The sequence below is a fragment of the Callithrix jacchus genome, chromosome 9, assembly GCF_049354715.1.
Source record: "Callithrix jacchus isolate 240 chromosome 9, calJac240_pri, whole genome shotgun sequence".
NCBI classification, from domain to species: Eukaryota; Metazoa; Chordata; class Mammalia; order Primates; family Cebidae; genus Callithrix; species Callithrix jacchus.
In genome coordinates this window covers 33,899,666-34,021,561 of record NC_133510.1, presented here as the reverse complement: position 1 = coordinate 34,021,561, position 121,896 = coordinate 33,899,666, and the positions used below count along the sequence as shown (strand labels likewise).

Here is a 121,896-nt window from a genome sequence, read left to right as displayed (position 1 = left end):
CTGCATCCTGATCTTGCACTTCTAGCTTCCAGAACTGGGAGAAAATAAATTTCTGTTCCTAATCCACCTGGTCTATGGTATTTGTTACAGCAGCCTAGCAAACTAATACGCTACTTCATACAATTTATGTAGCTATTCTCCTAATGTTAAATGCCAATTTCTTTTTTAAAAACAATGTTATAATCTCTGTAAAGAAATTCTTATCAGACTATTGGCTATCTCCTCAGAAGAATCTTTAAAATATTTCCCATTACAAAAATAACATACATTTATTTAAGAAAATCAGAAAATAGAGCAAAAAAAAGTAGCAGAATGTCATTATTCAAATACAAAGATAGTTATGTTTATTGTATTTCTTTCTAATGTTGCATTTTCTTATTTAGACACTGTGATGGTTAATTTTATGTGTCAACTTGACTGGGCCATGGGATGCTGAGTTATTTGATTTAACATTATTTCTGACTGCATCTCTGAGGGCAGTTTCTGGAGGGGACCAGAAACAGAACTCATGGCCCCGAGTAAAGAAAATGCGCCTCCCCAGTGTGGGTGGGCATCCTCTAAGCCTTTGAGGGCCTGAATAGAACAGAAGTGTGGATGAAGGTTGGATTTGTCCTTTGTCTGACTACCTGAGCTGAGACAGCAATCTTCTCCTGTCTGGCAGACTCCTGATTCTCTGGCCTTCAGACTTGAACTGACATTTGTACCATCAGCCCTCCAACTCTTAGGTCTTCAAACAAAACCGTCAGCTCTCCTGGGTCTCCAGCTTGCAGATGGCAGATTATGGAACTTCTCAACGTCTATGATCACATGAACCAAATCATATCATAAATCTTATATATAATACATATATGTGTATGTTTATATGTATAAACTATATATATGTATATCTAATATACATGTATATAAATACACATGTCTTTTTAAGTTTAACCTTGATATACATACATATATATATATATATATATATATATATATATATATATATATATGGAGAGAGACTATAAGCCATAAACATATATATATTCTGTTTCTCTGAGAAACTTTGACAAATATAGGTACTTTAAAGGTACTCTAAACAATAATTGTAACCATGTTTATGACTTTTTATTTTTCTTTATAAATTTGACATACCATCATCACCATGACCTCATATTATTGCTATCATTGCATGCTCTTAAGAAGTACTTTAGCCGAGCGCAGTGGCTCACGCCTGTAATCCCAGCACTTTGGGAGGCCGAGGCAGGTGGATCATGAGGTCAAGAGATCGAGACCATCCGGTCAACATGGTGAAACCCCGTCTCTACCAAAAACTAGCTGGGCATGGTGGCACACGCCTGTAATCCCAGCTACTCGGGAGGCTGAGGCAGGAGATTGCCTGAACCCAGGAGGTGGAGGTTTCGGTGAGCCAAGATCGCGCCATTGCACTCCAGCCTGGGTAACAAGAGCGAAACTCCGTCTCAAAAAAAAAAAGAAGTACTTTAATGGCTCCATAGTAAGGAAGTTCATTAAGAAAGTAAAACTAAGCCTTCCCTGGCCATAACTTTCTTTGCATCTGGTGTTTAGACTTTTACTACTATACAGCTTAAGCTACGGAAATGAAAGAGAAAGAAAGAACAGAATAAAGAAAAGAAAGAAAGAACAGAAGAGAGAAAGAACAAAAATAAAAGAGAAAGAGAGAAAGAAAAGAAAGGAAGGAGGGAAGGATGGAAGGAAAGAGAGATGGAAGGAAGAGAGAGAGGAAAGGAAAAGGAAAGGAGAAGAAGGAAAAGGAAAGGAGAAGGAAAAGGATGAGAAAGGAAAGGAAAGACATCAGGTTAAACTGATGGCCGTTCATTTCTCTGTCACACAACAGTCCATGGCAGGCAAGGCCTTCCTCACCCTGCCCCCCTCTTGTGTGCCCCAGTTGGCTATTCTAGGTCTCATTATCTCCCATCCAGCAGGGTGTGGAGAAAGGACCAGGTGAGTGCCCTCACAATCCTTTTAATGGCAAGACCCAAGAGTGGCACACATCACTTCTATCATACGTCATCGACCTTAACTTAATCTTGTGACCACATCGGCAACAATGGAGGGCTGGATCCTATACTTCCCATAAAAATAAAAAAAAATTGAAACAAATGAAATTTATTGCACAAACATTGTGTGATCGAGACTTTAAGCAGTTACTTCATTCAATATTCTCTGACTAGGTATCATCAGGTTGGTAGCTGTGGGTCACCAAGCCACTGGAGAGGCTAAATAACCTTACCAAGGTCTCAGCCTCTCCTTTATTCAGCCAAAACCTAATTGCAACTCTGCTTGATTCCAAAACTACTGTTCTTCCTGCTATATTATTTTTTCTTTATTAAAATCCTAAACATTAAAATTTAAGACTGTAAAGCATTTTCTTCCAAGAGTTCTAAATTTTTAAAAAATAATTCTTAGTGAAATAAATAATTTCTGTTATGCCTCCAAATACAGGTTTAGTAGAAATATCATCATGTAGTTTTAGAATAAGTCTGTCTCTGGACTTCTGGGACTAGTTAAGAAAATAACTAGTATTTATAATTCTTCCATTTGTTCTCACATAAATTATGAAAGTGATATTTGTTTTTCAAATATTTCCAGGTCTTAGAGAATAGACCTTTTTGTGACAGAGGAAACTGGGAAAAAATATCCCCCCAGACTATTCACACAAAAAATAGTGATATTATTTTGCAAGGGGCAAGGTCAAAGGGAAGAATTCTACTCTTTCTTCATATGATGAGAATATGGAAACTAATAAGGCAATCAACTTCATGACTTTCTGCTGGAAAGACAACAGGAATTGGAGCACCCAGGTTCACTGTCACATACAGGATTGAAGCCTTCACAGCTGACACTCAACTTTTCAGGACACAAGGGAACAAAAGGGAGGAATTTCTCTCTGTAGGGCATCAAGGAGTTTTGTAAAAGGGGGATGGGGTCTTTCAACTAGAGACATGAAAGAGAGCTGCAGAGAGGAGACACTAGAATGTTCTCTTTTTGGGAAACTGAAGCCATAAACAAACCCTCCCCTTCCACTGGTAAAGAGTATAAGTAGAATAGATAAAGGGACAGCCTCTGCTCTCTTTCATACTACATTGCTTTTTTGAGAGTCACTGCAGCTTAAGAAAATAACTTTGTACATTTCCATTATAGAGGGTTTGGTCTGGGGAAGACAGTCAGGACAGTAGGTACTCAAGGAAAGGATGGTGGCTGCTCTCCAAACATCTTCCCAGGGCTACAGAGCAGGGGGTGGGTGGAGGTGGAGGTGGAGATCAATTGTTTAGATGAAAACCTCCAGCCGTGCTTTGCCCCCCACCCTCCCCCTATCACGCATAATAAGCTTGGAGCTTCCTTAAGGACAGAAATGAAGAAACTCCTTCATGCTAGACGACATGCATGTGGTAAGCCCAGCTAAAAGTAATAGGCACATGAACAAAATGTTGAGGACTTAGGATTCCAGGTGCCTCTCAGTGAAAGGCAATGGTTAATTGAATAGAATACACACTCATTAAATAATACAAGTCGGCCAGGTGCAGTGGCTCTGCCTGTAATCCCAATACTTTGGGGTCTGAGGTGGGTGGATCACAAGGTCAAGAGATCCAGACCATCCTGGCCAACATGGTGAAACTCCGTCTTTACTAAAAATGCAAAAATCAGCTGGTTGTAGTAGGCATGCCTGTGATCCCAGCTACTCAAGAGGCTGAGGCAGGAGAATTGTTTGAATCTGGGAGGCAGAGGTTCCAGTGAGCTGAGATCATGCCACTGCACTCCAGCCTGGGCAACAGAGCAAGACTCCATCTCAAAAAAAAATTTAAAAAAAGACTACAACTAATTTTTTTCTTTAGAATTCAACATTAGCTTCTAAAAGACTCCAACTGATTATGTTTTATTACCTGGTTTGTTACACATCTATTGTGAAGTGCTATTAAATTATAATGAATTAGTTTTCCCTCCACAGAAGTGTCACCTGAACATACTTAGCTGGCTCATCAGTGCCACAAATATGTAATTATTTATCTTATTAAGTAGTTTCATTACCTTTTACACACTGCAAAGTGCTTTTTCATTAGTTTTACCTGAAAAAAAAGAAATAAACTACTGTAAAGTGAAAAGTTCTTAGCTACGGTTATCTACTCAGAAAATTCCAAAGTTTCTTGGGCCTCTAGATCCTGCTAAGAATTTTGCCTTTGATCTACAGATCAAAGCCTACAGCAAGAATCTCATTAAAACTATGAAACTTTGCCATAGAAACTAAATGTAAACGGAGAATGCTACATAAAATTTGGGGGGTTTTATGGATCCTCAGAAAGCTAGTCTATGGAACCCCAGATTAAGAAACTCTGGATTTTCAAAAAGATTTTGAAAATTCTTGATAAACTATATACAACAATAAATTTTCTGATACTTTACACTTGACTTTTTCAGGTATTTATGCAGAAGGCATGCATCTATCATTGTAATGGCAAAGATAACAGAGGTAATTTCGATCAGGATTTTGTTAATTTAAAAAGAAATAATGTCCTATCCCTTCAATCTTTCTACATCAACCAAAGATACATTGTGTAGTTTCTTCCCAGGTAAATTTTACATGAAAAGAAGAAATCACTCTGGTCACTGCAGCAATGTCAAATCCTAAAGAACTGAGAAAGCATGTTGTATCCTGAGATATATTGGGAGCTTACTCTTTGCTAGACATTATGCTAAGCACTTTACATGCATTTTTACATTTGATTCTCAGAATAAGCATATAAGAAAGTTACTCATGTATTTTTTTAATCTGCATCTTACATAGAAGGAAATTGAGAGGAACACAGTAATTTGGCTGAGGTCACACTGTTGATAAATGATGATGCTGGAACTCAATTTTTCTTTTGCAATTTGGCAGCCAGGCAAAAGTCATCAGAAACAGGTGTCTTATCTAAAGTTCCATGAAAGAGGGGCAGTTTTTATTTCAAGGAAACAAATGACATAAATCAATTTGCACCTGCCCTTGATTTTGTGCCAATTTATTTATAATGAATTGTGAAGGTAGCCCTAAATTCAGAGAATTTTAAATAGTCTTAAATCAGGTATGTAACATGCAATCCCAGTTGTCCAGAAAAGAGGCCAAAGGCAGAACAATAAATCTTTTCCACAGCAAAATTATCACAAGGGTGTGTGGAGTCTTCCAGTCTCGAGGACTCTTCCCATTTAAATGGAAACTGCAAATCACCGGGTTATCATGTGGTATAAGTCATGAGTCTATCAATCTCTTTCACTCTTCATTTGCCTTAGATTGATTTGACTTTGTGATAATGCATCGCTCCGATCACCCCGTGCCATTGTTGATATGAAGTCTCCAGAGAAAACTACAAACAGACAAAGAAGGCTGGCAGCTCAATCTTAATAGAGTCTTAGGATGAAGAATAGCAATATTTGGGAGCATCACCAACATGATAGCGGTGCCCAAGAGAACTTTCAAGATATGAGCCAGCAATAAAATATGTGTAGAAGTGAATGGTAATGCAGAAACTGAAAACAAATTATTATAACCACTCCAGTTCATCACAAAGTTTTGCTCCTAAGAATATAATACTCAGATGCCTACTGAGCTAAATATGCACGACAGTGGTTAATCAAGTTGAAATACAGGGTTGGGTTTGCATTTGTGAGACGCTAAAGTCCAGAGCAGTTGAATTACTTGAAATCTCACTGAAAATTGGTGGCGGTAGGACTTATTCCAATGTCTGTCTACTATACCTCATTCCTATTCTAGTCTATTCTAGACCAGGTATCAGCAAGCTTTTTCTTTAAAAGTCAAATAGCAAATATTTTAAGCTTTTAGTTCATTTTGTCTCTGTAGCAACTACTGGGGTCTGCCATTGTATCATGGAGGCAGCCATAGATAAAAATAATGAATGGGCACATGTTCCAATAAAACTTTATTTGTAAAACAGACAGCTGGTCAGATTTTGCTGGCAGAAAGTAATTTGCAACTCCAGACTACGAATTTCAGCTCTGCCATTCGTTAATTATAGGTTTTGATTTAGTCAGTAGTCTCTTTCAACCTGATTTATCCCCCAATGAAGTATACTATTTTCCCAACAGTGGAAGTAATCATTCTCATAAGTTGTTGAAAATGGCTTTCGATAGAATATAGTTTGGGGAATAACACTCTTTAGATTTATAAAATCATATAAAAATATTTGTGTGTATGTATGTAAATGTACATGTATAATTTATTGACACCTGTAATGTGCTACATACCCTAGCAAACACTTTACAAATAACAAATATGATCCTAAAAGGTATCTTTTAGTATAGATGCCAGGCGGTTGAAAGATTAGTGAACTTGCCAAAGCTGCATAGCACCCAAAATGTGGAACTGAGATCAGTTGCTCCTTAAAAGCTTCACTCAGACCCCTACACTATGTTGTCTTTCCATTGTCCTGATGAGGACAAAGTACTGATTTTCTTGGGAGTTTCATGTATGTGGTTACAAGACATTTTTTGTGGCAGACAACCTTCCGCCCTTACCCAAACTGCACTGGGCCACATTTTTCCAGTGAATGAAGCAACAGCACTAAAAGTTAGTGTTCATGGCTCTTGTGTGCTCTCATTCTAGTCCTGCTTCCTTTTACTTTCAGTTACAAACAATGACTGTTAAGAGGACTTTGGCCTTAGAAATTTTCCCTCTACCAGCAAGATTTGGGGATCTCTGAAGAACAGAAACACCTGGGGGCTCTGTCCGAGGAACAGGAATGGAAGAAGCAAAAATATATATTATCAAGGCCCCAGGTAAGAGAAATAGCCAGGGAGGGAAACCACTGGGGCTGGGTTGGAAGAGGGCTCCACGTGAGCCAGCATCCAAAGAATGCACTGAAGACCTTCTGGAGCCCAGAATTGCAAGGGAAGCCCTCATTGTTTTCCTCATGGCTATTATTTCCCAGGAAGAAAAGGGTAATACTTAAAAGCAGCACTTTTTTCCCCAATAAAGTAAATGCAGCAGAGTCTAGGAATTTATTTTGCTTACAGTTTGATTTCCTGGCCTGTTAATTTCTCAGAAAGAAAAGGAATTTGAAAGTGAGAAATATTTACTTATGTGGGAATAAATATGCATGAAAATGCTAAACAAAAGTGCAAAACCAGTATTTATACACATTTGCATGAATTTTAAAGCAATATGAATCAAGAAAGCTCTAATATTATCATTCTGACTCTTTATAATGGGACAGATAATAAAGAAATATATATACTTATATTTTACTCTATGTATGAATAGATGCATATTATGTCAAAGAATTTCTTTATGAAATAACTATTTTCTTCTTGTAAACTAATAAAAACAGTTTGAGATGATCAAAATTAAGGGATCAAGCTAGTGAATAACAAAGTAAAACATTCTAATCTGTATATGTAAATGAGGTAACAGCAACACATTCAACATCTGTTAAATTCACAAAATATGATATTCATTTCATAAGGTTTAAAATACAGGCATGAGTATTATGAAGAGGAATATAACTGCACAGAGAGAACTCTATTTGACATTTTTTCATTTCATATTTACACTCAGCTGTATGTGTAAATAAACAGGTATTTTAATATCTGTACCAAATGAAAAAATATATTGCACTAGCCTGAGCTTTGATGCACATGGTTTATATATGTAGTTTAATTTTGAAAAGAAAATGATGGAGAGCCTGGAGATTATCAAAGTTATACCTAGAGAAATGAGAAATTATCACCTTAGCCACCTTCCCTGTTGAATAGAAGTCTGGAAATGCCTTCATTTTATGTCAACAGAAAACACACCCTTGCCTGGTAAATGGTTACATATCATAAAATATAGATTGTCTCTAATTAACAGAGAGAAAGACATTGCCTTTCCAAGTCTGGTATGTTGCCTTTCCAATTATAGGTATGTTATCCTATAATTTTGTCACAACTGATCTTTATTTAATTGTTCCTATTTTAAGGATTATTTATCTTGTTTTTACCTCCTTGACTGCCTCCTTCTAGTGTATTATAAATTGAAACCACTATTAGCAACATCACTAATTTCCCCTAAAGATCATCTGAGCTTTCAAGCTGAAACATTGCACTCAGTATTTTATTTTTCATAAAATTGAAATGGTTTTAGATGGATAATTTTTATCATCTTTAATGCAAGCCTCAAAGGTAGCCTGTTTTTTTTAACAAATAAACAATTGCTTGGACTCAAATTTTTAACTGCCATATTTCAAAGAAAAGATAATGCTAAAAGGGTGTTCGTTATAACAATTAAGCCCTTGTTCAATGAAAAATAGACTCGTAAGCTGAAGGCCAGTAAACTTCACAAGGTATGTAACAAATCATATTTCAATTTAATGAACACAGATTTTTTTCTTCCATGTTTAGTATTTGTCACTTAGATGCATAAATAGAGAACTAGATTTGGAATAAATAAAGCATAGTGATAATTTGTGACAGCTCTGATCAATCATATATATATGCACTGTGATTACATGAAATGAAAGGGCCATCCACATGTAAGGCTGATAAATGGCTCCAAGTCCAAAAAGATCTGTAGACCAGCTTTCTTTCTCTTTCACCTGGAAAAAAAAAAAAAAAAAAAAAAAATATATATATATATATATATATATATATATATATATATATCAACTGCTTAACTGGAAAATCTTTACCTAATATTTCAAATGAAATTTAAAATATTACAGTGCTAGATGATGTTCAATCATTAGGATTAAACACAACAAGATAACAAATATTATTAAAAAAGAAAGAATTAAAACTAACTGTATGTGACACAGTTCATTAATGGGGAGGAGACTTGCCTGGCTGATATAGAGAAGAAATGATATGGTGCAGAAAATGATAAAATTGACACTTTACAAAAGAAGACATATATGAGGCCAACAAAACTATGAAAAAATGCTCATCATCACTGGTCATTAGAGAAATGCAAATCAAAATGACATTGAGATACCATCTCACACCAGTTAGAATGGCGATCATTAAAAAATCTGGAGACAACAGATGCTGGAGAGGATGTGGAGAAATAGGAACACTTTTACACTGTTGGTGGGAGTGTAAATTAGTTCAACCATTGTGGAAGACAGTGTGGTGATTCCTTAAGGATCTAGAAATAGAAATTCCATTTGACCCAGCAATCCCATTACTGGGTATATATCCAAAGGATTATAAACTCTTCTATTATAAGGACACATGCACACGAGTGTTCATTGCAGCACAGTTTACAATAGAAAAGACCTGGAACCAACCCAAATGCCCATCGATGATAGACTGGACAGGGAAAATGTGGCACATATACACCATGGAATACTATGCAGCCATAAAAAATGATGAGTTCATGTCCTTTGTAGGGACATGGATGAAGCTAGAAACCATCATTCTCAGCAAACTGACACAAGAACAGAAAATCAAACACCTCATGTTCTCACTCATAGGTGGGTGTTGAACAATGAGAACACATGGACACAGGGAGGGCAGCATCACACACTGGGGTCTGTCAGGAGGAACTAGGGTAGGGACAGCAGGGATAGGGAGTTAGGGAGGGATAACATGGGGAGAAATGCCAGATATAGGTGATGGGGAGGAAGGCAGCAAACCATATTGCCATGTATGTACCTATCCAACAAACTTGCATGTTCTTCACACACACCCCAAAACCTAAAACACAATAAAATATGTGTGTGTGTGTGTGTGTGTGTGTATATATATATAAACCAAAAGCTACAACTACTTGTTGGAAGGATGAGAATGGAGTATTTACTCTGCTGGCAATGGGGAGCCATCTTGACAGGGACTTAGGTGATGCAGACAACATTTCTGAAGAGTGATCTGGCAGCTGTTGGCAGAAGAGACTGAACAGAGAAGGTCTGAACATACATAGGCTTGCAAGAGAAGAATAATCTTAGTGGCTAAAGAGCACTAATGAGAAGTTGCTGAACATAAGCACTGGCAGGGGTTATGACCAAGTGTGTTAGTTCATTTTCACACTGCTATAAAGGTTTTACCTGAGACTGGGTAATTTATAAACAAAAGAGGCTTAATTGACTCATAGTTCCACATGGCTGAGAAGGCCTCAGGAAACTATGATCGTGGCAGAAGGTGGAAGGGAAACAAGACATATCTTACAGTGGCAGCAGGAGAGAGAGAGAGAGATTTTGAAAGGGGGAAGTGCCAGACACTTATCAAACAAGCAGATCTCATGAGAACCCTCCCTATGATGAGAACAGCATGGGGAAACTGCCCCCATCATCCAATCACCTTCTACCAAATTCCTCCCTCAACATGTGGAGATTACAATTGAAGATGAGATTTGGGTGGGGACACAGCCAAATCATATCAGCAGAAAAGGATGTTTTCAGAGATATTATGAAGGAAAACTTGACAGGACGCCTTTCAGTTCAAAAAAAAATTGAGAAGATTCTAGAATTAACAACTGGGGAAGTGACTTGGAAACAGGAAGGGCTACTTCTGCAATCAGTTGAGATGGTATAAATTGTGAAATAATAACAGAATCCCCAGATCTCCTATTCACAAAACAACAAAGTGTTTGTTGTTATTGTTTCTGTTGTCCACTTACACCACCTGTCCATGGTGGTCAGGTGGCCTCTGCTCCTCCTTAACAGCCTCACTCAGGGTCACTGCTGATAGCTGCTGCAGAACCAAGAGAGAAGGGGAAACACATACTGTGTCTACAGCTTCTGCATAGAAGGGACACGAGACTTCCTGTTATGTTCCACTAAGAAAAGCAAGTCACATGGCTCTGCCTGGCTTCAAGGTGATGGATGCTGGTGATTAGTAGTTTAACATATCAGTTTCTCCTTTTGTGATGAGTCTTTTGTGTAAGAATTTTTAGACTCTGTTCTGTAAAATATGAAAAGCAAATTTATTGCCTTCATCTCTTAGAGACAAATAAATAAGTGTACCTGAGTCAATGTGAGAGAAAATAGAAATGTGTAGAAGTGATAAAGAATATCCCTAGCTATGTAGTCAGTTTCATAAATATACAATCTTCTATGTAGTCAGTTTTATAAATATACAATCTTCTAAATTTCATAAATATACAATCTTGGTTTGCCATTTAATAGGGCTTTCTACAAATTAGTTTCATATGGCTGCTGCAACAGATAACCACAAACCTGGTGTCCTCACATACCATACATTAATTCTTACAGTTCTAGAGGTTAGAAGTTCAAAATCTGTTTTACTGGGCCAAAATCAAGGTGGGTGTCAGGAGGGTTGTACTCCTTTTATAGACTGTAGGGGAGAATCTGTTCCTTGCCTTTCCAGTTTTTGGTGGCTGCTGACATTTCTTGGCTTGTGATTGCATGATTCCAGTCTTTGGCAGTGGTAAGCCACTGTAGATTTCAACAGGGACTTGTATGATGCAGGCAACATTTTCTGAAGAGTGATCTAGCAACTGTTGGCACAAGAGACTGAACAGAAAAGGGTCTGATTGTAGGGTCACAAGGGAAGAATCATCATAGTGACTCAAGAGCACTAATGAGAAGTTGCTGAACTTAAGAGTTGGCAGTGCTCATGGTGAGGAAAGGATGTTTTGAAAGATACTGCCATTGTCTCCATGGTCACATTGACTTCTCCTCTTCAGTGTAAATTCTCTCTCTGCCTCTTTCTTGTAAATACTCCAATTATTACATTTGGGCCCATCCTGATAACCCAACATAACTGTCTCATCTCAAAATCCTTTATCTTTCCACATATGCAAAATCATTTTTGCCATTCACAGGTTCCTAGGATTAGAACTTCCTTATCCTTGGGTCATTATTCAGCCTACAGCACTCATTATGGAATTACTTATGTGGCTTCCACTGTGTTTAGATAAGCACAGGAAATAAAATCAACCAAAGCATCATTAGCATAGAACTATGCTCTAAAATGTCAGCCATAAGAAGTCTCTGAAAGAATGTTCCAATATGAGGAAGCAAGGCATAATTTTGTGTAAGTTTAGGAGGAAAGATCAACTAGAATTCATCTAGCTTTAAAAATAGTTGGTCAAAGATGATTCTTGTTGTTTTTGTTAACTTTCTCAAAATCACTGAATTTATTTATTCAGAAACTATTTTAAGTTTTTAAAAATTTTTTAAATAATGTCAACTCTTATTTTAGATTTGGGGGTACATGTTTATGTTTATTATATGAGTAAGTTGCAAGATGCTGGGTTTTGGGGTATAACTAATCCTAGTGAGCACAATACCCAATAGTCAGCTTTTCAACCCTTATTTCCCTCCCTCCCCATCTAGTAGTCTCCAGTGTCTATTGTTGCCAGAGATGATTCTTCAAAGAAAGGGGGTTGCCCAGTGGGTTGGCAGCCATTGTTCGTAGAGTATGGATTTTTTTATCCAGATGAATGAACAACAGTTTCAGGCTAAGATTATGTGCAAGGTCAGCTTGCAGGTTAAAAAAAAAGCACCTCCAGGTAAAGAGGACAGGTATGAAGGAAGATCCAGTGTAAAATTCTCAGATTCTCAGCATCTCTTTTAAAAAATCTGTTATCTATTCATAGACTTCCAATTGTAGAAGAGCCATCATCTAAGGAATGGAATAACTTCTGTTATCCTTGAAGATTCTGTGTAAGTTTGACTCTGCTCTGCTCATCCTAATGATCTAAGGAGAATAGAAAGAAACTAAGAAAAGTCAGACATGTATACATTAGAAAAGGAAAAGAGCTTTCTGCACAAAAAAATATTAGATCTAGAAAGGCAGAAAACGAAGGAAGGAGATAAAAGTTATGCCAGGCTAAAGAAAAAATGGGGAAAGATAATTTAAATCATTTTCTTGCTGTTAGAAATATAATTTTATTTGCCCCTCTTCTAAAGACTTCAGCAATATATATATATATATGTCTATATATATACACATATATATACATGTCTATATATGCGTATATATGTATATATATACACGTATATACACATATATACACATGTGTATATATGCATATATATGTATATATATACACGTATATACACATATATACACATGTGTATATATGCATATATATGTATAGAGAGAGCAAATATATATATATTTAGCTAAAGTCTTCAGATATGTATATATATATAGATATAGATATGTATATATATATATAGAGAGAGAGAGAGAGAGCCATGACTAGACACAAATTCCCTGTAGAGAAATTTACCACTAATTATCTAACTTGTACACTAAAATCAGTGAAATAATGTCAGTTCCAAATTTCAGCAACTCTCCCCTTGAATATTTTAATGTAACATATTGGAGGTTGCAGTTTTTCTCATTGGGTAGGTGCTTTCCAATTATAGTTTTACTTTAAAATTTCTTTAAATGTATAAATGATTTTAATTGATTGTATTTGTGCATAAAACAATTTTGAGTACTTAAACATACCTAAATGACAATGTCAGAACAACCAATCATGGATCAAATTGATTGGTCAGCAATTAACCATAATTAGAAACAAAATATAATGAAGCAAAAGATAATATGATCAATTTATTAATATAAATATACACACCTTAAGATTTCATTTGTTCTTGAAAATCCTACCTGTCCTAAATTCAAAGGATGTTGTTGAATATTATAATCACATCCTAAACAGTCCCTAGCATTCTCCCTAAATTATCACATAAATATTGTGTTTAGAGTAAAGATAACAAGGCTCTGTCTAGATTTAATGGAAAAGATCATTCTGGAAGGTAGGTGGATCAATGGGATCTCCAACTATTATAAACATATATTATCCTTCTGAATTTTTCTAGACATTGGTTTACAACACTTGATATTCATTATTGTTTTGAGCTCACAAAATCCTCAGCATTAGTTGGAATAGCTGTTGCACACTATTTGGTTGAAAGAAAGAAAAGAAAGCAAAAAAAGGAAGGAAGGAAGGAAGGGAGGGAGGAAGGGAGGGAGGGAGCTCAGAAACTGGTGTCATTTTTGTTCATTGCAGAGTAAATTCTAGAACCCAGGTGTTCTGCTCCCACACTGCCTTGTACCTTAATTCTCTAAAAAAATATGCATTGCCTTTTTTGGCTAGCAAATAGCTCATACATAAAAATTCCCAAGGGCATACTTTTCTTTCAAAATCCTTAACAACTGAAAAATCCATGTGGTCTCTAAAAATTGTTCTCTGAATATAAGGACAGTGCTGGTTGGATGTAGACTCCAGGCTCGTGGGCTGCAAAAATCTAGTCTCATGCCCTGTGCAGAAGACGCTTGTGCTATCTAGTCTGATTTTTTTGTTCAACCCAAATGCACAGTTTCCATTCAGCTTGGAACCCAAGAAAAATGTTCAAGCAAGCCTTTCCCAATGGTTACTTCTAAGCAGCCTGTTCATATGCCACTGCCACCTTTTAGCACTGACTTCATTAAACACTGTGTGTGTGTGTATGTGTGTGTGTGTATATAGTGTGTATATATATGTTTCAGATATATATATATACCTTTAAGACATATATATATATGTCTTTAACAAAACCTTATACTTTAGGCATTATGTTGTATTTCTGAGAACTGTAGTCATTGTTCACATTAAAATCATGAACTTTTCTAATTAAACAGTGAATGTGAAAATAACTCTATGTAAACAGCAAATAACTGGGATAGAGTCACATTCAGTGGACATTCATAATCACTTATTGACTACCCCCTTACATACACACACCACAGATATAATTTCCATAATGTTCCCTACTCTCTTTATCGTTCAATACATTTTATGCATCGATTATTACATACTAATGGGCTGTGTAATATCCTTTCCAGATTTCATTGTAGGTATTTTATTAAAATGAATAGATTCAATTATAGAAAAAAAATTAAGTTCTTGCCTACTGCTGTTCATTTTAATTGTAAGTAGTTAAGCATTTATATTTTGAATTCTTTGGTTTGCTATGTGTGTGATCTGATTCCTTCCCATTGGTAACTCTTTGTGTATTAACTTTACATTATAGGCAGTCCAGGCTGTGAATTTTTCAGGTTATATTGTACACATTTCAGTCTTAGCATATAAATAAGCATTTGCCATCTTCAGAGTTTGCAATGGGGAAAAATAATTTCATTCATTCATTTATGTCATAAATATTTATTGTTTGCGTACTATGTATCAGGCACTGTCTTAGTCACTAATGATAGATAGTGGAGGAAAAAAGAGAGAGATAAATATCCTTGCAGTGATGAAGTTCTAACTGGTGAAGACAGACTATAAATTAAAAAGTAAAATGTATAATATGACAGATGGTAATATATATTAAAGAGAAGGCTGGGTGCGGTGGCTCAAGCCTGTAATCCCAGCACTTTGGGAGGCCGAGGCGGGTGGATCATGAGGTCAAGAGATCGAGACCATCCTGGTCAACATGGTGAAACCCCATCTCTACTAAAAATACAAAAAATTCACTGGGCACAGTGGCGCGTGCCTGTAATCCCAGCTACTCAGGAGGCTGAGGCAGGGGAATTGCCTGAACCCAGGAGGCAGAGGTTGCAGTGAGCCGAGATCGCGCCATTGCACTCCAGCCTGGGTAGCAAGAGCGAAACTCCGTCTCAAAAATAAAAAAATAAAAAGAGAAAACTAAAGCATGGAAAGAGGCTGGATAATTCCAAGGGTAGGCATATTTTAAATAAATTGTTTACTATTCCAGGATTGTATCCTTTCTGAAAAGACCTAAGGAAGATGAGAAAACAAGTCATACAGATATCTTGAAAACACCACATGCAAAGCAAACAAGTACAAACGCCCTGAGGCAGAAATGTGCATGGTGTCCTAAGATTAATCCAGAGGCAGCTATGCCAGGACCAGAGTAAACTAAGGGGAGAGTTAAAGGAGATAAGGGCGGAGGTGATGGCCATATCACCCTAAGCATGCATGATCTTGTCTGATCTCAGAAGCTAAGCAGGGTCTGGCCTGGTTAGTACTTGAGGGGAAACTGTAAGAGCCACACAAAAAAATTCATCATATTTCTATATACTAACAATAAACACAATAAACATGCAGAAACTTAAACACATAATACCATTTATAATCAGTCCTAAGAAAATAAAATAATTAGGAGATAAGGGCAGGGAGGTCACGGTAAAAATTGGATGGGGCCTGAATGCTACTCTAAGGACCTTGATCCTTACTCTAAGGAAGATAGGAAGCCATGATTTGATTTACATTCTTTCTAAATAAATGTTAAGACGGTGACGCTCTAGACAGAATATCCCTGCATGGTGAGCAGCCCTGCAGAGTTCCCTGCATGGTAACTCAGTGACCCAGGTGGCCTCTTCTTGTGGCTCTACTATTTCAACACTCAGTTGGCATCTTCACTGACAAAAGAAAAGTGAACTGGAAGGTCCACAGGGGACTTTTGCTTCTACTCACAGTCCATTGCCAACAACTAATCAGAAGCCCCAGAAAATAGAGTTCTCCCAGGAGAAATGGAAAACTAAATTTCAATGAGCACCAGTAATGTTTACTATTTGGGGCAAAGGTAGAAGCAGTGAGGTCAGGTAAGAGAAAATTGCAGTTAACCAGAAAAGAGAACAACTACTTGAACCATGTTGGTAGCAGAAGTCATATTCTGAAGATATTTTGAAGGTAGGAGCAATAGGATCAATTTTGAATGGGGGATTTTAGAGAGGGGAGGTAAGTTGCAATGATGAAGTTTCCCATTTACTGAGTAGAGAAGACTTCAGAAGTAGTGCATGTAATGGGACTATCAAGAGTTTTGAAATGCTGAATCAAAAATTTCCATGGAACACCCAACTTGAGATGTTGAGTAGATGGTTCAGTATATAAGTCTGGAGTTCAAGAGAGAGATAAATTGAGGTATCATCCACATAGTGACAGTATTTACAGCCATGTGACACAGAGAGATACCTAAAAAGCATGTGTAGATTTTTTTAAAAAAAAGAAAAAGTTCAAGGACTGAGGGCTGACTATGGGGCACTTAAATGTTTATAGCTTGCAAAATGAATAGGACAAGCAAAGGATCTTGAGAGAGAGCAACTATGAATCAGGAGGGGAAAAAAGAAATGTGCAGTGTTGCAGAAATAAAGTGTCAATAATGTATAAAGGATAGAGTAATTAACATGGTCAAATCCTCCTAAAGAACCAACTTAGAAGAGGACTGATCATTGGGCATAGAATTTAGCAACATGGAGGTCCTTGCTAACCTCAATGGAAGCTAGTTTCTGGAATGGTGGAGAGGAAAGCCAATTGAAGTTCTCCAGGACCAGAAAAATGGGTGGTAATTGGAGTAGGATGTGGGAGAAATTTAGTAGGTATCCTGATGAGACCAATCCAACAAATAGAGAATAGAGGAACACACAGGCAAGGCAGGGAATATTCCTGGGGTGATATCTTGAATAGAGGAGAAGAAATGGGTTCTGATGTTTTGGTGAGGGGTTTCTCTCTGAGAAGAGCATCACAGTTTCATCCACTGAAATGGAGAGAAGTAAAAATATCTGGGCACAAATGTGAGTAGGTGGGAAAGCGTGATGATGGGAACCAGGGAGATATTTGTCATCTAGCATGTTGTAAGAGAGTGAATGAACTAGGGGATGAAACACGATTTCCGGACTACTCTGGGGGATACTAGTGATCATGAACTTGAAGTTAGGTCAATCAGGATGGTTGGATGTTTTTCTCCAGTCATAGTCAACTGGGTAGGTATGGGGGCAGGTGTGAAATGAGCAAAAAGTTGGGTTCTAAGAAGTCTCATTTACATTGATCATGATCTTGCCACTAAAATTCTTGATTATGTTGATCGTCTCCTTTCCCATAGATGCCTCTGAGACTGGAGAATCACTGTAGAGTCTGCTTCCCACACTCCAGTCTAAATCTACTCTGTCTTTGGTTCCAAACCCATTATCTATACCTAGTTTCCTCTTAGTGCCCACCCCCCTGCCAGGACTGTTTATCTTATTCCTACTTGACCCTGAAGGACATGTTCCAATTTTTCTCAAATGTTCAGCAGGCTCTGAGCAAATTTCTCACATCTCCACCTCTGCCTTCATGTTAAACCTGTCTGCAGCCCCCAGCCTGGATCAGCACCCTGAGTCAGGGAGTTCAGAATGTGGATTGGAGTGAAGAATCTAATCACAGAGAACTGTTCTCTGATAAAGTGAGAATGAACTGAACATCACTGAGAGAAGCAGCAAGCGATCTCAGGCCCCGTCTTACCACTCTGAGCCCCATCTGCCTTTCTGCTTTATCCAGGAGCCAATCCAGAGACAGTTTGCATTGCAAGTGACACGGGGTGACAGATTGCATCATAGAGCCTTTGCTCCTTACCTCAAATTGGATCAATTCCTTCACAGTCCAGATGGTTAATGCTGCTGCAAAGACCTCATCAACATGTTGAGCTCACTACCCAAATAACTTGCTCCTGGGGAAATTTGAGAAATTGTTATCTAAACAAATGGGAGGTCAGCTTATTTAGTTGGAAAAAAAGAGTCTCTACAGAAACATTTGGGCAGGTTTCAGTTTGGGCAAAAAGCATTTCATTCATTTCATTTTAACGGTCTCTGTTGAATAAGCATGAAAAATGTTTTTCATTAGTCCTTCTTCCATATTATACCTGACAAGCAGAGGAAAACATGAATTTTTCCTGTGCTTAACAAATATTCTGTAGTGATATGGAGCAGCAGGAGAGATGCAAAAGGAATGGTAATTTTGCAAAATGAAAAGGCTTGGGCTAAAACAGCTCATTTATTCCCAGGAAGGAGCAAGACCATGCTAGCACATGATAAAAATAGACTGATGAAATTTCTAATACTGGAGATTATGATTAAAGGCAATTTATAATCGGTCTGAAAATGAAGTGTGGAGGAATGCTTCATTTTTGTTATTTGCTTCAACCTAATTTATTTTCTCACACCCCATTCACTCAACAGAGAACCCCCAACAGTCTCTCCATAGGTAGAACTTTTTGCCTCATGCCCTGACTAATGCTTATAACCACACAAATAGCTTATTTTGCCAGCTACTTTTCTTGCTGGGTCTAGGATTTTAACACTAATATGATTTTCCTTTATTTTTAATGTTCCAAAATTAATCGTACATGTGTAATATCTAGTTTTGAAATGTAAATGCCTTTGACATTTTGCCTTAATTCCAGTGTGAATGGTACTTTAAGGGTTTAATTTATAATCAAGATGGACCAACCTATACAATGAATGCATAAACAGGGAACAGGAAGACACAAGAGCAAAAGAACATTTTTCTAATGTGTTCTCTATAGATTCCATTGGAGTGGGAGAATAGCGTGTGTTCATTTATAACACTTCATCACAAATTTAAAGATAGAAAAGACATAGTTCAGAATGCTGCCTATTTAAAGAACATATTTTAGGTCACTTAGTGGTTGTGAATACCAGTAATAGTAAGTAGGAAAAAAGAAAATGGTGGCTACTTTGAAGAAAGAATGAGAAAAGCAAACAAACAATTGACATCTAAAAGAAACACTTCCTTTAAGTTGGCATAAGCATAAACTTGTTAAGATATAACATAGAATTTGTGCTAAGCACTAACTATGAGGTCAGGAATGTGCTAAATACTTTATCTGAATTGTCCGATTTATCCTCCTACAACTGTATGAGTGCTTATATTATTTTTTTTCTCATTTGCAGATGAAGAGACTAAAGTTCAGAGAAGTGAAATAACTTGTGCAAAGTCACACAGCTAGTAAGTGACAGGGGCATGATTTAAACTCAAGTCAATCTGACTCCAGAAATTTTATATAAAGATAATTTCTTAAAATATTTTTATAAAAATCATCCTAAAATAAATAAGTGGCAAATGACTTTTAAAATACATAGAATATCTCCTTAAAATGTACAGAAGAAAAAGAATATTCTTAAAATACATAAAATAGCAAAAAGTCTGATAATAAAAGGGCATACTCTTTAAAAGTTAAATGGCATCTGATGTTAAAATTTTTTTAATCCATAATGTGACACAGAATAGTGCTTATTTTTCTCTGTGACTTTTGCAGTATGTCCTGATCAACCTTTAAAGGAATCTTCCTGAGTTTACATCAGTTGGAAAATTTATCTTCCCAGCTCGTTAAAGTGTAACCAATCTCCTCCATGTGGTAGAGAGAGGCAGTACATAATTCCCTTAGTATTTACCCTGAGGTTGAAATATCATTCCTAAAATGTACCTGTTCCACCTAACTTATAGGTCTCAGAAGCTCTCTGGAAGCATTGAAAGAGATTACTGGCCTACTTCTAAATCTGCAATTTTGTTACAAGAACTGGAAGATCCACTCTGGACTGAATCCTATAAGGTGCACAAAGGAAAATGGTCTCATCTTCTCACTGAGGAGTCATCCATTCTCCAACTGTTTGGGGATAATCTGGTAGAATGCATTTCTTTAGGTTGTTCTGATGAAGGAGAATTGGAGTAATAGTTTCAGCTAACACAAATCAAATTGCAGTTTTCTTCATATGAACTGAAGTATCAGCAGAAGACCAACAGTCTTCAAGTTATTTTAAAAAGAAACTTTGAACATAAGTAGGGAAAATAAGTACATAATAGGTTATAAAGTATTTATAAGCTTTTGACAGTTTATACAGTGCTTTCAGATAAAGTTTCATTTAATTTGATAATGATCCCTTGAGTTGAGTAGGGCAGATATTATTATATTCATTTAACAGAAAAGACGATGGAAGCTCAAGGTCAAGGCACTCATCCAGAGTTATGTGAATTGAAATTAACACTTCTGAGCTCCAACACGGGTCTTTTAACTCTGTCAACATTTAATATTGATAAAATGTTTATTATAGTATCTGGAAGCTTTTCTAGACAATTATTTCACTAAACAGAAAGCTCTCCTGGGTTTTTCCTGCAGATTAATACTTCTCACTGCATGTCTCCCCATGCCACAACATTTCACAGTATAAAATTTCAATAAGACATCATCACCTTCCTTGTCCCTAGAAACACAACAAACATCAGTCAGTGCCTACAATGTGTTGCTCTGTATCAGGTATTTTCAAATATTAACTTTTCAATCATCACAAAAACGCTAACAAGGTAGATATCATTGTTCTTTTTTGTACAGAAGAAACTAGAAGAGAAAGAAATTACCCTAACAATGCTATTAAGTAACTATATCAATCGGGTAGATAGGATAGCACCTATGCTGTGGTTAGTAACAAAAACAAAGACCTCAGTGAGTTACAATCTCAAAGGTACATTTAGAGCCAACAAGTACTAATATACTAAAGAGTTTCTGCACAGCAAAAGACACTATAATCAGCGTGAACAGGCAAACTACAGAATGCGAGAAAATTTTTCAATCTACCCATATAACAAAGGCCTACTATCCAGAATTTATAAGAAACTTAAATTTACAACAGCAAATAAAAACAACCCCATTAAAAAGTGGGCAAAGTATTTGAATAGACACTTCTTAAAAGAAGACATTTACATGACCAACAAACATGGGGAAAAAAAGCTCAAAATCACTGATCATTAAAGAAATGCAAATCAAAAATACAATGAGATACCATCTCATGCCACTCAGATTGGTGATTACTAAAAAGTCAAGAAACAACAGATGCTGGCGAAGCTATGGAGAAATCGGAATGCTTTTACATTATTGGGAATGTAAATTTGTTCAACCATGGTGGAAGATAATAATTCCTCTAGGATCTAGAACTAGAAATATTATTTGACCCAGCAATCCCATTACTGAATACATACCCAAAGGAATATAAATCATTCTACTATAAAGACACATGTACATGTATGCTTATTGCAGAACTATTTACAATGGCAAGACATGGAATCAACCTGAATGCCCATCAATGATAGACTATATGGTACATGTATAAAGCAAATGGGGTACATATATGCCATGGATAAAGAAAATGTGGTACATATATGCCATGGAATACTATGCAGCTATAAAAAAGAATGAGATCATGTCCTTTTCAGAGACATCGATGAAGCTAGAAGCCATTATCCGCAGCAAACTAACGCAGGAACAGAAAACCAAATGCTGAACATTGTCGTTTCATAAGCGGGAGCTGAACAATGAGAACACAGAGACAGAGGAGGGGATTAACACATACCAGGGCCTGTTGGAGGGTGGGGGGGCAAGAAGAGGGAACTTAAAGGACAGATCAATAGGTACAGCAAACCAACATGGTACACATATAGCTATGTAACAAACCTGCATGTTCTGCACATGTATCCCAGAACTTAAACAAAAAATATAAAATAATAAAATAAAATAATGGAATCATTCTTATCTAAAACAATTTACAAATTATAATTACCAATATATTTTCTACAAATGGGCAGTAAATATTTTGAACTTGATATCTCAATATGTTAAGTCCTAAGTTTTGGACATTTAGATCATAGATTACAATAGTTTATTAGCCAGAAATAAGATATATGAGGGAACAATTAGAGTTTTGAAGGTTATTATCTGGAAAAGACCTTCCCCCTTAAAAGTCCGCTCTTAGTAACATTTTAAATGGTCTATGCTTGGGTATTTTAGATTATACATAAGTTTATTATGAAGTAAAGATGAGATCTGAGGTAATTATCCAGAAATTTAGAACCTTAGCTTTCTTAGACATACTCTAATAATAAAATGTTCTGGTATGACAATCACTAGCATAAAAAGTAACTGAAAATGCAATCAGTTGTATGTTCATCATGTGGAAATATTAAACATACTGATCTCACAAATCCTTGACTTCTTGATTTTCAAATAAGTTTCAACTATGTTTTTAAATATTGTTTCAGTCGTCCCTTCCACAGGCCTCATTATCACTTGATTTAATTTTTTTGCTATTTCAAAAGGGGAAATACTTATCATATCCTCTTATCTTTCCATTTCTTCCTTTCATTACCAAACATTTGACTCTTCCCTTTCCTCATTATACTTTCCCAATGCCCAGTTTGAATTTGATGGTTATTTCTTTCTAGTTTAATTTCAATGTCACCTCAAATTGCTCTCCCTTCTTTCACCAAAACTGCAGCATAAAATGAGTCAGGCTGAGATAACTTGTTGGCCAAGTTGTTTTGTGGTGGCAGAATGAATGGCAATAATGCATTCTGTACAAGATCCAAAGCTTTCACCAGGAGAGAAAGCATACAGCAGGAGAGATTTAAAAGCTGCAGTTTGAAGTATGTATCTTCTGAAGACTTTGATGGGGAGGGGAACAGAGAGCCTATTTGAGATTCCATTCATTAGCTTGAATAAGGAATCAATAAAACCAGGAAGAAAAGACTGGGACATTGTTAAGCAGGTGTGGACAAATATGGATCTGTAGCAGTAGATTACAATACCAAATAATGACTTTATTATTTTGAGACAGAGTTTTGCTCTTGTTGCCCAGGCTGGAGTGGTCTTGACTCACCACAACCTCCCCTTCCCAGGTTCAAGCAATTCTCCTGCTTCAGCCTCCTGAGTAGCTGGGATTACAGGTGTGCACCACCACATCTTGCTAGATAGTGACTTGACTGAAACCAAAAAGCCTTGGCCCTTCAGTCTTCATTTCACAAATAAAAGAATTTCCAAGGGTGAAGTGGAGGATCTAATATACCACTCCATAGGTTGTTCATTTAGTATTTTGAGGAGCATATAGGTTGCATTACAATACCTCCCTCATCTTACATGTATAGGATTGAGTATCATCTCTTGATGGGATCTTCTCCAGCTGATTGTCTCCAGCCCCTCTGAGTCAGATCTGGTGAGATATACAGCTATTATAGAGTATGGATGTGTACAGATGCACCACAGAGCAGGACACGAGACTCACACATGACGGGAATGTGCTTGTTCACAATGAGAGATTGCCAGATCCTCTTCCCCAGTTTATAGTCAGAAATGTCTCCTTCTACTGGATCTTCCACACACTTCTGTTTCCACACATCAATTTATTCATAAGCCAATCATGACAGTTCCGTTGTATTAAAGTTTCATCATTTAAGTAAAGAGCATGTATACCAGTAAAATGTGAATGTGGAAAGAAAATTGTTTTTATGAGTAGTTAAATGCTTTGGAAAGACAGGTTGGTAAAGAATAATTGCTGACAAATTAGATATTTGTATTAGGGTTCTTCAAAGAAATAGAACCAACAGAATATATTATAAAGAACTGGCTCATGCTGTTATAAAGAATAAGGCCCAAAATCTTCACTAGCAAGCTAGAGACGCAGGAGAGCTGATGTAGTTTGGATGTTTGTCCCTGCCCAGATCTCATGTTGAAATGTAATCCCCAGTGTTGGAGGTGGGGCCTGGTGGGAGGTGTTCGGATCATGGGGGTGGATCCCTCATGGATGGCTTGGGCGATACCCTTGGTGGTGAGCTCATGATCTGAGTTCACATAAAATCTGGTCATCTAGAAATGTGTATATGTAAGAGCTCCTCTCTCTCTCTCTCTCTCTCTATCTCTCTCTCTCTCTCTCTCTCTCCCCCTTGCTTTTACCATGTGACTGTGACCGCTTTGTCTTTTGCTGAGATTGTAAGCCTCCCGAGGCCTCCCCAGAAGCAGATGCTGCTATGCTTTCTGCACAGCCTGCAAAACTATAGAGCAATTAAATCTCTTTTCTTATAAAGTACTCAGTCACAGGTATTTCTGTATAGCAATGCAAAAATGGATGAATACAAGATCCAAGGGTGGAGTTTCAGTCTGAAATCCAGCAGGCTAAAGATATAAGTTAAGCCAGTATTTCAGCCTGAGGCAAAAGGCCAGAAAAGACCAATGCCCCAGCACAGTCAGGCAGACTGAGTTCCCTCTTACTTAGCCTTTTTGTTCTATTCAGATCTCTATCTGGAAGACTGATTGAGGCCCACTTACATTACCAGGTTTGTGGGGAGTGCTGGGGGAGGGGTGCAATCTGCTTTACTCAGTCTACAATTCAAATGTGAATCTTATCTGGAAACATCCACCCAGACAAACCCAGAATAATATTTAACTAAATGTCTGGATACCCTATTGCCCAGTCAAATTGCCACATAAAATTAACCTTCACAGTATTATTGAAACATTGCTTTAAAAAATGTTTAATAATCCCTAACTTTGATTCAGTGCATGAAAATTATAGATGATGTGTTATCATATGTGCAATTTCTAGGAAAGAGAGAATAAAGGGTCTTTTGAATATGGCTAGATTTGTACCTACCTAAAAACAGTCTGTGCTAAGCATTTAAAATACTGGAGAATAAGTGAATATGTTTTAAGGTAAAATAAAGTTGATGTTTGCATACTCGAATTTATTTACGATTCTACACTTTAACAGATTTTTTTAAATTAACCCACTAACCGGTTGTCTCTGATAACATAAGTTAACATTGATTCTAGGGTATAAAACCATAAAATTGGCAAGTCCAGTCAAGGAAATTAGATATAGGAACATCAGAACTACTTATAAAGATAACTTAATTTTGCTTCAAGGTATCTTTTATCCCTGTGCCAATTCTTGCTACTTGGTGTTTTAAAGGTCACTCAGAGCCTGGAACTATCCATCATGGCCATTTCAGCCTTTAGTAATGTCAATCATCATATCACTCCTCTCTTACTATTTGACTGCTGAACATTGTTAGAAAAAGTCACACAGTGATGGCAGCTGGAATGACAGTCAATCCATGTTATCTAACATCAATTGCCCATCAAGACTCCTGGGCAATCATTTATCTCCAGTTGATTCTCACTTTATGCAATTTGTGTTATAAATGTTTCCTATGTTTCCAACTCTTATAAAGCCCTCAAATCCATGTGCATCTTCTTCACTTTCAGCCACCGAGAGTCTCACCTCCTATATACTTGAGGATATAAAGACCACATGTTATGTATTGTCTCCATTTGACCACAGTGTGTCTGCAATCATCCCTCCTTCCCTCCTGCTTTCCTCTTACCTCAGGATTGTCTCTTCTCTCTCTCAGAGATATTATTCATTTACACAATACGACAACACACAGATCTCACTTCTGCATCTTGCCCTATATTGTCATTCAGTTACTGAATGTCCTCAACTAGATTTCCTGAAAATGTTTTAAATATAGTACCTTGAAATTAAACGTTAAGATTTCCTTTAATTCTATAAAATTTTGTGGATCTGTAAAATTACCTGGATAATTTATAAATTAATCCAATTTATTTACTCAGGTCAAGATAGGTGAATGATTTTTTTTCTTTCTAGCACTAAAATTACATAATATTATTATGTCGAATCTAATGTCCTATCAAATTCTTCCTCCAGGATTTAATCCCATAATGTATTCACCTTGGCCATCTTAATCATGAGCTTATTCCTGTACTAAAATGAACTTGAGCTTTCCTACTTCGTCAAGTGACAGGCTAATGAGAGATCCTTGCTAACAGAGTTCTTAAATGGTAATTGGAAGTTCCCAAAATATTCCCCTGACAGAGTCTCCCTTCATTCAGACAGGATCTAAGTTTAACTGGCAGGGGCTCCCTGAAGGCCAGACCTGCCAGCTGCCACAAAGGGCTTCCAGGTGATCATCTCAGCTAACTGACAATGGTGCTGGAGAGACTGGAATCCAACTATACTGACTCATAGCAAAGGAAATTTACCTTTCTTTCAGGAATGGAAAGACAAAATGCCAAATGCAGCAGGTTGCATATTCCTGCTCATAAAATGTATAATTTGTCAACATCATTTTTCTTGAAATGCTTTGCTGGAAATCCTTGGCAGGCACATACACTAATGATTTCCATATTAAGTTAGTCCTCAGTTGTTTCATTTTGTTCCTAAACTCTTTCCACCTCTCAGTTAGTGCTGTTATTCTTTTGATTATGAATCACATGATGAGGCCTTTTTTCCAAAGCAAAGGATATCTCTGCTACATTTGAAAAAAACCACTTTAAACTTCATAAGGAATCACAAGAGAGCCTGCATAGCCAAGACAATTCTAAGCAAAAAGAACAAAGCTTGAGGCATCATACTGCCAGATTTCAAGCTATACTACAAGGCTACAGTAATCAAAACAGCATGGTACTGGTACCAAAACAGAGATATAGACCAATGGAACAGAACAGAGACCTCAGAAGCAACACCACACATCTACAACCTTCTGATCTTTGACAAAACCCACAAAAACAAGCAATGGGGAAAGGATTCCCTGTTTAATAAATGGTGCTGGGAAAACTGGCTAGCCATATTCAGAAAGCTGAAACTGGACCCCTTCCTGTCACCTTACACTAAAATTAACTCCAGATGGATTAAACATTTAAACATAAAACCTAACATCATAAAAACACTAGAAGAAAACATAGGCAAAACCATCCGGGATATAAACATAGGCAAGGACTTCATGACTAAAACACCAAAAGCAATGGCAACAAAAGCCAAGATAGACAAATCGGATCTAATTAAAATTCAGAGCTTCTGTACAGGAAAAGAAACCATCTTAAGAGCAAACTGGCAACCAACAGATTGGGAAAAAATTTTTGCAATCTACCCATCTGACAAAGGGCTAATGTCCAGAATCTATAAAGGACTGAAACAGATTTACAAAAAAAAAAACTATATAAATCGTTCTACTATAAGGACACATGTACACGAATGTTCATTGCAGCACTGTTTACAATAGCAAAGACCTGGAATCAACCCAAATGTCCATTGATAATAGACTGGATTGGAAAAATGTGGCACATATACACCATGGAATATTATGCAGCAATCAGAAATGATGAGTTCGTGTCGTTTGTAGGGACATGGATGAATCTGGAAAACATCATCCTCAGCAAACTGACACAAGAACAGAAAATGAAACACCGCATATTCTCACTCATAGGTGGGTGATGAAAAATGAGAACACATGGACACAGGGAGGGGAGTACTAAACACTGGGGTCTATTGGGGGGAAAAGGGGAGGGCCAGTGGGAGGGGGAGGTGGGGAGGGATAGCCTGGGGAGAAATGCCAAATGTGGGTGAAGGGGAGAAGAAAAGCAAAGCACACTGCCATGTGTGTACCTACGCAACTGTCTTGCATGCTCTGCTCATGTACCCCACAAGCTATAATCCAATAAAAAATTTAAAAAAAAAAAAAACCCATTCAAAAGTGGGCAAAGGATATTAACAGACACTTTTCAAAAGAAGACATATATGAGGCCAACAAACATGAAAAAACACTCATCATCACTGGTCATTAGAGAAATGCAAATAAAAACTACATTGAGATACCATCTCACACCAGTTAGAATGGCAATCATTAAAAAGTCTGGAGACAACAGATGCTAGAGAGGATGTGGAGAAATAGGAACACTTTTACACTGTTGGTGGGAGTGGAAATTAGTTCAACCATTGTGGAAGACAGTGTGGTGATTTCTCAAGGATCTAGAAATAGAAATTCCAATTGACCCAGCAATCCCATTGCTGGGTATATACCCAAAGAACTATAAATCGTTCTACTATAAAGACACATGCACACATATGCTCACTGCAGCCCTGTGCACAATAGCAAAGACCTGAAACTAACCCAAATGCCCATCGATGATAGGCTAGACAAAAAACGTGTGGCACATATACACCATGAAATACTATGCAGCCATAAAAACAATAGGTTCATGTCCTTTGTAGGGACTTGGATGAATCTGGAAACCATCATTCTCAGCAAACTGACACAAGAATAGAAAACCAAACACCACAAGGTGTCACTCATAAGTGAGTGTTGAACAGTGAGAACACGTGGACTCAGGAAGAGGAGCATCACACCCTGGGGGTAGTTAGAGGACTAGGGGAAGGACAGCGGCGGGTGGGGAGGGTGGGGAAGGATAAAATGAGAGAAATGCCACATATAGTCAAAGGGGGAATAGAGGTAGCAAACCACCTGTTTATGTATGCACCTGTGCAACGACTCTGCATAACCTGCACATGTACCCCAGAACCTAAAGTAAAATTAAAAAAAAAAAAGAAAAAGAAAAAATTTGAACAAAGCAAAAAAAAAAAAAAAAAAAAAAACAAAGAAAGAAAGTGCTCTGTGACTCTCCTTAGAGGGCCTGTGCTGAATTAGTAGTAACAGGTGGGATTGGCTGTGGAACAGTATATAATATATTCCTGCCATGGTAAATTTTATAGCCCCAGAATAATTATAGAGAAATATTAATTACAAAGCAAAGAGAAGGAGTTTTCAAAGCTAAGAAATCTCTTTTGTCAAATTTATCCTATTAAGAGTGGTTTTCTGATTTTTAATATATTGGAATATCATTTATTTTACTGCCAACTTTGATTCTCATTAGATATTTCAAAAATTTTCCTCAAATAACATTTTAAAGTTTAACCTAACCCCCTAAAGCAGGGTTAATCTGGCTGCCAGATTTATACAAGAATAGAGAAGGAAAAAAGATGTGCTTCGAGAGAGAAAAAAAAAATTACTTTCCGTTTTAATAATGCAGACAAGGAGTGCAGGTTTTGGATTCTGAAGTCTACGTGATCTCCATGAGTGGTTATATTAAAATTCATATCACATCGCAAGTTTGTTTCTACTGAAAACTGCTCTGCTTAATCTGATATTCTATCAGTCAGATTTTAAGCACTCCTTTTACCTTTAAGAATGTGATAAAATATCCTACTGAGCCATCAAACTGATTTCCTGTTTTGTTTAATCCTTCAAAATGCTCTTGCTAAGTGAGAAGAGAGCCCAGGTGAAGCCATTCTGTTCCCAGGCAGGTGCTGGCCACCCAACACCACCCCCGCACCAGACATGTAAGGCCCTCTATATTTTCCTTGGCAAAGACAGGCTATTTAAATTTCATAGACATAGCAGTTTTACTTCTCCTTTTCTCTCTTTGCCCTCAAGATAGTCTCAGACAGGTTTTATTCAACACCATACCATGCTGAAGTTGTATGGGTGATACAGTAATTGCATATAAGATACAGTTAAGGCCTAATGAACATTATATTTATGAAGAATGTAGCTCTGATTTCTAAAAGCACTTTGGTAAATTATACAAATTAAATATTCATTACCTTGTACTTCATTAGTTCACACTTGGAACACTTTTTCTTCATTATGGTAGCCTGGAGTAAAAGCTTTTTTTCTTTTAACACATTTATCCTGCTATTTTTCAAAAAAAAAACCTTTATTTACAGTATTTGGGGAACATCGTATTTTTTTCTATGGGGGCAATAATATTTATAGTTTTCTTTAAAAAAGAAAAAACTACATCTTTGCCTCACACAAAGAAAGTGAATATCTGTTTGCAATTCTTATTTCAATAAGCATAAAAATATGTAAACTTTTACCTCTTATTTGTACTCATAGCTTCCTTCCTGCTCTTATTCCTATAAAAGCAAGTTATTTCATTAGGGAGAAACCTTGGCACTAAGCTAGAGGTACGGCAGAATTACAAAGAATGTGTATTTTCCATGCCGGAATAACCTTACAGCGATTTATTAGTCATCGGGCTTTGAAAAGTTAAAAATCCTTTAAGTGGTAAGGTTGTTTGTCTGAGGTAGGCGATTAATAGACAGCCTTCCTTGGCACGTGCAAATTAAAATAGAAGAAGGAATTATGATTGGAGCTACTCTTTTTCCACTTCTAAACACTCTAGTCAGCTAAAATGTATTCTTTCTTTGATGTATTTGGCAAATGTGTGTGTGAAATACTGAAAATGAGTCACCCCTCCTAGGAGTTTGTCAATTGAATGTTGCAGGCAGTCATACAGTCCCAATCAAAAAACTGAAAACAGGTGACTTAAAAATATGCTTGTAGACAAAATAAAGGTCTCCAAATTTAAGACTCTTCAGATTTTTTTTCTCTTAAGATGTACACAAATGGCAATTAATGTTGGGTTTTACTAAAGGATGTCGAGGAGAGACCTGAATTGTAAAAACATTTTAAAATTGGATTTGAAGAGATAAAATGGTCTCCTTAAATTTTAAAGAGCACTTGGCTAGAAAACAGAAGACTTGAATTTGAGTTCTGGATGCATCTTGTAAGTCTTAGAATCTTCATAAAAATTCTTTACTCTTTTTAAACATCAGTGACCTAATCTGGTCAATGGGAATAAGAATACATACCTGCTTTGCCCAAATGATCTGTAGTAAAGTTACAGTGAAAATACGAAACGTTTTTTTCAAAAACAAATATGAAAGCTTGTACAAAGTAAAATATTCTACAGATTAATAATGGTAAAAATTCAAATCATATGCTCCATGATTTCCATACACTAAAGTATCAGTCAAAACCTGAAACCATAGAACTTTTAGAAGACAACATTGAAAAAACTCTTCTATATTGGCTTAAGCAAAGAATTCATGACCAAAAACTAAAAAGCAAATGTAACAAAATCAAAAATAAATAGATGGGACCTAATTAAACTAAAAAGCTTTTGCATAGCAAAAGAAATAATCAGCAGAGTAAAAAACCAACAGAGTGGGGAAAAGTATTCACAAACTATGCATCTGACAAAGGACTAATATCCAGAATCTACAAGAATTCAGAAAAATTAGCAAGAGAAAAACAAATAATCCCATCAAACAATGGGCAAAGGATATGAATAGGCAGTTCTCAAAAGAAGATATACAAATGGCCAACAAACACATGAAAAAATGCTGAAAATCAGTAGTTATCAGGGAAATGTAAATTAAAACCACAATGAGATGCCACCTTACTCCTGCAAGAATGGCCCTAATTTAAAAAATTAAAAAAGCCAACAGATGTGGGGAAGAGCATTTTTACACTGCTGGTGGGAGTGTAAACTAGTACAAACTATGGAGAGTCCTTAAAGAACTAAAAGTAGAACTCCCATTCACTTCAGCAATCCTACTACTGGGTATCTATCCAGAGGAAAGTAAGTCATTACATGAAAACACACTTGTACATGCATGTTTATAGCAGCACAATTCGCAATTGCAAAAATATGGAGCCAGCCTAAATGCCCATCAACCAACAAATGGATAAAGAAAATCTGGTGTATATATACCATGGTGTACTACTCCGCCATAAAAAGGAACAAAATAATGGCATTTATAGGAACCTGGATGGAATTAGAGACCATTATTCTAAGTGAAGCAACTCAGGAATAAAAAAGCAAATATTGTATGCTCTCACTTATAAGTGGGTGCTGAGCTATGAGGATGCAAAGGCATAAGAATCATATAACTGACTTTGGAGCTTCAGAGGGAAGGGCGAAAAGAGGGTGAGGAGTAAAAACCTACATATTGGCTACAGTGTACACTGCTTGGGTGACAAGTACACCAAATTCTCAGAATTCACCACTAAAGAGCTTATCCATGTAATAAAAAACCACCTGTTCCCCAAAAACTATTAAAATAAAATAAAAGTAGCCAGAGGAAGCAGCAGGGGGTCATAAAAAAAGAGAATTAAATGAGAATTAAAAATAATTATTTTTCTTCTATAACAGTATAGTAAAAAAAATATGATCTCCATTTTAAAGCATGCAAAGTGAAGAAAGAATAGCAGTACAGGCAATCATCTTTCTTGAGTGCGAACATTGCATTCTATCTGCATGCTTGGGCAGACTGGTCATTGCATCATTTGGGTGAGAGCTTATTCATGATTCTTTTTGCTTCTAGCATCTATTTTAACTAGCTTTTCTCCCACTGGTAACTTAAAGAAAATAATAGAGTCATAGGAATAAGCTTTCATCAGGAACTCAAAAGAAATGACAATAAGTGGCTTTGTAGGTATTAAATCTACTTATGTCAAAATTGAAAGAGTCCAGAGAATATAAGGAAGATGTGAAGAAAGGAGAAATGTGATGACACGAGTAGCTTAGAAAGCAAAACAGAAAACAGAACAGAGACTAGAAAAAGGTGTTGGCAAACCATCTTAAGTTGGAAAAGAAGCTCTTGAAAGCAACTAACAAAAAAGGTAAAAGTAAAAATTCTGCTTCAGAAAACTGAGTAAAGATTTGACTGGGGTAGCAGTATTTTGCATGTATCAAGAAAAAAAAAATGAGTAAAAGAAAGTCTTAGAAACCAGAAAAACAGTCTGCAAATTGACTCCTACAATCTGAGAAGAGAAAAAACAAAAATCCAAAGTGTTCTTTTTCCTAATCTCTACTCTATTCAACACTGAATGTTTCTGTGTCCCTCGATGCATGGAGGGTTTTCCCCATACACTAACCAAGCAATTCTGCAGTGGATACCAGCTGGGCATCCTCTAATTTAATTCATTCTGACACCATCTACCTGGAGACAGCATAAGGTCCCATAAATTGTGGGCTCAGTCCCACAAGATTGTCCCCCACATCAGATGCCTATGGCAAGCCCCAGGTTGACCAACCAGCCGAAAATAGGGGTTCCCCCAGTGCCTTCCTTGGGCTTGATGTATTTGCAAGAGTGTTTCTCATAATGCAGAGAAACACTTTATGCACATCAAGTCATTTATTATAAAGAATATTACAGGCAAGGTGCTGTGGCTCACAACTGTAATCCCAGCACTATGGGAGGCAGAAGCGGAAAGATCAGCTGAGGTCAGGAGTTTGAGACCAGCCTGGTTAGCATGGCGAAACCCAGTCTTTACTAAAAATACAAAAAAAATTAGCTGGACAAGGCAGTGGGCAGCTGTAATCCCAGCTACTCTGGAGGCTGAGGCAGGAGGATTACTTGAATGCTTGAGGCGGATGTGGCAGTGAGCTGAGATTGCACCACTGCACTCCAGCCTGGGCAACAGAATGAGATGCTGTCTCAAAAATATATACATACATACATAATTTTTTTAAAAAAAGAATATTACAAAGAATAAAGCTAAACAGCCAGATAGAAAAGACATTTCTGGCTAGCCATGTGGGAAGGGCTGCAGAGCTTCCCTGCCCTCTCCCGGTGTGCCACCCTCCAGGAACCACCATGTTCCGTTATCTGGAAGCTTTTCAAACCCAGTCCTTTTGGCATGATTGATTAAATTATTGGCCATTGGTGATGGACTTAACCTTCAACCTCTCTTCCTCTCTAGAAGGGGGTGGGGCTGAAAGTCATCAACCTCTAATAATGCCTTGGTCTTTCCTGCTACCACCCTCCACCCTGAAGCAATCTAGGGGGCCCCAGCCACCAGTCATCTTATTAGCATCCTCCAGTGATTCCAACGATTTTAGGAGCCACATGCCAGCAGAAAATTGGGACACGGACCAAATATATATTTCACAATATCACTGACACGTTAAAAAGAAGTATCTATATTTGTCAGCCAGATTCATTTGTGGAGAGAATGGTAATTGCAAGGAATCAAAGATAACGGGAAAATTGCAAGTTAAATTAATGGGATGTATAAGGGGTTTCCTACAGGATAAGAATGACAGACTAGAATAAATATTAGGACAAACTAAAAGTTAAACAAAAATGCCTATTCCTGTTCCCTATTGATCTGTGTTCATTCCTGACATTAAAACTTGTTTAAAATTCACTTTATTCAATGAGCCTCTTCAAAAAAATCAGAGAATCATGACAGCTAGATATTTCATATAATTCATCCAACCAGTCACACCTTGAATCCTTTCAATAGCATCCAAGTCAACTGGGGGCCTGGCTTATGTGTAAGACACCAGGGATATTCACTGTGTCCTGAAGCAACATATGCCACATTTGGTGAATTTCATACATCAGAGAAGCCTTCTTTATGTTGAGCTGAAATTGATCTTCTATAGCTTCTTCCCACTGAGCCTATTCTACTCTCTTAGGGTATCAAGACTGATGCCCACCTGTTCTGCTCAGTTCTGTATGCCTTACTTTCTCATACTAATGTGTTAAACAAATTTTGACATGAACATTATATACTTTGCTATTATAAATTCATCTCCCCTTGCATCCTCACAGTGGTAACAGAGGCTCCATTCAGCAAGCCCCATGTCTTAACATTACAACAGGCCCAGAGTTCTGGGACAAACACACTACTCAATTTTCCAAGAGGAAGAGAACTTACACTTGATGAACCATGTGATGTACCAGAGATTTGACAAAGATTCTGTTATTCCATTCTCTCATTAACCCTACAAAAGGGTTATTGACCCCTTCAAACAGATAGTTTTACCCTTTTATACTTAATACTGACCATCTATATTATATTAATTTCCCAGCTACTGATTTTCTATGTACACTCTTATATTCCCTAATATATATTTTCTTTTAGTGTTTGTATTTTTCTTATTGTTTATATTCCCTCTTCCAGAAGTATTTCCCAATACTTTCTTGAATGAGGCAAGATATAAATAAAATAAATATTTTAAATTGATATTTCACATATGGACTGCTGAAGCTCAAAGAAGGTGAGCAACTTGGCCAAGAGATGTTCAGAGTCTGGAAAATGGGTTCTCGGTAACTGAACTCTCGAAAATCTGATTTATGAACCTGAAGTCCCATTTGCTACTTTTAACGGAAGAACTATGTGGAAGAATAACTGATGCCTGTCATTGCAGAAAATGCTCAAAGATCAAGTCACAAATCAAACTGCATATGAGAATACTGCTTAGTTAAAAGCTCTGACAAAAGTATCTAGGATGCCAAAGTGATGTTTGCATAAATGCAAAATAATGGACCGTTAATTTGTCTACGGACGTTTTAAGTTTAGGGTTTCTTTAAAAATAATCATTAAAATTATAGCACCAGGTCTTTTAGACATTTTTAAAGCTAGCCCATATTTTATTTTCCATATTTCTTTTCTGAATGTTACTGATTAGCTACCTACATTTTTCAGGAACAGGGCTTACTATATTATTTCAAAACTTACTTTTAATTGATTATACCCTAAATATGGGCTTTTTTGTTTAAGGAAAACTTTTGCTAATTAAAAATATCAGAAAGATATCTCACATCTAATTAGGTAGAACCTTATTGATTTCCGTTTCAAGGGATGATATTTTATTATTTCATTTCTAAATACTATAGCTATGCTTTGTCTAAGACAGGAGGGCCAGGCTGTACCCTATCAAAGTGGTGGGATATTTCCCTTGAAGAAAATGGTTGTTCACTGTATAATAGAAAAAGTTCTGGGACCAGAAAAAATGTGACCCTGGTGTCCAAAGAGGAGGACTTGTTCACAGAGACCAAGTCCAGGGGAGTTAAGTAGGCTGCTATAACAAGGGCATAGTCCTGGGACTAAGAAGGAGCTGATCATTGGGGACCACAAAGATGAGAAGGGCCAGAGGCTTTCAGTTTCCCATCCCCAGTGGAAGGAGCTCAGAAGTTGCCACTCTGTTTTCACAAGTAACAAGCTGAACAAACTGAAAAATCAACTCTTCTAAGGTCTGTAAGAGATGTGAAGTCACACTGAAAACCTCTGTCCCCAATATTGGAAAGAAAAGCAGATACAGAAAATCACAACTTACCAGAGCAGAAACTCGTGAGTGGAAACCAGCTGTGGGCACCACTGCTGGGACAGGTAAACCTAAGATGAAATTCACAAATTGCTGGAGGCTCAGTGTGACCAAGCCTGGAAATTATGAACAAGGGTTGGGAGAGGGACAGTACCGGTTGGTGGGCTGGGCATTGGCTGTGGGGGATAGGCCAGGCTAGGTCTTTTTTTTAGTTTACCCTACAGAAACTCTATCAGCCCATGGTGAAGTTCATAGTGTAGGGCACAGGCTCACCAAGAGGTTGAGACCTTGGACTTTGGAGACTCAGAGGGGAGCAGAAGGGAGGAATATGAGATTTTTAAAAACTATATATTAGGTACAACATACACTATTTAGGTGATGAATACTCTAAAATCTCAGACTTCATGACTATATAATTCATCCATGTAACCAAAAACCACTTGTACCCAAAAGGCTATTTAAATTTTTAAAAATATGTTTTTTAAAAAGACTGCAACCTAATCAGAGGACTGTACAATGCTTCCCTTCTCCCCACACCTTACCACTGCACCACTAAAGGCCTATTTGTTGCAGTGCTTCTTACTTAGTACATCATGTGCCCCTTTCAACTAGAAACTACAAGGCAAAAAAAAACCTAGTTTGAAGAAATTGAACAACTATGAGAACCAGCGTCATATATACCAAGAATGTAGAAGTTATCGGATCAGAAATTTTTAAAACTATGACTAATATGCTAAGGGCTCTTAGAAAAAAATAGAAAACATGCAAGAATAGATAGGTAAACATAAGTAGAAAGGTGAAAATTCTATGAATCAAAAAGAAATGCTTAAGATCAAAAACACTATAACAGAAATTAAGAAAGCCTTTGATGGGCTCATGAGCAAATCAGACATAGCTGAAGAAAGCATCTCTGAGCTTGAGGATGTGACAACAGAAATTTCCAAAACTGAAAGCAAAAGTTAAAACACAAAACAGAATATCTGAGAATTGTGGGACCACTACAGAGTGTGTGTGTGTGTGTGTGTGTGTGTGTGTGTGTGTGTTTGTGTGTGTGTGTGTGTGTATCGGATATACTGGAAGGTAAGAAGGAACAGAAAAAAATTTCAAGCAATAATGACTGACTTACCCTCAGATTAATGTCAGACACAGATCCAGGAAGCTTAGGGAACAATAAACAGAATAAATGCCCCCCCAAAAAACTATACCTAGGTATATTATAATACTTAGGTACATTATAGTAAAACCTCTTAAGATAAATATTTTTTGAAAATCTTAATAGTAGAAGAGCCAGGGTTGAGAGGCTCTAGGAGCACCAATTTCTCTCAAAACAACTCATCTTCTGTTGTATAATTCTATTATGGAATCCCCAAGTCTTTAAGAAAAAAAATTAATGTCATTTCTTGGTGATGTATTTGGTCGATTTAAGGGAAAGTTTCTTAGGAAGAAAGAAAGAGACAATGAAAACTTTATAAACAACTAACAGTGTCTGCCTCAGAAACTGAACCACAGAAACAACTGGATAAAACAACAAACTAGTATTTCTCCTGATAGTTTCTATAAATATTGTTTTGAATTTCAAGTTTTGACACTCCCCAATGAATTTTTCAAATTATGATAATAATAAGCCAAGCTCCCAAATGGATATGTTATCGGCTATGTAAAGTCAGAAACATAGTTTCAGAAAGAAATTTCAGAAAGAGATATTAAGTATGGCAATTTGTTACACTTACATTGATAAAACAATGCAACTAATAGAAAATATACTTCTCTTTTTGTTTCATAATTGGGCAATAATAAATGAGCATAAAATGGTCCTTATGGCTATTTTAAATTTATTCTAAAACTGTTATATATTTTGAGATTTTTTTTTAAACTAAGGCATGTTTTGTATTTAAGATCAGGTTTTTTACACTCTCAAAAATCAATGAAAATTTTACATTTCTAAAATATGTTTCACTAAAACTTATTTGAAAATTTTTAAAAATCTTCAACATTTAGATCAGAAACATAATAAGTTATATTGGCTTACAGTTCCTCTTTAACTTATAGGAACTGGAAAATTTTAATTTTAATTCAGTTGAGTTACATCAAAAAGCTAATCAGTGCTTTCCACTTTTTCTTTCTCAGTCCTGTCAAAAAATATAGGTTATCAAAAGTATTGATGTCCTGGAGATAAAATTATAAAATAAATACAGATTTTTCAACTATGAAATCAAATGTACAAATAATGCCCATTTGTTGTCTATAATTGTGCTTACTTTTCATCTTGAACCTCTCATATGGTTTGGTTCCATGTCCCCACCCAAATCTCATGTTTAATTGTAATTCCTACATGTTGAAGGAGGGACATGGTGGGAGGTAAATGGATGATGGGGGTGGACTTCCCCCACACTATTATTGTGATAGTGAGTGAGTTCTCATTAAATTTGATGTTTACAAGTGTGGCACTTCTCCTCTCGCTCACTCTCTCTCTCCTGCTCTGACATGTGAAGACTATGCCTGCTTCCCCTTTGCCTTCTATCATAATTTTAAGTTTCCAGATCTCCCAGCTATGTGGAACTGTGAGTCAATTAAACCTCTTTTCTTCATAAATTATCCTGTCTCTGGTAGTTCTTTATAGCAGTAAGAGAACAGACTACTACAATCTCCATTCTACCTGATGGCAGCAGCTTACTCTTTGTAAATTCAGAGCAAAAAAAAGTAATTCAGGGTTTTCTCAGTCAACTGACACTTTTTCTGAGTCAATTTATACTTCCCTTCCAGTCCCTTTGGTTGTGTACAAGTTTGGGGAAGATTTAAACAATGGCACTTACATACTCATGTCAGCTACTCCAACTGTCCTTGAGTCTGGTTACTCTCCAGTTACCGGAATCTGGAATATATCTCATTCTTCATCCAGCCTCCATTCACAGGTTGCAGGCAGATTTGCTGCTGCCTTATTCTAACAGATGCAGGGCTACTTCTCATCTGCAAGAGTCTTCTCAGCTACTGCTGTGTCCCTCTTTGGAGCACAGAAAATATTCCAATGCTCTCCAAAACCCCTTCTGGGCCCAGGGGAAACACAATAAGCTATTTCTATCCTTCTCTGACCATTCATATGGAGTGTAAGCCCTGTGACTTATGTTAGGGCTCTTAGTGACTCCCTAAGAGGTCTGGGTAATTGAACCTTGATCCCACTTCACTGGGTCCTGTTCAGGAATGTGCTCACAGAAGGCTGCAGTTAGGTGGGGAGGCTGAGAGTGAAGGCTGAGAAAGATTAGTCCTCAGGGTACTCTGTACTGTTCTCCAGTAGTCATAATGTTCTCATGAGAGCACACTTGGGAAATTCTGGTGGTACAGGTCCAATAAATAGTTAATTTTCTCATAGCTAAGAAAAATATGAAGCCCTTCTTAGATATTCACTAGCATCTAAGCTCTCTCTTGCTCAGGACTTGTTCCATAGTCCCCCCTCTACGGAATCTTTATCTTCTTGAGGTTCTGAAAACATCATGCACTTTTCTCACATATATGTTTTAGAAACATCTCTTGGCCATAAATCCTCTGAGGCCATGGATTTTGAGACCAAAAAGGAAAGACATTCAGACTCAAAATATTGTCTGTCAAACTTTGGCCTCTGCCATGAATTTCAAAAACCACTAGATGATTCAAGGAGTTATTGGATTTTTTAAAATACTCTGAAATTCAAAAGACTATAATTTATGTAATTTTTCATATTTTGACTTTTAAACATTTCAATCCAGCTAATTTCATTATGAAATAAACTCTTAGCTGAATAAGCAGCAATTGTATAGATAATTTCCTCTAATTGTCAGTAATTTCAATTTATATTTGACATTGTGCTTACCTGATTAGAGAAAGTAAACTCTTGTTAAAAAAAATGTTTAAGTCAATCTTCTAACTCTTTTTAGCATAAGCTCTTTGCCAGGATTTAGAAGAAGGCTTTCCAAACTAATGGAGTTTTAACAATAGAAATCAGTTTCATAACACAGCTTGAAAAATCCTCCATTGAATCAAATTTTTAGATAATATTCTTATAATTTTCAGGTTCTCACATAATAAACTTACACACTCACTCCCACTAGTGTATTGTTTCTAGTATTTTTGGATCACCTATGCTCTTACTTCTTTAAAGGATTTGTTTCACTTTATTTCAGACTAACGTATATGCAGAAGGATTGAACCCTGCTTTTTCTATTTAATAGATGTTAATCTCAAAGTGCTTTTAACACAAATACACATTTCCCTGCAAAAGAGAAAACATGCAATGCTTATATATGTCATCAAAGATATTACATGACCATGAACTGTAAATACTTTCTAGATGAAAATCACTACTGGTGAGAGTAACAAATGGTATGGTCACTTTAGTAACTCAGCAGCATCTAGGAAAATTGAAAATTTATTTACCCTAAGACTCAGCAAACTAGGTAAATATCTATTTACCTAGATATTCCTAGGTAAATATCTCAGAGAGAAGAGACTTAAATATGTTCACCGTAGACCCTTATAAGTATGGCATTGGAACGTTATACCAGTAGTGAACATTTGATTAGTGCTTAATGACTTTCAGTAGAGGAATGAGTAAATACAATATCAATATCATAAAGAAGCTAAAAATGAACTTAATCTATCTACATTAGATCTCAAAAACACAATGTTGAATGGAAAAAACAAGCTGAAATTGCAGATTAACATACAGAGTATGATGCACATTACATGCATTTTAAAAGCTATACTATTCAAGACAGTGTGGTATTAGCATAAAGATAGATGTATAGACCAAAGAAACTGAAGAGAGATCCAGAAGTAAACCTCCACATATATAGTCAAATGATTCTTTATAAAGGTGTCAAAACCATTCAGTGGGGGAAAGGGGCACTCTCTTCAACAAATGGTGCTGGGTAAACTGGATACCCACATATGGAAGGATAAAGTTAGACCCTTACCTAAAACCATATATGAAAATTAACTCAAAAGGGATCAAAGACCTAGAACCATAAAACTCATAGAAGAAAATATAGGTAAAATGTCTCATGACATTAGATTTGGCAATGAATTTTTGGATATGGGACAACAAAGGCACAGGCAATAATAAAAAATGGACAAATTGGACTTAATGAATATCTTAATAATCTGTGCATCCAAAGACACTATCAATGGGCAACCTACAGAATGGGAGAAAATATTGTGCATTATGTGTAAGACAAGGGACCCCAATCCCCAGCACTGGTAGCCTATTAGGAACTGCATCTCAAAGCAGGAGGTCAGTATGGGCCAATGAGTCAAGCTGAGCTCCACCTCCTGTCAGACCAGCAGCAACATTAGATTCTCATAGAGCATGAACCTTATTGTGAACTGCACATGCAAGGGATCTAGGTTGTGCACTCCTTATGAGAATCTAATGCCTGATGATCTACCACTGTCTCCCATTACCCACACATGGGACCATCCAGTTGCAGGAAAACAAGCTCAGGGCTCCCAGTGATTCTACATTATGGTGAGCTGTATAATTATTTCATTATATATTACAATGTAATAATAATAGAAATAAAGTGCACAATAAATGTAATGCACCGGAATTATTTTGAAACAATTCCCCCTCCCCATCTGTGAAAAAACTGTCCTCCACAATACTTGTCCTTCATGCCAAAAAGGTTGGTGACTACTGTGATAAAGGATTAATATCTGGAATATATCCTAAAGCTCAACAACATAAAAATAATCCAATTGAAAACAGGCAAAGAACTTAAATAAACATTTCTCTAAAGAAGATATACAAATAGCCAATAAGCACATAAAAATGTGCTTAATGTCACTAATAATTAGGGAAATACAAATCAAAAGCACAATGAGATATTACCTTGCACCCATTCGTATGACTTCTATCAAAAGAAATAGAAAATAAGTGTTGGTTGGCTGGGCACAGTGACTTACACCTGTAATCCCAGCACTTTGGGAGGCCAAGGTGGGCAAATCATCAGAGGTCAAAGTTTGAGAACAGCCTGGCCAACATGGTGAAACCTCATCTCTACTAAAAATACAAAAATTAGCCAGGCATGGTGGCATGCACCTGTGGTCCCAGCTTCTCATGAGACTGAGGCAGGAGAATTGCTTGAAATCAGGAGGTGGAGGTTGCAGTGAGTGGAAATCATGCCACTGCCCTCCAGCCTGTGCAACAGAATAAGACTCTATCTCCAAAAATTAAAAAAAAAATTATGGTGAGGGCAAAGATGTAGAGAAGTTAGAGCTCTTGTACATGATGGGTAGAATGTAAAATGGTATAGCAACTATGAAAAATAGAATGGATGTTCCTCAAAAATTATAAAGTTATATTATTCAACAATTTCACTTCTGGGTCTATATCCAAAATAATTGAAAGATGAGTCTCTAAGAGATCTGTATACCCATGTTCACAGCAGCATTATTCACAATAGCTAAAATGTGGAAGCAATCCATCTTTTATCAACATATAAATAGATAAGCAAAATATGGCACATGTATACAATAAAATATTATTCAGCCTTAAAAAGGGAGGACATGCTGACATATGCTACAACATGAATGAACATTAAGGACATTATGCTAAGTGAAATCGGCCAATCACCAAAAAGACAAATACGGTATGATTCCATGTACATGAAGTATTTAGCGTAGTCAAAATCATACAAAAAGAGTGGTAGTTGCTAAGGGATGCATCAAGGGGAAAATGGAGAGTTATTATTTAATAGGTACAGAGTTTCAGTTTTATAAGATAAAAAAGTTTTGGAGATGGACTGTGGTGATGACTGCACAACATGATGAATGTATTTAATGCCACTGATCTTAACAGTTAAGATGGTGCATTTTATGTGTATTTTACCATAATGGAAAAAAACACACACAAAAAAACATGTTATTCATGTGTATATCTACAAATAGGCATGAATATTAAAAATGAATACTTACCAAATTCCTGCTCTAAAATGTAAAACGTTATTGGTTAAGAACGATTTTTATTGATGTATTGAGGCACCTAGAACTCTGCCTGATACATAGTAGGAACTCATTAAATATTTGGTGAAAAATGCATTTGTGACAGTGATTGGCTGGGATAGGGTCTGGGAGGAAAATGAAGCTATAAATGAGGAAGAAGAGCAACAACTTTATCTGTAATGTGATATTCCTCTGGTTTAGAGAAAGAGGTAGAAAGAGACTTAAAGCAAAATGGAAAAACTTAATTTTCAGTTGTTAATCGGCACATAAATGTCTTTTATGACCATCTCTATACTTTTCTGCATTAACTTTAAAAACAAAGCAGGTCTTGAGGTCTGCTGGCAAGATGGCTGAATAGGAACAGCTCTGGTCTGCAGCTCCCAGCGAGATTGATGCAGAAGGTGAGTGATTTCTGCATTTCCAACTGTGGTACCCAGTTCATCTCACTGGGACTGGTTGAACAGTGGGTGTAGCCCACGGAAGGCAAGCTGAAGCAGGGTGGGGCATCAGCTCACGAAAGAAGTGCAAGAGATCAGGGGATTTCCCTTCCTTAGGCAAGGGAAGCCGTAAGAGACTGTACCAGGAAAAGTGGTGCATTCTGGCCCAGAACAGTGCATTCCTGGTCTGCTGATTGTGAAAACAATCCAAATAAGTGTTGGCTGGCTGGGCACAGTGACTCACACCTGTAATCCCAGCACTTTGGAAGGCCAAGGTGGGCGAATCACCTGAGGTCAAAGTTCAAGAACTGCCTGGCCAACATGGTGAAACCTCATTTCTACTAAAAATACAAAAATTAGCCAGGCATGGTGGCATGCACCCATGGTCCCAGCTTCTCTCATGGTCTTCACAATCAGCAGACCAGGAAATTCCCTTTGGTGCCTATGCCACTACAACAAATCTATCAAGCAGAAGAAAGGATATCAGAGATTGAAGATCAACTCAATGAAATAAAGTGAGAAGACAAAATTAGAGAAAAAAGAGTGAAAAGAAACAAAGCCTCCAAGAAATATGAAACTATGTGAAAAGACCAATGTATCTGAAAGTGATGGTGAGAACAGAACCAAGTTGGAAAACACTATTCAGGATATTATCCAGGTGAACTTCCCCAACTTAGTAAGGCAGCCAAATTCAGGAAATACAAAGAACACCACAAAGGTACTCCTCAAGAAGAGCAACCCCAAGACACATAATTGCCAGATTCACCAAGGTTGAAATGACAGAAAAAATGTTAAGAGCAGTCAGAGAGAAAGGTCGGGTTACCCACAAAGGGAAGCCCAGCAGACTAACAGCAGATCTCTCAGCAGAAACCCTACAAGCCAGAAGAGAGTGAGGACCAATATTCAACATTCTTAAAGAAAAGAATTTCCAACCCAGAATTTCATATACAGCCAAACTTAGCTTCATAAGAAAAGGTGAAATAAAATTTTTTACAGACAAGCAAATGCTGAGAGATTTTGTCACCATGAGGACTGCCTTACCAGAGCTCCTGAAGGAAGCACTAAACATGGAAAGGAACAACCAGTAACAGCCACTGCAAAACATACCAAATTGTAAAGGCCATCAACACTATGAAGAAACTGCATCAACTAATGTGCAAAACAAACTGCTAGCATCACAATGACAGGATCAAATTCACACATAACAATATAAATGTCCCAATTAAAAGACACAGATGGGCAAATTGGATAAAGACTCAAGACCCATCAGTGTGCAAACACACACATAGGCTCAAAACAAAGGAATGGAGGAATATTTACCAAGCAAATGGAAAGCAAAAAGAAGCAGGGGTTGCAATCCTAGTCTCTGATAAAACAGACTTTAAGCCAACAAAGATCAAGAGACAAAGAAGAGCAGTAAATAATGGTAAAGGGATCAATGCAATGAGAAAAGTTAACCTTCCTGAATATATACACACCCAATACAGGAGCACCCAATACATGAAGCAAGTTCTCAGAAACCTACAAAGAGACTTAGACTGCCACACAATAACAGTGGGAGACTTTAACACCCCCCTGTCAATACTAGACAGATCAATGAGACAGAAAATTAACAAGGATATCTATCTAAGATTTGAACTCACCTCTGGACCAAGTGGACCTAAAGGTACAGAACTCTCCACCCCAAATCAACAGAATATACATTCTTCTCAGCACAACAGTGCACTTATTTTTAAATCGACCACATAATTGGAAGTAAAACACTCCTCAGCAAATGCAAAAGAACAGAAATACAGTCTCTCAGAACACAGTGAAAGAAAATTAGAACTCAGGATAAGGAAACTCTCAAAACCACACAACCACATGGAAACTAAACAACCTGCTCCTGAATGACTACTGTGTAAATAACAAAACTAAGACAGAAATAAAGATGTTCTTTGAAACCAATGAGAATGAAGACACAACATGCCAGAATCTCTGGGACACATTTAAAGCAGTATGTAGAGGGAAATTTATAGCACTAAATTCCGACAAGAGAAAGCAGGAAAGATCTAAAATTTACACCCTAACATCACAATGAAAAGAACTAGAGAAACAAGAGCAAATAAATTCAAAAGCTAGACAAAGATAAGAAATAACTAAAATCAGAGCAGAACTGAAGAAGATAGAGACACACACACACCAAAAAAATGAATCCAGGAGCTGTTTTTTAGAAAAAATCAACAAAATAGATAGACCACTAACCAGACTAATAAGGAAGGAAATAGAGAATCATATAGATGCAATAAAAAATGATAAAGGGGATATCACCACTGATCCCACAGAATTACAAACTACCATCAGAGAATACTATAAATACCTCTATACAAATAAACTAGAAAATCTAGAGGAAATAGATGAATTCCTGGACATATACACCCCACCAAGACTGAACCAGGAAGAAGTCGAATCCCTGAATAGATCAGTAACAAGGTCTGAAACTGAGGCAGTAATCAATAACCTACCAACCAAAAAAAGTCCAGGACCAGTTGGATTTACAGCTGAATTCTACCAGAGGTACAAAGAGAAGCTGGTACCATTTCTTCTGAAACTATTCCAAACAATAGGAAAAAAGGGACTCCTCCCTCACTCATTTTATTAGGCTAGGAACATTCTGATACCAAAACCTAGCAGAGACATACACACAAAAAAAGAAAATTTCAGGCCAATATCCCCAACGAACTTTGATGTGAAAATCCTCAATAAAATACTGACAAAATGAATCCAGCAGCACATCAAAAAGTTTATACACCACAATCAAGTCAGCTTCATCCCTGGGACGCAAGGCTGTTCAATTTACACAAATCAATAAATGTAATCCATGGCATAAACAGAACCAATGACAAAACCATTTGATAATCTCAATAGATGCAGAGAAGGCCTTTGACAAATTTCAACAGCCTTTCATTGTAAAAACTCTTAATAAACTAGGTATCAATGGAATATATCTCAAAATAATAAGAGTTATTTATGACAAACCCACAGTCAATATAATAAATGGGCAAAAACTGGAAGCATTCCCTTGGAAAACCAGCACAAGACAAGGATGCCTTTTTTTTTTTTTTTTCATTCCTATTAAACATAGTATTGAAAGTTCTGCTCAGGGCAATCAGGCAAGAGAAAGAAATAGTGTTCAAATAGGAAAAGGGGAAGTCAAATTGTCTGTTTCCAGACAACATGATTGTATATTTAGAAAATCCCATCATCTCAGCCCAAAATCTCCTTAAGCTGATAAGCAAATTCAACAAAGTCTCAAAATACAAAATTAATGAGCAAAAATCACAAGCATTTCTACATACCAATAACAGACAAGCAGAGAGCCAAACCATTAGTGAATTCCCATTCACAATTGCTATGAAGAGAATAAAATACCTAGGAATAATACTTACAGGGGATACAAAGGACCTCTTCAAGGAGAACAACAAACCGCTACTCAAGGAAATAAGAGAGGACACAAACAAATGGAAAAACAATGGCCATACTACTCAAAAGTAATTTATAGATTCAATGCTATCCCCATCAAGCTACCACACTGACGTTCTTCACAGAATTGGAAGAAACTACTTTAAATTTCATATGGAAACAAAAAAAAAAAAGCCTGCATAGCCACTACAATCCTAAGCAAAAAGAACAAAGCTGAAGGTATCAGCTACCTGACTTCAAACTGTACTACAAAGCTACAGTAACCAAAACAGCATGTTACTGGTACCTAAACAGATATATAGACCAATGAAACACAACAGAGCCCTCAAAAATAACACCACACATCTAAAACCATCTGATCTTTGACAAACCTGACAAAAACAAGCAATAGAGAAAAAAATTCCCTACTTAATAAATGGTGCTTGGAAAACTGGCTAGCAATATGCAGGAAGCTGAAACTGGATCCCTTCCTTACACCTCATACAAAAATTAACTCTAGATGGATTAAAGACTTAAACATAAGACCTAAAACCACAAAAACCCTAGAAAAAAACCTAGGCAATACCATTCAGGACATAGGCATGGGCAAAGACTTCATGACTAAAACACCAAAAGCAATGGCAACAAAAGTCAAAATAGACAAATGAGATCTAATTAAACTAAAGAGCTTCTGCACAGCAAATGTAACTATCATCAGAGTGAACAGGCAACCTACAGCATGGGAGAAAAATTTTGCAATCTATCCATCTGACAAAGGGCTAATATCCAGAATCTACAAAGAATTTAAACAAATTTACAAGAATAAAACAAACAACCCCATCAAAAAGTGGGAGAAGGATATGAACAGACACTTCTCAAAAGAAGACATTTATGCAGCCAACAAACATGAAAAAAAAAGCTCATCATCACTGGTCACTAGAGAATGCAAATCAAAACCACATTGATATATCATCTCACATGAGTTAGAATGCTGATCATTTAAAAATTTTAAAAACTCAGGAAACAACAGATGCTGGAGAGGATGTGGAGAAATAGGAATGCTTTTACACTGTTGGTGTGAGTGTAAAATAATTCAACCATTGTGGAAGACAGTATGGCAATTCCTCAGGAATCTAGAACTAGAAATACCATTTGACCCAGCAACCCCATTACTGAGTATATACCCAAAGGATAATAAATCCTTCTACTATAAAGACACATACACATGTATGTTTATTACATCACTGTTCACAATAGCAAAGACTTGGAACCAACCCAAATATCCATCAGTAATAGACTGGATAAAGAAAATGTGGCACATATACACCATGGAATACTATGCAGCCATAAAAAAGGATAAGTTCATTTTTTTTTTTTTTTGGCAGGAACATGGATGAAGCTGGAAACCATCATTCTCAACAAACTAACACAAGAACAGAAACCAAACATCATATGTTCTCACTCATAAGTGGGAGTTGAACAATGAGAACACATGGACACAGAGAGTGGAACATCACACACTGGTCCTGTCGGGGGGTGGGGGGGCTTGGGGAGGAATAGCTTTAGGAGAAATACTTAATGTAGATGATGGGTTGATGGGTGCAGCAAATCACCATGGCACATGTATACCTATGTAACAAACCTTCACATTCTGTACATGTACCCCAGAAGCTGGTCTCACAAACTGTAACCCACATTTTTAGAAGACATACATCTTAAAATTTAATAAGAAATTTTAAAGCAAATTTAGTGGGGACACCCTCAACCTTAATTCCAAACTCTCACCCTCTATAATTATGTTCTAGTTCTTTCATGTGTATTCATTATGTTTTCTGCTTTACATTGTGAAGAGTAGAAACTCTCTAGATTTAATATTTGTCATGTTTCTCCTAATCTCTTGACTCAGAAGTTAGAATATTTGGTTGTAGACTTAGTTTCACATTTAACTAGCTATGTTACCTTCACCACTTTTGCTTGTCATTTGCTTTGTCATTTGAAAACTGGAAATATTACAAGAGAAGACCCTTAGAGTCTCTTTCATATTTAAGATTTGAGGACTTGATTAGAGTCTTCAAAAAAATCATGAAAAATGCATATAATGAAAAAAAACTATCTAAGGGTTTCAAAATTTTTTACGCCAAAATAAATTCCTAGTAATTTGTTATAACATGGCTGAACAGAATCCAACCTGAGTCACTAAGAAGAGTAAGACATAAGTTTGAAAAGCACCCCATCAGAGCAACGTGCTTTTTGTTGACATTAAAGCAAGAACAGATTATTTAATTATTTAAGGTGAAATTTGGATGGAAAAATGGTGACGTCATTGACACTTTATGAAAAGTTTATGGAGACAATGCCCCCCAAAAATCCATTTACAAATGGATAGCTTGTTTTAAGAAGAGACGAGATGTTTTAAGAAGGGATAAAGCCTGTGGTGACAGATCATCCACGTCCATTTGCAAGGAGAAAATTAATCTTGACAGCCTAACAGTTTTGATGAAGAATCCTTAGGCATCAACCTTACAGCTCTGATTTGGCTTCTTCTAACTTCTCCTTGCTTCCTATTATTTAAATAGCTATAAATGGCACCCATTTTTCCTTAGTTAATAATATGAAAAAGGACTGCAGTGACATGGTTAAATTCACAAGACCCTCAGCTATCTAGGGACGGACTAAATGGCTGATAGCATTGCTTATAAAAGTATCTTGACCTTGGTGGAGCTTATGTTGATAAATAAGGCATGTGATAGTAATAGAGTTGTAGTGCTTATGCTTGCTTTAAATGTTATAAATATAGCTACTGTTAAGATAGATAATTAGGTTTAGGATAGTAATGTTTAAGTTATCTGTTGAGATTGTAATCATTTGGCCCATGTGAGCAATTGATGGGTAGGCTAAGATTTTTTGCAGTTGTGTTTGATTGAGTCCTCCTCAGCCCTCTTATAGAATAGATGACGTTGCAATTACTATGAAAATGTTTAGGTTCATTGAGGAGAAAATTTGAAATATAATGAAAATAGGGGCTAATTTTTGTCCTGTACGAAGGATTATGCCAGATGTTAGTGAAATTCCTTGGGTTACTTCTGGAACTAAAGAGTGGAAGGGAGATATGCCTAATTTTATTGTTAAGGCTATTACTATTAAAGATGCTACTTGATAAATTGAGTGTATGATTATTCATTGTCCAGAGTGCAGTAATAACACCTGTAATAAGGATTATGGATGCAGTTGCTTGTGTAAGAAAATAATTGGTAGCTGCTTCTGTAAAGCAGGGGCTTGCTTTTTTAATTGGAATTAGAATAATGGCTATTAATTTCTAGGCCCATTCAGTTAGGAAGTCAATGTGAGCCTATCATTGTGATGAGAATTCCTGTAAAGATAATGAAAAAGATGGTAAGTTGGGTTAGAGGGCTCATTAGTACAGAAAGGGCATAAACCAACATTTTTGGGGTATGGACCCTATAGCTTACTTAGCTGACCTAACTATGGGATATGGTGTATTAGGTAGCATGGAGAATTTCTGATTCTGAGGGATAGATTCAGCTCCCATAATTCTAGAAATAAGAGTGCTTAAACCACTATTATTTACTCTATCAGAATAACTCTTTTATCAGACATATTTCTTATGTTTGAGGTGGAATACTGGATATTAGAATGGGCATAGAGATTTGATATTTGCAGAGTGCTAGTGTGAGTGGTAAGAAGTTTTTTCATAGAAGATGTATAAGCTGATTGCAACAAAGTTGAGGGCATGACGCTGCAATTCATAAAAAGCAGGTCATTAAAAGGATGGTTTTGGTGACAAAATTTATGGTGTAGAGTTCTGGTATATGAATATTATGCAATGTTCCCAAGGAAGATACTAGTGGTTAGGGCATTCATTATAAAGATTAAATACTGCTGGTCTCAGACCAATTAGGAAATATTTTAAATTGAATGCTCATCCTGATGATAAGATAGAGTAGACAACTAGGCTTGACGTGGCTACTATAAATAAGATTAAATATGGGGTGTGGTGTTGAGATTTACTTAGGGTGGTTGGTAAAATATCAAAGGAAATATTGGAGAAAGTTATAATATTATATTCTTAAGCTTTTTGGAAGGTTGAAAGGTTTTCATTAACTTGTAATAATGGAACAGGCTGAAAGCAGCTAGTTCATATGGTATGGGGTGGGAGATTCATACAAAGAGTGCAATAGGTAGGGCTAGAGTTGGAGCAATAATATATGGAGGATGGCAGATGCTAAATGGTTATAATGGTTCTTTAATAAAAAGTTATATTGCATCTGCAAAGGATTGAAGTAGTCCTTACTGACCTACAATGTTAGGTCCTTTGCAGGGTTCTATATAACCAAAAATTTTTTTTTTAATTTCATTTTCCATTAACTTTTTGAAATCCCTTATATAATCTACATTTCTTTTCAGTTCTAAAATTCGATGTTGATTTTCCCGTGAAATTTCCATTACATTTACTACAGTGTCAAATACACTCTCTCCCAATAATTACAAATAACACAAAACACAATAAATATTGGCTATTTTACAATGAATAAGTTCACTTTAATGTGAATAGCTTCTAGAATGCCAATTAAGGTTCTTAAAAGAATCAAATCTAATATCACTTTTGTGTATTCATAAATGTTGCATTTATTTAAGCCGCAAAATTATGAGAGAAGAGATTGTTCATTGGTTTGTTTATAGCAGGTTGATGGTGAAATACATAGTTATGTCTTAATGTTGCAACATATTGATATGAACACACATATTGCCTATCTCTTCACCCATGCCCTTGAGCAATCATAGATCAAATGGCATCCGATCCATGAATCATTCTCCCTCTCCCCTACATGGTCCTTTTGAAGACAGTGCAGGGTAAACCTACTTCTGCGTGACTTTTGAGCTCCATTTCAACAGCTCTGCTTGAAAATCCAGTTACTATGGTGACATGTACCACTGCAAATAATCTCCTCTTCAACAACTGAAGTTATATCCTACTCAGTAAAAGTGGTATCTACGGCTTAATGGTTCAGCAGAAGGCCAACAGATCTATGGTCTTATTTCCAACTGAGAGGTTTTTAATAAGTAGCTTGAGCTCCTGGAATCTGCGAAGACTAAACAGCCTCTGTCTACATTTAACAGGGTCAATCTTAAAGGACATTTCCTGGACAGATCAAATACTATATTCATTGGAATATGCTCTATCAGCATGCCGCCATTTGACCCTTTTCTGAGGCAGGAGACACAAACAGACTGTCCCCTGAGTCTTTCAAAAGAAAAGAAAACTGACATCCAGGGAATAGACACCCCTCCCTCGTGTGATTCTCCTATCAAAGGCTCCCATTAGTCCAGCCCCAACTCAGCCAGGTTCTCCCCAAGCAGGACTCCCATCAGCACTTCAAAGCTGTGGTTCTAGCTCTTACTCTCTAAAAAGGTAGGGCCAGTGGCAGGAAGGCAGGCTATCACTGCTGAGGTGTGATCTTCTTGGCATTCTGGTGGCATTTCCAAATGCATTTTTCTCAAATAAATATTGTTCTATATGAGGATTAGGTTCAGTAACAGCATGTGTCAGGGGCTATATAGGACTTGACTTGACTTGCCAGATTAGTATGTTCTCAGTTCTGAGCAACCGACTTCAAGTAGAACTTTTGAAAAACAAATTGTTATATAACTTTGTAAACTGCTAAAATATGAATATGTCAAAGGATAGAAACGGCCTCCTTCTTCATATACATCCAGCCTTCCTAGCATAAGAGGCATGATGCTTAGTAGTGTTTTGGGGTGAATTTGTGGGTAAGACATTAACAAATTTAATTCAAAAGTTATCTGATAGGGGAACATTTTACAATATGTTTCATGTATTTATCACAGTTCATCTTTGCTGTTTTCAGGAGAGATTTTCCCAAAGCCCAGGTGTCAAGCCCTCCCATAAAGGTACTAACAAAAAAGGAAAACAAGAAAGCTATGTGTTAACAAAGTGAACCAGTAAAAATTATGATTACAATCTCAGACTGCAAATTAACAGGGTTATAGTCTGTAAAGAATAACATCTGATGACATAAGCAGTAACATCTTAAATTAGTATCTGCTCTGGGGTAACTACACAGCTTGAGGCAAAATGCAGGCTGCTGGCAATTCTCTAGTGTGCACCATTGGTGATAAAGCTGAATCAGTAAATATTTTTATCATTAGATGATCCTCTACCTTAGAGACTATGGTTTTAATTGTGATCGCTATTTATAATTATTAATCAAAATGTTATGAACCAAATAATTATCTCTTAGTAATATGGCACTATATTTTTTCACTCTGATAAAAGATTAAGCCCTTCACTCTGTGTGAGGTTGGCTACAAGGTCTCAGTCAGCCATGAGTCATTGTTTATTTGAACACTTCCTTGATTGCTAAGTTGTAAACAACTCCAGATCAAAATGCTGAGAAACTCATTACCTAAGCTCAGTGGCCATTTTCCTGCCTCATTTAGAGATAATCACTGTTTCTTTTAAACTTAAAAAAAAAGCTACTGAATATCATGAATTGTATTGTTTTCCATCAAATCCTTTTGCAAAGCGTATTAAATACAGGCTTCTAAAGCATAGAGTTGACGTGGTTTTTCTCCTTCCTTAGATCCCCTAGAAGCCCACCAACCGAATTTTCTTTTTCTCTTTGTTGTCTCTTGCTGTGGTTGCTGGTTGCTTTTCCTCTAGTTTCATAAATATAAGTGTTACTTAATGTTCTGTCATAGAGCTTAGTTCTCCACATTTTTCCCTGTGCGATCTCAACAACTTCCCACCTCTTCCACTACAGTGCTGTGGACATGACTCCCCAAATCTGTTCTCCCACCCTAAACTCTCTTCTAAGTTCCAGGCCTGCCAGCTAGAAATCTTTATTAAAACACTATAAACAATATGTATCCGTTTTGTAAAATACTATGAACAATATGTGTCTTTCTCCCATCTTGACCTCAGTCTCCTCCTGACATTTTTTGACATTATAAATACCCCTTTTCGGTGCCATAGCCCCAAACCTCAGAATTATTTTTCATTCTTTCCCCTCCTTGTATCCCACATCAAATTAGTTCCATCTTTCAGGTTATTTCTGGAGTTTCCTATTTTTTTCTTCCTGGTCTTTCCTAGTCCAGCTGTCTTCATTTTAATTCCCATCACCTTCCATTTACTATATTAATGTGACTGGTCACTGAATTCCTTACTCCAGTCAACCAAACTAGCACTTTCTAAAATGACCTATGTGCTTAATATACAACATCATATACAGCATTGAATTCGTTTCTTTGTTTTTGAAGACACAGTCTCTCTCTGTCGCCCAGGCTGGAGTGCAGTGGCACGATCTCTGCTCACTGCAACCTCTCACTCTGCCTCCCAGGTTCAAGTGAATCTCCCAGGCCTCAGCCTCCCAAGTAGCTGGTACTACAGGTGCATGCCAACAGGCCCAGCTAATTTTTTGTATTTTTAGTAGAGGCGGGGTTTCACTGTATAAGCCAGGATGGTCTCAATCTCCTGACCTTGTGATCCACCTGTCTCAGCCTCCCAAAGTGTTGGGATAGCATTGGACTTTTAAGTTTTTCCACCAGTTGTAAATGTGTGTGTATGTGTACATCTCTAGTTAAGCCATCTGGCTGTTCAAAGTTTTCATGCCATTTGGTGTAATAATTGGAACTTTCATATACTGCTGGTAGGAATGTAAAACAGTACAACCACTTTGAAAAACTGCTTCATAGTTTCTTATAAAGTTAAATGTATAACCTACCATATGTGTCAACCAGTCCTTTCCTGGTATTCACTCAGGAGAAATGTTTTAAGTCATTTTGATAGTCACTTTCAAGCATCAGATTAGCCAGTCATTATACCAGTGTTTTGCAACATATAACGAAGATGCATGCATGCACTTCTGTAGTATTTCGCAGCTTTTAAAATCAAGCATTTTCAAGTTCTTGGAAGAAAAACAGAATTCAGAGAATGGTATGTTGGGGGAAAACAGATCCCATCCTCTCTAATTACATTAAAGAAATAGGCAGGACAATTTTTTAAGCATACAATACATACACATTGTTAACCACAGACACACTGCACAATTAATCTCTAGAACTTACTTTGCGTAACTGTATACCCACTGAACAGCAACTACCTCTTTCCCCTTCCATCATCTCTTGGCAGGTACCATTCTACTCTCTGTTTCTATGAGATTGACTATTTTAGATACTCCATATAAGTAGAAGTTGCTCCTTCTCTACAGCTTATAAAAATGAAATAAACAATATATAATCTTTTATATCTGCCTTCTTTCATAGAGCATAATGTTTTTGAGATTACTTAATATTGAAGTGTGTAAATATAGTTCATGCCTTTAACTGCAGAATATTCTTTCTTTCTTTTTATTTTTTATTTTTTTAGACAGAGTCTCACTGTTGCCCAGGCTGGAGTGCTATGGCGCAATCTTGGCTCACTGCAACCTCCGCCTTCCAGGTTCAGCAATTCTCCTGCCTCAGCTTTCCAAGTAGCTGGGATTACAGGCACCCGCCACCATGCCCAGCTAATTTTTTGTATTTTTAGTAGAGATGGAGTTTTGCCATGTTGGCCAGGCTGGTCTCAAAATCCTGACCTCAGGTGATCTACCTGCCTCTGCCTCCCAAAGTGCTGGGATTACAGGCATGAGACACCGTACCCAGCCGCAGAATATTATTTCATCATATGCAAACACCACATCTAATTTTCTCTTTCACTAGTTAATAAACATCTGGGTTGTTTACAGTCTTTCTTCACTTACTTGTGAAGAATGTTCCTATAAACATTTCTGTACAGGTCTCTGTTCAGATGTATGTTTTATTTCTCTTGTACCTATTCTTAAGGGTTGTCACCTTCATGTTTGATAAACATTTTTACTAAATAAAAACTTTTAGTTTGACAAGTTTCTCTTTTCTTTCTTTGAATGACGCACTACAGTCTTCTAGCTTGTGTTCTTTCACAGGTAAACCCTGCTGCCATTGTTTCTCTCTACGTAAAACACCTTTCTTTCTCTGGCTGCTTCTAAGACTCTCTCATTATAGTTTTAAATTATTTGATTATGAAGAATCAGTGTAGTTTTCTTCATGATTCTTGTGCTTCAGGTTTGGTGACCTTCCTTAGTCAGTTTACCTTTTTATCAAATTTGAACATTTTGCCCATTATTCTTCAAAATTTTTTGGCCACATCTCTCTCTTGCATCTCCTTCATGTACTCAAAACACATGTGTATATGGCTGCTTAAGGTTCTCTCAAGCTCATCACTGATGGTCTAAAAGGACTGAATATTTTTAGTCCTTTTTCTCTCTGTGTTTTATTCTGGATAGTTTATGTTGTCATTTCCTCAAATTAACTAATATTCCTTCGTAAATGTTTAATCTGCTGCTTACTCCATCCATGTATATTTCATCTCAGACGCAGCTTTCATCCATAAAATTTTGAGTCTATTTTTTGTGTATCATGTCTCAACATGTTAAATCTTTCTGCTAGTTTCTTGAATGTATGCAACAAATAATTCTTTTTAATAATCTCAGCTACAGATTCATTCATGTCTTTCATTTCTCGAACATTTTGATTGACTAATTGTTCTCCTAATTATGGGCTAAATATTTCTACTTCTTTGCAACCCTGACAACTTTTCATTGCATGCCAGTCATTGTAAATTCTACCTTGCAGAATGTTCCATGACGTCAGGAAATACATTTCATTTTTCCTACTTTCCATCTTTGTATCTAGCATAGTTGCTGACTCAGCAAAGACTAAACTATTTATTGAATAAAGGCATTTACTTTTACTATCAGCATTAAAAGCACTGCAATCATTAATTTGTCCAGTTTTACTTCTCAACAGTCCTATTATAGACACTTTCTATTCCTCCTCATTTTCAGATTCTGCCTCTGCTCGCTACCCTCATCACAGACTTCTCCAACTACCAGATGGTGGTTTGCGCCTTTCCTTCTTTGCATTCACACTCCCTATACTGCGCACTGCATAAACACTGAGTGCAATAAACATTTCAGCTGCTCGAAATTTGTTCTAAAATTTATGGCAGAGTCTGTTCCATTTAGGAAAGGCAGCACATATGTATAATGCGACAAAAGAGATAGTAAAATAATAATAATACCAATTAACAGGGCTAAAGTTAGCAACATTTCTTCACGTTTTGTTTCCTGCCACTGCCCTGGCCTTCATATTAGTAGAAAAACCAAGGATGCCGGGATTATAATAGAACTGTTAACCATGTTGGTTGTTAAGAGATACTGAGCCTTGGTTAACCCTGATGACGTCTCCAAATGATAATAATTAACACATTTGAAGAAAGAAAGTTAAATATTTTAATAGAGTGCTGAACATACCAGAATGAGTAAACTCTGGACATGGACTTGTGGAAGATTTTACTAGGGAAAGTCTCATAGAGGAGGTGCCATATGGATTGCATCATGAACAAGAGTAAGAGTTTGCCAGACAAAAAGTGGAGAACTAGGCAGAGAAAGTGCTGCATTCAAAGACTCACTAACAGAAAGAAACTAAATGTCTTTTGTGCACAGCAAGAAGTTCAAAAATTCTGTTACATGAGGAGGGGCTATAAAGGACAAGTTGTTAAAGGACCAAAGATGACAGATGACAGTTTTTGGAAATCCCCTTGAGGGAGTTTGTTCAAGCAATGGTGTGAACCAATTATTAAACAAATAGACAAACAAAAATCAGCACTGTAGTCTTTACACTTTTGCCTCTGGAATTTCTCCAAACTACAAACTCATTGCCTACTGAAGATAATTGTTCCAGGACCCTGGAAAGTCCAGGCATTTACTAGCTAGCTCTCTCCGGCAGCCTGAGAGAGGGAACTAGTAAATGTCTGAGACAGTGAGCTTACCAACAAGTTGCCTGATCTCATGACTCAGACCCCACACTGATCTCCTTGGCTTCAAGTATATGCCTTCTGGTTCCGTTTACCATGATCTCTGGAAATAGCTTTATGCCCTCCTCTCACCACTCCCACCACTCCCACCACACACACCACACCCCACACACCCTACCTTAGGTTGCAAAGCAGTTAGCTTCTATGTCTCCACTCCCCAGCTTTTCTCATTACACACTAGAATCAGACAATGAACAATGAAAAGTCAAAGGATGTTTTCAAGCAAAAGAACGATGTGCTAGAATTATCAAGAGTACTGACATTGCACATTTTTTCTTATCAAATAGGAAAGCAATAGTCATTAAAAAGTTGGAATTCAAAAAAAAATAGCCAGATAAAATGTTAGCAAGAATTCTCAAATGATTGGCCTATGAGTGGCAAGGTATTACAAACCACTTAAGGGTATAAGAACACATGCAAACACAACAAAAATAGTAAGCTGTTCAGATTTTCAGAATTAAATTCTTGTCTAATATGCATCTTATTCCTCCTCTACCATTCATCTATGTGAATTTCATTAACCAAAGTAACACATAAAGCAGAGGGAAAGAGACAGAGAAGGAAGGATGTAGTGCAAGGTAACAAATGTGTACTCATTACAGGACTGCAATGCAAACTAATATTAAAACCTACATCTCCATAGCATGAACTTAGGGAGATCTGCATGGGATCAAGAAATCATTTATTATTAGGTTTTCTGCACTTATAGATAAATGAAGCCAAGAAAATCTCCATTTTCCCAGCTGCAAATTTTGTGAGTATGATGTAATATTAAGCTATTGAGTTGAAGAGTGTTGCTCACTGTAACTACTAGTTTTGAATATAATGTGAATAATCAGCATGAAACAGTATTCTTGGACCCCTTATTGTAATCAGCATGTCATTGTTACAATATTATGGTACCCAAATAAAGTAGAATCTCCTCGTTCTAATTTTTGAATGTGTTTAAAGAATAAATTATAATAATTTCCAAAAGTATGAAGGACAGCTTTGTGAGATTGCATCTTTCTCCTAAAAATGATAAGAAATTTACTAATGAGTCCATTAGACAGAGTCCATTAAAGGTGACAGGACAAAGGTCGCTTGGAGACTTCATCAGGTGGAGACAATATGCAAAATTAACTCTGTCCATTCAGCTTCCCTGCACTCAAACAGGAAATGAGGTTTGAGTGACAACTTTATTTAGCGAGTCAAAGACTGCTGAAACTTTTATGAAATGGTGCAACTCACATGCAAAACAGAGAAGACATTAGAAGAATTTGATGTGATACAGTGAAAAATGTTATTCTCATTAGATGTTAGTTAATAAAGGGCATGAAATATAAATTAGCTACATGCTTGATGTGCATGAAGTTGACTTTGTGTTGGCAATAGTAGCCTTATCACTGTACATTCATTAATATGGATCTCATTTATTGTCCTGTCTTTTTTCATAGTTGACTCATTTGAAATCATAATAGTTCTTATTAGTTAGGCTTCATTTAAAATTATCATTGACTGTTTAGATATCCATCCTTAGAAATTTATTTGTAATTGCAATTCTTGGGGCACAGAGATTTTGTTTCATTCAAGAACAAACCTTTATTTTAAGAAAAGGTGTCATACACAGACATACAAAATAAGGGTTGCTGATACCTGGACAACTCAGAAGATAGAATTCTAAATTTTAAAAGGGTTAGTGGAAATCTTTTCATGTGAAAAACCATGAAGCCATGTGGCCTAAAATGCACTGGGGATAATAATGCACATGTATAAATATTATGATAAAAATACAAACATTAACATTTTTTATATATTGTTTTACTATGTTACATAATACTATTATAAAAGAAAATAAAATTTTAAGAAAGAATATGAAGACAAAGCCTCATTTTATTAAAGCCCTGCTATTGTAATGATGACAAGACTCAACAATCACGCAATAATAAAAACAAAATACTTACTAAATGTTATGTAGTTTTTAATATCTTACCAATACATAAATTCAACAGATATTTGTGAATGTTTAGGATGTTTTGACAAAATAATTATCATTTGATAACCGTATCTAAATTGTGAATATGGTAGCCAAAATAGCACTTTTTTAAAAACAAGGTATAGCTGGCAAATTCAATATATTCTGGTTTTCATTATTTTAAAATTAAATGCTTAAGTGTTTAATGTGAGTTCCATTTGTGAGTACTTCCATTGTTTGACTATGGCAACCCATGTATCTCATAAGGTAGCATGTTCCAGGAAACAAGACAGTATATATAAGCCGAGGAATTAAAATGAATCACTTTCACAGTGGTACCCCATTCATGAGACTGCTTCCCCAACTGCTTAATCATCAGGAAGTTTAGATCAAACCAGTGAGCTGATGGATGTAGTCCAGACTTTTGCAGTTTTTTCCTGGTATCATTATACTGCTTCCTCTAGCTCCAGTATTCTTTTGTGAATAGGTATTGAATTCAAGTGCAACACATTTGGAAAGAATATTTTCTAAGGGATGCCGTATACTGCATATTACATCATATTAGGAGATCCTTTGTGACTAGCAAGCCATCTACAAGTTGATTGGCATTACATAAAATCATTTGCCTAATGGATTAGCATCCATTGATAATGATTGCTTGAATCATTAGAGGGTTAACAATGATTTTGAAAGTTATATCATTCCTTCTGCATTTCAGGCAGCATTCTTCTGTAAAGTTTCCTCATCAATAGATCTATTTGCTGACCCTGAACTATAGTCCTACAAAAAAAAGGATAAATGCTTAATTCTTTCCTTTTAATTACCAACTTCTAAAGGAGTTGATTTAATAGTACTTTCCAAAGGTGTCAAGTGAAGGTTTATTCATTTGCTTCTTTTTTGTTGTTGCTGTTAGCATCAATATACACTCATGAATTTTTATCTATTTAAGGACTTTCACTTCATTGCATTATTTATTATGATCAAACTTTTCAAATCTGGTCATCGGGAGTCCTTTCAAATTGGTTCTCATGTCCTTTTAATTTGCTATTGTTGATTACTTTCTCACTTTTCGGTACCAAAAAATCCTAAACTTGGAAATAACTCTTTCTCCAAGAAATTTTTAGTGTCAAAGATATTTAGAAACTGAAATGTGTGCACTAAGAATTTCATTGTTCCTGGGGTATCAGTGATTCTAGGTTTTCATCAATGGACAAAGCTTAAAAATATATATTTTTCATATCATGAGTTTATATAAATATTTTCCTTTAAAATCTAACATTTCAAGGTTTTTATTTCATTTCCTTGATTTTTATACTTATATGTATTTTCTCTTATACTTCAAATTTTGTTTCCTAACATTATATGACTCTTGCCCTATACAACAGTAATAAACAGTTTCATAATAATTATCAATATTCGTGGTAAAACTGACTGAAGTTTTACTGTTTTGCTTCTTTATTTTTGTTTCTTACATACCAGTAAATGTATGCAGAGTTCTAAAGTCATTTGAAATTATTATTTTCTCTCTGCATGGTTATGTTTCCGATTTGGCATAGAGCTGGGTGCATTTGTTTCTGTTTATATTTACTTTCAAGCCGCGCCTTAGCTACGGCGACATACTGCTCCATTGAGGGACAGGGCATAGTCTGCCCAACAGCAACCCTGTTGATGTCCATCCGCATTGTTCCAATGTTTCGTTATCACAAACAATTTGCCTTTAATTCAATTTTCACAACACATCTTTCGTATTACTGCCTCCATTTTAATATTCTGAAACTGAGGTATTTGTCCAAGTTTTCAAACCCGTCTGAAGCGAGAATCTTGCCATTAATTTCTAAGTAATGTGCCTCTTTGGCATTCCCTACCACCACACTCAGGGACCGTTTTCTGCTAGCCCTTGTTTCCACACATCTCTGTGAATATGAACAAACCAATGGAAGGACAAAGGTAAGTCACCCCACGCATCTTTGAATCCAATTGAATATTGAAGAGGCCTGGGCAGGAGAACGATGATCTAATACCCAGTGCTAGAGCTAGCCTAGCCCCATGCTGATACAAAAAATAATTCACTCTACACTTACTCATGTACTTAAACAAAATGTCACCTCTAACTGCCAAAGAAGTGGGGTTTAACATGCAAATCCTTTGTAAGAAAGGATAATGATCATATTTGTACTGGTGTCAGTATGCAGGGTGATATTAAATAATACAGTTTTATTAAAATTTTCCTATATTCCACAGGTGAGATCCACCAATAAAACACTTACTTTGGGTCTCAGTGCAATACATGAAAAGACAGTAGATGATTAAGAGTCTGCCTTTGAAAAGTTAATGAATTGTCTTGATCTTGGAATATTTTCACACCACAACTTTGAAATAACTACTCAAACGTCATCGTTTAAAATGCAGCAACAAAAGCCTGCCCCACTATATGGGAGTGGCTTCCTTCTCTGTAGAGGTAAACTCTGGATGGCTTCATGAAAGCATTCTGGGGGTGTGGGAAATATGGGTAGAAAACGGATTGCTCCTCTGCATATGGAAAGAGACTACAAACTCTTTACTGTTTGAATTTACACATAATTTTCATCAAGCTGACTTTGTCCTAGAAGATGTGTATATAGCGAAGTTTTCACCTCTGGCACCCATGATGACAATCCATCTCTTTTTCCAATATCTAAAGGCAGAATTGGCAGCATTCCCTTTATTTCATGAACTACTTTTAAATGACATGCAGGAAAAGAGAGACACCATAGTTAAATATATAAAAATAAATTTTCTTGGCTTACTGAGGTAGCAAACAAATATCTATGAGTAATGCCCCCATATCGCCAGCTAGCAAGGCACTTAATAAAATCCAAACAACTGTCACACACAGGTTATAAGGTCATTTCTCACATATAAGATAAACTAGAAATCTGTCCAAAGGATAGAATCAGGGAGAACGTTATGAAGTTTGCTGGAAAATAACAAATGAGTTTCTCATGTTATTTCATTTCCCAAGGGCACTTTGATAAGCATACACACATATTGTCAATGCATGCTGGGAACCCAGCGCATGTGGGGGACACAGAAACAAGAAGGTTCAAAACTATAAATGTCATTTAGTAACAAATTAAATGTTTGTCATAAGTGACAGTACAACAAATAAGTAAAACAATGCAGTATACTTTTTGACTGCCAACAATGTGGAGAATGATGGAAATGTAAAATATGAAGACACTGTCCTTCACAAAGGTAATGATAAGGTTTCTGTTTATAGCATTTCCATTTAAAAGAGTCACAGAAGTCAGTGTGCCGAATGAATGAATGAATAAACGAAGTTAAACGCTGTAGGAAAGTTAATGTGTATGGGTTGTAGAGAAGAAATGGGAATGCATAGACATGGTTTAAGAAGTAACTAACCAGGCCAGGCGCAGTGACTCATGCCTGTAATTCCGGCACTCTGTGAGCCTGAGGTGGGTGGATCATCTGAGGTCAGCAGTGTGAGACCAACCTGACCAATCTGGCGAAACCCCGTCTCTACTAAAAATACAAAAATTAGCTGGGCGTGGTGGGTGCCTGTAGTCCCAGGTACTTGGGAGAGTGAGGCAGGAGAATTGCTTGAATTCAGGAGGTGGAGGGTGCAGTGAGCTGAGATTGCACCACTCTACTCCAGCCTGGGCAACAGAGCAAGACTGTGTCTCAACAAAATAAAAGAAGCAACAACCATATTTCCAAATGAAGTCTAAAGCTAAAGAAACTACTCGTTTTTAATACCTCTCAAAACTGTCAGTATGTGCAAAACCGCGTAGCAGAAAAATCCTAGCCTAGTAGTATTTAAACTTCACTGTGCATTAAGATTCACCTAGAGTGCCTGCTAAAAAATGTAGATTCTGATTCAGGCTCAGAAATTCCTATTTAAATGTCTTACTTGATTCTGAGAAAAGAAAGTAGTACAAAGAGAATTTTGAGAAACAGTGTTCCCTGTCAAGTGGCAGGCCTGCAGAGAAAGGTTTGGTTCCCTCCTCCTTTCTTTTTCTCTATGAGCTTTCATGGATAGTAGTTTCTGTTGTTGTTGCTTTGTATTTTTTTGTCTGTAACACATCTCACTGTTCTAACACCACAGCTGAGCTCATCCTTCCCACAGGGAAATATTATTTTTACCTAAAAATTCAAATTTGGGGTATATTTCAAATTAGAGTCTTTGCCAAAAACACCAATATTTAAATAGTGGGTCTGGGGTTTTTATTTTGTGATAATTACATGGAATTTGTGGGGTAGGAAGAGGACAGATTAAGGAGTAGAAGATGAATTGAGACTTTACTTTGAATAAAGACACCTCAAAGATGCTGGAAAATGTTAATATATAAAAGTATTCCTCTGTGTGTTAAAACTAATTAAAGGTAATTAAAATGCATATTAAGGTTGCTAGATAAAATATAGGATGGCCAGTTAATTCTGAATCTCAGATAAACAACAAATACATTTTTAGTATACATATCAAATTTAACCTGGCATCTGGATTTTTATTTGTGAAATCTGGTAACTCAAATGCTTATTAAGCAAAGCAAGTGTTAAGAATTACTTTTCTGTGTGGCAGAGAAGGAAAAGCATGGATTATGCAGCTGTGAGTGGATCACTGACATATTGAGGCTCGACTTCCACTTGAAGAAAACCTTGCAAGATATTTCCCATACCCTGGGAACCACCATTTATATCAAACATCTGAGAAATTTCCCCAAAGACTATTTTACTCAATCAATATGTCAATTTGCTCCCAGCAAGATCCTCTTAAAACCCCACAGACCTTTTAAGTGAAAGATTGTAGAGGGCAGTTTAGTGCACGTAACTACATTCGTTTTCTAAATGTGTATAATTATCTCATAACAATGCTGTATACAGTATTTCTCTTCTTTCCCAGAGGAAACTCATGTGTGCCTTCTGGCTTTAAACATTAAGTCTGAGTTTCTGTTTTGTTTTTTGTATCTCTAGCTTTCTCAAGGTATTTTATTAGTTTAGTTTTTTACAAGGATTTTTTGTGGGTATTGTTTTCCCTAGCACTATTGACATTTTTGGCCAGATAATTATTTGTTGTCAGGGGCTGCTCTGTGTATTGTAGGATGTTTAGCGGCATCTCTGACCTCTATTTTCTAGATATCAAAGGTACTCTCTAAGTTTTAACAACCAAAATTATCTCCAGACATTGCCAAATATCCTCTAGAGGACAAACTACTCCTAGTTGAGAATCACTACATACAAGAATAGTTTGTAATTTGGTGCAACTTGTCTTTCTTTTCTTTTTTAAAAAATAAGGAAAAAGATAATTAATCTAGATTCTGTTTGTTTTGTAGAGACATGGTCTTATGCTATCACCTAGGCTGGAGTGCAGTGGCACAATCATAGTTCACTGCAGCCTCAAATTTATGGGCTCAAATGACTCTCCTGTCTCAGCCTCACAAGTAGCTAGGACTACAGGTGCTGGCTAATTTTAAATTTTATTTTTATTCTTTGTAGAGACAAGGTCATGCTACGTTGTCCGGGCTGGTCTTGAACTCCTGGCCTCAAGCAATCAAAGTGCTCCCAAAAGGCATGAACCACCATACCCAGCCTACCCAGATTCTTAATGGAACATTTTTAAAAAAATTTTAAAGATTTAAAACATTTTAAAATATGCAGTCAAGGCCAGGTGCTGTGCTCACGCCTATAATCCCAGCATTTTGGGAGATCAAGGCGGGTGGATCACAAGGTCAAGAGATTGAGACCATCCTGGTCAACATGGTGAAACCCCGTCTCTACTAAAAATACAAAAATTAGCTGAGCATGGTGGCGCAAGCCTGTAGTCCCAGTTACTCAGGAGGCTGAGGCAGGAGAATTGCTTGAACCCAGGAGGCGGAGGTTGAGGTGAGCTGAGATCGCACCATTGCACTCCAGCCTGGGTAACAAGAGTGAAACTCCATCTCAAAAAAAAATATATGAATTCAAGTATACACAAAAATGGGTTAGGAAAACAATCAATAAATGATATCAAAATAGACTGATAAGCAATTTTTAAGACTAGGTCACCAAATAAACTCCATATCTATTAAATAATAAAATTTCTTAAACTGAAATATATAAAAGCTGTTGAGAACAATCTTGGATATTTATCAATATTGCATATTAATAACTTAGTAAGCTGAGGTAATAAAAATAAACTATAAAGGAAAAGACTGAAAGATTCAGCTCCATAGACATTAAATATCTATGTAATATAAAATAAAATAACAAGGAAAATGAAAATACTGCTAAAATATATCTTACTAATATAAAGGGTATACAGGGTAGAATAAAAAGGTATATAGCCTTAATTTAGTACATAGATGCCCTCCCAGCTGAGCTATTGGGATAGAAGTAAATGAGTTAGTAAAAAAGTTAAAGTTCAAATTGCTCCTAATACCTTAAAAACTTTAACGTAATCCATGTAAATGCAAAATTATTTAGCAATCTTTGATAAAGAAATCAACCCTTTTATTTTCAAAATTAGTTCATTGATAGGTGTTCCATATTCACTTTCTTGCATAAACCACACCCATAATGCATCTGCAATGATTTCCAATGCATTATTGTTTATCAAGGGCTTTTAAAATCTGAGAGTCAAGTATTTCTCAATGCTTATGTCTTTCAATCTGTTGCAATTATCTACTCATGTTCAATTCAACAGCATGATTCTCTCAGCAATCAATCTTTATTCCATCTTTCTGATGCCTTCAACTTAGTTTCTATAGAAATGCCTCTCTTTCCACATGCATATTTCACTATTTTAAATAATATAAAATTCAACAATAATTTCAAATTATAAATCAATGTCAAGCAACATGAACAAGTGAGGGAAAAGTACAGCTGACTCTTGGTAAGAACACAAAAACTTACTTTAAATAGAACTGAGGCAGGAGAATAGGATCTGGAGGCAGGGAACCTAAGGCAGATTCTCACTGACTTCTAGAACTAAATCAAAAGGAAAAACTTTTCACACCTAAGTAACAAAAGAACAGAGGCTACTCCCTTGGCAACCCCTACCCTCGCAACTTTCTGCATTGTAGAAGAGAAATGGAAAGTACTTCTGATTGGTCCACTCCCACAACCAAGCAGACATTTGCATAGGGTGTAACTTTGTAACTTTACTTCAGCCTCTGATTGGTTGCCTTCTGTGACCAATCAGACTGGTTGTGGACCATTACTTCATTTACATAGGGTGTAAACCAAGTAACCAATGGGAAACATCTAGAGAATATTTAAACTCTGGAAAATTCTGTAATTAGTACTCCTGAGCTGCTTGCTTCAAACCATTCTGTGGAGTGTACTTTCATTTCAATAAATCTGTGCTTTCATTATTTCATTCTTTTGTTGCTTTGTGCACTTTGTCATTTGTTCAAAATGCCAAGAAACTGGATGACTTGTAGTCAAGACCCTCCAACGATAACAGAAGTGTACACTTAATTTTTTTTTCTTTATGAATCTTACTTTTGATATCAGATCTGTGCAATTTTTGTCTCATCTAGTCACAGTGATTTCCTCTTACATTATCTTCTGGATGTTTTATAGTTTTTGTCTTTACGCTTAGGTCTATTATCCACTTTGAGTTAATTTTTTGATATTGTACAAAGAATTAATTGAATTTAAAATTTCTGCGATTCAAAAGACACTGCTAAGAGCATGAAAAGACAGCATTTTATGTTCAGCTTCTCTCATTCAGCAATTTGTGTGTGATTTTCATCGATGTCATTGCATAAAGCTGTAGATCACTCATTTTTATGGGTAAATAATGGCCTCTTGTGTGACCAGACCACAATTCATTTATTCATTCTACTGATAGACTTTTGGCTGTTTACAGTTTGGGGTGCTATGAACATTATTTTACATGTACAAGAGAACACATTTTTGTTGAATATGCTAACCAGGATTGAAATTGTTGGGCCAAACCCAGTGATGTATTTGAAACCAGCTCTCTGATAAAGAAAGTCTTGATTAGCCTCTGCTAACATCTGTGATGTTAATACTCCAAACATGGCCAATTTCCAGCTACCAATAATGTAATAAAGAAGCAGCTCACAGAAGCCCTTTTAACAATTGCTTTCATAAGCTGCTCGGAGCTGGCTCCAACAATGCTGACTCAACTCACCATAGAACTCATACTTTACCTGTTCTTGACTTTAGCAGAAAATGTCAAACTATTTGTCAAAATGATTGACTTAATACTCCTCCAAAAATGTATGTGTTCCCCTCATTCCATAGATTCACTAACCCTCAATATTGTCTGTCTTTTCCATTTTGACCTTTCTGTTGGGTCTCAATTGGTATCACTTTGTGGCTTAATTTGCTTTTCTGTGGTGACTAATGAGGTTGAACAACTTTTCAAATGTATCACAATGGCATTTGGATATCTCCTTTTGTGCTATGCCTGTTCTTGCCCATTTTTCTAATGGGCAGGGGTCTTCATTGATGTGTAGTTTAGATATTCTGGACATGAGCCCCTTGTCAGTTTTGTGTGTGCCAAAAAGCTTCTCCCACTCTTTCATATTTTGACTGTCTTGTGTTTTTTAATACACAAAAATTCAAATTTGAATTTTGAATTTTAAAATTGTTTTTATGATTAGTACATAAGCAATGCCATGTTTAAGACGTATTTCTGGCCAGGCACAGTGACTCGTGCTTGTAATCCCAGCACTTTGGGAGGCCAAGGCAGGAGGATCACATGAGCCCAGGAGTCTGAGACCAGCCTGGGCAATATAGTGAGACCTTGTCTCTACCAAAAAAAAAAAATTAAAAACTAGCCGAGCATGATGGTGCACACTTGTGATCCTAGCTGCTCAGGAGATGGAAGTGAAACTATTGCTTGAATCCGAGAGGCAGAATCTGCAGTGAGCCAAGATCACACCACTGCCCTCCAGCCTGGGTAGAAGGTCATAATGATATGCACCCAAATTCTTTCCTAGAAGTTTTATTCTTTTGTCCTTTACATTTGGTTTTATAATCTATGTGAAAATGATTGTTGTATATAGTTTAAAAACGGACCTATATATTTTTCCTAGATGAGTAACCAATTGTCACGATGCCATTTGTTGATGAGCCCTCCATTCCCTCAGTTCTGTAATTCTACCTTAGCCATAAATCAAGTGCCTATGTCTGTTTCCGGGTTTTCAGTTCTATTCTATTTACTTGTTATTCTGAATTAAATACTACATTGTCACAATCACTGTAGCTTTGCAATATATCTGATATCAGCGAGATCAAGTTCTCCCATATTGTGTTTCTTCATTACCATTGCCTAGTACCAAGGCTCAGAACATGATACCTCCAAAGTATAGTGCCTTGGCATGCTGAGTACTTCAAAATGAAGGAAATCAAAACAGCCACAGTAGCCTTCTTCTGACCTTCTCCCACCCTTCTTTCTCCGGTGCTCCCATGTTCCCTACGGCAGGCCATAAACTACAACTCTTCTTCCCCAAAGCCAACCATAAACAGAACCTGAACAGACCTTGCTGGATGCCCTTGCCCCCCATCTATTGCCATTAAACCATACCCTTTTGTCCAATCACATTTCTAATCAGCTGTGCATTCTCATCAAACCTAAGCATAAAAAGGGACAGTTTTCCCTGCATCTTTGGATCTTCATTTCTGAAGGCTTCTGTGCTGTGTAGAACTTTGATTAAATAAATGTGTATGCTTTCTCCTCTTACTCTGTCTTTATCAGTTTATTCAGAGCTAGCCAGAAACTCTAGGATGGTTTCACCCCCCTACTTTAGTCTTGCCTTTTACATTTACATTTCATTTTAGGATCAGCTTGTTCCAAACGGGAAAAAACAAAAACAAAAACAGAAAAAAAACTTGATTTTGATTGGGAGTTCACTGATTCTGTAAATTGGTTTGAAAATAACCAATACCTTAAATATACTGAATTTTACGAATAATAAATGCTCCACTTTTTAGATCCTTTATTTCTCTTAATGTTTCATAGAATCATAGAGATATTACAATACTTTATATGATTTATTCATATTCAATGTTTTTTATTTTATTATAAATGTTACCTTTCAAATTATTTTCTTACTGTATATTTCTGTGATTTCATATATAATCTATATTTTTCTACTATATAGAGATTAACCACTTATAAAATAACTTATTTTAATTATAATAATGTATCCATATTTTCTTTTAGGTTTTTTAGTTATATAATTATCTTCAAATGATGATAGTTTTACTTCCTCTTTCCAATCTTTATGCCTTTTTTGAACCTTATTGCACTGGCTAGAACATTTAGAACAATATTCAACAGAAGTGATGACAGTAAAAACCCTTATCTTGTTCTTGATCTCAAAGGGAAATTTTTAAATATTCTTCATTAATTATACTTTTGTAGATTTTTGAAGATATCCTTATTAGCATATTTTCTTCCATTCCCAGTTTAAGGGTTTTTATTGTTAGTATATATTACATGTTGCCAGATAATTTTCCTCTTTTTTTCTAATGTGGTCAATTACACTGATTTTTGTAAATCCTAAACTGAACTTACATTCCTATAATAAATCCAATTGGTCATTATATACTTTTCATATAAACCTAGTTTCAATCTGACTATACGTTGCTTAGAAATTCAACATCAATGTTTATTTTAAAAATTGGCCCGTAATATTTTTAATGTCATTGTTAGGCTTTGATACCTAGATATACCAGTTTCATGAAATTATTTGGATCGTTTCTTCTGTTCTCTGCAAGAGTTTGTGCAAAACTGATGTTATTTCTTCTTTAATATTTATTAGAATTAGCCATTAAAACTATCTGGGCTGGAGTTCTTTTTCTGGTTTATAATCACAGAATCAGTATCTTTAGTTATTAGAAATCTCTTCTAATTCTCTATTTCTTCTTGTACCAATTTTGGTAAGCTAAATTTTTTTAGGAATTTGTCCATTTCATCTAAATTTTCAAATTTATTGGCATAAAGTTGTTCACAGTATCCTACTAGAATACTGTTAATTTCTATAGTATCTGTATTAATATCTTATTTTATATTCCTATTATTATTTGTTCTACCTTTATTCTTACCTGAGTACTATAGTAGCAGTTATAAATTTTATTAGTTTCTTAAAAGAGCTATCATAAAGCTTAATTGGTCCTTGCTGTTGTATGCCTTGTCTATTCAAGTTAATTTCCATTTTTAAAATTTTCTTCTATTTTCTTTGGACATAATTTGATGTTTTCCCTAATTTCTTGTTATGTATTCTTAGCTTATCAGTGTTTAGTCTATTTTCTTTTGTAACACATACATTTAGGGCTGTACTTTTTTTCCCTCTATGTTTAAATATGCAGCATTTTGTTTTTCATTTAGTTCAAAATATTTGCACATTTCCATTGATTTCTGTTTTAACTCATGCATTACTTATAATTGTACTTCTTAATTTACAAAAAATAATGAGAATTGTAAATATTTCTTTTCTTATTTGCTTCTTGTTTAGTATCACTCTGGCCAAAGAATGTACTCTATAAGCATTTAAATATATTGAAATGTACTTTATAGCTCAATTTATAGTGATATATCATAAATATCCTGTGTACTTACTTTAAAAAGAATATGAAATCTCCAGATTTTGTGAATAGTGTTCCATGTATGTCAAGTTTTCTAATTATCTTATTCAGTTATGTACTATCCTTGCTAATTTTCCATCTGACTGTTCTATTATTTAATGACAGGAACTACTCACACAGTAGTCCCTCCCCTTATCTACAATTTCTCATTCTGGGGTTTCAGTTGTTCAGTTACCCATGGTCAACCATGGTCTGCAAATATTATGTAAAAAATTCTATAACTAAGCAATGCATAAGTTTTAAATTGTGTGTGCCATTCTGAATCGCATGTTGAAATCTCATGCCCACCTTCTCCCCACCTCCCCCACTTTATCCTGTCCAAGGCATAAATCATCTCTTTGTCCAGCGGATCTGCTCTCTATACACTCCCCGTCACTCAGTAACCAACTCAGTTATCAGATCTACTGCCCCAGCATTGCAGTGCTTGTGTTCAAGTAACCCTCATTTTAATTAATAATGGTTACTTGAAAAGTGATGTTGACATATTGTTATAAAATAGTTCTATTTTATTACTTACTGTTTTTTATCTCTTACTGTGCCTAATTTATAAATTAAACTTTATCATAGGTATGTATGTATAGGAAAAAACATCTATATATAATTCGGCACTATCTGTGGTTTCAGGCATCTACTTGGGGGTCTTGGAATATATCCCCATGGATAAGCGGGGACTACTTATGTCCCGTATTTCCATTGCTTTTTGTTCCTTCCAACATTATAATCCTCTACCTACAATTATTTGTCTGCCTTAAGAACACTTTTTCTTACTTTCTTTAGTGTGTATCTGCTGTCAAATAATTATCTTGTTTTTATTTATCTAAAAATGTATTTTGTCTTTTTTTGGAGTTGTTTTTGGAATTTTTGTTGTTTTCATTGTCTCTGTCTGCTTTGCATATAGAATTCTTTCAGCACTTTGTAAATATTTTATTATTGTATGCTTTCCATCGGTTCTACTGAGATGACAATTATCAACCTAAACGTCGCTTCACTGAAGGCAGTATGTTGCTTTTTCTTATCTGCTTTTAAGGTGTTTGTATTTGTCACTTTGAAAAAACTTCTCCTCCTTTAGCTGTTTAAATGTTGCTCTGTCTCATCACTTCTCTCTTTTCCCACTGAGTCTCCAATCACATGAATATGATACCTTTTCACCCTCTTCTGTGTCTCCTAATCCTTTCTTCTGTATTTTCATCCCTTGTATTCCTCTTTGATTTATTCTTGATATTCTTCTCACCTATATTTCTGTCCATTAAATCTCTCCTCAGTTACTTCTAGTCTGCTATTTCTCCATGTTTATGCTCTTCATTTTGGTTATTACACTTTGTAGTATTAGAATTGGCATTTAATTCTTTCCCATGGTTTCCAATTCTCTGAAAAAAAATTTGATTCTGTATTTTTTCATCTATTACAGGCATATATTTTTAAATATATGTTTAATAAACTTAGCCCTCCAATAGCTAAAGCCGCTATTTATCTATTTTTGTTATTTGTTGTTTCTACTTAGTTCTTTCATGTTTTATTGTCATCCTGCATGCCTGATTTCTTTTTCTGTTGTACATCAGAAACTGTATTTGCAAAATTATTTACAAAGTTCATTTAGTCCAAATATTTGGTGATTGTTCTTTAGAGAGAATTTGTGTTGCTTCTGTCATTTGTTTGGGGGTCCTGGCAATCTAAGCCTACCTCTTTTTAGTTTAGAACTAGACAGGATTTGCAGGGAATCCAGGCTTTTTCAGGTTTCATTCTGATCTGTTTTTTACTCTTAGAGTGCAACCCTATGGGGTATGAGTCAGGATTTTCAGTAGGGTCCTTTTGTCTTTTTTCCAGGCCTGAATTCAAATTCTTATTTTCATTGAAGGCTACCCAGAGCAGCAGCCAGTCTCTCAGAATTGGATTTTCTTTTTCTAGAAACAAAAACTCACCTCCTTTCAAGGAAGGCAGCCTCAAACGGAGAACTCACCTCCTCAGGTCTGGATCCTTCCTCCATTCTAGCCTGATTTAACTGCATTCTCTTCATGGCTCTCTGAGATCTTCACTGGTAACATTGTGATTGCCCTTGGAGTTTTTGAGTCCAGGGAAGGCTGGAATCTGCTCCCCTCAACAGGTTATAAGCAGGTCATCACTGCAACATTGCTGACAGTGGGAGTTGAAGGTGAGGAGTTTTTCCCCAATTTTCTTTAACCATGTAAAGCCATATTTTCTCTTTGTCTTCAGTGGAAGAATTTTCTAAATTATTTCATACAGCATTAACAGAAGTAGAAGCCAACTTTTTCATAGTTTATGTCTTTTTGGTTTCTTTTGTTACAACATTTAGGTTTCAGACTAAGAAAATAGTTACATATTTTACCTAATAATAGTATTTCTTGAGAAAAATGATATGCTTCATAAGATTTATTGTAGAATTTTTACATGGCAGGACAATATTTTTTTTAGGTATTTTTTTTTTGAGACGGAGTTTCACTCTTGTTACCCAGGACAATATAATGAGGTATGACTGTGAGCTTTATTCTCTGAGAACTTAAAATAATAACATTTTCTTTCTTTTCCTCTTTCACACAAAGGACATGCATGCCTGTATTTTATAAATTTAAATCTCTTCTTGGGAGTAGAGCTCCATGAGCTTAACAAGCTCTTTTTGTTTTTGTTCTTTTTTTTTCAGAAGCCTCCCCAAAGTCATCCCCCACTGAAGCCTTGGTTTGAAAGGTCTTGGTTTATACAAGAAACAAAACTGTCTGACAGCGGATGGGAATGAAAGCCAGAATTACCAGGCAATGGAGATCATCCTAGGAGACTTCCAGGGAAGGTTTGGGTTTGAGGTTTTTTGGGTGGGAAAACTGATAGAGCGTAATGTGAAAACTGTGAGCATGGTTGAGTATAGACCTCCAGAAGTGACAAAAACCTGGGGGGAAACAGAAGGTTGTGATTGCATGTCAGAGCTGCCACCAATGGGCAGGGCATTCATGAATGGCTTTACTGCTGCCATTCAGAGCTACCATAACTAGAAGACAGCAAGGACCAGCCCTCCACACTGGATTGTAAAGAAAAACAAAGGGAACAAAAGTGGGATGAAATTAAAGAGCTGGTTTTCCATTATCTTGAGTCACATAGGCCCCAGGTTTCTGGTAAAACCAGCGAAAGAGACAGAAGCTGTTTGAAAAAGGGTTGAGATTCGATTTCTCATTAACCTTCACAGGTGGGAGCCCTTGCCAGATTTAATTTGATTTAGAAAAATAAAGAAACATAGCCTTTCTTGTACTGGAGTGTCATGAAACCATTCATTTAGGTTAGACTCATAATAGTAAAATATAGAAAACAACCTAAATGCCAGACAACAGGGCAAAGAGCAGTCATGATATATCAACCCTACAAAATTGTATGTGGCTATTAGAAACTGTAACTATTTATAATATTTAGCAGTAAAAGGAATATTTGTGCAACATTTTCAATGCAAAGATAAAGCAAAATTTCATCTATTTAGAATAGCAGCTTTTGAGAAATTGTTACAAATAAAGATGAAGTCTGGAATAAAATAGAAAAGAATGAAGATTTGTTACTTTGGGTGACATATTTTGGGCAAATGTATTTCTTTTCTGCTTCATTTACTTTTACTACTATTATTGTATTTCTTAGCCCAAAGTTGAGTGATTTTTATATTTTAATTATAAACTATATATATAATTTATATAGTTATAAATTATAATTATAATATACATTTGCAAAGATTCAGTACAGCCCAATTCTGTTATAGGGCTGATCATTAATCATTTATTTAACTCAACAAATGTTTATCAAGCACCTATAAAGGCACCAAACACAATGTTTGTGATATTATTACAGTGGCAAATAAAAGAGAGCAAGTTTCACATCAAACACATGGTGGGAGAGGGGTAGACCTAAACAAAACCACAGATGTGTATTTAAATCAAACTTTTAGCTCTCTTATTCAAATTACTCCTTGGTTAGAATGAGTGGTATATAACACTCTTAAGGTAACTTTGGAATTAATATTTAAGCTGAGCCTTGAAGAATGGGGAGCCAGGCAAACAGAAAATGGAAAAGACAGCCTTAATGGAGAGGCACCAGGAAGCATCAGGCCCTAAACACTGGGGACTCGGAAGGGTGGGAGGGTGGGAGTGGGGTGAAAGATGACAAATCACTTAATAGGTACAATATACAGTATTCAGGTGATGGTTACACTAAAAGCCCAGACCTCACCATTCCACAACAAATCCATGTAACAAAATTGCACTTGTACCCCCTAAAACTATAAATATGAAAAAACTTTGTAAAGAAAGTATCAGGCCCCATTTTGAAACTAGCAGAAGGAGCAGAACACAATAAGAAAATGGGAGCTGCTTACTGGATAGATAACATTTCAATGGGATGCATCACGTTTTTGCCAATGAACTATTAGTCGAAGTCCAACTTCCCTGCCCCTGCACTATCAGACAATTCTACTTTCTGCCATCTATAAATTGATCATTGAAAGAGAGTTTAATAACAGGACTATGAGTAGGGACTCATAAACACGATGGACAGGAAGTCACAAGGGACAGTACTCCAGGACAGGTACAAGCGGAGGCCGTAGGTAACTCCAAGCCTGAAGGAGTTTGGGAAAGAGCAGCTTCTAGAACCTGGGGAGAGTACCATGTGGAGAGGGCCACCTGAAAGGAGCCGTGGCCCTAAGGCCCCGGACACAACCAACTTGAAGCAACCCCAAAGGGAGGGAATAACTCCTTTCACCTGCTACTCTTTTCTCCCTCTAATCTCCTTTTGTTCTCCAATGGGCAAACCCAACCAGAAGCCATAAGATAAGAGAAAACAAGATATACGCCATGCAGGCAAGCCTCCATGGCACAAAGCAGTGGGAAGAAGGATAAAGAGTGGATCTGGAAAGGCCAGTGGAAGATGCCCAGCATGGATGGTAAGTTGACTCAATTTGCCTTTTTGGCTTTGCTGTTTGAAAAAGAACATGAAGAGAATGGTCCAGCAGCCATGAAGCCAAGTTCCGGAAGAGTCACTGTCATTGCATCCTTTCTTGGCCACATCTAATCCAACTGGTCCTTACTGATTTCAGAGGTGAAAGATGAGGAGAGAGGCTGTCATTGCCACCTTACTTTTTCTTTCCTTGGAACCCCTTACATTGGTTTCTATTCTTTGAACTAACTCTATTCAATTGGCCCGCAGGGTAGGTTGGGGAGAATTAAGATAAACTGGTACCTTCATCTTATCCTTCCAACAGAGGGCTCACTGGAGCACTCTGAAGTTCTCTTTACACCTAAACTTGGGGACACAAATATTTTTAGCTTTTGCTCTCCTCTTAACAGTCCTCTTCTCAACTATTATGGATGCATTTTCCCTTCATCTTTACTTATGTAGATTTCAAAACGTTTTTACTAGTCATACTGAAGTACAAAAAAGCCTATTCAGCTTTCAGTGTCAAAAATGAAATGATTATATCAGTTTATATTAAAAATATATCTAATTTTAATATACTCAAGTGAGCTAGCAATATAGACAATCACTAAACCCCTTGTGGGAAAAAAAAAAAAACAAGAACAATCACACAGCATTTTGCCATTGTCCCTAACCCTGGCAAACAAAAAACAAACAAACAAAAAAACGGTCCTTCCCCATAACTAAATGAAAAATTTGGCTCCTTAAATAGGGTTTTCAGAATTAATCAGACTGCTGGTTCCCTGAATGCAATTTGCAAAACGTTCACAGAGCCACTTTCAAAACACAGCTCTCATCTTATATTGAGCAATTATTTCTTAAATAGGACACAGAAAGCACTACCACAAAAAGAAAACATCAATAAATTTTATCTCATTAAATAACTTCTATTATGAACAGATATTATTAAAAGACTAGAAAGACAGGCCACATAGACTAAGAAAAAAATACTGGCAATACATATAGCTGACAAAGTACTTGTGTCTAGAATATACAAAGAACTTCACACATTAATACAAAAGAGATTAAACAATAAAATTTTTCATGTTTGTAAATATGAAAAAAGCTCATCATCACTGGTCAATAGAGAAATGCAAATCAAAAGCACCTTGAGATACCATCTCATGCCAGTTAGGATGGTAATCATTACAAAGTCAGAAAACAGACTCTGGAGAGGATATGGAGAAATAAGAACACTTTTACACTGTTGGTGGGAGTGTACATTAGTTCAACCATTGTGGAAGACAGTGTGGAGATTCCTCAAGGATCTAGAACCAGAAATACCATTTGACGCAGCAATCCCATTACTAGGTACATACTCAAAGGATTATAAATTATTCTGCTTTAAAGACACATGCACACATATGTTTATTGCAGCACTATTCACAATAGCAAAGAGTTGGAACCAACCCAAATGCCCATCAATGATAGATTGGATAAAGAAAATGTGGCACATATACACTATGGAATACTATGCAGCCATAAAAAAGGATGAGTTCATGTCCTTTGCAGGGACATAGATGAAGCTGGAAACCATCATTCTTAGCAAACTGACACAAGAACAGAAAACCAAACACCGCATGCTCTCACTCATAAGCGGGAGTTAAACAATGAGAACACATGGACACAGGGAGGGGAACATCGCACACTGAGGCCTGTCAGGGGGTGGGGGCTAGAGAAGGAATAGCATTAGGAGAAATACCTAATATAGGTGACGAGTTGATGGGTACAGCAAACCACCATGGCACATGTATACCTTTGTAACACACTGGCACATTCTGTACATGTATCTCCGAACTTAAAAATATGATAGAAAAGAAGTCCTTTGTAATAAAAAAAAATCAAAACATGTACTATACAGATAACTTCCAAAAAATCTAAAATGACCAACAAACATATGAAAAGGGGCTAAACAGTACTTGTCAGGAAATGTTCCCTAAATAGAATTCAGGAATATACCACCATTTCCTCATCAAATGGCTACATTTTAAAAAGGATAACAGTACCAAATGTTGGTGAGGATGTGGAATGAATTGAACTGTCTTACAGTACTGGTGAGAATGTATACTAGAGCAATCACTTTGGAAAACTGGCAGTATTCATGAAAGCTAAAATATGCCTGCCCTATGATCCAGCAGTCCCACACCAAAGTATATACTCAAGAGAAATGAGTGTGTATATCCATCAAAAGACACATTTAATAATATTCATAGCAACTTTATAGTAACCTCAAACTGAAAACAACTCAAATGTCCAACAACAAGAGAATGGATAAACGAGCTCTGGCATTTTCATATACTGGAATGCTACTCAGGAATAAAAAGAAATAAGCTGTTATATGCAACAATATGGATGGATGGCACAGACATTAAATCAAGTAAAAGGAAACACAAAAGCATATGGCGTCGGATTCATTTATAAGAAATTGAAGAAAAGGCAAAACTAATCAATGACAACAGAAGTCAGTATAGTGGTTATTTCTGGGGCTGGGAGTATTAACTGGGAAAAAAAAGCACAGGGAAACTTCTGGGATGCTGGAAATGTTCTCTATCTACATGGGGTGATTGGGATAGTTGTATACATATGTAAAAATTCATAGAGCTATATACTTAAGATCAGAGAACTTTTTGCCTGTTACTATGTATATGCTATACTTCAGTTTCAAAAAGTGAAACACAGGATCAGGTCCTATTCCCTGGATTTCCTCAATCGGGATAGTCTCATGTGGATACAACGAAATTAAAATGAACGCACTTTGTAGTTCCCTAGGGCGAAACTCTAACATGACAGACCACCACAAATTCCAAGGGAAATTGAATTTACTCAATACTCTCTTCATAATGAAATTCTGCAAATTTGGATTTAGCTGAGAGCACAGAGAGACTCCAAAGGAGCTGTTAAGAAGGATGGCTAAACAAGCTGTTATGCTCCTTTTGGAACGTATTTTTTAATGAAAGAAGTATTTTAATACCTATCTTTAAATGAAATAGGTATTTTAATACACTAGTTAGGTAGGTCAATGGAGATACATTATTGTCTGATAAACCAAATCAAGGACTCTACAATGGGAAAGGATAAGAAAAAAAATTTTGAAGGTGCTTTGTGTTCATTTGCAGCCAAATTCAATAGCTTTCATGCAGAAACCCAGGGGAGTTTTTATTGAATTCAATCCTTGAATTGTTTCTAGCTAACGGGCTCACTTCTATTTACAGCATTATTTTCTATTAAAGGACAAGCCTGGAAAGTCAAAGAATTTAGAGCTACTGTTTTACTTGAATAATCAACACTTCCTAGGCTGCCTTTATGATTCTGTTTTAAAAGGATGAAAATCAAACTGACTGCTTTTTATCAGCTAAGCTGAAACATTCCAGGAGCAGGGATTTACATAAATATATATAGATGGTAACTATAAAAATGTAATCAGCCATGAGAGGAAGCCAGTTATGGTCATATGATGGAAACTACTAGAATCAGTGGCTTCCTCATGCTGAAAGATGTAAAAATGAAACTCGGTTATAAACTCAGTACTCCTCCATGAGAGCGGATCTCACTTGAAGACATTTTGACTTAATAACACAACTAAAATATTGGACTAAATTCACCTCCTAAATCATTCACCAATCTAAAACAAAACAGCAAGAAATGTTTTTAAAAAGAAAAATCCAAAAAAAAATTCATTTTTGCCAAATCTAATGCCTTCCCACTGAAACCTAAAAGCTGTCAAAAATCTCACCCCTGGACATTTCCTTTGAGGGGATTATCCAGGTCTTTATATCAATCAAAAAAAATCTTCTTTTTATTTTAAGGGAACTATGCCATTATAAATTATAATCAAACTATGGGTTTAAGTGACATTTCAGAATAAATATTCAAAATGCCCAAGAGGAGATATATCAGGACTTCAAATTCTGTTTTTAAAATATATAATAGTTTTTACTTGGTTAGCTGTCAAAGCTAGAACTAAAATATAGATCTGATAATTCTCAGGCTATGGCTGTCTCCACAGCCACAACGACCCTTCCCTCAAATGTCTCCACCACTGACCCTGAAATTTCTGCCGTGTTGAAATGCAAAGAAGTATCTGTGATAAAAAATTTATTGAGGCATTTCCAAATGTTATACCTCGGGCAACTTCAGGAAAGCAAATAGTTCTTGAGGCATTAACATCTATTGTCTTCCAAGAGTGGGTGTCTGACCCTAGACAGAGTTGAGAGTTAGGGAGGTGAACAAGTAGTCAAGTAACTCCACTGTCTGAGGAAGGAGGTGCAATCAGATATTTTTGTATTTTGAGGATCCAAAAAGAGATACCACCAGACCCTCATGGAAGAGAGTAGACATAGGAAAAGTAGCTGAGCTCTGGTGAATCCTGGCCTGTGCTCTGAAGCCAGAGTATGACTATGGTTGTGAAGGTTCTGTGTATATGAACAGAGAAATTGTGTAAATAGTCATTGAGTCTGTGACAGTAGCTATAATAGAAGGCCAAGTTTGACACTACACTTTATCCTGATTACGTTATTAAATACTATTGCAAGACTATCATTATTATTATTCTTACTACTACTGCTTGTTCTAGACCATCTTTTGTCAACTCAGAATCACTACCATTTTCCTCTAAGATCTCAGGAGAGAAAACAAGAACTACGTTTACCAAATCCCTTCCCTACGGGTTCAGGTTAGCATCTGATAATGATAGAAACTTACATGGGACTTCACAGGTAGAAAGAAGCCACTGCCCTCTTCAATGCTTCAGACTGTTAACCATGCTAGAGGCTTCCTTGATCTTTGTTCTCAGAGCCTTTCTAAACATTGCATAAGACTTTACTTTCCTTATGAAAATCTTTTGTATTCGAATACATATAGTGTCTTTTGTTTTATTTGACATTTCAAGGTTGTGAGATGTTGATTTTTCTTTAAAAAACAATTATACCTTCAAATTTCATCATTTGCAGTAGTTATGTTCTCTGAAACCTCCATGAACATGAAGTTAGCAAATAGTGAACCATTGCTCCTAGGAGAAATACAGGATTAGGTTCCTGTGAGCCTCTGGTCACAACTGCATCAAGCAATCAATACATAAGCTCATTTTATGTGTGTTTCTGTTTTAAAATATATTACTTAATATATATCATTGTTCAATTAACATTGAACTCATGGCAACAGCACTATAATTCATGCCTAGATGAAACTTATCTAACATATATTTTCTCCAGAAGGTATATCACAGCCTTAGGAACACCAAATAGCACTTCAGCACTATAGTGGGGGCTGTTAAACAGCAAAGTCACCAAAAAAGTACAAAACTGAGAAAAAAAAGTAGTACTATAAAGATTACTTGTTTATAATACGAGAGCTGAAACAAAAAGGCAGAATGCCATCTTGTTCAATCTCAGCTAGGAAGGCAAGTTTTAGGTGGCTCACAATTTTCATTGCTCTGTATGTGTTCAGAAATAATTGTGAAAGCCACCCAACTATGGATTTGGGTGTTACAAATGAATTTTTCAAATTAGGTGAATTCCAACTATAGAATCTGCAGATGATCAGAATAAACTGTTTTTGAGAAATTAAACACCTTCCCACATTGACACATTCAGGCAGAGAGAGAATTAGGACCAGAACGCTACCTTCTGCTTCCAAATCTATGTGTACCCTAGGCAGTTTTTACATGTATTCTTTCTTCTATTTTTATTTGCATCCTGCAGGGCCAAAAAGCAACGCTATGTTTCTAGCTTTAAGAAATGAATTCATAACAAATTCACTCCGGAAACAAACAAATAAACGAAGGTCACTCAAGACCACTGACTGGGAAAGCATGTGGACACCAATCAGCAATGCCGCAGATCTGAGGCAGCTTTTTTCACCATTCAATAAAAGAACAAGGAAATTATAAAACAGTAGGAGTAAGTTCATGCCAATAATTCTTTTATTGGTCCAGAGTTTTATAGGTATCCAGTTTATTCTGATCTGCTACTAAGAATGTACATACAAAACCAGTTTCCTTAGCAAATGGAGAGAGAGTAGGCCAGAAATTCCCCAAGCCCACCAAAAGAAAAGGCTGGTAAACTGTGGTTCTCGTTCATACTACATGCAAAGAATCTGATTCACTACAGCGCCTAAAGCAGGACCACAGTGTCACTCATCTTTTCTACTAGTTCTTATCATCCACTCCCCTACAATCAAAATAAAATTTCGGTGTTTATTAACTAGTAACATGGTAGTTAAGAACACATTTATTATTTTGTATCTCTATTCTATCGAATTTTAGTGAGTTATTTTAATGGTTTGAGGTCAATTGTGCATATAAAGTCTTTAGAACCAAATGCATTCAGCTTTCTGATACTTGAAAACTAAAGGCGATCCTGTCTATCCAGCTAAAAGCATTTAAAACCTGTGAAATGCAATGGGATGAACCTGTCCAGAACCAAAAGAAAACCTATATTTATAGCAGCTGATTTATTTGGTTGATATACAGTATGTGCTGTGGTTTATAATTTTTAAGGCATGTGAACTGGGACACATTAGATATTACAGAAAGAGTGAGTTGATGATTTACAAGACTTCGTATCAGGCCTATTGACCTTCTCAATAAGAAAGGTTGGTGGTCGTAGAAGCACTGAAAAATGCAGCCCTCGGGAGTCAATTTAATGTAGAATAAAGTCTTTAACAACCAGCAAGATGGCTGTATCAGCTGCTCCATCTGCTGATTATGCTGCTGCTGTAAAAAGCATTTTTAAGAAAAAATGCATAGACTTTGGTTTTGAAAACATATGTTTCACCCTCCAAACAAACTACCACTTCTCCCACATAAGCACCCTTGCGTTATAAGAATATCAGGCTTCACAACAACAACAACAACAAAATGTGAGGAGGGAGAAGACCAGACCGACCATCAAAAAAATGCTTGCAGCCATTTGTTTAGTGTTCTTTAAAAATAAAAAACAAAAATGTAACTGTGTGCCCTTTATTCTAGTTAAATACACTTTTCTCAACCTCAATGCAAATGGTATTAGTCCATGTACAAGCTAATACAATCAATCAATAGACTTAGCAGTTGGTGATACTTCATGTTAATACCCTCCCTCTGAAACTGATCTTTTGAGAGCTAGATGCTTCACTCAATTACCGGAGTCAGGGGAATTCCAAGACCAGTCAAGCTAAGCAGAGGAAGTCAAGTAACTCAACATAGTAAGTCAAGTGGAAAAAAAATTCTAAATGTGCTTTTCTATTAGCACAGATTTTCTGAGAAATTGTTGACCTCTATATCACTGAAAATGAAAAAAAAATAGGATACAACTTACTTGATATTTGGCTCTGTTTTTGGTTTTTTTATTTTCTCTTAGTATGCCATAAGCAATTAGCTGAAATCACTCAAAGCCAAAAAGATAAATAAAGCAGGATAAGACCCTATTGAAAAAGTCCAGCTTTAAAAATAAAACAACATTTGTGTTTATGAAACCTGATCTTACTCAGCAGTTGAGATTGATCCTATAAAACACGAGAACCACGGGATGCAGTGTGAAAACCTTCAACAGTAGACTGGGCAGGCTATTATCGGCCGGGCCGTTGTTTTGATGGAGTCTTCCTACTGTGCCAATTGTTTTTATGATAAAAACAAAAAGATAGAATTTTGTCTCAAAGTTTTTCTTTTATTCATAAACCCTCCCAAATATAACTGTCTCCTAAAACTTATGCCACTGTATAATGTCATCTATTTATGTGACTGTCTCCCTGTGACTTTGGGAGGTCTTGACAGCATGACTATTTCCTAATAATCTTTGCAGTCTCCAAATCTGGTATAGTATCTGGTACATAATAATCATTCAATAAATACATTTTGAATTTTGAATGAAATTAACTGTACAAGTGCATGTCCTTTAAATACTAATAGTCTTCAGTAGCCAAACATATAGTCACCAAAGAGTTTGTGAAACCAATGTCCTTTTAAAAGTATGCAGTAAGCAAACAGCTAACCAGCACTTAATCATTTGACATAAATTTATGGAGTGATTACTGTTTGAAATCACTCTACTTAGCCATGTGGAGAACTAAAAAAAAAAACTTAAAATGGAGTTTTTGCTTTCAAAATTTATCCCTGCCTTTACTCAGAGCAGGGATCTAAAGTTTAAAATCTAGTAATGTAAAGAACACAAAGACTTGAAAGTCACACAGGAATGCATGAATCATACTAGGTGAAGAGTACAGACAAGCATCAACAAGGAGCACAGGCAGAGAAGGCATTTACTTAACCTGAAGACTGGGTGACTAGAAAAAAAACAGGTAGAAAGTGGATTTGATGTAAATCATAAGGGACAAATTTGCTATATTTACTAAAGAAAGAGATGAGTCATTTGAAGGAATTTTACATCATCTCACCAACTTCCCTTTCCCTTTTATTACCATTTTCAATCAGGCCTAAAATGGAATGGCAGAAGGAGAGTTTAACACCATGATAAGGATGTGGGTGGAAAATACATGTTGTGCTGGTTGTGGGGATTCCCCTTCAACCTCCGCACTGGTATAAAATGTCCATCATGGCACTGCCTTCATGGCAAGCTCTGTGGGGTTGGAGAAGCGCGCTCTCTGTGCTTGCTGAAGCTGGGCTTCCTTCAGCATTGTCTTCCTCCCTGAGTGGTCTTCTAAGGTCTACTTTTCTACATGAATTCTGTTTACAATTAAGCTTCCAGAAAGGCAAATAACATAAATGTGATATTTTGAAATATAAAGTGTATGCATTGTAAAAATGTTTGGTTACAGTTTGGACAAAAGCAGGCTAGAAAATACATTCATAATACATCCTACAATGCAATATTATGGAACATTTTTTGAACTGGGCACAGAAAATATTTTCTTCCCAATTCAACTGCTTTAAATCAATCTGTCTCTCTTCCCCTCTCTCTGTGTGTGCCCCCTCTTCCTTCCCAACAACCTCTCTACCCTACACACACACACACACACACACATACACACACACACACAGTCACGCAAACACATGCAGATTGCCTGGAATGAATATCCAAGGATCTACAAATTATTATGAATCCTTAAGGAAATAGTAATTGAAAAAAAAAAAGCAGGTAGAGTAGGAAGGGCATTTGACTACTTTTTAGAAGGGTAATTTCCAAAATATTTTAAGTCTTTTGCAAGTGCAACTGATATTTAAATAAATGTTTAAAAGTTCTTAACTTGGATTTCATCTAAGATGGCTCTTCTACCCAAAGAAGCCTGGTCAATTTTCATGACCAATTTTTCATTAGTTCTGGGAGAATCCAACTTGATTTTACTTGACTATCTGATCCTGGGTTTTAAACAAAGTTATCTTAAGATCGCACCTTGAAGTAGCCCTAATGACAGAGGTGAACCCATTCCAAAGGGGGCCTGAGGGCATGAACTGCTTTGAAATCTCCTGTTTCGCTTTCAAATTTCTTATTTTAACGTAAAAATCAGTTTTCCCTAGAACTTGGGGGCAAAATGTTCCTTAGGATGTGCTGTATTCTACGTGGCATACTAAGATAACCTAGTGTTTTGTGGTCACCCCAAGAGCAAGATCAACCTCTCTTAAATTGGCTAGGATGTTGAGAAAGATGACACCACATCTCACCAATAGGGTGTGAATGGTTGATTACTCACATTAAAAGACTTTCTGGGGAGAGCAGGGCAACTGCTGGTCCAAAATGATTTTAACAAAGGAAAGGGTAAGTGGTTTGGGGTTTTATTGTGGTTATGGAATGGGGCCAGGTAATGGTTTCTACCTGAAGTCCAGGGCTTAGGTGGTATAAATTTCTGGCTGACCCAAGAGGAGGAGAATGGGGGCTTTCTTATCGGCTGCCAGATTTAGAGCAAGAGAGGAAGAAGGAATGGTGAGGCTTAAAAGTTATCAGTAGTCAGATATCAAAAATGGAGTCAGATTATTCATTAAAATTCACCCTGAGGTTTGATGGATGATGGAAATGTGTCACATCTCATTACATTAAAACTGGCTTAAGAAAGCCATCGTGCTGTTTTCTAAAGCCTGTGGCAGGAGGGCAGGAAAAGACCAGCACTGTTTATTTTTAGAAGTGAAGTGGCTGCCTTTGGGTGAGTTTCCCACTGCTGCTATAACCAATTGCCACAAATTTAATGGCTTTAAAAAATTCCACAAATATATTACCTTATACTTCTGGAGGTCAGAAGTCCAAACTCAGTCTCACTGGGCTAAACTCAAGATGCTAGGAGGGATGGTTCCTTTTGGAGGCCCTAGCGAAGAGTCAGTTAACTTGCCTCTTCCAGCTTCTAGAGGCTACCAGTGTTCCCTGGCTATGGTCCCTCCCTCCACCTTCAAAGCCAGCAGTGCAGCCCCAGAAAATCTCTCCCTGACTCTCTGACCTCCACTTTCATCTCCACATCTCTTTCCCTAACTCTGACCTTCCCACCTCCGTCTTATAAAGGACCTTTTTGATTATGTTGTTTCCATTGGGTAATAAAGGTTAAATCTTCCCATTTCAACATTTGAAAATAAATAACATCAAAGTCCCTTCTATCAGGTAACATATTCACAGGTTCCAAGAATTAGAATGTGTACATTTTTAGAAGACCACAATTTAGCCTAGTATGCTTCATAACCATCAATCATGTCTTGAAATTTAAAGGGGCTAAAAAGTGTTTTGTTGACACTTTGTATTTTGGCTTTAGGTATATGCAAAGACATGTGTAACTTTAACTTATATTTGTAGTATCTGTGAGACAAGAAACTTTTAGAGGTTATTTATTTATTTTTTTTACCTCAAAAGGGGAGGCCCTTGGATATGGAATTGTTGTTGATACTGGTCATATCAGACAACCAGATCATTCTCAATAGTTCAAAGGCCTGAAATTGTACAGTTTCAGCCAGGGCATGCTCTAGTGCAGCAGTCCCCAACCATTTCATGGAAGACAATTTTTCCACAGATGGGGAGAAGGGATGGTTTCAGGATGATTCAAGCACGTTACATTTATTGTGCACTTTATTTCTATTATTACACTGTAATAGATGTTGAAATCATTGCACAGCTCACCATAATGTAGCATCAGTGGGATGCCCTGAGCTTGTTTTCCTGCAGCTAGGTGGTCCCTTCTGTAGGTGATGGGAGACGGTGACAGATCATCAGGCCTTAGATCTCATAAGGAGAAGAAACCTAGATCCCTCATACATGCAGTTCACAGGCCGGTTCATGCTCCTATGAGAATCTAATGCCACCACTGTTCCAATAGGAGGCAGAGGTCAGCTTCACTCACTGGCCCACTGGTCACCTCCTGCTGTGTGACCTAATTCCTAACAGTTACTAGTCTGTGACCAGGGGGTTGGGCGCCACGGCTCTAGTACTAGGGTCATTGCCTAAAGTCAGGCAACTTTTGGGTCTTGTCATTGAACAGGGAGGTCCAAGTTAGGGAGTGGACAGCAACAGGTGACCAACAGGCTCCACTGTAAGTGATAGCATTGCTACTACTATCACTGGTAGTACCATCCAGTGGCACAAACTCCCTGATTATTGTTGGTCCCAAGAGCTTCTCAGGTAACCAATGGGTCCAGGAGAGGAGTGACCTCCTTTTGTGCCATTGTACCTATCAAGAAACTCAAGATGGGGGAAGCCATTTACTCCTGTAAGTTGAATATACCAGAAGGCCTAAAATTTATTCTGTAAATATCATTTTTATTTCAATAAGGAGGGCTTTGTGGCCATGCAGGTCTCCATGACCCAAGATATAATGGGCAGCCAGCTGCAGAGTCACAGGAACCATGGGAGCCTCCATTTCCAGAAGGGTCTAGTATGTGGTCAAGAGCTGTCATTCCAGCAGTGTGTTATATAGGCTGAAAAGGCAGTTTCTTGTCCCCATGAAGAATTTATGGCCTTCATGGTTGTTCAGAGACTCCAGGAGCCTTGAAAGAAGTTTACTAAAATCTCTAGAGGGAAGGAGACTCTAAGGGGTGCGAGGGGAAGGCACTAGCGTATGTACCGCAATTTGGATAGATTTTAGAGCCTCTATTATAGGGGATCCCTGTCAAAATGGGCTGATTTGTGAGTAACAGTATAAAAGGGCTTAAGCAGAACTTGTAAATGAGAAAGATACTGCCTCTAAAGCCCCCAAAAACCTAAAAAATGTTGGACCTGTTTTCACTTTGAAAATGCTGGGAGGGACAAGAATTTCTTCTTTGATTTTAATTAATTTAGCATTATTTTTAAAGATGGGATCTCACTATGTGCCCAGGCTGGAGTGTGGTGACTTTTCACAGGTGCCATCATAGAGCACTGCAGCCCCTAATTCCTGGCCTCAAGTGACCCTCCTGCTTCAGCCTCCCAAGTAGCTGAAACAACACACACACACTACTGTACCCAGAAAGAGTTGTCTCTTAACAGTGTGAGGGATGGAGCATAGAACATGTCAGGGGTGACCAATAATTAGTTGGAATTTTACTGAGCTCTCCAAATCTTGTACTTTCTGTGAATTAATGGCCAATACCTTTTTATGAGAGATCCTTTGCTAATATTTGTAGGTCCTGCATGAGTGTGCTAAATGATTATCCTTGGAGGAGAATGTCATCAGTATGAAGTCATATCTGCATGCCTGGGGAAAGCTGGATATGGTTGAACTCTTGCCAATGATGACTGTGCACAATGCAGGTCTGTTGAGATGCCCTATCAGTAGCCAGGTAAGGGCATATTGTATCCCTTCAAAAATGAAGACACTCTGTGGCAGAGAGGCTGTTCAAATAGGCACCAAATTGGATCATATTAGCCAAATCTACAATAGCAAAATATTTTTCAGTTGCCGATTGGATATAGTCAGTAATTTTAATAATATTAATAGGTCTGGAAGTCTTAATCATGATATCATAGCATTAAGGCTGTAGTTATCGCTATGGATAACATTCATTTTATGCAATGTTACCCACTATTGGGTAACATTCATTTCATTAGGTTTAGGCACTGGCAAAGTTGGGCTATTAAAAAAGAAGGTAGGAACAAATGGCTCCTTCCTTCAGTAGGTCTTGTATGATGGGTCTTAATTCCTGTAGTTCTTGTTTGAACTCATGATGGGTCATATGAACTATTTTAACTGAGTGAGGAGACAACAGGGGAAGATCTGTAGGGTTCCATGTTGTCAATCTGATTGTCAGTGCCAAAGACCTATTTTCATTTCGGTTTATTACTCAATGCATCAAGTCATCCATACCCAAATGCCCATTATGGGATATTTTAAGACAATAAGCAAATGAAGGAAGTGGTTAAGGTGAGGCATACCCATTTGCCTTCTCTTTATGCTTTCTCTTTAAAGTCTGTACTGCCCCTGCAAGTATATGGGGTGCCTTGTTTAATGCAATTCCCAGGTCTAACTGTAATTTGAACCCTGATATCAATTAAGGCAATGAAAGTTTGTCAACTGGCACATGTCAGCAAGTGTTAAGTTTAATTTACAACCATACTGTAGGTTGAGTGCAGTGGCTTACGCCTGTTATCCCAGCACTTTAAGAGGCTGAGGCAGGCAGATCACCTGAGGTCAGGAGATTGAGACCATCCTGGCCAACATGGCGAAACCCTGTCTCTACTAAAAGTACAAAAATTAGCGGACATGGTGGCTACTCAGGCAGCTGAGGCAGGAGAATCGTTTGAACACAGGAGGCGGAGGTTGCAGTGAGCAGAGATGGCACCTCTGCACTCCAGCCTGGGTGACAAGACTGAAACTCCAACTCAAAAAAAAAAATTGTAGAGGTACAAAAACCAATTGGCATCCTTTTTATCTATTGTAGTTTTTGTTTCCTTCTTTTCTATCAGTTTCCTTCTTTTCTATCTCTTTGCAAGAGAGAGAGGGTCCTTCCTACTCTACTCACATTTACAAATGTCTTCCTCCAAAGAGTCCCAAATCAGCGTCATCGGAGTTATCCCTCATGGCAATTATTGCTTTCCTGGGTTTATGGACCCTGACCTGAAGTCAGATTTGAATTAACTCCTTGTCACATTGACAAGGTGCAGCACTTGATTAAAGCCAGTCTTTGTCAGTTCATTTTACAACGTCATAGTTGTTCAATAGGGCAATGGTGTCTTCAGGCCTCTGAAATGCTCAGAATGAAGGATTTGGAGCTACTTTTCATAAGACTCTGTGCAAAGGGTCCATTCCTTTAAAACCCCTGAGGATTATTATATTTTTTAATGACAGAGACCACAGGTAGCAACAGTGGAACCCACATTTTTAGAGTCTTTGTAAACCACCAGCTTTTTGGAATGTGAACCCCAGCACTCCACCTAGTGACAACTGTTCCTCACATTAGTGATCCGTCTGTTGAGCCCATAGATGACAGAAGATGCAGTCGTTCTCCTAAGCAGTCTGTAAAACAAGGGCCAGTGCCTGCTTGAGACATATAACCAATGATCACAGGCAAAGAGTCATCCCCAACTCTAATGTTGGTCACTGCTTATGCTGAAATCCAGGCACACCATTCAATCTAAGGCTCATGCAGAGGTCCAAGCCACAAGGCAGGGCCCAGAACCACCTTAAGTAAGGCACTCACCTCAGACTACTGTCCCTAAATAACAATTAACAAAATTTCCAACTTAGGTCAGTGAAATCCATGACAGAGGCTTGGTAAGAGTTGACACATGAACCGTAATGTTACATGGCTCAAAGCTCATGCCAGCCAGCAAGCAATAGCTAAAAATACAAGCTCTCCAGGAGGCAGCAGAGCCAGCTAGCAAGCCTAAAGCAAAACAAGACCCCCAGGTAGTAGTGGCCCAGATGTGTGGCCTAGACTACCTATTCATAGCACCAATCATTTTGTGGTTGTGCTTAGACAGCTGGATCAATCCTCCATGCAAAATTGGTTCAGATGTTGAGACTGGTGATACAACACACACTCCAAGAGGGTACGAAAAGGTTAATTATTCTCAAAATGTGGTTTTCTGGAGAGAGCAGAGCAAGCATGCAAGCTGCTCTGAAATGACTTAGCTGGAGGGAAGGATGAGTAGCTTTGGTTTTTATTATTGTTGGAGAATGGGGCCAGCATGAAGGTTGCCTCTCATAAGGGAGGGCTTGAATAGTTTAACTTCCAACTGGTGCCAAGGGAAGGAGCACATGAACTTTCTTACTGGTGTGCCCAAATGTGGGGCAAGAAGAGAAGAGAGATAAATGGGCCTCAAAAGCAGGCAGCAGCTGAACAACAAAACCGAAGTCAGACACTATTAACCCTAGCTTAAGAACTGTATTAAAATCTTTTCTTTGTTAGTCGAACATATGTATGCCTTCTTCTCTCCATCAGGGTGTTGACCGTGGCCACATTAGTGTCCTAGAGCTTCCTCACAGCCTGTTTGACCTGGTGCTTGTTGGCTTTAGCATCCACAATGAACACAAGTGTGCTGTCTTCTATCTTCCTCATGGCAGACTCAGTGATCAGCAGAAACTTGATGATAGCATAGCAGTCCAGCTTGTTTCTCCTGGGGGCGCTCTTCCGAGAGTATATGGGCTGCCTCCAGAGCCGCAGTGTCTTGGGCCACGGGAAGGTGGGTGACATGTGGATCATCCTTTTTCTGTGGCTGTAGACGCCTTTCAACACTGCCTTCTTGGCCCTTAAACCCTCTGCTTTGGCTTCAGCTTTAGGAGGGGCAGGAGCTTCCTTCTTCACTTTTGGCTCCTTCTGGTGTAAAGGGCTCTTCGTTTATTCAGTAATCAAAATTTTTTCCCTGATTTCCCTGGAAAAGTAATGTCTAAGAGATCTATCCTTTGATTCCCGAATCTCCAGAAATAGTCCTAGTGCCAGAAGCAGAGATTCAATCTCTGCATGTACTAAAGAGAAATGGTTGGAAAAATATCTGAAGGCTTCAGCAGAATGCAGCTCAGTAATTTTAAATACCCCTAATTGATTTACCCTATGCTTTGGCTAGAATCAGGAGTAATTGAGAATTGCTTTTGTACTTTTTCCCAATCTAAAGTGAATATATATTTTTTTTACTTTGGAAAGTTAAAAACTTACTATTTTTTGTTATCCAGAATCTGGATGCAAAAGAATAAAAAAACTTACAGAGAAATAATAAATTTTGTTGTCATTAAAGCAATTACCCTTCTCAGGGAAAAAGAAAAAAAATTTTCCAAATAAGATACATCAATAAAGACAGAAGTTGGTCCGTAAGAACACAAGTCACATTTGTATGCAGTCATTGACTCTGAGGGTTTCCAGCCTAATTGTTTTTGATATTTTTCTTCCCAGCCAACTTAAAAGATTTCTTCCCAATCAATGAGACCAACTATCTGGTCAATTCAATTTAGTTATTATGAAGGCAAAAACAATGAATTGACTACATTTTCAATCCTGTTTTGTTATGGGAGATATTTCAGTCAGAGAGACATAGTTATAAATTTTCTTTGAAAGAAAATCTGGGTGGGAAAAGAAACAGCAGTGTTAGCCAATAAATGTTGCTTTTCAAACCTGCTAAGGTTCTCAAATGATTTATCACTGTTTGAAAGCTTTGGGCTCTTTTATAAAGGAAAATGTATTTTCACTAGCAGTTGTATAAAAATTTTTTCAAAGTCACATTTATAAAACTCATACCACCTGAAACTAGAAAACTGAAGTATTCTGGCCATCAATAGCTAATAGCCTTCACCAACAAGGAAGCCCTGAAGGATCTTCTGCTTGTCTCATTTCAAAATGTTGGATTTCACATATCACCGATCTCCAGATGTTGGCTTCGCATGTGCTTTTCAGAAAGGAGTCCAACTGAGGGTGGGTATTTGAATGGTGTTCATAGAAGTCTCCTCAGTATTCCTGGAGTATTCACTGCTATCTGATGAAAGAAAGATGAAAAAATAGCCCTAGGAGATCAGCGACTTTGGAAGGCACTATTTTAAGTTTGTATATCACAGCCTGTGTGGTTTGCAGAGATAAAGTGGCTCTGATCACCCACAGCCCTGTTAAGTTAACAGGCCTGGTGAAGGGAGGAAGATACTGCATTGAGATACTCCACAGAAGGGTAAAGGAACGTAAACCAGTTCGTCACACTTCATTTTTAAATCAATGGCGAGATTTTTAAGGAAGACAGTACAGCATTTAGCAAGCCTGGTTTCTCACAGTAGCTTCACAGAAAACTTCAACCCCTTAAAATGAAGTAGTCCCTAATATTGATTATCCACTCTCCCAGCCTCTGGTACCTATCATTCTATTCTCTACCTCTATGAGTTTGACTTTTTTCAGATTCCATATATAAGTAAAATCATGCAATATTTGGTCTCTGTGACTATCTTATTTCACTCAACATAATGTCCTCTAGGTTCATTCACATTGTCACAAATGACAGAACTTCCTATTATCTTAAGGCTAGTGTTCCATTGAGTAATAATGCCACATTTTTTAAATCCATTCACCCATTGATGGACACTTAGGTTATTTTTGTGTCTTGGCCATTGTGACTAATACTGCAATAAACCTGGGAGTGCAGATATCTCTTTGTCATATTGATTTCAATTCCTTTGGTGTATACCTAGTAGTAGAATTGCTGGATCATGCAATAATTCTATTTTTACATTTTTGAGGAACCCCCCCATGCTGTTTTAAACAGTGGTTATACCATTTTATATTCACACCAACAGTACAGAAGGATTCCAATTACTCCACATCCTCACCAATACTTATGTCTTCTGTTTTATTGAGAGTAGTCATCCTAATGAGTGTGAGATGTTATCTCATTGTAGTTTTGATTTGCATTTCCTTAATGACTAGTATCTTGAATATTTTTTGAGTTACTCAAAAAGTTGAGCATCTTTTTATAGGCTTATTGGCCATTTTTTTACCTTCTTCAGAAAAATGTCTAAGTTCTTTGCTCATTTTTGAATCAGGTTGCTTTTGCTATTGTTGCTGAGTTTTAGGAATTCTCTATATTTCTGATGATTCATCCCTGTATTATTCCGTTTTCATGCTACTAATAAAGACATACCCAAGACTGGGCAATTTACAAAAGAAAGAGGTTTAGTGGACTTAGGTCTCCATATGGCTGAGGAGGCCTCACAATCATGGCAGAAAATGAGAAGCAAGTCACATCTTACATGGATGGCAGCAGGCAAAAAGGGACCTCGTTCAGGGCAACTCCCGTTTTTAAAACCACTGGATCTCTTAAGACCCATTCACTATCATAAGAACAGCACAGAAAAGACCTACCCCCATAATTCAATCATCTCCCACTGGGACCCTTCCCATGACACATGAGAATTGTGAAAGATTCAAGATTCAAAGATTCAACAATTCAAGATAATATGTGGGTGGGGACACAGCCAAACCATATCAATCCCTTATCAGAAATATAATTTGAAAATATTTTCTCCTAATCTGTGGGTTGTCTTTCTAGTCTGTTGGTAGTGTCTTTCAATGCACAAATTTTTTTTTAATTTTCATGAAATTAAATTTGTCTATTTTGTTGTTGTTGTTGCCTATGCCTTCGGTGTCATAGTAAAAAAATTATTGCCAAATCCAATGTTATGAAGTTTTTGCCCTATACTTTTTTATAAGAGTTTTATAATTTTTGGTCTTATGTTTAGGTATTTGATCCATTTTTAATTGCTCTTTTTATATGGTATTAAGGGCCAAGTTCATTCTATTGCATGTGAATATCCAGTTTTCCCAGAACCATTTGTTGAAAAGACTGTCCTTTTCCCATTGAATGACGCAGGCATCCTTGTCAAAAATCATATGATTATATATACAAGGGTTTATTCTGGGCTTTCTGTTCTGTTTCATGGTCTATACGCTTGTCTTTATGTCAGTAATACTCTGTTTTGATCATCGTAGCTTTATAGTAAGTGTTAAAATCAGAAAGTATGATTGCCTCAGCTTTGTTCTTCTTTTCTAAGATCAGGTTTGCTATTCAAGGTCCCTGGAGATTCCATATAAACTTTATGATGGGTTTTCTATTTCTACAATAAAAAGAGTCTTTTGTATTTTGATAGGAATTGCATTAAATCTGAAGATAGATTGCTTGGAATAGTATTGAAATGTTAACATAATTAAATCTTCCAATCTATGAACCTGAGAGTGTTTTTCCATTTATGTCTTCTTTAAATTTGTTCAGCAATGTTTTACAGTTTTCATTATATAAAGCTTTCCATCCTTAAGTTAATTACTAATCTTCTTTTCTGACGCTCCTGTAAGTTGAGCTGTTTTCATACTTTTCATTTCAGATTGTTCACTGTTACTCTAAAGAAGTGCAACTGATTTTTTTGTATGTTGACTTTATATCCTGCTACTTTTCCTAATTTATTTATTATCTCTAATAGGTTTCTGTGAACTCTTTGGAGTTTTCTACATATAAGACTCTCTTTTTGTTTTTTTTCTTTCGACAGTTTTATTATAATGTGTCTCAGTGTAGGTCTCTTTAAGTTAACTTTCTTGGTATTTATTGAAATTCTTGGATGTTTATATTTGTGTTTTTCATCAAACTTGAGAATTTTTCAGTCATTATTTCTTCAAATATTCTCTTTGCCCTATTCTCCCTCTATTCCTTCTGAGAGGACAGGGCCTTTTTTGCCCACCCTGACATCTGCAAATAGTGTGTAAAGTGCTTTAGGAACATGTGGGTCTGGGTAGCTGCCACTGTGCTAAAGGCTGAAATTAACTGCGATTTACCTACTATTCAAGCCTTCCCCAGGAAGTTGCAAGCCTTCAATAGGCTTCAGAGTTCCAAAATAGTTATATCAGACAGATTCTGCCAGTGAAACTGCTGTCTAGGTGGGGAGACAGATTCCTGGTGCTTCCTACACCACTGTCTTCCCAGAATCCTATTACCATGGCTCCTTTTATTAAAAATTTGTGTTTAGAAACCAATATCTGACAGCTAACATTAGAGTTTCTTGGTTGTCTCAGTAGGTAGAGCTAGGATATGTATGTACATATTCTAGCCCCCTATTAGTCTGTTCTCTTACTGCAATAAAGATACTATCTGAGATGAGGTGATTCATAAACAAAAGAGGTTTAATTTAATTGACTCACAGTTATGCATGGCTGAGAGGCCTCAGGAAATTTAGAATCACAGTGGAAGGTAAAGGGGAAGCAAGGCACATCTTACATGGCAGTAGGAAAGAGAGAGAGTGCACAGGGGAAACTTTTAAAACCATCAAATCTGAGAACTCCCTTATTATCATGAGAACAGCATGGGGTAACTGTCCACATGGTTTAATCTCCTCCCACCAGGTCCTTCTCTCAACACATGGGGATTATAATTGGAGATGAGATTTGGGTGATAAAACAGCTAAATCATATTATTTTGCCCCTGGCTTCTCCCAAATATCATTTTCTTTTTACATTTCAAAACTAATCATGCCTTCCCAACAGTCCACCAAGTCTTAATTCATCCCAACATTAACTCAAGAGTCCAAATCCAAAGTCTCATCCGAAACAAAGTTGCTTCTGCCTACAAAACCGTAAAATCAAAAGCAAGTTAGTTATTTCCAAGATAGAGTGGGGTCCAGACATTGGATAAATGTTCAAAAAATGGCCGAAACAAAGAGGCCACGGGCTCTATGCAAGCTCAAAACCCAGCGGGGCAGTCATTAAATCTTAAAGTTCCAAAATCTTCTTTGATTTTATGTCTCACATCCAAGACATGCTGATGCAAGGGGTGGGCTCTCATGGCCTTGGGCAGCTCCACCCTTGTGGCTCTGTAGGGTATAGCCCATGCAACTGCTTTTATGAACTGGCATTGAGTGGCTGTGGCTTTTCCAGGTGCACAGAGCAAGCTATCAGTGGATCTACTATTCTGGGGTCTGGAGGACAGTAGCCTTTTCCTCACAGCTTTACTAGGCAGAGCCCCACTCTGTGTAGTGGCTCCAACCCCACATTTCCCCTCTTCGTTGCTGTAATAGAGATTCTTCATGAGAGCTCTACCCCTGCAGCAGACTTCTACCTTGACATCTGGGCATTTCCATACATCCTCTGAAATCTAGGCTGAGGCTCCCAAAGCTCAACTCTGTCTTCTCTACACTCCAAGCCCAATATCACATGGAAGATGCCAAGGCTTGTGGCTTGTACTCTCTGAAGCAACAGCTTGAGCTATACGTTGACCCTTTTTGGCCACAGCTGGAGCTGGAGTGGCTGGGACAAAGTGCACCAAGTCCTGACTCCACACAGAGCAGCAGGACCCTGGGCCCAGCCCACAAAGCCATTTTTCCCTCCTAAGCTTCTGGGCCTGTGATGAGAGATGCTTCCATGAAGGTCTTGGATATGCCCTGGAGACATTTTCCCCATTGTCTTGATTATTACCATTCAGCTCCTCATTATTTTGCAAATTTCTGCAGCCAGCCTGAATATCTCCCTGAGAAAGTGTTTTGTTTTGTTTTGTTCTCTTTCTATCACATGGTCAGGCTGCAAATTTTCCGAACCTTTATGCTCTGCTTCCCTTTCAAACACAAGTTCCAATTTCAGACCATCTCTTTGTGAACCTATTTAACTGAATGCTTTCAGAATAAGTCAGGTCATATCTTGAATGCTTTGCTGCTTAGAAATTTCTTCTGCCAGATACCCTAAATTAACTCTCTCAAGTTCAAAGTTCCACAGATCTCTAGAATAGAGGCAAAATGCTACTATTCTCTTTGCTAAAGCACAGCATCAGTGACCTTTACCCCTGTTCCCAATAAGTTTCTCATTCTCCAACTGAGAACACTTCAGCCTGGACTTCATTGTCCATATCACTATCAACATTTTGGTCAAAACCATTTAACAAGCCTCTAGAAATTTCCAAACTTACCCACATCTTTCTGTATCTGAGTCCTCTACACTGTTCCAACCTCTGCCAGTTACCCAGTTCCACAGTCGCTTCCACATTTCAGGTATTACCTTTATAGCAATACCCCACTCTGCAGGTACCATTTTCTGTATTAGTCCATTCTCACACTACTATAAAGATGCTCCCTGAGACTGGGTAATTCATGGAGTGAAAGAGGTTTAATTGGCTCACAGTTCTGCATAGCTGGAGAGGTCTCAGGAAACTCACAATTATGGTGGAAGGGAAAGCAGAAGCAAGGGATGTCTTAAATGGTGTCAGAAAAGAGCATGCAGGAGAAACTGCTACTTCTGAAACCATCAGATTTTATGCAAACTCCTTCACTATCATTTGAACAACATGAGGAAACTGCCACCTCCATGGTTCAATTTTCTCCCACCAGGTCCCTCCCTCAACACATGGGGATTATAATTGGAGATGAGATTTGGGTGGGGACACAGAGCCAAACCATATCACCCACCCATCCATGTATATTTATGTGTATATTTTCATCTATGCGTGTATAGTACATTTCATTAGTTTGTACTGATAGCTAATTTTAATCAAACAATACAAAATTTATTTTAGCCTTCCCTTTTTCTTATTGATAGCTTCTTATTTTCTAACAGAGAAAAGCCTAATTCTCATTATTTATAATCTATTTACTTATATAGTCAGTTCTAATATAGGTATAAAAAAGTTTCAGGATTGCTTCGTCACGTTTTGAAAGGGAAGCTACCTACTTTTACTAACAAGATTACAGCATTCACCTATAGTCCTTTTTGCTTTAGTCTGAGTGTCCAATCAACATTATGTCTTTCAGTTACCAGGGCTTACCTTTTTCTCTTTTGAACCCACCTCATTGTAGTTATGTTGTTCATTTTCAATAGCCTTATCCAGTGTTTGTATTCCAGTTTAGGTTCCCCTCACATCCTGGTTGGTTTTCATTGTTGTTTACTTTTTAGGTATATGAAATATTACTATGACTCTAAGTCAAAGCTATTCAATAATATATACTTACAGAGGTTTCATTCCCTCATCAACCCAACTACTCTACCCCTCCTTTACACCTCTTTCTATCCCACCCCTGTAGATAACCAGTCTTTTTCACTTCTAGCTTCTCTCTCCTGATTTCTCTTTGGCACATATAAGCAAATGATAAAAACAAAGATTCTTATTAAAACAAAAATTCCTGAAAAAATCAAATCTCCTCATGGAGCATACATTCTGTAATTCTTTCTATATGCAAGATACTATACAAAGAACTTAAAGGAAAACAGATACATAGAAATAGGCCATACCTTAGAGGTTTACATTCTTGATAACAGATACTATGTATACATGTTCCTGATGGGAGGTAATGTGCACATTCATGAAAAATACGTGATTTATATGTTTATTCTAAATGACAAGCACTAATTTCTTTCTTCTTTCTCTTTTTTTTTCCAACTTATATTTTAAGTTCAGGAGTACGTGTGCAGGATGTGCAGGTTTGTTACATAGTTTAATGTGTGCCATGGTGGTTTGCTGCACAGATCATCCCATCACCTACCTATTAAGCCCAGCACCCATGGTCTATCATTCTTGATGCTCTTCCTTTTCAAACCGCCAGCCCTCTGATAGGCCCTAGTGTGTGTTGTTCCCCTCAACTGTACATGTGTTCTTATTATTCAGCTCCCACTTATAAGTCAGAACATGCAGTATTTGGGTTTTTGTTCTTGCATTAGTTTGCTGAGGATTGGCTTCCAGCTCCTTCCATGTCCCTGCAAAGGATATGATCTCATTACTTTTTATGGCTGTATGGTATTCCATGATGTGTGTGTATGTATATATATATATGCGTATATATATACATATATATATATACACACAGATATGGTATTCCATTATATATATATATATATACACATATATATATGTATATGTATATATGTATATGTACCCCTAAAATAGAATGATTTATTTTCCTTTTGGTATATACCTAGTAATAGGATTTCTGGGTCAAATGCTATTTCTGCTTCTAGGTCTTCAAGGACCACACTGTCTGGCACAACAGTTGAGCTAATTCAGACTCCCACCAACAGTGTAAAAGAGTTCCTTTTCCTCCACAACCTCGCCAGCATGCTCACGAATAGTAAGAATCAACATCATGAAAATGGCCATACTCCTCAAAGCAATTTATATATTCAATGCTATTTTCATTAAACTGCCATTGACATTTTTCACAGAATTAGAAAAAGCTATTTTGAAATTCATATGGAACCAAAAAAGAGCCCAAATAGCCAAGACAATATGAAGCAAAAAGAACAAAGCTGGAGGCATCACGCTACCTGATTTCAAGTTATACTACAGGGATACAGTAACCAAAACAGCATGGTACTGGTACAAGAACAGACATATGAACCAATGGAACAGAATAAAGAACTTAGAAACAAGACCACACACCTACAGTTATCTGATCTTGGGCAAACCTGACAGAAACAAGCAATGAGGAAATTATTTCCTATTTAATAAATGGTACTGGGAGAACTGGCTAGCCATATGCAGAAAACTAAAAGTGGATCCCTTTCTTACACTATGTACAAAAATCAACTCAAGATGGAATAAAGACTTAAATGTAAAACCAAAAACTATATAAACCACAGAAGAAAATCTAGACAATATCATTTAGGACATAGGCATGGGCAAAGATTTCATGATGAGGATGCCAAAAGCAATGGCAATAAAAACAAAAATTGACAAATGGGATCTAGTTAAACTAAAGAACTTCTGCATAGCAAAAGAAACTATCATCAGAGTGAACAGAAAACCTACAGAATGGGAGAAAAACTTGAAGTATATCCATCTGACATAGGTCATCCAGCATCTACCAAAGAACTTAAATTTACAAGAAAAAAAGAAACAACCCTATTAAAAAGTATGCAAAGGACATGAACAGACTTGTCTCAAAAGACTTGTCCCTACAGACATGCAGCAAACAAACATATCAGAGAAAGCCCAACATCACTGGTTATTAGAGAAATGCAAATCAAAACCACAATGAGATACCATCTCGCCCCACTCTTCTTTCTCTTTATTTTTATTTTTATTTTTTTTATTGCATTTTAGGTTTTCGGGTACATGTGCAGAACGTGCAAGATAGTTGCATAGGTACACACATGGCAGTGTGTTTTGCTTCCTTCCTCCCCTTCACCCACATTTGGCATTTCTCCCCAGGCTATCCCTCCCCAGCTCCCCCCGATGCTATCCCTCCCCTATTCCCCCCAATAGACCCCAGTGTGTAGTACTCCCTTCCCTGTGTCCATGTGTTCTCATTTTTCCTCATACGCCTATGAGTGAGAATATGTGGTATTTCATTTTCTGTTCTTGTGTCAGTTTGCTGAGAATGATATTCTCCAGATTCATCCATGTCCCTACAAACGACACGAACTCATCATTTTGATTGCTGCAAATATTCATTGGTGTATATGTGCCACATTTTCCCAGTCCAGTCTATCATCGATGGGCATTTGGATTGGTTCCAAGTCTTTGCTATTGTAAACAGTGCTGCAATGAACATTCGTGTGCATGTCTCCTTATAGTAGAACGATTTATAGCCCTTTGGATATATACCCAGTAATGGGATTGCTGGGTCAAATGAAATTTTTATTTGTAAGGCCTTGAGGAATCCCCACACTGTCTTCCACCATGGTTGAACTAATTTACACTCCCACCAACAGTGTAAAAGCATTCCTATTTCTCCACATCCTCTCCAGCATCTGTTGTCTCCAGATTTTTTAATGATCACCATTCTAACTGGCGTGAGACGGTATCTCAGTGTGGTTTTGATTTGGATCTCTCTAATGACCAGTGATGATGAGCATTTTTTCATATGTTTGTTGGCCTCATGTATGTCTTCTTTTGTAAAGTGTCTGTTCATATCCTTTGCCCAGTTTTGAATGGGCTTGTTTGTTTTTCCTGTAAATCTCTTTGAGTTCTTTGTAAATTCTGGATATCAGCCCTTTGTCAGATGGGTAAACTGCAAAAATTTTTTCCCATTCTGTTGGTTGCTGATTCACTCTAGTGACTGTTTCTTTTGCCGTGCAGAAGCTGTGGAGTTTTATTAGGTCCCATTTGTCTATTTTGGCTTTTGTTGCCAATGCTTTTGGTTTTTTGGTCATGAAGTCCTTGCCTACTCCTATGTCCTGAATGGTTCTGCCTAGATTTTCTTCTAGGGTTTTTATGGTGCCAGGTCTTATGTTTAGGTCTTTAATCCATCTGGAGTTAATGTTGGTGTAAGGTGTCAGGAAGGGGTCCAGTTTCTGCTTTCTGCACATGGCTAGCCAGTTTTCCCAACACCATTTATTAAACTGGGAATCCTTTCCCCATTGCTTGTTTTTGTCAGGTTTATCAAAGATTGTAGGGTTGTAGATATGTTGTGTTGCCTCTGATGTCTCTGTTCTGTTCCATTGGTCTATATCTCTGTTTTGGTATAAGTGGCATGCTGTTTTGATTACTGTAGCCTTGCAGTATAGTTTGAAGTCCAGTAGTGTGATGCCTCCTCCTGTGTTCTTTTTACTTAGAATTGACTTGGCTATGTGGGCTCTCTTTTGGTTCCATATGAAGTTCATGGTGTTTTTTTCCAGTTCTGTGAAGAAAGTCAATGGTAGCTTGATGGGGATAGCATTGATTCTGTAAATTACTTTGGGCAGTATAGCCATTTTCACGATATTGATTCTTGCTAATGATGAACATGCAATGTTTCTCCATCTGTTTGTGTCCTCTCTTATTTCATTGAGCAGTGGTTTGTAGTTTTCCTTGAAGAGGTCCCTTACATTCCTTGTAAGTTGTATTCCTAGGTATTTTATTCTTTTTGTAGCAATTGTGAATGTCAGTTCATTCTTGATTTGGCTCTCTTTAAGTCTGTTATTGGTGTATAGGAATGCTTGTGATTTTTGCACATTGATTTTATATCCTGAGACTAGGTTGAAGTTGCTTATCAGTTTCAGGAGTTTACGGGCTGAGGCGATGGGGTCTTCTAGGTATACTATCATGTTGTCTGCAAATAGAGACAATTTGGCTTCCGCCTTTCCTATTTGAAAACGCTTTATTTCTTTTTCTTGCCTGATCGCTCTGGCTAGAACTTCCAGTACTATATTGAATAGGAGTGGTGAGAGAGGGCATCCTTGTCTAGTGCCAGATTTCAAAGGGAATGCTTCCAGTTTTTGCCCATTCAGTATGATATTGGCTGTTGGTGTGTCGTAAATAGCTTTTATTACTTTGAGATACGTTCCATCAATACCAAGTTTATTGAAGGTTTTTAGCGTAAAGGGCTGTTGAATTTTGTCAAATGCCTTCTCTGCATCAATTGAGATAACCATGTGGTTTTTGTTTTTGGTTCTGTTTATGTGGTGAATTACGTTTATAGACTTGCGTATGTTGAACCAGCCTTGCATCCCCAGGATGAATCCTACTTGATCATGATGGATAAGTTTTTTGATGTGCTATTGCAATCAGCTTGCCAATATTTTATTGAAGATTTTTGCATCTATGTTCATCATGGATATTGGCCTGAAGTTTTCTTTTCTTGTGGAGTCTCTTCCGGGTTTTGGTGTCAGGATGATGTTGGTCTCATAAAATGATTTGGGAAAGATTCCCTCTTTTTGGATTATTTGGAATAGTTTCAGAAGGAATGGTACCAGCTCCTCTTTGTGTGTCTGGTAGAATTCAGTTGTGAACCCATCTGGACCAGGGCTTTTTTTGTGTGGTAGGCTCTTAATTACTGCCTTGACTTCAGACATTCTTCTTGGTCTATTCATAGTTTTGGCTTCCTCCTGGTTTAGGCTTGGGAGGACACAAGTGTCCAGAAATTTATCCATTTCTTTCAGGTTTACTAGTTTATGTGCATAGAGTTGTTTGTAGTATTCTCTGAGTATGGTTTGAATTTCTGTGGGATCTGTGGTGATTTCCCCTTTATCGTTTTTTATTGCATCTATTTGGTTGTTCTCTCTTTTCTTTTTTATCAGTCTGGCTGGTGGTCTGTCTGTTTTGTTGAACTTTTCAAAAAACCAGCTCTTGGATTTATTGATTTTTTGAAGGGTTTTTCATGTCTCTTTCTCCTTCAGTTCTGCTCTGATCTTCGTTATTTCTTGTCTTCTGCTAGGTTTTGAGTTTTTTTGATCTTGCTCCTCTAGCTCTTTCAATTTTGATGATAGGGTGTCAGTTTTGGATCTCTCCACTCTTCTCATGTGGGCACTTATTGCAATATATTTTCCTCTAGAGACTGCATTAAATGTGTCCCAGAGATTCTGGTATGTTGTATCTTCGTTCTCGTTGGTTTCGAAGAACTTCTTTATTTCTGCCTTCATTTCATTGTTTATCCAATCAACATTCAAGAGCCAGTTGTTCAGTTTCCATAAAGCTGTGCAGTTCTGAGTTAGTTTCTGAATTCTGAGTTCTAACTTGATTGCACTATGGTCTGAGAGACTGTTTGTTATGATTTCAGTTGTTTTGCATTTTCTGAGCAGTGCTTTACTTCCAAGTATGTGGTCGATTTTGGAGTCAGTGTGATGTGGTGCTAAGAAGAATGTATATTCTGTGGATTTGGGTTGGAGAGTTCTGTAAATTTCAATCAGGTTTGTTTCTTCCAGGTCTGAGTTCAAGTCCTGGATATCCTTGTTAATTTTCTGTCTTGTTGATCTGTCTAATACTGACAGGGTAGTGTTAAAGTCTCCCACTCTTATTGTTTGGGAGTCTAAGTCTCTTTGTAAGTCATTAAGAACTTGCCTTATATATCTGGGTGCTCCTGTATTGGGTCCATATATATTTAGGATCATTAGCTCTTCTTGTTGTATCGATCCTTTTACCATTATGTAATGTTCTTCTTTGTCTCTTGATCTTTGTTGCTTTAAAGTCTATTTTATCAGAGACAAGAATTGCAACTCCTGCTTTTTTTTGCTCTCCATTTGCTTGGTAAATTTTCCTCCATCCCTTTATTTTGAAACTTTGTGTATCCTTGCATGTGAGATGGGTTTCCTGGATACAGCACACCAATGGTTTTAGATTTTTATCCAATTTGCCAGTCTGTGTCTTTTGATTGGTGCATTTAGCTCATTTACATTTAGGGTTAATATTGTTATGTGTGAATTTGATATTGCCATTTTGATGCTAGCTGGCTGTTTTGTCTGTTAGTTGATGCAGATTTTCATTTTGTTGACGCTCTTTAGCATTTGGTATGTTTTTGGAATGGCTTATACTGATTGTTCCTTTCTATGTGTAGTGCCTCTTTCAGGAGCTTTTGTAAAGCAGGCCTGGTGGTGACAAAGCCTCTGAGTACTTGGTTGTTTGCAAAGGATTTTATTTTTCCTTCACTTATGAAGCTCATTTTGGCTGGATATGAAATTCTGGGTTGAACGTTTTTTTCTTTAAGGATGTTAAATATTGGCCCCCACTCTCTTCTGGCTTGTAGAGTTTCTGCCGAGAGATCTGCTGTGAGTCTGATGGGCTTCCCTTTGTGGGTGACCTGACCTTTCTCTCTGGCTGCCCTTAGTATTTTCTCCTTCATTTCAACCCTGGTGAATCTGACAATTATGTTCCTTGTGGTTGCTCTTCTTGTGGCGTGGTGGAACAACTCAGGATTGCAGCTCTCAGTGAAGGCGCAGAGGGTGAGTCCTAGCCGCATTTCCAGATGGATCTTTATTGCCCACAGAACGCAGAAATTCCCAGGTGTAGGAGAGACACGGGATGCCAGCGCACCCCTCTCGGCTTGTGCAGCCATTTCGGTTGGCGCTGCAGTGCAGCAGCACCCCACACAAAACGCGCTGGTCTGGGTGCCCTGTTAAACTGGCAATCTGAGATTTGGGAGGGCAGATTAGCATACCCATCTGATTAAACGGGACTTGGATGGAGAGCCAGACCAGAAGATTCCCGGGAAGCGACATTTGAGCCGGTGCAGTGGGTCGCTGCACGGGAAATCACACAGATCCCAGTGCCCTTTCAGCAGGTGACTAAAACACGTGGGAGAGAGTCAACCATTCAACTTTTAAAAAAAGAGAGAGAAAAAAGGGCTCTGAGGCAGGGAGCCAGGTGATCAGGCTTGGCGGGTCCCACCCCCACAGGGACAAACAAAATGGTGATTCAAAACGCTCGGGGTTAAGAGTTTCACTGCAGGCACACCTGAATCCAGGATGGTGCAGCTCGGTGGGGGAAGGGTGTCCGCCACTACCGAGGCATTCTGCGCCTACTGAGGTACACTCCCATTGCTGACGCAGCCTGCTGTTGCCAAGGCAACCCACCATAACAGAGAGACTCCGCCAACAGGGCGGAGCCCATGACAGCAGGGCAGAGCCCATGGGCAACAGGGTGGAGCCCAGACAGTAGGACAGAGCCCACGGTACCAGGGCACAGCCCATGACAGCAGGCCAGAGCCCACAGCAGCTGGGCAGAGCCCACAGCAACAGGGCAGACCCTGTGGTAGTAGGGCAGAGCCTCAGCAGGCAAATAGTGACTAGACTGCCTCCTAGCTGGGCAGGACACTGCAACGGATACTCAAAAAGAAAGCCCTTACTCCCCGAGACAGAGCATCTGAGGAATAAAAAGGAGATTTATAAGTTCTTCTGCAGCAGACCTAAACGCACCTGCCTAACAGCCCTGAATGAACAATGGAGCTCACAGCTCAGCACTTGAGCTCCTATAAAGTATAGTCCATCTTCTCAATCAGCTCCTTGACCCCTATATATCCAAAGAGTCACCTCAAAAAGGACTGATCAGACTGACATTTGGTGGGCATCATTCTGGGACAAAGATAGCAGAAGAAGAAACTGGTAGCATCCCTCACTGTTCTGCAGCTGCTACAGGTGTACCCCAGACAAGCAGGGCTTTGAGTGGACCTCACAGTCATACAGCAGAGGGGTTAGACTGTTAGAAGGAAAACTAAGTAACAGAAATACTTCATCATCAACAATCTGGGCATCCACTCAGAGACCCAATCGAAAAGTCAGCAACTACTCAGACGACAGGTGGATAAATCCACAAAGATGGGAAGAAACCAGCACAAAAAGAGGAAAACACCCGAAACCAAAACACCTCACTTCCTACAAAGGACCAAAACTCCTCACCAGCAAGGGAACAAAGCTGGACGGAGAATGAGTGTGATGAAATGACATAATCAGACTTCAGAAGGTGGATAATGAGAAACTTCCGTGAGCTAAAAGAACATGTTCTAAATCAATGCAAAGAAACTAAGAACCTTGAAAAAAGATTTGGAAAAAGATTCAAAGAAATGATAACAAGAATGGAAAACTTAGAGAGGAATATGAATGAATTGAAGGAGCTGAAAAACACAGCAGGAGAACTTCGTGAAGCATGCACAAGTTTCAACAGCCGAATTGACCAAGCAGAAGAAAGAATATCAGAAGTCGAAGATCTACTCAATGAAATAAAATGAGAAACCAAGATTAGAGAAAAAAGCACAAAAGGAATGAACAAAGTCTCCAAGAAATGTGGGACTATGTGAAGAGACCTAATCTATGTTTGATAGGTGTACCAGAATGTGACGAAGAGAATGAATCCAAGCTGGAAAATACTCTTCAGGAAATTATCCAGGAAAATTTCTCCAACCTAGCAAGGCAGGCCAATATTCAAGTCCAGGAAATACAGAGAACACCACAAAGATCTTCTTTCTCTTAAACACTTGTGGAGCACCTACGATGTGGCAGATACTGTTCTAGTGTCTAAGGATATAGCAGCAAACAGGAAAATACTCCTTGAAAAAGATTTCAAGGAGCTTGCAGTTTTTTGGCAAGAAAAAGATCATCAATCAATCAAAAAATAAAAACACATTAACTATCAGATAAAGATAACTGCTTTGAAGAAAAGTAAGCAGGATAGAGAGATACTGATGTTTGGACAAAAGCACAGTTGCAAAGTCTCAGGAAGCTCTTTTGGAGAAGCAAACACCTGAAACGTGAAGACAGCCATCTGGGGAAAGCACCAGCAGAGGGGGCAGTTCAGAAGAAATTGGAAAAAAAGATCACTTACAGCTTTGTTTCCAGGGAAACTTCACACAGAAGGGGGTGTTTGTCTAGGCTTATAAATATGGCAGAACTCTGGGACTTGGAGAAAATAGAATAGAAATTCTAGATGAGCAGTAATAGAGCAGAGGCAGGGAGGTCCAAATAAGTCAACCATCCATCTTTGAAAGAGTTTGGATAAGGCCAATAAAGCAGGTTGGAGATGGTTATGAGGTTTGAGTGCTGGATCAGAGTAGTCCTTTCTCTGAAGGCATTTGGGAAACCATTAAAAGAGCCTAAAAGCAGAATACACAGAAGTGTATATAGTTTGAGCCCACACCCTTTTATTTTCAGAAGAAAATCATACATATGTACATGCAGATAGTAAGACCACGAGGAATACATGTTATTTCTGGATGATGAAATGATGAGTGATTTTTATTTTTATTTACGCATTTTTTTTTTTTTTGAGACGGAGTTTCACTTTTGTTACCCAGGCTGGAGTGCAATGGCGCGATCTCGGCTCACTGCAACCTACGCCTCCTGGGTTCAGGCAATTCTCCTACCTCAGCCTCCTGAGTAGCTGGAACTGTAGGCCTCTGCCACCACGCTCAGCTAATGTTTGTATTTTTAGTAGAGACAGAGTTTCACCATGTTGGCCTGGATGGTCTTCATCTCCTGACCTTGGGATCTGCCCGCCTTGACCTCCCAAAGTGCTAGGATTATAGGTGTGAGCCACTGCACCCAGCCTCTTTATGCTTTTCTATATTTTCCAAATTTTCTGTAAAGTATCTTTGTTACTTTTATAAGCAGAAAAAAAGTGAAAGGTTAAGCATTGTTATCACAAAGGAAAAATTTAACAAGAGAATGGCACAAGAGAGTGTTTGAAAAAAATTAAGTGAACAGTAGATATAGATGGACAAGAAAAAGAAGCAGGAGTTTACTCAGTAGCCTTTGAGCCACAGAATCCAAACTCTTTTTATCTTGTAAGACCAGCCCCAGTTCTGTATTTGAGAGTAAGCAACAGAGACAGCTGTGCATATGGTGACATTTCTCTACATTTTGCTCAGCTGCTGGCAGCAGCCCTACTTTCTCTCTCCCCACCCAGAGAGGAAAAACTGCTAAACTACAAAAAGAAGAAAATCCAAAATCCAAGATGCATTAAGATACAGTTTTATGTTTATTCCTTCTACATATTTGGGTTCCACAGCTTACCTCCCAACCTAAAAGTAAGAAGAGAATGAGCATTTTTTGAAAAGTGAGATACAATCTCCACTTTGTGAAATTATTCCTCTGGGAATGACCACAGAAGCTATCATCTTCTTTTACATAATCCCAGAAAAAAAGATAGCATGGGAGAAGATCTCTCAAGGGATCAGTCCAGGAATGAAGGGCATGAAATGAGCAAGTCTTTGTTTCCAAATCTAAATCAGCGGTGCCCAAAACTCACCTTCTTTTATGGACTGAATTGTGTCTCCTGTTCCTGCCTCCCGAGTTTATTTGTTAAAGCTCTAACCGTCAATGCCATGGAATATGGAGATGAGGCTTTCGAGAGATAATTGCCTTTAGATGAAGTCACGAGGGTGGCACCCTCCTGATGGAATTATTGCCCTTCTAAGAAGAGAAACCAGAGAGCTTGCCCCCTCTCTGCCATTAAGGACACAGATAGAAGGCAGCAGTCTTTAAACCAGAAAAAGAGCCCTCATCAGAAATTAACCTTGCTGGCACCCTGATCCCAGACTTCCCGACTACAGAACTATGAGAAATAGATATCTGTTGTTTAACCTACCTCAATTTATGGTGTTTTGTTATGGCAGCCCAAGCAGACAAAGACAATTTCTCTCCCTCTGAGTTCCTCCTGGACCCACTGTCTTCACCATCACTTTGATTGCATCCTAGTCTGTCTTACAGACTTACGTGTTTTAGGGGTTAATCTAGACTCTCTGCTATGTTAGTGTTTTGAAATAAGGAACTATGTCCTTAAGGTCTTCTACCTTCTGTGTTGGCCCCTAAAGTATTATACATACATTCATCACTTAGTTAAAAAGTGTGTATCAAGTAGCTACCATATACCAACCACACTGATAGACTCTGAGGAATAGAGAGATGACAAATAAGTTTTTAAGCTCACAGTTGAGCAGCAAAGCAGACAGAACAGGTACATACATAAACAAACCTAACAAATGCAATAAGCACAATTCTAGTGTCAAGTGAAATGCGTGGGCACACAAAGGAAGGGGCGACTCTTTTACTCGGTGTCAACTAAAGGGAAAAACATCAGCCTATTTTTCCTTTTTTTGTGTTTGTAGAGATGGGGTCTCACAGTGTTGTCCAGGCTGGTCTCAAACTGCCAGATTCTCCCAAAGTGCTGCAATTACAGATATGGGCCACCCTGCATGGCTAAAAATACCAAGCTTTTAAAGATTTAAAGTTAGTTTTATTTAAAAGTCTTACTAAGGACTATAGACTGAGGCCTATAGCCCTGAAGCAGTCCTTTAGAGAGGTTGTATCTGAGGTTCTATCAGACTGAGCCAGCCCAGTATTTTAGTGGGCTATATAGATAATGAGGGTTTAGTATGTGTAAATTCACATCAAACTTGTTCAGAAGTTATAGTAAAGAGGGATCACATCAAGGTTTGGGTGTAAGAGTGTATCTGGTTATAGATTACAGAGGCATAATCACTAACCTTGTCAAACGTTATCTTAAGTGTAGGAAAGGCAAGAAGTAGGGTCATTTATCTGGTAAAAAATATAGTGACTCAGACAAGAGATGGGGGCACCACGTGCTCTATCCTGTTTTGTCTGTGAAGCATCTCTCCAGAGAACGGCATGTGGTCACAGAGTCAGAGCCTTTGTGAAATCATGCCTGCAGGCAGAAATGAGCAAATATGCCTTCTTACCTATGGTACTTTGTCTCACACTGGGAAGTGCAGATGACTCCTCAGATGAGACAGCATTTGATTGAGAGCTGAAAAGAAGAGCTCCACAGATGAGGAGAAGAAAGAAGCTTTCACTCCAGGCAGGAGGAACAGTGTGAGGGTGAATACACAGTGTGGTAGAGGAAACCAGAATGGTCTGGTGTAGTGTGTGGGAGTGGGGAATGGAGGAGGGGGGTTGGAAATGTGGAGAGATCAGACTAGACATATAGGTGAGATGCAAATCGTGAAGGTCCCCAATTCCTAAATGAAACCCTAAAGAGCGTCTACCTAATGTTCTAAATCCTGGTCTGCTCTCACAGATTTTTAAGCAGGGAAATGAGTGATCTAATCTGCATTTTGGGAAAGAATCCCTAGAAAAAGAAAACAACATAACATCAGAAGGAGAGACTCTAAAGGAGAACAGTGAAGAGACTATTGTGATGGTCTAGCAGGGAGATAACATGAGAGGAATAAGAGAGGGACAAAGAGAAGGGAGAGGAGGGCAGCATCACAGAATCAGCAGAGTGTGGAAACCACAGCTGCGATTCAAACAATTACCACTGTTACATGATTTTTCTCTAACACATTCTGTAGCCCTGAACAAGAAAGGGTAACAAACCAGCTAACAGATGGGAGGTTTTTCCTGAGTGCAGGATGAGAAAGGCAGAAGCCACTGGAAGTCACCAGGTTATTGGAACTGAGAACACTGGTGAGCGTATTGGGTGGATGATTTTTCACAAATCCAGATGGGAAGAAAGGAAAAATCTAAAGGAATAGCAAGGGCTCACAAGAACAGATGTCCAATAAGGCTAAAGAATGGGTTGCAAAAATAAAAAGAAAGTAGAAAAAGGATTTCATAATTGAGGATTTCAAATATTGAGTCTTCTTATATGTGACAAGGCTACGGGTATAGCTACTTGTGATGAAATTAATCCATTAATGTAAAAAAGAAAGAAACTTCTTAGATGGAATAATTTCTAGGAACTGAGAGATTCGGTTGTTGAATAGGTCATCAAAAAGGACACTGAAGTCAACCAGGGTAATGACATGGGCTGGAGAGAAGTGGCAGACTGCAGGAAAAGCACTGCAGTCCTCAGAGAATGGACGGGAAGGCTTAAGAAGCATACAGATGAAGTTTTGTATGAGTAAAGGAATTCTAATTTAAACAGTTTCAGAACTGCCATGAAAGCTGCAGAAAAAGAAGGTCTGAAAACATAATGAAGTCAGGAAAATGCAGGTCCTTTCTCCTGACCATAGAAAATCTCTGGTGCCAATACTGGGACTCAGCTGCCAACTTCAGGCTTGAAACCAAGACCCCAGGAGCCTCTACGTCTCAGATTCTTCCAAACATCTCATCATGTCCTCTGATGACTTTGCAGTCATCTGCGACATCCTACTTGTGAATAAATCCTACATTCCACCTTTCTGGGCCTATACCCAAGAAACCAAATTTTGATGGAGAAAATCATAAAGGTAGTTAACTGGTCAATACTACCAAAAACAAACACAAAACCAAGCAAACAAAAACCAATCCCATTTCTTCAGTAGACTCACGTTGCCCTCTACCACACAAATATTTTATATCTCCGTCACTCTCTTCAAATTTATCATAGCCCAATTTCACAGTCATTCATAGCTCATGACCTTGCTTAAACTCTAAGGAAAAAGAAGACATCACAGCTGAACACTCACATCTGCCAATCCCCAAACTCCCAACTTAACAACACACGTACTCATCCTCTTTCTCCTGTTACAACGGGGGAAGTATCTCCCCTTCTGATAAAGGGCAATTGCATATATTCCTTTTTTTCTTCTCAGAAACTTGACTCCTTCCATTATCCCCAGTCATTAACTTTCCCCAATATGTATTGGAGTATGTATCACTCATTTTTTAAAAGGACATATAACACATACATACATACATACATACATACACACACACACACACACACACACACACACACACCTCCCATATCCATTGCCATCCAGTGGCCCATTTCTCCACTTAATAGCCAAATTTGTGGGGGGGGTGACTGTCTACTGTGGCTCTCTCTAATTCATCTCCCATGTACTCTCTAAACCATCACGGACCAACCTCTATGCCAATCTCAGTGAAACCCCCTTAGTCAGTGTCATCAAGGATCTTCATGTTGTGAAACCAATGGAAACATCTCTCTAGGCTGAAATGTGACATGACTTGATCATTTCCCATCAACACATAAACCATCTGTGTGCTGATGAGTCCCACATTCATATCTCCAGCTTAGATCATTTCTTCAAGTTCTAGAATTTCCTTTTTACTGCCTAGTTGATACCTTTAGAAGTCCATGAGACATGCCTCGAATGTCTCATGGACTTCTAAAACAGCCCCCAAACTGCCCTTCCCTTTCCTATGTCTTCCTCTCCTCAGTAACTGGTACTATTTGTACTATTTCCCACTCCAATTCAGAAACATAGAGAACATTGTGTTTTTCATTTGCTTCACTCCTACTATCCTGTCTCCTCAATTTATAATATGAATGTATCTAAAGTCTGTGATCTCTGCTCACCTCTACTGTAAATCCCTTCCTGCAGTCTTTCACCTCCATCCGAGGCGATAACAGCATTTTCCTTGCTTGTATCCTTTGCTTCCTCTCTTACCTGTCTCATTCTCCACCTGCCTGCCAGGATAAACTTACTGTAATAGAAATTGGATCATACAAGTCTCTCCCTTGAAATCTTCTATGGATTCCCACTCCAAATGCATATTTCTGTCTTTCCTCTTCTGACTTACCTCTCAAAACCACTTTTCCACATTTGCCAAGCTCCAGCCACAATAGTGGTCATGCCATTTCTAGAAGAGACTCATACTACCTCTCATCTCAGGACTCTTATCTATGTTAATTCTTTTTAGAATGCTCTTTCCTCCCACTTTAAATGGACAAACTCTTTCTCGTGCCTTGTGTCTCAGCTGAAATTTTATATCTAAAAGAACTTCTTCAGTCACCCTAAAATGTATTTGTCTTCGCTCTTGTTTCCTTACATACTTTTATTATGACTGTAAGTTATTGTATTTGCTTTTTTATCTGGATTTCACTCATTAGAACATAAATTTCCTGGAAACAGGAGCTATTAGAGTTGTATCTTTAGCATAGTAGCTAACATATTACAGTTTCTCAACATTTTCTGAAAGAATGAAATTAACCTTCAATTTTATGATTTTGAGAAACATATTCAGGAAACTTGCAGTTAAGACAAGGATGTAGAATGTGTATGGAGGAAGAGAGGGAAGGTGAAGAACGACTGAAGCAAGTGAAGATAATACACAAAAATTAATGACTCCTTACTGCATACTGTGTGCTATCTCTTGATCAGATAGCAGAGGTGCAGATAGGAGCAAAACGAGATCTAGAATGGGGCCAGGGAAAGGGAAGAAATGAACAGGAGTGTCCACCTTAAGTTGTCATGCTAATCACAGGGATAGATGCCAGGGAAGGAGGGAAACTGATGAATGAGCAAGAGATTGACTGACAAGACTAACCAGCCTCAGAGTTTCATCTGGAACTTTACTGTTGAATCATGAGAGTTTCCCTCCATTTGTCAGGGGAGGAACAGGGGCTCGATGAGCAGCTGTGTGTATAGTCCACATTCAGATACACTTGGCTGGGGTGGGAGAGGCACACCCGGCTGGGCACACAAAAGGCAGGAGGAATGGATAGATCTGAAGCAAAGACATTTAAACCCCAGCCCAGAGTAACTGCCCAGTAAATATTTGGGCAGCCCTTAGCACAATGAAAATCCTTAGTAATTTTGAGAAAATCTTTCTAATACTGCAACTGACATTTCAAAATTAAAGTTGCATGGTTCTAGGAAGCTATATAAACTCACCTTTTAAAAAATCAGCAAGTAAAATTTTTGCTCTGAATGATTAACGATACTTTGTTTTCCATTTCTTATGCTGACAATATTTCATCAAGCTACAATTTACATATAGTCATATGCACATCCACGGTGTACAGCTCCATAAATGCTAACATATGGTTACTCTGCCCAGCTCAAGAGGACAGAGCAATACTAACACCTCCTTTGGCTTCAAGCTGAGAAACAAAAAAATCCTTGTGCTAGATGATACCCATTATCAGTGCCACCCTCCACCCTCAGTCTAAGGGAGCTAAGGTAATTTTGGTGTGGTTGAGTTCATGGCTGGAATAGAAAAGCCATTTCTAGTAAAGTTATCTTTACAGTGTCAAAAACCCAAGGGATATGTAGTGCTTCATTCTTTTTCAAAAGAAGTATCAGCTGTGATAGCTCTATATTTAGAGGAAAATAAGAAAAACATTCTTATGCTTTGGAGAGTAACTTGTGACCATGCTTCTCTGAAAGGTATTTTCCTTGGTTAGTCTGTTCCTGAAAACCAGTAATAACCCCAATTTTCCTGATTTGCTTTACTCCTGTGCCCCCCAGGGAAGGCCACATACAGTCCCGTCAGGTATGAAATCAGAGGGACCAGAGCCTCAAAAGATCTGTTCTTACACTGCTTTTGCTTTCGTGCCTCTAACTCTCGTGGGCTGGTCTGTGGTTTCCATGGCAATGATAGCTGGCAACGATGCTGGGCAGCCTTCCAGGAGCTGCGTTTGGAAGCGTTGGGGCTAAAATGCATCTGTCAGAGGTAATAAAGAGTTCTCTGTGTAAACATTTCTGTCTGACTGCTCCACTCAGCCACCTGCGCAGGTTCAGAAGGTAATGAGCATGGAGTGGGGTAGAAATGTGGGGTGGGGTGAGCCTATCATACGAAGAGTCTCTAGCACATGTCATGATGGGGTCATGAGCCCCACCCAAATGGGTGGCTTTGACAAGGTAAGTTAAAAGCTGACACTGTGTCTGACCTCTGGAAGTCTTTAGTAAAGACTACACTGATTCTCAGATTCACCTTTAAAGTTGAATTTCTCATATTTTTACTCTCTGCCATCTCAAATAAGTTCCTTTTGCTGAATTTCCTATTTCTGTTAATGCTGTCACCATCTTCCTCAGCACACAAAGCTTCAGGTTGAGGCTTCAATCCATTCTTCGAAGGGAATCAAAAAAATCCTCTTTTTCATTCTCATTTTTTTCTTACATCTATCCTTTTATAGCCATTCATTCATTCATGTTTCCATTCATTCAAAACACACCTATGAGCCCCTACTATTGACTGAGGATACAACAAAGAACAGATGGGAAAAAAGTTCAGTATCTTTGGATGGGCTTAGAGCACAGAACCAGGTGAGAGGCTATGACTCCCTATTGTGAAAACTCAAGTCAGATTTCTATCCACTAGACTAGGAATTTTTCCAGTTACAAAGATCAAGTAATTCTCTGGTAGTCTGCCAATCTCTTTCATTTCTATGGACAGGCGATTGATTAGCCACCACCAAAGACCTTGTAGATCTAAGTATCCTATCAATGTATATATCCCTGTTGCTGTTAACTACTTCTACTTTAATGATACTTTATTTCTGGCAATTAAATGCCAGTGCTTGTGCTCTGCCACTGCAGGATCCCTTCATCCTCATCACAATGGCAACAGTTCCCACTATCACCCCAGCCTAGAGAGGCAGCCACCGCTGAGTTTTTATCATATACTGGTGTTCCAATCTCTGCTTTATTTATGATTTCATGAAATGAGGGTCTCATGGGGTCATCAGGGGATATCCACTACAAAAGGAACTCTCAATATTCAGATATCCCAGGTGACATCTTCTGTGAGAGGAAGTTACCTTCCGCAGTCATCTCGTGGTCCAGAGTGCCAGACACAGAGAGTGTAGAGGAGCTTAGCTACAGGGAAAAATACTTTCCATGACTGAACTGGCAATGGCTACTCCTGAGTGTCTAACCTCCCAAGAGCAGAGACCAAAAGGGAGCTATTAATATACTATCATTTTTCCAAGAAACCAGAGAACCACTTGGTAGCTGATTACTCATATTGAAACTCTTCTTCATAAGGGGCAGCCATGTTTGCTCATTAGAAAGTATATGTATTAAAGTACAGATTTCTCTTTCCTATTATGTTTCTGCCCATCTCATTAACCTTGGACTTATGTTACATCTTGTTCATCATAATGGCATCCCAGACAATATTTGCTTCTAAACAAGGAATTTATTCTACGGCAAAAGAAGCATAGCAATGGGCCCTGTACATGGTCTTACCACATACATCATCTCCCAGAAGCAGCTGCTCTCATGAAATGATAGAATGGCCAGTTAAGGGCCAGTTGGAAGATAAAAGCCTGAAAGGTTGAGGTTCTATCCAATAGAGTGAAATACATGCTTTGAACCAGTGACCAAAGTGTGGTGTAATGTGTCCCACAGCCAGAATCAAGGGGTAGAATTTGGGGATGGATTCTCTACAGCTACACCCAGCAGTCCACTGAGATAATGTTTGTTACCTGTCTCTACACCTTTGAGCTCTGTTAATTTAGAAATCTTAGTTCACAAAGAGAAAGTATTCCACTTAGGCTTAGATGACCATTTGAAGCTTCTAATGCTACTAAACCAAAAAGCTAAAAGGGAATTTTATATACTGGCTGAGAAATTTGGGTTCTGCTACTGAAGAAGACAGAGAAGACTAGTTACAGAGCCTGTGGTCTTCTATGGGTGTCTCTTAGTACTCCTATGTGCAAAATTTTGGAAAACCATATCAACTCGATAAATGCAAGACCTCTGGGAATTCAGACCCTTTCAAGAATGAAGGCTTCAAGTAAGAAGTCTTAGTTGGATGCAGTGGCTCACACCTGTAATCCCAGCACTTTAGAAAGCTGAGGGAGGAAGAGAGCTTGAGTTCTGGACTTTGAGATCAGCCTGGGCAACATGGGGAGACCCTATCTCTAAAAAATAAATTTTTTAAAAAAATCTATCAGCTAGACTTGGTGTGCACACCTGGATAACAGAGCAAGAAGCCTGTATCTTAAAAAAAGAGAGAGAGAGAAAGAGAGAGAGACTCTACCAGCTGAATTGCTAGCTTACAATGAATGTAATATCAAATAGACAGTAGAAAAGGATTTGATATCAGTGATGACCTCATGAATAACAGAAATATGACTGTTATGAATGTCTACCTTTGCTTAAACTGTGTTTGTATCTATATATATCTATATCTATATCTATATCTGTCAATTCACGTTTCTTCCCCTCTTTCTTTCCTCTATTATATTTAAGTACTACTGCTGGTAGTTAAGTTTATAAGTTCATCTTTAGTTTACAGAATATTTAGATAGATATGCAGATATGCATGTGGTTATTACAGGAAATCTCTTTGGGGTAGAAGGTAATATAATCTTCATTTGTACAAAGTATAATTGCATCTTATTAGGCAGAGCACAAAGCCTTTATAATTGGTTAGTAGGATGGTGATTGATGCTGACTAACCAAGTGGATATACAAGACTAGATATTTGCCTATTTTCCCTGAGCTCCAAGTCCTGCTATACTCTGCAATGTTGGGCCTATACTAGCTTGCCAGCTGGCCCGCTATTAGGTTTTGCTAATGAGAGGCATGAGAGGGATTAAAAGGTGGGAAGAGGAGAGAAGGGAAGTTCCTTCTGTTTCTAGTCCCTTCTGGCAATGCTCCAACAGCCACAGATGCCTGGCTCAGCCTCTGGCTTTTTCAATACTCCCAGTGCCAGTTTTTCCATGGCATGCACTCTTGGTAGTTCAGTGCTAGCCATGCCATCCTTCCTTACCCACTGAGCCAGACCCCTCCATGGTCTGCATTCACCAGATCATGCCCTCTTCTCAGAGGCATAAGCAACTATTAGGCCGCACTCCTCTGGAGAGCCAGCACTCACCTGACCTTGCGCCTTCTCGGGATTCTGATCACCAACACTGAGGAGTCCCCAGGTTCTGCTAACCAACACTGAGGAGTCCCCAGGTTCCTCTTCCTTTCTCTTTCCTAGTCCTAGATTAGTAACTCATTCCTGCAGTTATTCATATCAGTCACCTCAGCATTTCATCCAATGGTGTGCAATTAATTACCTCTATTGAGTCCCCTTTGCTTAAATACCTAGTTTGTCAGGTTTTTTGCATATGGTGGGTTTTTTCCCCTAACTAGACCTTGTTTGATACAGAGAAGAGCAGGTTTGGAAGGAAAACACCTTCAAATAGTGATTAACACCACTGTTTATGCATTGTCACTCCATTTATTCATCCATTCATTCTTCCACCCATCAAATATTTCTTGAATTCTTATAGGGCACTCTACTAGGCTTTGAGACATAAAGGTGAACAGGTATGGTTTGTCCCAGCCAATAAATAATTTCCTTAGGGCCTAGGGGAGGAAGCAGGCCATCCAACCAGCAGTAGCCAGAGAGTGTCATGGTGAGAGAGGAGCACTGACCTCAGACAGAGTCAAGGGAGGCTCAGAAACTATTCCAGAAGCAGTGGCATCTGCACACACAACACATGAAGGGAAGAAATGCTCCAGGCAGAGAGAACAACATAGGTAAAGAAAAACACGTTTGAGACAAAGTGGCTCCTCCCATTGGGATGGAGCTCAGATTGCAGAACATATGACGAGGAGAGAAAGGCAGGTGAGAAAGTGGAAGAAGGAGGATAGCCGAATGAGAGTCTAGCAGCTCTTGTAAGCCGCAGCACTTTTTCCTCTCCTGTCTTCTCTCTTGTTCCATTCAGTGATCAGTGTCGGGCACACATTGCTCCTCTGACTTGTGGAAAGGAATGGAGAGTGGAGAGCATCAACTTCGCAGCTTCAATCCAAAAGCCCCAATAACAACTGTTCGTCAATCACCTCACCTCCAGGTGGCATGGTTTCTTGCAAATTTGGCTCTGCACTCCAATTTCCTTCTAGATCTTTGTCTTCTTTGTCTTTTCTGGGTTCTTTTCCTCTCAGTCTCCCCACCTTCTTAATGAACAGCAATTTTGTTCTCTCAGCTCTTTTGAACCCATCTCTTCACTCCCATCGAACTTGCCCATTCAGTTACCAGGACCCACCGTCCTTAGTGGGCACTAGATTATATGCAGCAGAATCTTTTCTTGTCATGGGATGAATACAGTGAATAACGTGACCAGGTTGTCAGAAGTGTGAGTGAAAAAGCTGCCCCTGCTTGCTAGGGCCACAGTGAGGTTGGAGGAGGGAGGAGATCCTCTTAATGACCTGATCTGTATTTTCAGTGCCAGGAAGAGTGTGAACCCATCTAATCATTATTTAGTAAAAATATTTTTGTAAATAAAATACAGCCTAAATAGATTGAATAATTGTAAATTCATATCAGATGCAGCTTTTGAAGTTGTAAGATTCTTCAACTTATGTAAACAACATAATCCATGTGTAGTTAAAATTTTTAATGAAATTTTATCTCCCACTGATTGCCACATTTATGCTCTCTGCATATCCCTACACAAACTACACTCTGGCACCAATATCTGAGCACGGTCATGGTGTCAAAATGTGTAGCCATCAATCTATCACCTCAAATCCAGAACACATGCAGAACTACACAACTATCCTGTCAATGTGATAATGAGAATCACCAAAGTAAAATGCAAAATTATGTGTGTGCAAAAAAAAATCTATTCCTCTCACATGATCTCACATTTAGTTTCCCTCTCTCCATACACTATATTATCATGTAATGGGATGATGAGTGCATTTTTTATTTTTCCAAATTTTCTACAATGCAGCTATATGCCTTTTATAGTTATTGTTAGAGCCTTCACATGAGCTATTCAAATACCTGGGCATATCTGACAAACAATGGAGTCAGTCTTTCTGATGTGTATTTGCACATACAAAAAAAAATTAGAAGGCTTCTTAGAGCCAAGAATGACAGTTTTGATCCAGTACACAAGCCTTGGTCATCAGAAAGGAGGGATGGTCCTGATCACATTCTGAAGTGGGTCTCTTGGGTATGTCTGCAACTCTGGTTTCATACCTACATTCTCTAAAGAAAGAGTGGCTACCATAAAAGCTAACATTTCTGTATGACTAAACCCTCTTTATAACAACGAGGCTCAGGTATAACACAAAACAAAGTCTTCATTTATTCATGACAGAACTGCTTTGGCACCTGGAAGAATCTGGCAGGAGATGGTGGTGCCCAACAAAAGGATGCTGATTCTAGAAGTTCTAAAAATGCTCACCTGTGAAGAGAAGTGATTCTCTGCAGAAGCAGCAGTACTGCACTGTGGCTCTTGCAGAAGAGGCAAGAGTGCCCACTGGACAGAAAAAGGTGCCAGTTGAACCCAGAAGTAGCATCCAAAAAAAAATGTCAGGTACAAGACTGAGCAGACATGGTAAACCTGAGGGAGAAAGACAGTGACAGAAAAGAGGAAGATGAATAAAACCCCCAAGCCACCTGGCAATATGTGAGACACTCCATGGGGACACCCAAGATAATACAGAGAAAGAATTTTCAAGAAGTTGGAGCAAGAGTTAGTGAAACACAGAGTTGAGAAAAATACATCTCACAGTGTCTCATACTGGGTAGGCAATCAAGCTTTTCCTTTTAGAAAGGTAGATTTAAATGCCAGGAAAGAATGAATAGAATAGAACAGAACAGAACAGAACAGAACAGAACAAGAGTAGAGAGACTTAGTTATAAATGTATTCTCTCGACAGTGTTACAATCCATCTAGAGTAAATTTATATCTCCTGGTCCTTGCTCTGTCCTCTGTAGCAAGTGACTTATTGAACTATGTTTTATGGATTCCTGGGATTCAATCAGAG

General features: G+C 37.6%; 2 long non-coding RNA genes across 3 annotated transcripts; one reads left to right on the top strand and one right to left on the bottom strand.

Annotated features, from left to right (window-relative positions):
• Window positions 1-225: 225 nt before the first annotated feature.
• LOC118144140 (uncharacterized) lies at window positions 226-66,949 on the bottom strand. 2 transcript variants are annotated; one of them, XR_004728699.3, is made up of 5 exons: window positions 66,886-66,949; window positions 58,162-58,220; window positions 8,493-8,579; window positions 4,045-4,082; window positions 226-797 (listed from the first exon to the last, which is right to left on the bottom strand). It is a non-coding gene; the product is annotated as an uncharacterized LOC118144140 (long non-coding RNA). The 2 variants fall into 2 exon arrangements; XR_004728697.3 differs by lacking the exons at window positions 226-797; window positions 4,045-4,082 and having other exon boundaries at window positions 8,333-8,579.
• Window positions 66,950-111,245: 44,296 nt separating this feature from the next.
• Window positions 111,246-112,717, top strand: LOC144577712 (uncharacterized). Its single transcript, XR_013522239.1, has 3 exons — window positions 111,246-111,322; window positions 111,796-111,864; window positions 112,377-112,717. It is a non-coding gene; the product is annotated as an uncharacterized LOC144577712 (long non-coding RNA).
• Window positions 112,718-121,896: the final 9,179 nt, after the last annotated feature.